The 144179-nt window shown below is 44.4% G+C and overlaps 5 protein-coding genes and 1 pseudogene across 14 annotated transcripts; 5 read left to right on the top strand and 1 right to left on the bottom strand.

The window, feature by feature from the left end:
* Positions 1–38063: 38063 nt before the first annotated feature.
* On the bottom strand, positions 38064–48370 carry TYW3 (tRNA-yW synthesizing protein 3 homolog). Its single transcript, XM_069981460.1, has 7 exons — positions 48269–48370; positions 44045–44438; positions 43154–43234; positions 41523–41621; positions 41205–41276; positions 39546–39679; positions 38064–38666 (listed from the first exon to the last, which is right to left on the bottom strand). Exons 2-7 carry the CDS (start codon positions 44327–44329, stop codon positions 38465–38467), a joined length of 873 nt encoding a protein of 290 aa, XP_069837561.1. The 5' UTR covers positions 44330–44438; positions 48269–48370; the 3' UTR covers positions 38064–38464.
* Positions 41668–42957, top strand: LOC138799812 (eukaryotic translation initiation factor 2 subunit 2 pseudogene; annotated as a pseudogene).
* Positions 48371–53319: 4949 nt separating the features above from the next.
* LOC138799810 (zeta-crystallin-like) lies at positions 53320–74862 on the top strand. 6 transcript variants are annotated; one of them, XM_069981452.1, is made up of 9 exons: positions 53320–53599; positions 57118–57238; positions 63442–63594; positions 64651–64814; positions 65473–65524; positions 67257–67406; positions 68183–68284; positions 72587–72682; positions 74567–74862. In XM_069981452.1, exons 2-9 carry the CDS (start codon positions 57128–57130, stop codon positions 74726–74728), a joined length of 990 nt encoding a protein of 329 aa, XP_069837553.1. In that variant the 5' UTR covers positions 53320–53599; positions 57118–57127; the 3' UTR covers positions 74729–74862. The 6 variants fall into 6 exon arrangements, with proteins under 6 accessions (XP_069837553.1, XP_069837552.1, XP_069837554.1 ...); XM_069981451.1 differs by having other exon boundaries at positions 53320–53603; XM_069981453.1 differs by having other exon boundaries at positions 53321–53583; positions 57122–57238.
* A 1072-nt stretch (positions 74863–75934) lies between these two features.
* LOC138799807 (quinone oxidoreductase-like) lies at positions 75935–87066 on the top strand. Of its 2 annotated transcripts, none has more exons than XM_069981447.1 (9): positions 75935–76041; positions 82056–82176; positions 82808–82960; positions 83132–83295; positions 84359–84410; positions 84606–84755; positions 84903–85004; positions 85131–85226; positions 86746–87066. In XM_069981447.1, exons 2-9 carry the CDS (start codon positions 82066–82068, stop codon positions 86905–86907), a joined length of 990 nt encoding a protein of 329 aa, XP_069837548.1. In that variant the 5' UTR covers positions 75935–76041; positions 82056–82065; the 3' UTR covers positions 86908–87066. The 2 variants fall into 2 exon arrangements, with proteins under 2 accessions (XP_069837548.1, XP_069837549.1); XM_069981448.1 differs by lacking the exon at positions 75935–76041 and adding an exon at positions 76257–76345.
* Positions 87067–87097: 31 nt separating this feature from the next.
* LOC138799811 (quinone oxidoreductase-like) lies at positions 87098–100806 on the top strand. Of its 4 annotated transcripts, none has more exons than XM_069981458.1 (9): positions 87098–87173; positions 96588–96708; positions 97346–97498; positions 97633–97796; positions 97956–98007; positions 99346–99495; positions 99658–99759; positions 100077–100172; positions 100487–100806. In XM_069981458.1, the coding sequence occupies exons 2-9, from the start codon at positions 96598–96600 to the stop codon at positions 100646–100648; spliced, it is 990 nt and encodes a 329-aa protein (XP_069837559.1). In that variant the 5' UTR covers positions 87098–87173; positions 96588–96597; the 3' UTR covers positions 100649–100806. The 4 variants fall into 4 exon arrangements, with proteins under 4 accessions (XP_069837559.1, XP_069837560.1, XP_069837558.1 ...); XM_069981459.1 differs by lacking the exon at positions 87098–87173 and adding an exon at positions 93157–93996; XM_069981457.1 differs by lacking the exon at positions 87098–87173 and adding an exon at positions 94652–94845.
* An 8675-nt stretch (positions 100807–109481) lies between these two features.
* On the top strand, positions 109482–126152 carry LOC138799805 (quinone oxidoreductase-like). Its single transcript, XM_069981445.1, has 9 exons — positions 109482–109586; positions 111452–111570; positions 112171–112323; positions 116207–116370; positions 116961–117012; positions 120723–120872; positions 122242–122343; positions 123434–123529; positions 125913–126152. The coding sequence occupies exons 2-9, from the start codon at positions 111460–111462 to the stop codon at positions 126072–126074; spliced, it is 990 nt and encodes a 329-aa protein (XP_069837546.1). The 5' UTR covers positions 109482–109586; positions 111452–111459; the 3' UTR covers positions 126075–126152.
* Positions 126153–144179: the final 18027 nt, after the last annotated feature.

Below are 144179 nucleotides of genomic sequence, written 5' to 3'. Positions count from 1 at the left end.
CCCAAATTACTGCTAAGTCTGAACAGAAGGTGGGAGACTAAAAAAATAAAAACAAAAAAAGTGGTTTCCTTCTTCCTTCTCCCTGGTGCTGCCCCCCTGCAAGGTACTGCCCTAGGCCCGGGACCATGGGCGCCTAGTGGTAAATACGGCTCTGGCCTATGATGGACACTGGAGGGCGGGGCATGGTCACATGCTCCTCCATGTCGGCCATCTTATGGACAGACTTACTACAGAACAGGAAAGCACAGCCTGGAGGAGGGGAGGCTGATCTTAGCTCTATGAGGTACACAGGGAGCTGCTGTCAGTATATACATTGAGAACATTTACTAATACTGTACACTGAGCAATGTTATTATAAAGTGGCCAACCCCTTTAAGCATATTACACCCTATGTTATATACACATGTTGCCAGTTACATACACAGTTTCCCTTTAAATAACAATACAGCGCTTCCACCATCTCAAAGCTCAAATCATACCGCCATACAGTGTACATATATATAAAGATATGCAATAAAAGTGCTATACAATGTCTCCATAATACTGCCATATGGTGCCATAAGCCTTGGACTGCAGGCCATCTCGTACACGTTGTGCCCCTGGCTGTAATGGCGGCCATTTTTTTTTTTTTCACCAGAAAAGTCTGAGGACTCTCCAGGTAAATGGTTCGCCTTATCACTCCCTGCTGCTGCCCGGGGCTCAGTTTGCTTTTCTCCCCCTGTGGCCGAGTCCCATGGTCTTCGCTTCAGGCGACCTTCAGACTTGACTGTGACTTCTGCCGACACTGGAAAAACAGGAAACCCTCTGTGAGCGCTCCAAGCCGCGGAGGGAGAATTTGGGCAAAGAGATTTGGAAGCCGCCAGATCTGTAAAGTGTCTTTTGTAAAGGACCAGAAATAAATGAGCGTGGGTCAGGCTCTGTTTACACAGTGGACTAGCCGCGCAGGATCGCCTGCTTGACTTAATAGTTTCCTTTTGCCATGACATTGCTCCCAGAAAGAAGACAAATTGTCTGAGGTCAGGCGGCAGATCAGCTCCGAGTGTACAAGGAAATTGCACTATATCAACTAAATTGCAGCAGGTCTAGTGAGCGGTATTAGACAGCACGCCAGCACTCAGAGCCCTGCTGAAGAAAGGCAGCCGCTTCCCAAGACACGCTGGAAAAAAGCAGCCACTTGTGGGCCCGGCTGGTAACCTCACCGCTTCCCTCCAATGCAACAACTGGAAAGTCTGGAAACTCAAATCATAGGATTAGGAAAAGTCTGTGGAGTTAAATCAGGCCCGTATGCTCAGGAGCCATATAGCTCAGAATTTATTTATTATTTATTTTAATTATTTGTATGTTTAACCCCTTCAGGACCGTGCAAATTTTCATTTTTCCGCTTTCGTTTTTTTCCTCCTCGCCATAGCACTTCCTTTTTTTTCACCTACAGGCCCACACGAACCATTATCTTTTGCGCCAGTACTTTGCAATGACAGACTTAATTTTTCCATAAAATATGCTGCGAAACCGGGAAAAAAAATATCTGCGCAGTGAAATTGAAAATAAAGCGCAATTTCTTTTATTTAGAGGAGGGGGGGGGTATGCGTTTACACCGTTTGTCCTATGGTAAAACTGATGTGTTATATATGTTCCCCAAGTCAGTAGGATTAGAATGATATGTAACTTGTGTAATTTTTATTTAATTTGACGGCTTTTAAAAAATGAAAACTTTTTTAAAATTCTAAAGGCTCCATAAAATCGCTCTATTCCCAGGCTTATAACGCTTTTATCTTTTTTTCTATGGGGCTGTGTGAGGTGTCATTTTTTTGCACCATGATCTATACTTTCTATCGGTACCTTGATTGCGCATATGCAAGTTTTTGATCACCTTTTATTACAATTTTTCTGGATTTGATGCGACCAAAAATGTGCAATTTTGCACTTTGGCAGATTTTTGCGTTTATGACATTTACCAAAATTTAATAGTTTGGGCGATTACGCATGCAGCGATACCAAATATGTTTATTTATTTATTTATTTATAAAATGGGAAAAGGGGGGTGATTTAAACTTTTATTAGGGGAGGGGATTTTTTATTAATGAAAAAACTGTTTGTTTGTTTTTTACACAGTAAATAGAAGCCCCCTGGGGGACTTCTATATACACAGCATTGATCTCCTATTGAGATCAATGCTACGTATATTACAGAGCACTGATCCAATAGACAGAATAAAGCAGAATTCTACAGAATAAACCTCTATACACTATATACCACCCCATACTCCCCACCCCATGATGTCATTTATACAAATAATCATCTATCTAGGAAAGGAGTGTGTCTGTCACAAGCCGAAATAAAAAACATCCGTCATTTTGGAGTGATTAACATTCTCCAGATGGTGAAATCCTCGGATTTCAGCAGTTCGGCTTTGTTGTGATAATGATATAGTATCCAGAATGAGAATGTTTACTTTTTTTTTTCCGTACGGGTCAAACTTGGATTCCTTACAATCCTATTAAAGCATGTAGCTCATTGTAATTGTGTGTACAGATGAAAGCAGATTTCACATATTATTGTCCTAATTGTAAACCGATGCGGGGGATTTACAGTTAGAAAATAAAAAATTTTATAAAAAAAATGGGGGGGGGGGGGGGGGGCAGATGAAAGGACCACCGGTGGTCACTTATGTAATCAATTCATATATGTCAGAGATGGCTATCGTCCTCCGTTACTCACCCTCCTGACATGCTACCACCCCTGTAGCTCCAGGAAATGGTGCCATTTATAAGATCGGCTTAATACTACACTCGATCCCCGCAATAATTCTAAATGGCAGAAGGGTAACGTTACAGGCGGTCAAAGGTAATGCCGAATGAATGTTTTCTGCTAATCATCAATGTGTACCTCATGCTCGGCCCTTTGATGGCTGTTTTTCTAGCTAATAGTGTAAACGTCTACATGCTGGACATTTGATTGCATGTTCAGTATATATATATATATCAGCATTGCAATAGAAAATCAGTAATACTTTAATAGCTTGTACATACAGTTTTGCAACCATGTTGATTAAAGGTTGATTGAATTAAAAAAAATGAAATAATTTTTTATTAAAATTCAACAACAATTAGTACCTATAGTGAACCATGTGTTTCCATGGTTACAGACTACAAATGAACCTTGTGTAGTCTGATCCTACAAACATTCAAAATTGTTCAATCCATAAAGTGAAGAGCTTGGAGCAGGGAGAGTAGGTCAGTTAGGCCTAACTGTTTTACCAGCTTGTACTCATATAACTACTGTAATACTGCTCTAATGTACAAGAATATAACTACTATAATACTGCTCCCTATATACAAGAATATAACTACTATAATACGGACATGGACAGAAAGGAGCTGCTGCACCTCACTCCTATGGCTGACACTAATGCATCTCGGCTACATGTAAAAACCATATTTCCTCATGCACCACGTGCAGGTTCCCTGGTTCACATGAGTCCCTACACTAAATCAACACTGTGTCGGTCAGCGACCGCCAACCCTGCAAAGCGAGCGCAAGTAGGGAAGGGAGGCCACGGAATGGCCCTGCATTGCCACTGTCACAGGACCAAACCCCAAGGGGCCCCCAAACCCAGCAGGTGTGAGGTGCAGCAACTCTTTTCTATCCATGTTCGTATTTTTACTTTTCTCTCTTTTCTGAGTGGCTAACACTCCTCCTTGTAAGACCAATGTGACCCCAATTAACAGGAAGCACCTGTACACACATGGTAAGTACCTCCTTTTCTTCCCATTCTACCTTTGGTGCAGTGGTGAGCAGTAAGACCTTGTTCACACTTGTGTTGCTTGGTGGCCACTTTCTTCACCAGCGGCGCCTGCTGGGTTTGGGGGCCCTTGGGGTTTGGCCCTGTGACAGTGGGGTTGCAGGGCCATTCCGTGGCCTACCTTCCCTGTTTGCGTCGCTGACCAACACAGTGTTGATTTAGTGTAGGGACTCATGTGGGCCCTGCACGTGGTACATGAGGCAATATGGTTTGATCCATTATATACCAACATCCTGGCGTTGGTTTTTAAATGTAGCCAAGATGCATTAGTGTCAGCCATAGGTGTGAGGTTCAGCAGCTCCTTTCTCTCCATGTCCATATATAACTACTATAATACTGCTCCTATATACAAGAATATAACTACTATAATACTGTTCCCATATACAAGACTATAAATACTATAATACTTCCTCCTATGTACAAGAATATAACTACTATAATACTGCCCCCTATATACAAGAATATAACTACTATAATACTTCTCCTATATACAGGAATATAACTACTATAATACTGCTATTATATACAGGAATATAACTACTATAATACTGCTCTTATATATAAGAATATAATTACTATAATACTGCTCCTATATATAAGAATATAACTACTATAATACTGCCCCTATATACAATAATATAACTACTATAATACTGCTCTTTATATATAAGAATATAACTACTATAATACTGCTCCTATATACAAGAATATAACTACTATAATACTGCTCCCTATATACAAGAATATAACTACTATAATACTGCTCCTATATACAGGGATATAACTACTATAATACTGCCCCCTATATACAACAATATAACTACTATAATACTGCTCCTATATACAGGAATATAACTACTATAATACTGCTCCTATATACAAGAATATAACTACTATAATACTGCTCCCTATATACAGGAATATAACTACTATAATACTGCTCCTATATATAAGAATATAACTACTATAATGCTGCCCTCTATGTACAGGAACAGATATAATTTTCTTTTATCTAGTCAGCATTGTACTGATCATGACATCTTCTCTCCCACCACTATTACATACATTAGATGCTACGTTACATATACTAAATATTTACGTGATGTGGATAAATCCTCAGTCAAATCTGACTCAATTATTTAGAAATTTCACAAATAAACTGAAGACTAAATCTCACTCCGCTCCGGAGCCAAAACAATTTTTCTTTATAATATGTAAAAAGTTTACAAAGTATCAAAGCAATGAAATATTATAAATGGAGCTAATGCTTTAAAGTCCGAGCGCGGTTCTGTGACGTGACCTTATTTCATCCGTAACATCTGAGGAGGTTATTGCTCTTGGCAGCGGGCGTTTTACCCATCTGTTCAGTGAGGAGAAATATACATACAAAGTGTACAATGCAATCGGAAATCACTGGGATGTGACAATTACAAGCACATTCTCTATAAACAATTTACAAAAAAACGTATTCCGAATCCGAGGCCGACTCGTTTTCTGTCTGCTAATCGGAATTACTTTAGTTTAGGTGTCACTATGTATATAGCTATAGCTCAGAAGTGACACTCTTTCAAGGTTTTCTTTTTGTAGGAAAGTTTTGGAAAACAAAGGGGGAGATTTATCAAACATGGTGTAAAGTGAAACTGGCTCAGTCGCCCCTAGCAACCAATCAGATTCCACCTTTCATTTTCCAAAGAGTCTGTGAGGAATGTAAGGTGGAATCTGATTGGTTGCTAGGGGCGACTTTTCACCATGTTTGAAAAATCTCCCCCTATGTATTCAATTAGCTTGAATGGACACACTTTGTAATACCACATTTCTCCTGCAGAGGTCACTGTAGAAGAATTTGGCACTGACTGCCCACAGATTCTCCTGGCGACAAAAGGCGATTGCTGGGTGTTTCCACTTCCAGTCCTACTGTGGCCGGTTGGTCATTTCTTGACCGAAATCCCCCTACATTTCCCATTCAACAGTAATTAAATTGTATAATGGGAAACAGATCTATGGGTGGTCACTGATAGATCAGCAGCATGTACAAGTTACCCATAGTTGTGGATTATATACTCTCCCATACATAGTTTCACCTCAGCAATGGCTTTTTCAAGGGCAATGTGGGGACAGATGACCATTACATTAAAGCCAATCTGTGTATGTATAGATATATGTGTTAGTGTGTGTGTATGTATGTGTATAGGTATGTGTCTGTGTTAGTGGTGTGTGTGTGTGTGTATGTCAGTGTCTCAAATGATTGACAGGTTTGATTCCAAGATGTTCTGCAGCAGCTGCTAGTTATGCTGAGCTATGATCTTAAGTTGTAAGACCCCCTACCACATTACATGGAAGATGTTTCCCCTATAACACACACATTTTGCCCTTCAGTAGTATTTATCAGGTGATTGATCATCTATTACCTAATCTCTGTACTGGTCTTCTCTCTCTCATGTGCTCCTTGCTCTATTTCTGCTGTATAATTCACATGAAGTCCACATCTATCTATCTATCTATCTATCTATCTATCTATCTATCTATCTATCTATCTATCTATCTATTATTTCAGCAATCAGGAATAGCAGTTTTGTTTCTAAAGATGTTCTGCAGCAGCTGCTATTAATGCTAAGCTTTAAACTTTAATTGTAAGATCCAGGGCCTTTTGTCACTTTTAGTGTTAGGCACCAGAAAGGATAGTGGGTTAACTACAATACTAGTGACAACCTCTGGGAGTGCGAGTGCCTATAGTACTAGGGGCATACAGCAGGAAAGGGTAACTACAGTACTGGGGGCAGGGGCATCTACTTAATGTGGGTGGGATTACCTACCTAATGGTGGCATATTTCCATCTGAGCTTGTTTTCCTATAGATGGGGGATAACAAGCTGACCTTTGAAGGGGTACTCCAGCGTAAAGCTTTTTCCCAGTAATTGAAACACATTACGAAGTTATAAAACTTTGTAAGGGTCCATTTACACAGAAAGATTATCTGACAGATTATCTGCCAAAGATTTGAAGCCAAAGCCAGGAATGGATTTGAAAAGAGGAGAAGTCTCAGGCTTTCCTTTATGACCTGATCTCTGTTTATATTCTGTTCCTGGCTTTGGCTTTAAATCTTCAAATCTCTGTCAGATAATCTTTCTGTGTAAATGGACCCTAATATGCTTCAATCACCTATCTCCCCCCTTCCCTATCTTTTCCCCCTCAACCCCCCCCCACCAGGAAGTGAAGTAAACTCATTGTTACCTAATGGCTGTTGACCCCAGGCTGCTCTGTGGAAGCCATTTTGTCCCCCAAAAAACAGGCACTATGTCTTATTTTCAGGGGATGTCTTAAGACATCCTCGGAATAATCACCAAGAGCTGAGGGTGCGGCGGGTAAGGCGTGGGGCGGGTCAGCGGCGGGTCTGGTGTGTGGCTGGTCAGGGTTGTGGCGGTGGCGGGTCAGGCATGTGGCGGTTCCGGCGTGTGTCAGGTCAGTGGCGGGTGCGGCAGGTGTGACGTGCGGCGGCAGCGGGTCAGGCGTGCGACAGGACGTGCGGAGGACGTGGGGGCCATGAACCAGACTGTCTGTAGTGCCAGTTTTAGAGGTCCACGAGGGGATTAGGTGAGTCCTGGGTGGCAGTGGGCTTGGCTTTGAGTGGCCTTACTTTGGGGGGGGCATCTCACTTTCGGGGGGTGCCCTAGTTTAGAGTAGGGGTTGCCTTACTTTCAGGGGATGCCTTACTTTAGGTTAGAGGTAAGAGTCGGTGGGGTGTCTTATTTTCGGAGGGTGTCTTATTTTCGAGGAAACGCGGTACCTACTTGGAGCACCTGCAATGTGGAACTTTTTCTAGACAAAAAGAATTGACCGCTGTAGCTGATACTAAGTAGCTGATACCGCTGTAGCTGATACTAAGATACTACTAAGTCCGGTCCTCTCTATTAGCAGTGTGTGGTGATATTATGTACAGATGTAATTGTAGTATTATGTATCGGCTATATGGCGGTATATGGATAAGGTATATTACTTGGGCACTATATGGTGCTATTATGTTCCCTGTAAATGTCAATCTATTACCTATTGATGTATCTGGTACAGGGTATACACATAATAATCCCTGACAACCTTACGACACTCGGCCTAAAGTCGGAGAGGAAATTCTAGCGCTGTCGTAGTCTAGTCTGTGAGTCAACATTCACACAGCAGCTGTTGTTGATTTCTAGACCTTTCCGCCATGATTGACATGTTTGAAGATATTTACTGTACACCGTACTTTTGTGACTAGAACCACACAGTCCAACTGTCAAAATAAGTCAACACAATGATTTTTCCCCCCCTTAAGTCTCGGATTCGTTTTCTGAAAACATTCCCTGATGTGGCAGCGGATGAGATCACCATCGCTCCTCAGACAGGTATGCAAGAGCCCCATTGATAGCATGTGTGCAATTCCTTGTAGATTTAAGGGAAAATCTTGTGAAATTGACTCTTTACGGGGCAGCAACCATCAAAACAACCTGCACTGGTCACAGAATCAATGAATGTATCACTTTGTTTTGTTTTACATTTACAGACCGGCACGGGGATACCGGTGGTGCGGTCCTTTTTTTGAACCACCGCCTGGTTCCCGTGCACAGCACCGGTCAATACCTGAGCACTGGCCCGTCTTGGAGCCAGGCCCACTGCCTCCAGTGTGACGATCCCTCCTCCCCTCTAATGGAGTCGTGTCACAGAGGGGAGGCGGTTTCTTCACACTGGGGGAGGCGGGCCGGTGCTTAGGAATAGACCGGTGGCGTGCACGGGAACCAGGCGGTGGTTCAAAAAAAGGACTGTGCCACCCTGTGCAGGCGCTAGTCTGTTAGTGTAAGAAATCCAAAGCAATGTACCTGATAGTAAATTCACTTTAAATAACCGCCATAAAATATTTAAAAAAATTTGCAAATATAAACACGATAAAACGGGCCCCAAATATGCGTTTCCAGATCAGGGTTCAATGGAAGCTAAATAGAGTTTCCAAAGAAGAAAGCACCTAAGTAGGGGTTCTAGTGGTTCTACGGGTTCCTCGGGGGAGGGAAATGTTTTTTTAAAAAAGTGTTAAGGTACTGCCCTAAATTTTTATATTATTACATCACTTCAGATACAACCCATATCTCAATGAATTGTTCATCCCGAAGTACAAGGAAGGGGTTTCCTATGGAACAGCGGGGGAGGAAGTCCGAAAAATAAGTGGTCATGAGTCATGACCATCTGTAATGCACCAATGACTAGGTTCACGTCTGCTAAGTAGCATACATTGAGGGTATATCTCATCATACTGGCAGAAAGGTATGCTAGTGTATACTCTGGTGTACAGAATGTAGTTTACTAGAGACTATTCATACTTAAAGGGGTAGTTCACAAAATATAATAATAATATTTCAGATCAACTGGTACTACAAAGTGCCAGAGATTTGTAATTTACTTCTATTAAAAAAAAATTCCAGGTCTTCCCATACTTTTGAGCTGCTGTAAGTCCTACAGGAAGTGGTGCATTCTTTCCAGTCTGACACAGTGCTCTCTGCTGCCACCTCTGTCCATGTCAGGAACTGTCCAGAACAGTAGCAAATCCCCCTAGAAATCCTCTCCTGCTCTCCAGACTGGAAAAAATACACCACTTCCTGCAGTATATACAGCAGCTGATAAATACGGGAAGTAAATGACAAATCTATGGCGCTTGCTAGCACCAGTTGATTTGAAAGAATTTCTTTTTTGTGAACTACCCCTTTAATTTTTGAACATATATTTTTTTTTTTCTGCAGGACTCATATCAGTCACTCATATGACCAGCAAAAAAACAAACAAACAGTAAAAGCGCTTGGGAATGGAGCAAATATAGTCACTAGTAGGTGATGTTCAGTCCATGGACCTGGTACAAGTATACCACACTATACTCTGGGAAGACTAAACAGCTTTTGGAGGTAGCTTTCCTGGCAATTCAGTGTTTAACTCCATTAAGAAGCCTTAAGACATGTCTGGCTTGACTTTAAATCCCCATTAATGTCCTAAGGCGTCTTAATGGAGTGAAACGCTGAATAGCAGGTAAATTCATTCTCTATTGGGCTTCTGAAAATTGCCGGTCCCAGCATAGATGCTCCTCTTTCCTTCATTCGCACGACTGCTGACCTCTGTTCTATTGATTGGTGGGGTACAAGATATGTTCCTGTGAGGAGTCTGGCAGCGCCTTATTCCCATCTCTTCAACAAAAGCATGCATACTCCACCAAACTGAGTGTGCAAGTGTATGAAGGCTGGAGGGGCTGACAGATATTGCATGGCTTAAAGGGAATGTATGACTTAGGGCCCTATTCCACTGGACGATTATCGTTCAGATTATCGTTAAATCGTTCGAATCTAAACGATAATCGTTCGGTTGAAATGCAGTTAACGATTAACGACCGAACGAGAAATCGTTGATCGCTTTATAAGACCTGGACCTATTTTTATCGTTGCTCGTTCGCAAATCGTTCGCATTGAATAAGACATCGTTCGGTCGTTCGCAATAGATACGAACGCAATAGCGAAGAAATAGCGAAGAAGAAACGATCGCAATTACGATCATAAGTAACGATTATTGTTCCATGGAAATGAGTGAACGTTTTCAGGTCTTTCGCAATAGTGGTCGTTTGAGATCGTTAATCGTTAACGATTATACAAACGATAATCGTCCGGTGGAATAGGGCCCTTAGATTTGCTTTTGCTGACTAGATCCAGATCCTGAGATTCTGAACATGTTCTTTTTATCTGTTCTATTTTCTGACTGCATTTAGTGACATGCTTTATGGTAAGCCTCATGGACATAAACAGAATGAACAACTCCTTTGTATTGGGCACATTTGTAAGCATGCTCTGTGACCTCTGTGACCTGTACAATTCTATGGGGCGGAGCTGGGAACACTATGGGGGAGATTTATGAAAGGGTGTAAATATACACCTGGTGTAAACTGCCCACAGCAACCAATCACAGCTCAGCTTTCAGCTCTGGTAGAATATAAGAGGAGCTGTGATTGGTTGCTGTGGGCAGTTTACACCAGGTGTATATTTACACCCTTTCATAAATCTCTCCCTATCTGTTGTCTTTGCTATCTACTAGTGTCACCTTTTGCTGCAATGCTGAACAGATAAGGGCTTTCTTTTTTTGGCCTGTCATCTTTTAGGACGGGAATTATTTTGAGGCCAAATAACATCAGTGAATTCATAATGACTGGAGTGATTATAAAAATAATGGACGTTATTTGGCCTCAAATGGCCGTCCGTCAAAGACGATGTGTGAACATAGACAAAAAAAAAAGCATGCCTAATTGCCCATAGCAACCAATCAGAGCTCAGCTAAACCTCGTGATTGGTTGCTATGGGCAACAAGTAAAGATCATGGTAAACTTCTTGTCAATGTCACAGTCCTGTGTTGTGAGCGACAAGCAGCATTATTAAATAAAATATATTTGTCACATTTTATGAACATAGATGTGGACAATATAAAGTCAGTTACACCCTTGTTTACCTCAGACATAGAATATGTTCTTCAATTTGGCTTTACTCCGATTTGCTCAATGTAGATTGTAGAAACCACACAGCCCCCCCCCCTCCGGCCTCCGTACCATCAATTGCTCACTTCATCTACACCTTGGCAATTATTGCTCTGTAATGTAGATCCTTAACCCCGTGACACCCATTTCCTGGCATTCTGTATTCAAATTACGATCCGAGTAATTGAAATCAAAAAGTGACAGGAACCGTCCGCTCCAAAAGTTATGCAAATCACATCCTAGATTACATCTTCCATCTATACCACCGTCTCCCTATCTGTTGTCATTCTCCTGATTTAGTTAATGAGAAGATCACATATTACCCATCTGATAAAATGGAAAAAAAAAAAAAAGCTGTCACTTAAATGAACGACAACAACAAAAAAAAATCTCAATTGTTTAACCATATTTAATACTAGGAATTATATTTTTATGATGTAATAATTTAGATTTTTTTTTTTTACTAATATAGATATATAATGTTGTTAGTAATTCATTGGTAATTCAATTAAAACATTACATTAATGTTAAGGTGTTATTTATTCTGATAATTTTATAATAATTTAGAGACGCCATATATTATCATCTATTTAGAAGTTATTGTTATTAGTCAGGACTGTATAAATATAATTATCATATAAAAATCATAAATAATAAAATCACATAAATTATAAAAAGTTATATATAATTTAGATTCGGTATATAATCACTAGTCACACATTTTAACATATATATATATATATATACATATATATATATATATATATATATATATATATATATAAACATTTTATGCATATGTTAACATTACATTTTTTTGAGGGAAAAATATGTCCATATTTTAATAATTACGGCCATAAATAACAATCATGATCATTATTTACGGTCGTAATTATCAAAAATATTTCTGTGTTTTGACCATTGCCCATACATGTATTATATTATATATTCCATGATTGTAATATAAGATTATTATATATATATATATATATATATATATATATATATATATATTCCTACAAATTAAGCTTTATTATTACTTAAATAGTACGTAATTAAATAAATATTCATTTCATTGATCACTTTTTTTTTTACTACACCATTAGGCCACAGATTAATTTATATCATCACCCTTATAATATATATATATATTAAATATATATATTATGTAAACTATATAAAATGTATGCAATAAATTAGTTTATAAATGAATATATAAAATGAATCTTTTATATCATTCTAATTATATAATAATAGTAATAATAATAAAAATAATAATAATAATAATAATGGCACATATTTGTTTATCATATATATATATATATATATATATGTGTGTGTGTGTGTGTGTGTGAGTATTATTACACACCCATATCATTATTATTATTATTATTATTATTATTATTAGTAGTAGTAGTAATAGTAGTTTTAGTTTATATATTAATATTACCACATCAATGTTATTACTTTATAATAAATTAATAAATACATATAATATATTATCGGCACAAATACAAATATTCTAATGAAATTAAAACCTCACTATTTGGAATCTTTATATCAATTAGTAAGGTGGTCGGATGCAATAAAGTAAGCTATCCCTAAACAGGGTGACTATGTATCAGGGCAAACAAATAAAAAAGAACACAGACCTCCCTCCCAAGCATCAGTCACCACTCAGCGTGAAGGCAATTACTCAGCCCCTATCTACATTTCATTTGCCATAGTTAATTCATCAATATTCAGGCTAGTGAATGGTAACGCATATTGCTCTATAAAGAAAACAATGGCCACCTTTTAAAAACCTATTTAATGATAGGAGTTGAAAGGTGGCAGCTGCAAAACTAAGTAGTGGACCCTAAACCGTTAAGTAGGAGAAATAGTGAGGAAATCACTGATTGCTTAGAATACAGTAGTGAATATGTTCTTTCGACTGCAAATCAAGCCGCCGGCTAAAAAAAGACACAATCAAGACTATAATGGCCTCCACTTCACAATCAGACAAGTGATTCTTACTTTAAAAATCCTACCATTGAAGGCTGATTGCTAACCCTGGCCCCATTTCTAATCTGAAGGGCGAGTAATAATTTGGAGAAGGAATTATAACAACTTCCCAACAATTTAGCAAATGGTTATTATTTTATGGGCCAGAGAGAAGCCGATTCTGCTTGTGAGACATTTCTCTCCTTATTCCTGCACATACCTACCACGGTCATTTTTATAGCATGGTGGATGAAGGAGAAATTCAGGTAGGTGGCTAAAAAAAAAAGAAGAAAAAAAAAGAAAGAAAAATCTGGACCTGACAGAGAATCCGGGAAAATTGGGAGCGCACATTAATAACCAACTAGAAATTAGGAACATTTCAATCAGATTGGTAATAAAATTTTGGAAATTTGAAATCAAAATTTGAATTCAAAAATTCAAAATGCATTTCATAATGTCGGTTTCTTTTTGTAAATTTTTCTTTTTCATGGAAAACAAGCTACATTGTTCTATCATCTAATATTACAGATGGAGAGGGGAAAATATATGTATATATATGTGAAGTTTTTGAATTGTTGTAACTTTTGGCAAATCCAGTAATGATATATTATCATTATTAGGCTATGTTCACACAAAGTAAAAATTAAGAAAAAAAAGCGTCCACTTTTTCTCTTTAAAATTACATCCTTTATTACCACATTTTAATTGACCCCATTGAGTGCAATGGATTGAAGTCAATGGAATGACGGACGTCCAATACACACAGTGTATTAAATAACCCGCGTTGTCTGCGCAGAAGCTTAAAGGGGTAGTCCACCCCAAAAAAATTTCTTTCAAATCAACTGCTGCCATGAAGTGACAGAGATTTGTAATTTACTTCTATTAAAAAATCTCAAGCCTTCCAGTACTTATCAGCTGCTGTATGCCCAACAGGAAGTTGTATTATTTCCAGTCTGGAGAGCAGGAGGGGTTTTCTATGGGGATTTGCTCCTGCTTTGGACAGTTCCTGACATGGACAGAGGAGGCAACAGAGAGCACTGGGTCAGACAGGAAAGAAAACACTACTTCCTGCTGGACATACAGCAGCTAATAAGTACTGGAAGACTTAAGATTTTTAATAGAAGTGAATTACAAATCTCTGGCACTTTATGGCACCAGTTGATTTGAAAGAAAAAATTTTTGGGTGGACTACCCCTTTAAAATAATAATCAATTATTCGCGGACATCTTTTGCAAACAATGGATGTTATTTTTTTTTATTGTTTCCTATTAAATTCAATGGGAATTTTAATTAAAGACACACAAAAGGCCATTAATTCACTAATGTTCCAACAGATTTCATTACAATGTGAAGCTGGAAAAGCTGGATCCAGTCCTGGGAAGCTTCTTCCAGTTTCCCAGGACTGGATCCTGATTTTGATCCTCACACCCAGGGAGGAGCAGTAGGGAGTGGAACAGAGTCTATAGGCTAAGGCTATGTTCAGACGCTGTATGACACCGGCCGTTCCGTGACCCGGCCGGGTCACGGAACGGCCAGTTTCAGATAATATCATCCTGGCCGGTACTGCAGTACCGGCCGGATGATCTTTAGCGCTGCTGAATTCTAATGCATGTGGCCGGAGCAGCACCCTCCATAGTATGCACTGACAGGACATGTCAGTTTTCTACGGCACCACTACGGATCCCGGCCGGAGTGTATACTATGTGTATACACTCCGGCCGGGATTCCCTTAGCTTTCAGCACAACATAAGTTCCGTAGTAATCACGGCCGTTGCAACAACGGCCGTGACTACTGCGGAACTTACGTTGTTTGAACATGGCCTTATACTGTAAGCTGCTTGCCAATGAAATGAAGCGCTTCACTTTGTTTATTATATTCCTTAAAAAATTTTTCTTCTAAAAACAATAGAAAACAATAAACAATATTAAAAAAGAAACAACATTTTGAGTTGTAGCCACATACATATATTATTGTTTTTTTTTTTTTTTGTTTATGTATAAAAATTTTAGTTTTTCCCCAAATTATTCCAATCATCCACCAAACCAAATCATAGATCGCATGATAAACAAGAATCTAATAAAAATTTGCGTTCATCCCATCCACTGAGCAGCTAAAAAAATATGAAAAATCCCTACTTTTTGTGTTTCACATTGAGTTGCTCCAACATTGTTTTTGTTTTTAGTATTCTGGGGTTAAGTAAAGGAAGTCATAGAAATTAGACGATTATTAGGAAGCCTTGAGTGACCTTTTTCATGTCTCTCGACCTCTGACCTTCCTTCAATCCCTCCATGTATTTGTGCCAGGAATACTTAGAACTAACATTTAGTTAAAAACACACCTACATCCAGACCATTAAACACTTTTTTCCTCAATGACTTGTTTTTCTACTTACCTGTACTGTAGATCAGTCTTGTCAAACTCTGGCCCGTGGTGCCATTATTTTTGGCCCGCCATGCTTTTCTATTGCTGTGTTAAATTTGGCCCACCTGACGTTGCAGCAGATTATAATTTGGGTGGTCCGTAGAGGTGCTTGGACCACCCATATTATAATCTCGCAGGCCGCAGTGCCACAACCCTGGCAATGTGGTGAAGTCAACGCGCGCATCCTCCGACGGGCGCCTCCTGCAGCCTCTGGAGCCGCAGGAAGGTTGAGTCCAAGCTAAGGGGGCAGTCATGAACAACTACAGTAGGGGCTGGCTTCTATTTTAGAGACTATTCTTTAGGACTGGCTTCTACATAAGAGACTGTTGGGGAGGGCTGGCTTCTACATAAGAGACTGTTGGGGAGGGCTGGCTACTACATAAGAGACTGTTGGGGAGGGCTGGCTTCTACATAAGAGACTGTTGGGGAGGGCTGGCTACTACATAAGAGACTGTTGGGGAGGGCTGGCTTCTACATAAGAGACTGTTGGGGAGGGCTGGCTACTACATAAGACTACTGGAGAGGGCTGGCTACTATAAAAAACAACTATTAGAGAGGGATGGCTACTACTGTATATAAGAGACTATTTTAGGGACTGGCTTCTGTTTAAGACACAATTGGGGATGGCTGGCTACTATATAAGACACTATTGGGATGGCTGGCTACTATATAAGACACTATTGGGAGGACTGGCTACTATATAAGACACTATTGGGAGGACTGGCTACTATATAAGACACTATTGGGAGGGCTGGCTACTATATAAGACACTACTGGGAGGGCTGGCTACTATATAAGACACTATTGGGAGGACTGGCTACTATATAAGACACTATTGGGAGGGCTGGCTACTATATAAGACACTATTGGGAGGACTGGATACTATTTAAGACACTATCGGGAGGGCTGGCTACTATATAAGACACTATTGGGAGGGCTGGCTACTATATTGGGCACTTAAGAGGGCTGGCTACTATATAAGACACTATTGGGAGGGCTGGCTACTATATAATAGGCTATGGGGGAGGGCTGGCTACTATATAAAGATACTATTGGGGGCTGGTTACTATAGTATACTGTAGTAGGCCTGGCTAGTATTTGTGGCACTTCAGAGGGGGGGGGGGGCTACTACATGGGGCACAGTTATGGGATTACCTACTGCTTGAGGGATATAATGGGTAACTTTTATGTTGGGAAAATTACTTTAGGATAGGCAGTGCCAGAAACGCTGCATGCAATCTTCATTAAATATCATGGTTGGCCCGTGACTTTGTCTAATTTTTTAATTTTGGCCCACTGTGTATTTGAGTTTGACATCCCTGCTGTAGATAATTGGTTGTATTTTAAACCAGTTTTAAGCACCAGTTCCCACATAGTATTTTTGCTCAGTATTTTGCAACCAAAACCAGGAATGGATTGAAAACACAGAAAGGCTATGTTTACACACTGTTGAAATGAACTGGATGGCCGCCATTTGATGGCAAATAATGGCCTTTATTTCAAAACGACTGCTGTTGTTTTAAAATAACGGCAATTATTTGCCATTACATGGCGGCCATCCACTCAGTTTCAACAGTGTGTGAAGATAGGAGGACATTTATGAAAAGTCTGGCAGGGGCGCACGCCAGGGAGATGGTGCAGATTCGCCCATTCTCCCTGGCGTATGCCTGCCGTATCCCCCGCTCACCCAATGGGGGCGCAGCAAGGCAGAGAGGAGGCATGCTCGCAGGCGTAAATCATGATCCAAATGTACACCAATGTAATTTTGGTACTCCGGGCACAGGGTTAGGCACTTGGCCGGCCAGCGTGTGCCTCTTAGTGAATCCTGCCAAAGAAAAGGGGGCAGGGCCTAATTTAAGACCGGCGTAAGAGAACACGGGTCTTGATCAATCCCCCCCCCCCCTTCCATAGCCTTTCTGTGTGTTCAATCCAGTCCTGATTTTGGTTGCAAAATACTGACCAAACTGCTGAGCAAAAATACTGTGTGGGTACCTAGCCTAAAATTGGTAAAAAAAAAATAATATATATATATATATCAGGGCTCCAGATGGCGACCAAAATGGTCGCCAATGCGACTGATATTTTGCAAATGGCGCCCAGATTTATTAATCTGGGCGCCATTTGCGACTGGCCCCGGCGGCGGCGCGCTGTCTCTTTAAGTATCTCCGGCTGATGCGCGGCTGCCGGGGGTGTCCCGTCCTATCCCCGGCAGCGCGGCGCATCAGTGAGCTGCCTGGGGCCCTGACTTCCGGCACAGGAAGCGCGCGTCAGAGACGCTTCCTGTGTCAGAAGTCACAGCCCCGGCGTACAGAGAGCTCACTGACGCGCCGCGCTGCCGGGGATAGGACGGGACACCCCCGGCAGCCGCGCATCAGCCGGGGAAGAAGAAGAGGATCGCCGGGGGAGCGGGTTGTCAGGTGAGTTTGTGTGTTTGTTTTTTTTAAATACTGCTTAGCATAAAGGAAAGGGGGGGCATCTATAATGGGGGGAGAAGAGAGTGCCATCTATAATGGGGGGGAGAGAAGGGGGGGCATCTATAATGGGGGGAGAAGAGGGGCCATCTATAATGGGGGGGAGAGAAGGGGGGGCATCTATAATGGGGGGAGAAGAGGGGCCATCTTCAAGGGGGGGAGAGGGGGCATCTATAATGGGGAGCAGGAGGGGGCATCTATAATGGGGGGGAGGAGGGGGGCATCTATAATGGGGGGGGAGGAGGGGGCATCTATAATGGGGATAGAGGGGGTCATCTATAAGGGGAGGGGGTATCTATAAGGGGGGGAGAAGAGGGGGCATCTATAATGGGGGGGGAGAGGGGGCATCTATAATGGGGGGAGGAGGGGGCATCTATAATGGGGGTAGAGGGGGTCATCTATAAGGGGAGGGGGTATCTATAAGGGGGGGAGAAGAGGGGGCATCTATAATGGGGGGGAGAGGGGGCATCTATAATGGGGGGAGGAGGGGGCATCTATAATGGGGGTAGAGGGGGTCATCTATAAAAGGAGGGGGTCATCTATAAGGGGAGGGGGCCATCTATAAGTGTAGGGCAAACTGGCTGCAGACACTGGGAGATAGATATATGCACAATTATTATTATCAGGGCCCCTCAGGTGTCTGTATTGTAGGGGGTCACTTGCATTAGTCACTAGGTGAGAGATATATCTATCTATATACACATCTTGTGGGGGGTCACTATGGCTGCAGTCAGAAGTCTAGCTCAGTATGTATAGACTGTTGCAAGCTTTTAAAGGGAACCTGTCACCCCCGGTGACAGGGTGACAGGCTCCCAACCCCCCGTTAGAGCCCCCTATACTCACCTCATCGCGCCGGGTCCCGCTTCTGAAGATGGTCGGGTCACAGAGATCTCAGCCGCTGCAGCCCGGCGTGCGCTGACAGATGAGTCCAACACTCATAGAGAATGACGGAGCACTGGACTCTCCCGTCATTCTCTATGAGCGTTGGACTCATCTCTCAGCGCACGCCGGGCTGCAGCGGCTGAGATCTCCGTGACCCGACCATCTTCAGAAGCGGGACCCGGCGCGATGAGGTGAGTATAGGGGGGTTGGGAGCCTGTCACCCCGGCACGGGGGTCGACAGGTTCCCTTTAAGTTCAAGTTCAGAAGAGTAAGCCTCATTAAAAGGCTAGCCAAGTGAAGCTGAAGTACTGAGTCAGACTGTATATGGTTGTCAAGTTGCAAGTTTCCATGTTGAACATTTTCAAACTAAGAAAAGAAAGGATCTAAAGGAGGAGGATGCTGCCGTGGCCTCTGCACACAGTAAGTCCCATGTAACATAACATTAATTTTACATGGTTTAAAATGTTGGCGACCAAATATTCTATTTGGCGCCTAAATTTTTCAGGTTAGGAGCCAATGGCTCCCAGGTAAATTTTTTAGTCTGGAGCCCTGTATATATATAACATCTGCCTAGTAACTTTTTGAAAAATGTGTGAAATAAATTGTAAATATATTAGTAATACAATAAGAAAATCAGTTCATAAACAGTTATAATGATTAAATGGAATCCACCTGCAAATGTGACTCCAATAATCTCTAGTGATCAGCTATTCTCACCAAGAGAAGATGCGTCTTGCCGTACATTTACATGAGGGCCTACGAGGACAAGCTGGGTCTACCTGAGGAGAGAACACATTTATAGAAAGTTGTTCAGCTGTGAGTTATCTCTTCTTTCAGCCCCTTTCCTCCTCCCTTTCCACTAACATCTGTTGGTGCTTGGTCAGGAGAGAGCCATACACCTTACGGCCCCCATACACCTTCCATAACCGACGGCCAAATGATTGTTCAGCTAGCGATCAGTCAGTTATCTCTCCCGCCTGCTGTCTGTCCATCCCATACAGAGGAACATACACACTTCGGCATGACCGAGTGTTCCTGTGTTCGGGAAGGGGATGCTACAGCAAGAGCCCTCTTACTGTTGCTTATCTCTTTCTGAACAAAGGGGTCCGGTGGTGATTTTGTGGTGTCCCACTAGGGGTGTTACTGTTGTTTACACCCTTTGCAAAAGTCTGTACTTTTTGTGGTCTTATTGCAGCCAAAGTAGTATTAAGAGATGACCACTATATTATGTATAGAAGTGTGACAGCTGCACAGCTGAACTGTCTCAAAAGGGTTATTGTGTTTGTGTGTACTAGAATCTGTGGACCAGTAGGATCTTCACTTTTTTTCCGTCCTATCACCTCGCCTTACACGCTGGATAGGAAGTTAGTCCCTTGGGTGAAGGAGGAGTCTTAGTCAGGATTCTGTGGAGGAAGGGCGCAGACCAGATTGCTCTCTACAGTGGTCCTACAAGAACCCTGGCTCTCTGCCAGATTCCCCTGAAAAGAAGAGAAGTCTTAGTCAGTACCCCGCATGGGTAGGACGCAGGACAGTGCTCTGTTACCAACTTCTCTCTCAGTGCCTATACCCCTTATGATGCAGTGTTAAACTTTTTAGGAGAAGACTAGCCAACAGATCACTTCAACCCATGCCGTGGACTAAGTGAAACAACAGTGCAGCACAGTATCCAAAGAGCTAGGAACTGATCCGGGTGGAGCAGAATTAATGTAAAAGTCTATGAACTCCATCTTGCAGCGAACTCTACAGTATACTGCCCCGATGTAGCAGGAAACAAGACACCCCACGCATATCGCTGCTGCACAGCGGCTTCGTCAGGAGTATAGGCCCCACCCCCTCAGAGACCATTGGCATGGGCCGACCTAGAGGTGGTGGGGCCTAGACCTTTAGGCTGGCCTGTTTCAATGGCCGTTGAGGGGGCGCGGCCTATGCGCCGATGATGTAATGGGGGCAGGGCCTACAGTGGCGATTTGGCAGGGCTAAGTGGTGCTTCAGCCATAGCACAATCCACAGATGATAAGACTTTTTACTGGAACAAGCACCATGACGTAAGATATAAAATAAGGTATGAAAACTGCTAAATTTACCTATTACACCTGTGTAGAGAAATCAGAATGCACAAATGGGGGGGGGGGGGCAGTGTCACTTTAAGCTCTCTCAGATAAGCCCAAACCTGATCATTTGGCATTTGTTTACCGGTGGCTGAAAAAGTTGGATGCAGCCCTAGGAAGTCCTGGAAAACATGGATACAGCCCATGCCCTATGGTTGTATCCATATTTTCCAGGACTCCCTGGGACTGCATCTAACTTCTTCAGCCATCAGTAATGCTGCATGCTTGGGTTTGGACGGACCAGAGTGTGCTCGAGATTCTCTAGTCGTGACACCTATCATGGTGTCATCCTAACATGAATAACTATATCATATACTGTGGTGTCACCAGAACCTCTTCTCGTAAGTCCAAAAATAAATAGAGGACCCCCCCCCCCCCCCACACCAAATCTGCAGCCAAGTGGCGCTCAACAAACATTGATTCACGTCTGGATTAGCATACTATTATATGTTAAAGGGAACCCGTCACCATAAAAAGGCTACCTAAGCTATCGGCATTATGGTATAGAGGAGAAGGAGCTGAGAGGATTAATATATATCTTTATAGAAAAATATTCAGTATAACTTGTAATTTATTGATTGAAATCTCTTATGTTTCCATGCTAAAGAGTCCAGCCCATTGAGTGACACCGCCCACTGGACTCCTTATCATAGAATGAGCAGGGATTTCAATCAACATGTTACAAGTTATACTGAATCTTTTCCCATAAAGATATATATCCATCAGCTCAGCTCCTCCAGCTCTATAACATGATGGTGATAGATTAGGTAGCATTGTATTGGTGACAGGTTCCCTTTAAAACAATAGGTATCCATGCGGCAGCTATGTGGCCCTTGGAGTGATGGAGCCTTGTGGACCCCACTTCCCCCATACTGTACAGAACTCTACATTGTTATTAAGTAAAGGTCAATAAAAAGGGGGTAGAGGAAAAAACTGCCTTCTATCCTACAAACACCGAACCCCTGACCCCCGTATCATGTCACTGATCTACAACGCCAACTATAATTGTGTCCTTTCCACTAGAACAGCACGGACTTGTGATCAGATGTTCCAAAGCAGCAAATGTCCGTGTCATTGTTCTAGAACAAGGATGGGGAACCTTCGGCCCTCCAGCTGTTGTAAAACTACAATCCCCATCATGCCCGGACAGCCAAAGCTTTAGCTTTGGCTGTCCAGGCATGATGGGAACTGTAGTTTTGCAACAGTTGGAGAGCCGAAGGTTCCCCATCCTTGTTCTAGAAGGTGAGGTATCAGTGCACAACTGATCTAGAACAACATCTACAAACATGACAGCATTTGGGATTCTGATTGTAGATTCTAGGACCTCACCCTTTGTTCTCTGTATATAATCATGGGGGCGGCCATCTTTACTGAGCTGCTATTAACATCACTCCAAATTATTTTTTATATATATATATATATATCAGTAGCCAAAATAGGTGGGGGCAAAGGGGGCGGTCGCCCCCGGGCCCACTCAGGCAGGGGCCCACTGAGGTCTCAGACAGATTAATGCTGTCTGCAAAAGCTATTGCTTTTGCAGACAGCATTAACACATGTCTGTAGTGGCTGGGGCCCCCAAGAGGAAAACTGCACCTGGGAATAGCGGGCCCCTGCTCCTGAGGGGCCCGCTCAGCTGTCGGATGCCGAGCCAGGCCAGGGCTGGATCTTCTTCCTGCTGCTTCCTTCTACACGCTGCTACAGGCTGCTGCTGCTGGCCCCTCCCCTTCCTCTCCCTCACTGGCTGCAAAACGTTGTGTGAGGAGGGAGGACGGCAGCTAGAGGGATCCTCACCGTCTATGGCTGCCAGAGGGGGGGGGCTGTGAAGACGTCCAGCAGCAGCTCTGGACGTTGTCAGGTACAGAATGAGGACTGTGTGAGAGGAGTGAGGACTGTGTGTGGGGAGTGAGGGCTGTGTGAGGGGAGTGAGGGCTGTGTGAGGGAAGTGAGGGCTGTGTGAGGGGAGTGAGGACTGTGTGAGGGGAGTGAGGACTGTGTGAGGGGAGTGAGGACTGTGTGAGGGGAGTGAGGACTGTGTGAGGGGAGTGAGGGCTGTGTGAGGGGAGTGAGGGCTGTGTGAGGGGAGTGAGGACTGTGTGTGGGGAGTGAGGACTGTGTGAGGGGAGTGAGGACTGTGTGTGGGGAGTGAGGACTGTGTGAGGGGAGTGAGGGCTGTGTGAGGGGAGTGAGGGCTGTGTGAGGGGAGTGAGGACTGTGTGTGGGGAGTGAGGACTGTGTGTGGGGAGTGAGGACTGTGTGTGGGGAGTGAGGACTGTGTGAGGGGAGTGAGGACTGTGTGAGGGGAGTGAGGGCTGTGTGAGGGGAGTGAGGACTGTGAGGGGAGTGAGGACTGTGAGGGGAGTGAGGACTGTGAGGGGAGTGAGGACTGTGTGAGGGGAGTGAAGACTGTGTGAGGGGAGTGAGGACTGTGAGGACTGTGAAGGGATTGGGGACTGTGTGAGGGGTGAGGACTGTGTGAGGGGTGAGGACTGTGTGAGGGGTGAGGACTGTGTGGGGAGTGATGACTATGTGAGGGGAGTGAGTACTGTGTGTGGGGAGTGATGACTGTGTGTGGGGAGTGAGGACTGTGTGAGGGGTGAGGACTGTGAGAGGAGTGAGGACTGTGTGAGGGGAGTGAGGACTGTGTGAGGGGAGTGAGAACTGTGTGAGGGGAGTGAGGACTGTGTGAGGGGAGTGAGGACTGTGTGTGGGGAGTGAGGACTGTGTGAGGGGAGTGAGGACTGTGTGAGGGGTGAGGACTGTGTGAGGGGAGTGAGGACTGTGTGAGGGGAGTGAGGACTGTGAGGACTGTGAGGGGAGTGAGGACTGTGAGAGGAGTGAGGACTGTGAGGGGAGTGAGGACTGTGAGAGGAGTGACAACACACACACACACACACACAACCACAAAAACTTATTACCTATACCACTATTATTTTTAGGCAAAGATAATCTAGTTAAAAGGGTTCTCCAGAATTAAAAAAAACTAAAACATAATTGTTTTCTTCCAAAACAGCGCCACCCCTGCTCTTAGGTTGTGTGTGGTATCACAGCTTGGCTCTATTAACTTTAGTCAAATACCACACACAAACTGAGGACAAGAGTGGTGCTGTCTGTGGAAGAAGGCAGCTATATTCTTCTAATCTTTTTGTGGCTTTATATTCCAGATGTAGAAGCCTCTTACACAGCTCTGTATCCTTATTCACTATAAGTAATGTAGAAGAATATTCCCTTTATTATTCAAAAAGCCTTGCCACCTGCTGAGGTTCCCTATGGGTAATGTTGGTTGGGGGCCCACTCAGACTCACTCGCCCCCCCTAGGCTGAACCCCTAGCTACGCCCCTGATATATATATATATATATATATATATATATATATATATATATATATATATATATATATAAATTTGATATAACCAGTGGGTAATTTTGTGATTACACGTTCCCTATAATATAGGTTGTATCCCTCTCCCCAGCCTCTGATTATTATGGGCACCTCTAGTCTTGTCCCTCTTAGTATAAGTTGGCTTAGCAGAGCTGTGGTTGTATGACCGAGAGCTCCTTCCTACCACACCAATAGGCAGCGCTCCCGTATTGGTGGGACGGGAATAAAAAATAATCACTAATCTTTATAAATCCCCCAAATCCTATTATTAGAGGAATGAAAATATCTCAGGCCAGAAGACGAGGCAGACGGCAGATCATCAGCCTGACTCAGTGTGAGTGTAACCTCAGTCAGCTGGCCGGGCCATAGCCATAAAGCAACAAAAACTTACTGCAATAAATCCTCATAATTGAAATAGAACTTCTGCCTGATCCTAAGTGCTGGAGAATCGGAAGGAAACCACGTCTACTATGTCCCATACAGTGTTGTTAAAGGGGCCATCTCCTCTCCTCTACAGATCGTTCCCTCGGTAAATGATCGCTATATCTTATATAGTCTTTGTATATTACATATTTCTGTCTATCTAGGTATCTTTCATGTATTTTTTCTTATATATTTTTTTGCTCATATTAAAATTGGAAGAAAACTTAACTGGTATCAAAGTTATACAGATTTTTATTTGCTTGTATTTAAATATCTTAAGCCTTCCAGTACTTATCAGCTGCTGTATGTCCTGCAGGAAGTGGTGTATTCTTTCCAGTCTGACACTGTCCCCCTCTGCTGCCACCTCTGTCCATGTCAGGAACTGTCCAGAGCAGTAGCAAATCCCCATAGAAAACCTCTCCTGCTCTGGACAGTTCCTGACATGGACAGAGGTGGCAGCAGAGAGCACAGTGTCAGACTGGAGAGAATACACAACTTCCTGCAGGACATATAGCAACTGAAAAGTACTGGAAGACTGGAGATTTTTAAAGTGAGGTAATTTACAAATCTGTATAACTTTCTGTCACCAGTTCATTCAAAAACATTTTTTCCACCAGAGTACGCCTTTTAACATCTATCTATCTATCTATCATCTACAGTGGCACCTTAGTTTAAGAGTAACTTGGTTTAAGAGCGTTTTGGTTTAAGAGCTCACAGTTTCTTTTCAAAATTGTAACTTGGTGTAAGAGCATTGCTTTGGTGTAAGAGCTCCCTGTACTGGGTGGGACTGAGAGTGGGGGAGGGGTATGGTCTGCATAGCGGGGTCTACAGCTCTGTACTTTGACCCAGGAAGTCTCCCTCACCTTCCAAATCATGGCAGATTTACTTCAGGCTGGGGCTTGCATCAGGGGACAGGACTGTGGAGGGTAATTTCTTCATAGCTGTAACTCCTCTCTCCCCAGACACAAAGTGCTGCATTTATGTGCCCACATATTCCTCGCTCATTACTTCATGCCCCCTGCAGTCCCTTGTGTTTCCCATCCTCTCCATTCCTGCTATAATGTGCCTGCAATTACACTCAGCTATACCCACTGCTATAATGTGCCTGCACTTACACTCAGCTATACACACTGCTACTATAATGTGCCTGCACTTACACTCAGCTATACACACTGCTACTATAATGTGCCTGCACTTACACTCAGCTATTCGCACTGATGTATATAAAGTTTCTGTCTCTGTACTCCTGCACAGCTCTGTGATTCTCACTTCCTGATTGGTCCATGCTGAACACACACCCCTTCCCCATTGCTGTCATGTGACCACACAGACCTCTGACAGCAGCCCTGCTTCTCTATTCTAGCCTGTTGTACTACGCTACTGCATTATGGGGATCTGCAGCTCCATCCTGTATCTACAAACTGCTGCTGTGTTATCAGGTTTATGCAGTTACTATACATTATACTCCACATGCTGATTGCTATACTGTACAGTAACTTATGTGACATATTCAGCTGTTTCTCATTGTTTGTTTCATCTGTTCTACATGTTATTCAGAATAAAAAAAAATATTATTTTTGGGGTGTGGAATGGTCTGCATATCAGTGATTTCTTATGGGAAAATTTGCTTTGGTTTAAAAGTAAATTTGGATTACACACACGGTCCCGGAACAAATTATGCTCGTAATCCAAAGCACCACTTTATCTCTTATCTATTCATTCAGACACCTCTTTAAAGAGTGGAACTGGGAAATTGCTATAGGCCTCTAAATTAATAACTCATCATCAAAAATCACCCACAGTACTATATGGACACTTGAAGGCCCTATTAGTCACATAGGGGGAGATTTATCAAACATGGTGTAAAGTGAAACTGGCTCAGTTGCCCCTAGCAACCAATCAGATTCCACCTTTCATTTTCCAAAGAGTCTGTGAGGAATGAAAGGAGGAATCTGATTGGTTGCTAGGGGCAACTGAGCCAGTTTCACTTTACACCATGTTTGATAAATCTCCCCCTATGGGGACACCTTGTGGTGCTATTACATGTGCTGTATAGGGCAGTATTATTCATCTATAATTAAACAGATAACCCAGATTCCCTGAACCTTAGTTCTGTTCTTTTAATAACACAGTCATATATTAAACATGAATAATATAGTAATGGTCAACTTTAATGTATGTGTTATGTTTGTGACATCAATCTTTTCGTCTTATTGTCCATAGGAGATAACAAGCAGAATGAACGTTCTCGGTCATTTTAGGAAACAAATACAAATGTGCCCTAAGAATTATTGTCATGAAAACAACCTCAGTATATACTGTATTTTCTGGCGTATAAGACGACTTTTTAACCCCCGAAAAATCTTCTTAGAAGTCAGGGGTCGTCTTATACGTCGGGTATGGTGCCCCATCCCCACCGTATGGGATGACCATTATAAAAAAACAAACATTTAACTCACCTGGGGCCCGTTCTCGGAATCGGTGCGCCTCCCCTGCCGTTCCCGGCACAGGCAGTGTGACGTACACTACATGTACCAGAGATCGCCAAACCTCTCCCGGGCAGCAGAGCGTCTCATTGGAGAGGCTCTGAGACGCTCGGCTGCCGGGAGAGCTTCCGGAGAATGAGAGAGGCGCCGGAAGTTCCCGATGAGACGCTCGGCTGCCCAGGAGAGGTTCCGCGATCTCAGTCTTTGGGCAGGTAGTGTACGTCACACTGCCTGTGCCAGGAATGGTACGGGAGGTGCGCCAATGCCGGGAATGAGCCTCAGGTGAGTTAAATTTTTTTTTTTTTTTGTATTTAGCTGCAGTTAACCCCTGCCTGACCGCAGGGGTTAACATTTTCCGCAATATAAGGCGAACCCCTGACATACTTCTTAAAAGTCAGGGGTCGTCTTATACACCAGAAAATATGGTACTGTATGGCATATAAAGACATAAGGCAACATTGCTTATGAAACTCCCAATATATAAGCCAAAACAGAGAGTCAGGAGTGGTCGCTGGTGAGTCGTTCTTGTATTATATAAAAGGCCATATATCTGAAGGCTGCCATGTAGTACCACATTTCTCCTGACCATGACCATGGACCCACCGCCACCACCACCAGAAAAATCAACTTTTTAAAGAGTTTTCTCGGATTTGGCAATCACACTTATTTTCTTGACTCTTTAAGGGAACAAATTAGCTCTTTATGCTCCGTAAAACAACACAACCTTATTTTCGACATTCAATCAGGTGTTAGGATCATGACCCCCCCTCCTTATCCAATGGATTTGCCCACTTGGAGGTCAAATTGAAGAAAATCTAAACAGACAATCAGATCCTGAGAAATTAGGGTTATAATGTACTTACAAAAATTTTGCTTAATTATAACAACTTGCAATTATTTCAACTCACACAATAAAAATTATTTACTTTTTTTTTTTTTAAATGTTGCACATTTATTGCTAGTGATTGGAAAAATGCCGCTAGATGCCCTGTACATTGGATGAACGTATGGGGATGTTTGTTTTATGTTATTTTATTGCACACTCCCCGAGTGTTTTGTCACCACGCGTTCTATATTCCTAATTGTAAATTGGTTGAGACAAAATAGCAGCAAAGAAAGTAACCGCACAGAATCCGAACGGCGTACGGAGCGCGGCAGCCGAGAGCCCAGACTGTCACTAATCAGACCAGACGGAAATTAAGTGCAGCGTTTCAACATCAGTGACAAATAAATTGTGTAAACAGCGACAGCTCATCTGCTCGTGCGGCAACAGACAAACTCCCAGCGTTTAGCCTAAATGCTTTAAATTGCCTGTAATAAGTCAATGTGCCAGCAATATCCTGGGGATTTTACAGGAGAAGGAGTCGCTGCTAAATCCGGTCTCTGGGATAAGGACTATAAATAGTACAACAGTAAAAAAATAAAAACAAAAATTACATTTTATTAAAAAAAATAATAATAATAATAATTGCATAATAACTTTTTAAAGCAATTTTGACCAAGTTTGACATAGAATAGTTGTAGACTTTGGAGATATAGAGTACTCAAAGGCTGATATTGCGCAATGTTCAGAAAAGTTATAGGTTATCTTTATTAATAATAATAATAATTATATTATACATGTAGTATAATAAAATTAATTTATTTATATTTTCATTTAATAATGTTCTTGTGGGTTTAAATATAATTGTGCTTATGAGAAAATAATAATAAATAATATTAATAATATTATTAATAATAATAATAATAATAATAATAATAATAATAATAAACCTTTCTGTGTCTTTTTACAGTTCTGTATACTGGCCCAGTTTTTTTCAAAAAAAATTTTTTACATTTAAATTTAACATTTTGCAAACAGCAAAACAAACAAAAAATAAAGTAAATAAAGGCGAAGAAAAAAAACAAAAGAAAAATGGTGGTGATATATTATTATATTATATATATCATATATATTATTTAGGCAAAAATGTATTTGCATGTAAAAAAAAAAATCACTTGGCATAAATCAAGGTACATTTAAGTGTCTTGTATTTTTTAGAAATTCAACCTTGATTAATTCAGTTGACTGTTAAATAAAATTGTTATTATCAACAAAAAAATATAACAAAAATATATAAAAAATACTAAACCTACCTGAGGAGCTGTTGAATAGAAGAGACATTACCAAAAATCCTCAATATATTAATAAAAAAAAATACAATAAAGAAAGCTGCAGTAAGTCCATGTGGATATGAAGGATCTTTCCAGCTCTGCAATAGATCATCTCCCTGGGGATGTTGTGGGGGATTAGTACATAGTGAGGACATTACTGAGATAAAATATATTTTATTCCCTAGCATTTTTTTTTTTTACATACATCTATATATTTAAAATACTTCCCAATTCAAACTTGTGAAGGACCTGCTTAAAATCCCAGAGCTCAGCGGGAGACCTGCTCAGAGATAACTCAATTTCACTTTTTTTTTAGATTTCAGTAAATCTTACTGTTAACCCATTAAAGCTCAGAAAAAATATAAATACTGTAATAAATCAAAGGGACGCAGGTTTTCAATGATATTCTGCCAAAGACTTATGGGGGGTTTATGTACTTTCCTGAAGATGTTATATGGCAAATTTAAGTGATTTTTGGGGATCCCCTTTACTATTATAACTAATATAATCATCACCTATGACATATAGAAAGTATATAGAAGAGCACTTGCTAAGTGCTGGGAAAAGCTGGATCTAGTCCTGGGAAACTGGCAGAAGTTTCCTAGGACTGGATCCAGCTGACCCCCGAGGGAACAGGTGGATTCCCTGCTGAGGCCCTGAACTTTGCCATGTCTCTCCATTTTGCACAACATGGTGACAATAAATCAGCAGTTTGGCACAAATCATGGTATATCTATTATGTTTTTGCTTTATCCTGTAGGTCTTTATGTGCATGGAGTTTTAGGGTGGGCTGTAAGCTGCCTACTTCCAAGGCTATGTTCCCAATTCAGGAAAATATTGGGGAAGGCGGACATCTTGTAACATAGACAGCCGCTAATAATAATCATGATCTTTATTAGCGGACGTCTGTTTAACAAGATGGCCGCCTTTCCCTGATATGTTCCTGAAGGGGGGACATAGCCTCAATACCGATACTAACTCTAGTCCTGATATATGTATTACCTCCATTTTATTCCTGGCTGTAAAGCTGACCATCTAATGTTCCTGCCTCTAACATATGGCCTTTGGATGTGTCTTTAATTGAAAAGTCCATTGAAGTTAATAGCAAAAATGGCAAAAGGACGTTGAAAAAAGAAAAACAACAAAAAAGTCCGCTGTTTGCAATAGACGTCAGAAAATAATTGACGTGATCACTATTTTGATGTCCGTGCAGAAAACGTTTGTTATTTTATACATTGTGTGCATTGGACGTCATTCGTTCCAGTGACTTGAAAGCCCGGCATTAAAGGCAATTAAATTGTGGCAATAACGGACGTCTTTTTTTTTACGTTGTGTGAACATAGCCTATCTGTACTGTAAGAGTTAATCATGTATCATATAATACAGTATAAAGTATGTGCAATGTGCTTATAGAGCAGAAATGTAAATATGCCAGGTTGTCTTGGGTCAAGTGTAGAATACTTTTTGTAAGAAAAAAGGTAGAGATTTATCAAACATGGTGTAAAGTGAAACTGGCTCAGTCGCCCCTAGCAACCAATCAGATTCCACCTTTCATTCCTCACAGACGCATTGGAAAATGAAAGGTGGAATCTGATTGGTTGCTAGGGGCAACTGAACCCGTCTCACTTTACACCATGTTTGATAAATCTCCCCCATTGTACATACTGTAGTGTAATTATTGCATCGTCTATAAACCGGATCCCTGATTTATTTCCAAGGGCCTTTGGGTGAATCTGAAATTCTCTGGTGGTCTTACGATAATTTTAAGGTCTTAAAGCAAATGGGGTGAATTCTAATAAAAACATATACTAGGGAATAGTTATTTAACCGCTTCCCCTAAAGTAGCCTATATTATAATAAGGGCTGTATAAAAAATTATGCAAATCATACATCAACTCAGCAACTATTTTTAATGCACAACGGAAAGAAGCTGGAGCAAGACGAATGTGATAAATCCCCATCCAGACAATGTTGTCATCAACCGTTTCCTCCTAAAAGTGAACAAGAACAAACACGGACACCTATCTGCCCCCTCTCCCTCCCCCATCGGTCCGGCTCTCCCAACGTATTTCTTGCTTCGTTAAATTTTTATGTATTATTTTTACTTAATGGCCCCTATCTAAGCTTTCCAAACCTGGCAGTGTCCCGTTCCCGGAGCCAGGAGGAGATCGTAAACCAGCAAAAAGAAAAAAAAAATCGTCTACGTTAACCAGGGAGCCCTTAACTAAACTGAGAAAGACGAATCAAAATAAACAAGTTGAACAGACCACAAAACTAATCTGCAAACACTAAATAAATGTTAGTTTTATTGTACGAAAACGGCTGCTAAACAAAAAAATATCGAAATATACACAATCTATACGGACTCGTTTTAGTGGTTCCAGATAACCGCCGAGGAGGAAATCTACTGATGCCTATGTCGGGACGTCAAGAGCGCGAGTATCCAAACACACATGCAACTTATTACATGGTCTTAGAGTAACCGTGGTCTTCTGTACTCCGACAGAAGATTACGGCCAAAGCTAATTGAACATGTTAATCAAATGTTGAGTTATTAGATTTCATAAGTTCCACTTCAGAAGGGTCAGGACGGGCCCTTTCTCTCTTTCCGTAGACATCCATAGAGGAACATGATGAATATGATTAGGTCCATACATACATATGGCGCTTGCATTCCTGGGCTATCATTTAGATCCTCGGAAAAAAAACAAAAAGAAAAAAACATGCCGGCTATATTTAAGTTAAACACTTTCCCTCTGTAACTCGACACGTCGGGCTTGTATATGCATTCGGAATCTTTAATTTCATCAGTATACGCCATAATACAAACAAGACTGCCATTAAACATTTATTACGGGCGGCAAATGAACACAAGGGCGATGCTTAATTGCAGCTGGGGGCTGAAAACGTGACATATTGCGGCACCTAGTGGCAAAAGGCAGAACTTCACATTGTGTTCGGAAACTTTTTGAATTTCTTTCCCATCAGATCAGTAGTTCCCAAGAGGGATTTGGTACGGTAGACACCAGACAATGGTGGTGGTGGTGATGTTACTTTTTCTCCGTCCTGCCGAAGCTTCTGTTTAGGATCTTGATTCTGGGGTCTGAATTAATTAATTTTGGAAACAGATAAAGAGTGCGTGTTTGGTCAGCATTCACCATGGACAACACATACATCAATAACTAACACCAGAAGACGTCTAGCACCCGATGAAGATCTAAGTTCACAGTAGAAACTCGTTGGGTCCGGCTGTTAAAAGTTATATGAACTCTACAATGAGGCCATATTTTGGCCAGTTGAAGCCGTTCTTAAGGCGTCACGCAAGAAATTACAAAGCAGTTTTACATCCTGGTGAGAGTGGGGGCAGTAACAGTGAAACAGGTCTCCATAGGACTCCGTGTCATTTCAGTTTGCAGTGGGCATTGATCGCAGTGGTTACTTTCTCGAGAGCTCCAGCAAAAAATCCCTTCTAAAAATCCTTAAACCAGTGCTGCGTTGAGATATTTACTTGTTCTATGTCAGTTTACCCCAAGGCCTGTAATGCTTCGGTTGTGTTCCTCTTATGGTTTGTCACATAGTCACCAAAGATTTCTAGAATAGGCCATGTGGTTCTTTGTTATATTGTTGTTTACATCCTTTAAAACACTGTACATCCTTTAAAAAGCTGTAATAAAGATGCAGCCACATTATGGCCATAAGAATTACATTTCTACGTGTCTCCATGGTAACAGACTACAAACACACACTGTGCAGTCAGCTCCTGCAGTCTTTATTTTTTATTTTTTTTTACTTTATCCTTTTATTTTCTTATTTACTTTATTTTATTCATTTGCTACTTCTTGCATACCTTTTAGTTTAAGGCTATGTTCACACAACGTATGTTTTCGTAAAAGTACGGCCGTTGTAACAACGGCCGTACTTAGTACGAAAACAGAAGTTGCCTTGCTGCCTATGGGATCCCGGCCGGTGTGTATACACATCGTATACGCTCCGACCGGGATCCCTCGCGGTGCCGCAAAGAACTGACATGTCAGTTTTCTGTGGCCACTATTCATTGAATAGCGGCCGTAGAAAACAATGTTAGTGCACAGTGTGGAGCTCAGGCCGCTTGCTTCATAGTGTGCAGTGGTGAGTTCTGATGCCAGCACGCTCTGATGGGCCCGCATCAGAACTCTGCGGGGCTAAAGATCATCTGGCTGGTACTGCAGTACCGGCTGGGATGATCTTTTCAGAGACCGGTCGGGTCACAGAACGGCCGGTCTCTTACGCCATGTGAACATGGCCTAAAGGGTACTTGTTAGAACTGAGCGCAACTCGAGCAGGCTCAGGGCTGTCCGAACACAAGTGTTCGGCATTTGATTATCGCATTTGGGTTCAGACGCACCTGAGCATACTCAGTTTTACAAGTTTTGATCATTTGGACTCCCACTGCAGAGACCCCCACCAGGAGAACTAGCGGGGAGCAACACGTCCCCACTGTCAATCATCTCCCAACTAAAAGCCCCAGACTTATGATAGAGCCGTCTGGATAAAGATTGCAGCGAGCCAGGGAGAGAAATGCTCTACGTACTCTTCTCCTGATGAGAAGTTGAGACCACGACCGATCAAAACTTTTTACATGACCTGTGACATGTCAAAACTTTATTTAATTTTTGATTACGACAGTGCCTATTAAGAGCACCTGTTACTTTCAAAAACTTTTCACATGTCCAGAGACTGAGTCTGAGTGTTTACTAGTATGAGTAGGATATGTATATAGAAGTGCTGTCAGTCTCCAGCTCACAAGCAGCAGTGTATACTTACCAGCCACACTGCTTGTGATCTGGTATCTGGCTCTCCAGTCCTAACGCCAGCGGCATCTTCAGGCCCGCCTTCTCCAGCTGTCAATCATTCCAAAGAGGGCAGAAGCCCAAGGTTACAGCAGCGTCCGGAGGACGGGAGAGCGAGATACCAGATCAGAAGCAGCGAGGCTAGTAAGTATTGACTGCTGCGTTTGATCTGGAGACTGACAGCACAGATTTAGATATATCCTGTATATATATATATATATATATATATATATATATATATATATATACACAGTATATATCTGTGCTATCAGTTTCCCTTTATCTTTCTTGGCTGTACAAACGCTGTTTCCACAGGAAGATGTGCAGCTGATAATAATAAAACTCTAAGGCTATGTTCACACTACGTAAACTACGGCCGTTGTTGCCAATGGCAACAACGGCCATAGTTTTTGCGGGGTGGTACAAAGCGGGGTGGAACAATGCCTTAGTTTCAATGGGATTCCAACACACATTGTATACGCTCCGGCCGGGATCCCGTGCGGCCCTGCAAATAACTGACGTGTCAGTTTTCTGCGGCTGCAATTCAATGAATTGCGGCCTTAGGAAACCCTGTCAGCTCACACTATGAAGCAGCGGCTCCGGCCGCTTCCTTCATAGTGTGCAGGGGGAAGCTCTGATGCGGGCGTGCGCTGATGCACCCGCATCAGAGCTCTGTGGCCGGACAGACCATCCGGCTGGTACTTAAGTACCGGCCGTGATGATCCGGGCAGAGACTGGCCGTTTCGTGACCCGGCCGGGGTCACGGAACGGTCGGATGTTCACGTTGTGTGAACATAGCCTAGAGCAGGCTCAAAAGAGGAGATCCACTGTCACCTTTACACAGGCGGATTATAGGCTGCAGAAGTGTTTCTAGCGACGGTCCTGGGCCATAATCGGCCCGTGTAAAAGGACCATTACTAACTCTGTCTCGGTGGTACGGACAGAGCTGAGACAGACTGCACTTAGCATTCATTAGAGGTCTGAACATTTATTGCCAATTTAAGGTGAGCAAGACAGGAAACAGATTGACAGATTATGACTGCGGGATCAGACTACACAGGGTTTGTTTGTAGTCTGTTACTATGGAGACATATAGGCAGTAGGCACAAAACTGATTTTTAACCAACACTACTGGCAAAGCTTTTTCATTTATACTTTAGATATGTTGAGTGGGTAGCTGATCTCAGGTTATACTGGGGTTTTATCATTATCGGGTATGAAAGGTCTATCCCTATCTCATATAGCAATGACACATTGTTAGGTTATACCTTCACTTTATCATTGGTGGTGGTGGGGGGGTATGACCTCTGGGACCACATAGATTCTGAGACTGAAGGGGCCGCAGCATTTTTATTAATCCATGCCACCCGAACTGTGGCAGTGCCCTATTTAAGTGATTGGAAAAGACAGCAGCTCTTTTATTATCAGAACTGATGGGGGTGCCGGAGGTCAACCCCCCATGGCATATCCTATCTAATGACTGTAAGACTGTCCAGTCACGGTGGCTTGATATACGCCAAGACTAGACTAATCGGTTGGTGATGTCACCTGATCAGATAAATGCTACAGATCCGAGAATACATTGGTTGAGAGCAGACCTGAGGTTCTCCATCAATGTCTTCCTGTGTTCTTGTACTTGTTGGGCCGTGATGGAAGCGAGCTTGTCACTCCTAATGGGTTGAGCCGTATGGATACCCGATCCTCGTCTCCGTGCAATCAGTAGATTAAGGTGACCTAATCTCTGGTAAACACAGAATGCATTCTACAATTATTTATTCAGCAGAAATGCAATTAGCTTGGTTGGAAAAAGTAAGTGCCCCCCCCCCCCCCCCCCCGGTATGATCCTCTCCTAACCTGATTAACATTTACATCAGGTGCGGTAAAACAGGTGGAAACGATTAGCAAATCATCTGAGTTTAGAACAAAGGGCCCGGCCATACGGGAAGTTGAAGAGCGCGACCCGGACGGCGGAGCCAGAATGTCACGCCAAGATCAGCGAACAGGACTCTGATACCCCGGTGTGGGGAGAGGATTTACAGAGCAATTTCAGAGGATTTCCAAGGTATACAGCAGTAATATAATATAGTTCAATAAAGAAACAGCAGTGGCACTCACCGATGAAGATGCTGGTGCAGATTCCTTTTATTTAACGCATGTACATACACTGGGTGGACCCCAGAAAGAAGCAGGTTACAAGCTCGTTTTGCGCGACTGCGCTTCAACAGACCCCGGAGGGTCTGTTGAAGCGCAGTCGTGCAAAACGAGATTGTAACCGTCTTCTTTCTGATATTGTTTCTGAAGGATGGACACAGATTTCTGCAACCATATTCAGATTTCAAAATGTTTGCATCAAGTCTGCCAAATCTGGACTGGAGGAGGAAATGAATATCAAGGTATTCGCCCCTCTTGTTTATGCCCAAAATAGTGGAAAATCGTTGTGTGGTTTTAGGGCATGTTCACATGATGCAGATAATTTTAAATACATCGATTGGTTTTGGTGCAGAAACATTGCAACTGATCTACAGCAAATCCGTAATGTGTGAACATACCCTTACATAGATTTATTTATTCTAAAGCTAGAAAAATTCAAATCTATACATGCTGACAGCAGGTGCAGATTTCATTTTCTGAATTTAGAACTCTCCAAATGACGGCATGTTTGTGTGAGCGCCTGAAATGCAATAGATGCAACATACAGACGTCCAATAAATAACACAGACAGACAAATAAATGCAGCAGCGACACCTAGTGGCCACAGAATGGAAAAATCAGCACATGGTCATTTAAAGGAGAAGCCTGGAGAAAATTTTGTATTGACCCCCAAAAGTTATAAAAATCACCAATATACACTTATTAAGGGAAATGCTTATAAAGTGCTTTCTTTCCTGAATTTACTACTGCATCACGGCTTCACTTCCTGGATAACATGGTGATGTCACTTCCTGGATAAAATAGTGATGTCACTTCCTGGATAACATGGTGATGTCACTTCCTGGATAAAATAGTGATGTCACTTCCTGGATAACATGGTGATGTAACTTCCTGGATAACATGGTGATGTCACGACCCAACTCCCAGAGTTGTGCGGGCTGTGGCTGCTGGAAAGGATGATGGCAGAGAGATGCTCAGTGTCTTTCCAGTGCCCTGTGTCCCTCAGTGTCTCCCTGCCATCATCCTCTCCAGCAGCCACAGCCCACACAGCTCTGGGAGTGGGGTCGTGACATCACCATGTTATCCAGGAAGTGACATCACCATTTTATCCAGGAAGTGAGGCCTTGATGCAGTAGTAATTGCAGAGAAAGAAGCACTTTATAAGCATTTCCTGTAAAAAGTGTATATTGATAATTAGCATAACTTTTGGGGGGCAATACAATACTTTTATTAAAAAAAATTTGCAAGACCTCTCCTTTAATTTTTAGACTAACGCTTATACATGTGTCAAGTGTTTCATAGACGCGCTGTTTGTGGAAGGCCTGACGTGGAGTCCCCCCCCCCACCCCCCCATGGAATGTGTGTATAAGGCCTAAAGCCAACCCCAGACACCAGTAAATTCTCTAAGAAGGGATAAGCGGCCACCAGCCATCCTTCAATAAACAAAGGACTGGATTGAAACCCAAATATTAAGGCTATTTACACAACGTTTATTTGAATAATAAAATATATAGATCTACAGCCAGCCAGCTTGCAGGTCGCTTTGTACACAGTTCCTGACTTCATCTTATAAGGTTTTTTTTTTTGTTTGTTTTTTTTTTTATTTAGAGGGTCACTGAATATAATACACTGTCTGAGTTGTTTCATGGAACACAAGTAGAAATGTAGCAGAGCTGAAGTTGCCCTTTAACCACAGTTATAGAGCAGTGATCTGCGTTATCCTGTATCACAGCGCCACCTACTGGGGATAGTTCAAATTAAAAGGCTATTTGCATTCACTGAAAAGACGGCCCTCTGCTATGATCTCTCTAATGTCCTTTCTTTGCCCCGTTTCGATGTTCCCATTCAGACTATAGCGTCATATCCTGAAATAACAAGACATTGGTCTCTTCATCGTCCAGAGAGTCCTCACATTGGTCCTTGTCTCTTCTCTTACCCACTTCCTGTCTCCTCCTACGGCGGGTATATACCGGGCGCACAGACTTCTGATCGCTGTCTGCATCGCTTACGTGGCTTTCCTTATGTAAGGCAGCTTGAAGGCAGCTGTAAAATCTGCAAAGGAACAAGATGGTCATTGATATTTAGGGGTTAAAATGGGTTATAGTATTCTGTGCAAGCTCTACACAGGACACTAAAATCCCTCTACCCCCCTTTATTCATAATGTACTAGTTGTAGATATAGATATAGTGTATATAATACTTATACTGGACCTTGTAGTGAAACATATAATACATGGCCAATGAACCACTGTTTGCATTTGCAATGTCCATGTATCAATAAACTATATCTGCCCATGACTGTGTTCAGACTAAGTTCCTGCCATTAAAGGGTTACTTCTATCTTGTGACTAGACCAGGGGTAGGGAACCTTGGCTCTCCAGCTGTTGCAAAACTACAACTCCCATCATGCCCGGACAGCCAAAGCTTTAGCTTTGGCTGTCCTGGCATGATGGGAGTTGTAGTTTTGCAACAGCTGGAGAGCCAAGGTTCCCTACCCCGGGACTAGACTAGGTTACCCATTGTGCAGCTCTTCTACTGCTGCAAAACTACAACTTCCAGCATGCTTTCGGCTGCCAGAGCATGCTGGGAGATAAAGTTTTGCAACAGCTGAAGAGCCATGGCACTATAATATGTAATCACTTTATGATTGGTGGGGTCCGTCCTCTATAACCCAGAGATGGAAGGGGCTTCTGCTAATATTCACTGCAGTGGGACGTTTACTGCTGTTTCTTGCATAGCAGTGCTCATGCTGTCAGCTAAGGGAAAGGTAGGGATTACTTGCACTAGTATATGATTAGTGCAGGTCAGACCTCTGGGACCCCCACCAATTATAGCAATGAAGCCCAAAGCTCAGACCACCACTAAGCATAAAGTGATGGCAAAGCCTGGCGATTTAGATACGATGTATAAATGGAACGTATTCAGCTTTACCTGACAATCCTCTTCTTGTTCTCTTCCATTTTCTGGTTTGCAGTTTGCACTAAGAACTCTATATATTCATCGCTCACCAGACACTTTGCCTTGTGGCTCAGGGGCACCTCCAGGCAGTGAGTGCTCCGTACCGCCTGCAATACAAGAACAGCAGCCAACCTGAACACACATCTGCGAAATACAATAAACTCTTCTTTCATTGGTATTCCCACCATCCTATTACCAGGAAATACAACATAATATGTAACAATAGTTACATATAATAACCTTATAGTGGTCGGGCCTCTGTTTTTCAATACACTGCTACAATACGCATGTAACATAACATCCTGGGAGTCTAAAGTCACTACCATAAGGAGCTTACTGCATACTGGGCTAATACTGATTACCTTGTAGAACAGTATGCAGTGAGCTCCCTCTAGTGGAGGCAGCAGGAAGTGCTGTATTCTTAGCAGTCTGACACAGTGCTCTCTGCTGCCACCTCTGTCCATGTCAGGAACTGTCCAGAGCAAAAGTAACTCTTTGCTGCACACCTCCCCTGCTCTGTGAAGCTTCTGACATGGACAGGAACCAGATGTTTTTTCCTCCTCTGGAATACCCCTGTAATTATTGGCCATTGTGCAAACTCCATAACACCACAGGCTAAGCTCTTTCTGTAACTTATTGTAGGGGTAGGCTCTCAGAAAGTATGTATGAAAATGTAGTTGCCAGAATACAGATGTGTTTGTTTTCAATACATTAAAGCTGGGAAATCAGCATAATTTTTTTTCGAAGTCTTCCTAAAACAAATCTATGACATAAATACATAAAATACATAAATAGTGTTTAAAATACATAAATTCATTAATATACAATATTATATACAATAGATAGCTGCTTTTAATCCCAGATCTGTCCTGGGGTCCGTTCGGCAGGTGATGTAGTTATTGTCCTAAAAAACAACTTTAAAACTTGCAGCCCTGTGTCAAATTGGCGTGGCCTAGAGTGTCTATGCCTTAGGCTTGCACCGCCTCTCCTCATCATTAGGAATGCCCCTGGCAGAATTTCTCCTATTCTTCACTTGTCTGAACACTGCACAGGTGCATTAACGATCTAGCCCATGTGCAGTGTTCACACAGGTGATGAATAGGATATCCTGCCCAGGGGCATTTCTAATGATAAAGAGGGCGGAGAGGAGGGACAGAGAGGAGGTGCAGGCCTAATGCACAGACACTCTAGGCCATGCCAATTTGACACAGGGCTGCAAGTTTAAAAGTAGTTTTTTAGGACAATAACTGCATCACCTGCCGAACGGACCCCAGGACAGATCTTCTTGAGAGCCTACTCACTACTATATTCCTTCATAGTCCCTGGGCGTTGGGACAGTAGTGCACTTGAAGTCGGTATATCTATACTTATAACCGAAACCCATTGGTGGGGTGAAGCAAACTCATACCCTATTTCCTTCTGTAACTTGGCCATCTTTAAGGAAACGTACACTAATTGTTACAGGGACGGGGATATTATATATATATATATATATACACACACATACACATACACTGTATATGTATCTATCTCACTGTAATGATCCGTGTGGATATTGGCAACCAAAAAGATATTTCCCATAGTGTACACCGCTGGCTGCATACAGTTCATGCCAGAGACTCTAATACTAACCATAATAATTTTCCCTTTCTTGCCAACGGTTATTCCAGAATTTCTGAATCCTGAATTAATGGCGACGCTGTGCTGTAGGGTACAAAAGAAACAGTGTTAACGGGGGTTGTCCAGGCTTAGAAAAACATAGTCATCTTTACAAACAGCCCCACTCCTGTCCTCAGTTTGGGTGTGTGGGGTTTTGCAAATCAGTAAACTGAGCTGAACTGTAATACCACACAAAACCTAAGGGACAGGGGTGGCGCTGTTTTTGCAAAAAGTAGCTGTGTTTTATCTAATCCTGCATCTGGACAAGCATCTAAATGCTATCTGTCTTACCAGCCGCTGTGCATCCTCAAGGGTACGACACTGGACATGCAGGACAAAGGGCTCAAACTTCAGCACCGCATCTCCAGAAGATTTCTGAAGACCTGAAAACTAAAGACAATGGGAGATTAATATTAAGAATAAGGTAAGTGGTGAAGTGAGCTCGTGTACAGACCGCCGGCGGGGCGGCACCGAGGAGCGACGCCATCATGTCTGGAGACGAGATGATTTTCGACCCTACCATGACCAGGAAGAAAAAGAAGAAGAAGCCCTTCATGTTGGATGAGGAAGGGGGTGAGCAGCAGGTGGAGGAGACCCAGGTCCCTGAAACTAAAGAGGTGGAGCCAGAACCTGTGGAGGATAAGGATGTTGATGTGGATGAAGAATCTTTTAGGAGAAAAGATGCACCAGACGATCTGGACGACTTAAATTTCTTCAATCGGAAAAAGAAGAAAAAGAAAACTAAAAAGTTTGACCTGGATGAAGCAGAGGAAGGTGTTAAGAATCTAAAGATAGAAGCCGACCTTCAAGACGCTTCAGAGTCCCAAGAAGACGACTTGGAATTCATGTTGACAAAAAAGAAGAAAAAGAAGAACGTTACATTTCCAGAGGATGACGACACCAATGATAAGGAGGAAGCCTTTGAAGAGGAAGACAATGAAAAAGATCACGGCATTTCGTATAGTTATAATGCGGGAAAAAAATCCAGACATGGTCGCTGGAGAAAAAAGAAAGTTTGTCATGAAGCCGCCACAAGTTGTCAGAGTAGCCACAAAGAAGACCTCCTTTGTGAACTTCACAGATATTTGCAAACTATTACATCATCAGCCGAAGCATCTACTGGCTTTCCTATTAGCTGAATTGGGTACAAGTGGCTCTATAGATGGTAACAACCAGCTAGTCATCAAGGGTCGATTCCAGCAGAAACAGATAGAGAACGTCTTGAGACGATATATCAAGGAATATGTGACTTGTCACACCTGCCGGTCGCCGGACACCATCCTTCAGAAGGACACCAGATTATATTTCCTGCAGTGTGAAACCTGCCATTCTCGATGTTCTGTGGCTAGCATCAAAACCGGATTCCAGGCGGTCACAGGCAAGAGAGCACAGCTCCGCGCCAAAGCCAACTAGCCAGCCTGTCCACTTGGTTGGATTTTACAAGTTCTGTTTATGGATCCCGGAGCACAACCTGACAGCCAGGGAGTGCTAACCCTTTATACGGTAAAGAATGATGTCAGACTGAGCAAGAAAATATTGGCTTAATTTTTATTTTTTTTTGGTTCTTGCGTGAGGAATTGCTTAATTCAACAGTGAAGCTGATCATTTGATAATGGCGTCGCTTGCAGAAAATGTTTTACTAGCTGTCTGGAGGATAAAGGGGAAGAATGTGCATTTTTAACCAGACTTCTGTAAAATGTAAAAGTACATTAAAGTTATTCTACCATTCAAAAAAAAAAAAAAAAAAAGATAAGTACAGCGGTGAGTGGGGAGGTGATGCTGCTCCCTGTATAGTGGACATATCTTATTTGAGGAATAGGGGCTCAGGCATGAGACCCCTAGTGATCAGTAAGAGATGATATGTCATCACTTACTATAGTGGGGAATCCCTCTAACTCTGAAGACAACAGTCATGGACTCACCACGTCTTCTTTAGAGCAAATGTCATGAGTTACAAAAAGCCACGAGCAGTTCTGCTTCTGTACTAAGGACACGTCAGGGTTCTGGGAGAAAACAGAAAAATAGGTTGTTAAAGAGACGGGAACGCTTCAGCAAATGTACTCAAACAATTCCAGATTTCCAGATCTCAATGCAAGATGCAGCTGTCAGGTGAAAGCCAGTTCTGTAAAAGGACAGCTGCAATACGAAAGCCAATCGTATCAGAGAGCAGCTGTCACCTGAAAGCCACACCCACCAAAAAGGAGCTGTCACCTGAAAGCCACACCCACCAGAGAGCAGCTGTGACAAGTAGCCACACCCACCAGAGAGCAGCTGTGACAAGTAGCCACACCCACCAGAGAGCAGCTGTGACATGTAAGCCACAACCACCAGAGAGCAGCTGTGACATGTAAGCCACACCCACCAGAGAGCAGCTGTGACATGAAAGCCACACCCACAAGAGAGATTCTGTCACCTGAAAGCCACACCCACCAGAGAGCAGCTGTGACATGTAAGCCACACCCACCAGAGAGCAGTTGTGACATGAAAGCCACACCCACCAGAGCAGCTGTGACATGTAAGCCACACCCACTAGAGAGCAGCTGTCACCTGAAAGCCACACCCACCAGAGAACAGCTGTGACATGAAAGCCACTCCTACCAATCAACTGTCAGATTAAAGCCACTCCTATTGTGATGTTAAAGTGAATGTACCATCAGGCCCGGGCTGAAGCACTGAGGGGAGGGGAGCAGGGTTTTTTCTCCCACTGGGGTGGGTCGGCCGGCCTCCAGTGCTTCATCCCGAGCCTGATGGTACATTCACTTTAAGATTTATAGCCATATTACTGTAGTTGGTCCCTAGTATTCAGCGATCACCTCGTCTATGAGGATGATCCTCCCGGAGCAGGAGCTGGTGGTGAAGTAACAGTCCTGGAGGTTGATGTCCCTCACAATCTCCTCTATGTCCTTGTCCACACTGCCCTTCTTGCTGAGGTCCGTCTTATGGGAGGCCTGGAGCTTCCAGTGCATGAAGAGTCCATGGGAATCAGACATGGAGGCCGGAGCCTGGGGAATCTCCTGGGGAGCAACGTGACCGTCTATGTTCTCCACATTGTAGTGATGACTATCGGATTCCTTGGGATCAGAACTGGAAATCTCCATGACTGAAGTGTGAGATATATGGGCTTCACAATGATGGAGACTCCTGGGAGAGCTTCATGTTACCAGGTCCGGGGCTTCATAATGGAAAATGACCACCAAGGGGAGTTTCCTAGGTGTGAGGAAGCAAATGTCAGAGGTCGCGACTCAACTTAGGGGGTCACTAGACTGAGGATTAAGTACGGGGGCTTCCTGACTCCGAGGTCTGGATAAATGAGACAGGTCGGCCCAAAGAAATGTCCTCCATGTTTGGGGCCACTATAACATGCAGGAGAGTCATGCCCTGTGTATATGGGGGGGGTGCAGGTTATATTCTGTGTATATAGGGGGGGTGCAGGTTATATTCTGTGTATATGGGGGGGTGCAAGTTACAGCCTGTGTATATGGGGGGGGTGCAGGTTATATCCTGTGTATATGAGGGGGCTGCAGGCTATGCTCTGTATACATGGGGGGGTGTGCAGGCTATGCTCTGTGTATATGGGGGGGGTGCAGGCTATGATCTGTGTATATGGGGGGTGCAGGCTATGATCTGTGTATATGGGGGGGTGCAGGCTATGATCTGTATATATGGGGGGGGTGGAGGCTATGATCTGTGTATATGGGGGGGGTGCAGGCTATGATCTGTGTATATGGGGGGGTGCAGGCTATGATCTGTATATATGGGGGGTGCAGGCTATGATCTGTGTATATGGGGGGGGGTGCAGGCTATGATCTGTGTATATGGGGGGGGGGTGCAGGCTATGATCTGTGTATATGGGGGGGGGTGCAGGTTATATTCTGTGTATATAGGGGGGGTGCAGGTTACAGCCTGTGTATATGGGGGGGGGGGGCAGGTTATATCCTGTGTAAATGAGGGGGCTGCAGGCTATGCTCTGTATACATGGGGGGGTGCAGGCTATGATCTGTATATATGGGGGGGTGGAGGCTATGATATGTGTATAAGGGGGGTGCAGGCTATGATCTGTGTATATAGGGGGGGTGCAGGCTATGATCTGTATATATGGGGGGTCCAGGATATGATCTGTGTATATGGGGGGTGCAGGGCTATGATCTGTGTATATGGGGGGTCCAGGCTATGATCTGTGTATATGGGAGGGTGCAGGCTATGATCTGTGTATATGGGAGGGTGCAGGCTATGATCTGTGTATATGGGAGGGGTGCAGGCTATGATCTGTGTATATGGGGGGTGCAGGCTATGATCTGTGTATATGGGGGGGTGCAGGCTATGATCTGTATATATGGGGGGGGTGGAGGCTATGATCTGTGTATATGGGGGGGTGCAGGCTATGATCTGTGTATATGGGGGGGTGCAGGCTATGATCTGTATATATGGGGGGTGCAGGCTATGATCTGTGTATATGGGGGGGGGGGTGCAGGCTATGATCTGTGTATATGGGGGGGGGGGGTGCAGGCTATGATCTGTGTATATGGGGGGGGGGTGCAGGTTATATTCTGTGTATATAGGGGGGGTGCAGGTTATATTCTGTGTATATAGGGGGGGTGCAGGTTACAGCCTGTGTATATGGGGGGGGGGGGGGGCAGGTTATATCCTGTGTAAATGAGGGGGCTGCAGGCTATGCTCTGTATACATGGGGGGGTGCAGGCTATGATCTGTATATATGGGGGGGTGGAGGCTATGATATGTGTATAAGGGGGGTGCAGGCTATGATCTGTGTATATAGGGGGGGTGCAGGCTATGATCTGTATATATGGGGGGTCCAGGCTATGATCTGTGTAAATGGGGGGTGCAGGGCTATGATCTGTGTATATGGGGGGTCCAGGCTATGATCTGTGTATATGGGAGGGTGCAGGCTATGATCTGTGTATATGGGAGGGTGCAGGCTATGATCTGTGTATATGGGAGGGTGCAGGCTATGATCTGTGTATATGGGGTGGGGGTGCAGGCTATGATCTGTGTATATGGGGTGGTGGTGCAGGCTATGATCTGGGTATATGGGGGGTGCAGGCTAAGATCTGTGTATTTGGGGGGGTGCAGGCTATGATCTGTGTATATAGGGGGGGGGTGCAGGCTATGATCTGTGTATATGGGGGGGGGGTGCAGGCTATGATCTGTATATATGGGGGGTGCAGGCTATGATCTGTGTATATAGGGGGGGTGCAGGCTATGATCTGTGTATATGGGGGGGTGCAGGCTATGATCTGTATATATGGGGGGTGCAGGCTATGATCTGTGTATATGGGGGGGTGCAGGCTATGATCTGTGTATATGGGGGGTGGTGCAGGCTATGATCTGTGTATATGGGGGGGTGCAGGCTATGATCTGTGTATATGGGGGGTGCAGGCTATGATCTGTATATATGGGGGGGTGCAGGCTATGATCTGTGTATATGGGGGGGGGGATGCAGGCTATGATCTGTGTATATGGGGGGTGCAGGCTATGATCTGTGTATATGGGGGGGTGCAGGCTATGATCTGTGTATATGGGGGGTGCAGGCTATGATCTGTGTATATGGGGGGTGCAGGCTATGATCTGTGTATATGGGGGGGTGCAGGCTATGATCTGTGTATATGGGGGGTGCAGGCTATGATCTGTATATATGGGGGGTGCAGGCTATGATCTGTGTATATGGGGGGTGCAGGCTATGATCTGTATATATGGGGGGGTGCAGGCTATGATCTGTGTATATGGGGGGGGTGCAGGCTATGATCTGTGTATATGGGGGGGGGGTGCAGGCTATGATCTGTGTATATGGGGGGCAGGCTATGATCTGTGTATATGGGGGGGGGTGCAGGCTATGATCTGTGTATATGGGGGGTGCAGGCTATGATCTGTGTATATGGGGGGGGTGCAGGCTATGATCTGTGTATATGGGGGGGGGTGCAGGCTATGATCTGTGTATATGGGGGGCAGGCTATGATCTGTGTATATGGGGGGGGGGGTGCAGGCTATGATTTGTGTATATGGGGGGTGCAGGCTATGATCTGTGTATATGGGGGGTGCAGGCTATGATCTGTGTATATGGGGGGGTGCAGGCTATGATCTGTGTATATGGGGGGGGTGCAGGCTATGATCTGTGTATATGGGGGGGGCAGGCTATGATCTGTGTATATGGGGGGGGGTGCAGGCTATGATCTGTGTATATGGGGGGCAGGCTATGATCTGTGTATATGGGGGGGGGGGTGCAGGCTATGATCTGTGTATATGGGGGGTGCAGGCTATGATCTGTGTATATGGGGGGCAGGCTATGATCTGTGTATATGGGGGGGGGGTGCAGGCTATGATCTGTGTATATGGGGGGGGTGCAGGCTATGATCTGTGTATATGGGGGGCAGGCTATGATCTGTGTATATGGGGGGGGGGGTGCAGGCTATGATCTGTGTATATGGGGGGGGGGGTGCAGGCTATGATCTGTGTATATGGGGGGGGGGGTGCAGGCTATGATCTGTGTATATGGGGGGTGCAGGCTATGATCTGTGTATATGGGGGGGGGTGCAGGCTATGATCTGTGTATATGGGGGGGGGGGTGCAGGCTATGATCTGTGTATATGGGGGGGGGGTGCAGGCTATGATCTGTGTATATGGGGGGTGCAGGCTATGATCTGTGTATAGGGGGGGTGCAGGCTATGATCTGTGTATATGTGGGGTGTGCAGGCTATCATCTGTGTATATGGGGGGGGGGTGCAGGCTATGATCTGTGTATATGGGGGGGGTGCAGGCTATGATCTGTGTATATGGGGGGGGGGTGCAGGCTATGATCTGTGTATATGGGGGGTGCAGGCTATGATCTGTGTATATGGGGGTGCAGGCTATCATCTGTGTATATGGGGGGTGCAGGCTATGATCTGTGTATATGGGGGGTGCAGGTTATATATATATCGGGCTCTAGGTAATGTCATCCCCTGTAATACAGTATGTGGACCCCCCTAGTTACTGGGTGTTGGGGTCACGTGTCAGGCTCTTCTCTCATACACAACACTCACATCGCCACATTACACACTGGAGACCGCCATCACAGCTACGGAGCGTCCAAAGGGCCAAAACTCAGAACTCCACACATTACCAGCTGTGTCCTCTCCTGTGAGTGTGATGTCAGCAGGAGGGCGGGGCTTCTTCCAGAAGGGGCGGGGTTATGGTGAGCTTACAAGCAGGACGTGGGAAGCAGTGAGCTGCAGCACTAAACACTGGTGTAGAAACTGAGGGAAGGAAGGGGTCTGTATACAGGGGGAGAGGACTGGTGTGTAGGGTCTGTATACAGGGGGAGAGGACTGGTGTGTGTGGGGTCTGTATACAGGGGAGAGGACTGGTGTGTGGTCTGTATACAGGGGGAGAGGACTGGTGTGTAGGGTCTGTATACAGGGGGAGAGGACTGGTGTGTGTGGGGTCTGCATACAGGGGGAGAGGACTGGTGTGTGGTCTGTATACAGGGGGAGAGGACTGGTGTGTAGGGTCTGTATACAGGGGGAGAGGACTGGTGTGTGTGGGGTCTGTATACAGGGGGGAGAGGACTGGTGTGTGGGGTCTGTATACAGGGGGAGAGGACTGGTGTGTGGGGTCTGTATACAGGGGAGAGGACTGGTGTGTGTGGGGTCTGTATACAGGGGGAGAGGACTGGTGTGTAGGGTCTGTATACAGGGGGAGAGGACTGGTGTGTGGGGTCTGTATACAGGGGAGAGGACTGGTGTGTGTGGGGTCTGTATACAGGGGGAGAGGACTGGTGTGTAGGGTCTGTATACAGGGGGAGAGGACTGGTGTGTGGGGGTCTGTATACAGGGGGAGAGGACTGGTGTGTAGGGTCTGTATACAGGGGGGAGAGGACTGGTGTGTAGGGTCTGTATACAGGGGGAGAGGACTGGTGTGTGGGGTCTGTATACAGGGGAGAGGACTGGTGTGTGTGGGGTCTGTATACAGGGGGAGAGGACTGGTGTGTGTGGGGTCTGTATACAGGGGGAGAGGACTGGTGTGTGGGGTCTGTATACAGGGGGAGAGGACTGGTGTGTAGGGTCTGTATACAGGGGAGAGGACTGGTGTGTGTGGGGTCTGTATACAGGGGAGCGGACTGTCTTGCAACAGCTTGAGGCCGGATGTTCCTCGTCATGGATGGTTAGGATGCTTCCACAGCAACACAAACTTCCATTGGCAGCTGCGTCTGCACATGAAAGTTATGTACGGGTCCACTTAAAGGGGACAGGAAGCAGTGAGACCCCCCCACCTGCTGTGAAGGAAGCTCAGCTCCGCAATCACTTCATAGCAACTCAAGGCGTATGGGTACATCCAGGGTCGTCTGACAGGCGGCCGTGGTGCACACGTACATCCTAGGGTGTCTAGGGGTTAAAGAAATTATCATTATCACATTATTAACACTATAAAAACATGGCTGCTTTCTTCCAGAAACGATGTCACTCATCCTCAGTTGGTATGTGGTATTGGCAGCTCAGTTCCATTGAAGTGAATGGTGCAGCCTTTTAATAGTACATACAACCTAATGACAGGGGTGGTGTAGTTTTTTGGAATAATTTTTTTAAATTTTTTTTTAATGCTACATACCCCTTTAGGGTACGTTCACACTTACCAGATCCGCAGCGTATTTCATTTCAGTAACTGAACACAGCATCAAATCTGCTGCAGATCCGCAGCAGATTTGATGGTGCGTTTAGTTATTTAAATGAAATCTGCTGCGGATCCGCAGCAGAAAATACGCTGCGGATCCGGTAAGTGTGAACGTACCCTTAATTGGTATAACAGCTGTCTGTGACTCTGCACAGTTCTGAGTCTCAGTGTGGGGTGCTTTTCTGCTGCTTATTGAGGCAGCAGATATGAGAGTCCTCTCCATTCTGGATATATAGAGAGCTGCCTCGTCTCCTTATCTTCCACACCAGACCGGCCTTTCCTCACTTCTTATTAATGTTTTTATAAACCATATTGGGAGAAAAAAAAACAAAACAGGACAACGAGTAGGTGGACTGAAATCTGATATTTATTTTGTACATGAAGTTCAGCGCAAATACAAGAACAGTAGAATACAGGCTGTAGATGCAGTAACACACTGTAAACTGTTAGAGGCACCAAAATGATAAAAACTGTATAAGGGTATGTGCACACTTCGGAAAAGCAACGTAAAATCTGTTGCCGAATCTGCTGCTCGCGGACAGTGTCCATGTCATAGCCTCCATTCTATGCACAGGCGGATTCTGTAGTCCGTCCAAAGAATGAACACGTTTATTCTTTGGATGGACAACGGAACCCGCCCGTGCATAGAATAGAGTCTATGACACTGGCACACCCGCCACAGTCCGCAAGTGTGCACATACCCCCAGAAAAAAAAAAAAAAAAAATTACTAAGTTTTATATTTTGTCGTTATCTATGTAATCATTTGTTTAAAGGGGTACTCCGGCAAAAATATTTTTCTTTCAAGTCAACTGGTGTCAGAAAGTTATGTAGATTTGTGATTTACTTCTATTTAAAAATCTCAAGACTTCCAGTACTTATCAGCTGCTGTATGTCCTGCAGGAAGTGGTGTATTCTTTCTAGTCTGGCACAGTGCTCTCTGCTGCCACCTCAGTCCAGGTCAGGAACTGTCCAGAGCAGGAGAGGTTTTCTGTTTCAATATATTTTATTTGATTTTAACAATTTTTTTATGAATAGCCATACAACATTAGACAGTATATTGTATAGACCATAACGAACAGAAAGGTAAAGAAAAAAAAATCATAAGCGGTAGTGTATGTATTACAGCAAATAACCACAGGTTTTCTATGGGGATTTGCTGCAGCTCTGGACAGAGGTGGCAGCAGAGAGCACTGTGTCAGACTGGAGAGAATATACCACTTCCTGCAGGACATACAGCAGCTGATAAGTAATGGGATACTGGAGATTTTTAAATAGAAGTAATTTACACGTCTGTATAACTTTCTGACACCAGTTGATTTTAAATAAATAATAATAATGATAATAATCATTCATTGGAGTTCCTCTTTAAGATGGCTGCCTTAAAGGGATAATATGGTATGATACTTAATTTTAGATTTTGCTTAGACTGGTGTTAAAAATAGTTATACTCACCTACCGCAGTCTCCTACCAGTCCTTTGGAGATAGCCGGGTGCTGTATTCGGCTATCCTAAGCATTCCTATAGACTGGATGAAGCTGCAGTGTACATGCTTGTCCAGTCCAATAAGGAACAAGGGACACTTGTCATAGCATCATACCCCTCTAATCCAGTAGGTATCACCTGACTACCTCTTTTACGACATATACACTACGGAATCGGCGCAGAGATTCTGCTCGGAACCCCCACCCGCAGACTGTGCGCCAAATCCTCACTGCTATGTCTTTCAATGGGAGGTCTCACGCCTCAGCGCCTTTCCACTCAGGGAATTAACAAGTCAATTCTTTGAGCGGAGAGGTGGGCAAGACCTCCCATTGAAAGACATAGCAGGTGGGATCAGGGCAGGGGTGCCCAGCGTAATCTCCTTGCCGATTCCATAGTGTGAACAGGCCCTTACTCACACAGACACCGCCCCACCTGACCACACTATGCGCCCTCTCACCCTTCCTGTACCACCACCAGGTATGGACAGCGGCCGGCTCTCCTGCTCTGCTGCCAGCCATGGACTAGTATGAGGAACAGACCACTGCCCTAATGTCATGCTGCACTCCAGAGTCCCTGCAGAGCATTACATCCCTAGGGGAACAGTGCACCAGAGTCCCCAGTCCCTGCAGAGCATTACATCCCTAGGGGAACAGTGCACCCAGAGTCCCCAGTCCCTGCAGAGCATTACATCCCTAGGGGAACAGTGCCCCCAGAGTCCCCAGTCCCTGCAGAGCATTACATCCCTAGGGGAACAGTGCCCCCAGAGTCCCCAGTCCCTGCAGAGCATTACATCCCTAGGGGAACAGTGCCCCCAGAGTCCCCAGTCCCTGCAGAGCATTACATCCCTAGGGGAACAGTGCCCCCAGAGTCCCCAGTCCCTGCAGAGCATTACATCCCTAGGGGAACAGTGCACCCAGAGTCCCCAGTCCCTGCAGAGCATTACGTATATAAAAGGACAGCGCACCCAGAGTCTCCAGTCCCTGCAGAACATTGCAAGCAGAGTATCACACAATAGGGCACTTAAAGTCACAGTGTATGCAGAGAAATGCATAATACTGCCCCCAGCATTACATCCCTAGTAGGAGAGTATTCAGGGTCCCTGCAGAGCATTACATCCCTAGAAGGACACAGTACCCAGAGTCCCCAGTCCCTGCAGAGCATTACATCCCTAGGAGGACAATATATCTGGAGTCCCTGAAGAACATTACAACCCTAGGAGGACAGTGCACTAGGAGTGCCCAGTCCCTGCAGAGTATTACATCCCTAGGACCCTAGGAGGACAGTGTACCCAGAGTCCTAAGTCCCTGCAGAGCATTACATCCCTAGAAGGACACAGTACCCAGAGTCCTCAGTCCCTGTAGAGCATTACATCCCTAGGAGGACAGTGCACTAGCAGTCCCCAGTCCCTGCAGAGCATTACATCCCTAGGAGGACAGTGCACTAGGAGTCCCCAGTCCCTGCAGAGCATTACATCCCTAGGAGGACAGTGCACCAGGAGTCCCTAGTCCCTGCAGAGCATTACATCCCTAGGGGAACAGTGCACCAGGAGTCCCTAGTCCCTGCAGAGCATTACATCCTAGGAGGACAGTGCACCAGGAGTCCCTAGTCCCTGCAGAGCATTACATCCCTAGGAGGACAGTGCACCAGGAGTCCCTAGTCCCTGCAGAGCATTACATCACACTGCTTCTCACCTCCCGTGGTGATCCTATTCCGCTGCTCAGACTCCCTGGCATATAAGCCGCACACTGCCAGCTCTACTACTGAAAAGGTAAATGCTAGAATGTAGCTCCGCCCACAGAGGAGGGTGCTCACATGGGCATGACGTCATGAAAGGTCCTTTACACTTCCTTCTAACATTTACCTACCATTTACCAGTCAACGTGCCCCTTAAAACCCTCCTCCAGCGCCCTGCCTCCTGACCCCCACAGAATACACGGAATTCCTGAATCAGATCCCACGGTCCCCACATCCCCGCCTCACGTCACGTGACCGAGTCCCATACATTCTAGCGCTCGGCCTCTAAGCGTCACGTGACCGAGTCCGGGATCCCATACACTCTAGCGCTCGGCCTCTAAGCGTCACGTGACCGAGTCCGGGATCCCATACACTCTAGCGCTCGGCGCTACTTTCAGGCTCCTTGTCAGAAGTGGACACGCCCCCTGGTGGCAGAGGGCGGTGGGGACAGACTGCTGACTACAGCTGACGGTGAGGAGAGCAGGCTGTGCGTATGTAACTGCAGTCCCTTTCTTGCTGAGACCTGTAGTTCTCCTCGGGTAACAGTAGCAGTGCAAATCTATACAGTTACAATATAGATAGAGGCTGTAGAACTAGAAGCCTGTCACCCATAGCAACCACCTACAGTGCCCGTGCCACCGTTGTGTCGTTCCTAGGTCCCGTTCACAGCAACTGCCTGTCATCTTCTGCTGGAAACCGGTTATGTGACGGTACTCTTACAGCAGCAACGGCCCCGGTGTCCTGATCCAGTCACTGATTGCAGGCAGTTACTCAGGGACGTGACGTTGCAGCTAGTGGAGCTGTACGACCCGGGAAGCGGTGCTACTGTGGTGCCGCGGTGTGGGCACACGCTCAAGTAGAGACGACGGCCCGGCCGGTCACTTGTCAGATGGTTAGGTGTGACGCCAGTTCTATGGTGGTTGGCTGAGATACAGCCGGGCCCAGTGATGTTATGCCATGACGCCAGTGCCGGTTTGGCACACAGGTATGGTGGCACACCTGCTTTTATTTTAAAGGGCCAGTTACACCTTGTTCCCCTGTGGACAGTCAACTGCCGGGTTGTTGCGGGGTCCCTTTGGTACTTATTACGGTGGTCCGGAGTGTAATATTGACCGACTGGTACTGCCACCCACAGAAAGGGGAGATGACCCATGGAAGGTGTGTGTACTGTGTCGGTGCTTGACGAGGAATCGCAGAGTCTCTTTATCATAAATAGAATCTGGTTTACTCCAAAAATACTTGTATGCAGCAGGTCATACAGCTTTGCATTGATATAATACATTTCACTTTATAAGACACTTGATCTAGGACAGTGATTTTCAACCTTTTTTGAGCCGCGGCACATTTTTTATACTTAAAAAATCCCGGGGCACACCACCAACCAAAATGACACTAAAACAGTACATATTATACATATAGTTAATAATATAGATTCTAAATGTATTTATACTCACTCAGTGTGAAATCTGGGCCTGTTTTCTTCTCCCCCCTGTGCTTCTCTCCTGTGCTTCTCTCCACCATACTTCTCCCCCCTGCTTCTCTCCTGTGCTTCTCTCCACCATACTTCTCCCCCCTGCTTCTCTCCTGTGCTTCTCTCCACCATACTTCTCCCCCCTGCTTCTCTCCTGTGCTTCTCTCCACCATACTTCTCCCCCCTGCTTCTCTCCTGTGCTTCTCTCCACCATACTTCTCCCCCCTACTTCTCTCCTGTGCTTCTCTCCACCATACTTCTCCCCCCTACTTCTCTCCTGTGCGTCTCTCCACCATACTTCTCCCCCCTGCTTCTCTCCCCCATGCTTCTCTCCCCCTGCTTCTCTCCACCAAACTTCTCTCCCCTGCTTCTCTCCGCTGTTTCTCTCCCCCATCCCCATGTTTCTCTCCCCCATCCCCATGTTTCTCTCCCCCTGCTTCTCTCCCCTGTTTCTCTCCCCCATTGTTTTCTCCTGTTTCACAGGGGCACCATAGTTTGGGGAACTTTCCCCGCGGCACACTGGTTGAAAATCACTGATCTAGGATCCAGATCTGCAGTGAGAGTATAGAGAGTGGTACAGTTGTGTCGACTGGGTTGCGCACTGAGAGCTCTGAACAAAAATCAGAGGAGCAGAGAGCATGATGGCATGAGAGTCCCAACCCAAGTAGTACTGTGCTCTGCCGGGATGTTGGAGGTAGAAATAGAAGAATACTTGAGAAGAGAGAGAATACTTGTGCCTGTGTTTTGACTCTTTGGTCTTTGCACCACCTATTGCCCTACCAGCGTTGGGGGACCCATCCTAGTGGGTGACACAAGCCCCAGACCTTGTTACTTGGGATGAGCGGAATGCTGAGGGTTTCCTGCTTACACCCGCGCTGTGGAATAGAGTACATAGGCTTCTAGCAACTTCGCTCTATCCGGATCAGTTCCTTTACTTCCTATATTGATACTGTCTTGCACTGTGACTCTCCTTGTCCACGGCGTGGGTTGAGATGATCTCTGACTTGTCCTCTCTACTGAAGGTCTAACACTGCATAGTGTTGAGTGGAATTACTTGAGAAGAAACTGTAGGCTGTATGTGCCTGAGTCTGCTTCTAGACTGCACACTGAGACTGGGGACCTGGCAGAGGCCAGGGCCCAACTGGACGCGGGTACGGCACATAACCCATTCATTCCTTTGCAACGAAAGAAAGAGGTGAGTACGCTGGAAGAGTGCTGTACTCGGCTCTTTGTGTCGGCTCCATAGAAATGAATAGGTTATGTGCCATACCCACGTCTTTAGTCATAATACAGAACCTGGGGGCCCGATACTGAGACTGTAGATAGGGGAAAAGTTTATTTTTCCTGGAATACCTCTTTAAGGTTCCTCTGACCCAGACTCCCCCTCTATGTCTGTACAGACCCCACTGTGTTCACTGGGGGCCGTCAAGGAAAGACCCAAACTGTTCCCACAAAGCTGGAAGAGACTTATGTCCACAATGTCTTGGTGCTGAAGTGTTAAAGGGGTACTCCGGCCTAGGGGCTTTTTTTATATATGGCCGGGGAGGAGGTGGCTGAGGGCAACGACGTCCACTCACCTCCCCGGTTCCAGCGGTGGGTCCCGTATCGCGGCACTCTGGTCCCCGCTGCCCGGCCGCTTCCTGGTGTCTGAAGCGGACTTGAGATGTGACGTTTCAAGTCCGCTCAGCCTGTCAGTAACAGAGGCGGGATCCCCCCCCATAATATTATCCTCCTCCACCATACATTACACCTGGTACAATGCAGTCAGGAAGGTAACTTTCTCCCAGTGTCACTAAACCCCGGACTCCATCCATCAGACACCACATAGAGAAGTGTGATCTGTCACTGCACACAACACGGTTTTACACCCCTCCATCCGGCACTAGGTATTATGAGGCCTGAATGCAGCTGCTCAGCCATGAAGTCTTTGCGTTGATACCAGATGAGGTTCGGTCTCTGCAGTTATGGAGCCAGCAGTGTTGGCTCCTTATTCATTAGAAGGGACGGATCGGTGCGCTGAAGGTGCTAGCCCCGCCCCCAGTGCACCAATCTGCCTCATTAGCATATGGATTACGCTACAGACTACACAGAAACGACGCTGAGGATGAAGGTAAGAAACGTTTATCCTCACCGCCCCGTGCTCTGCGGCTGCCTAGACTGATACATTGTAACAAACCATAGCTGTGTCTTCACTTAAACAGAAAGAAAATAAAAGCATAAAGTATTTTAAAAGGTTTCAGATTTTTCCCCATCCCGGAGAATCAGACCCCTGCGGATTAGCTAATAAAGTGATACATTGTTATTTCCCTCCATCCTATGAGATAATTTGGCGGCCACATTGTGCAGTCAGCAGGTTCCTGTGCATTGTGAATAGTGCGCAGAGTATTTTATAGGCCGTCTATTCTCTGGGAAATAATAGGGGGATCTGGGGGGGTTTACAGCATCTAATCCGTGCCTGTTGTATTGTGTCAGTGCAGGGGGATGTGCTGTATGCCAGGTCTTTGTTATGTTCTGTAATATTTTATGTGTTGCAGGTAGACGGCTATGGCTTCTGTGGGAAGGTTCATGCGAGCAATCCGGGTCTCTGAGTTTGGGAAACCTGAGGTTCTGAAGTTACTTACAGATGTCCCAGTACCTTCTCCTGGAGAGACCCAGGTACTGTGTGTAGCCTGAGGTGAAGCTGCAGTGTAGAGCATGGTCCTGCACTTTGATGGCATACCCTTACTATAGGTTATCAATATCAGATCGGTAACGGTCGGACTCCCACCACCTCATTGTCTCTTGTTCATTATTTAGCAGGTACAGCTCCATGCCTTTAGTTGTGGATGTGCCTCAGGCCATGTTCCCACTGCGTAAGTTTCGTAATATCACAGCCGTTGTAACAACAGCCGTGATTACTACGGAACTTATGTAGTACGGCCTGAATTTATACACATGGTATACACTCCAAGCCGGGATCCCTAGCGGCGCCGTAAGAAACTGACATTTCAGTTTTCTGCAGCCGCTATTCATTGAATAGCGGCCGCAGAAAAACCCTGTCAGTTCACATAATGGAGAGTGCAGCTCCGGCCGCACAATCCATTGTGAGCAGCGGGGAATTCGGATGCGGGTGCGCATAGATGCGCCCACATCTGAATTCAGCGGCAGTAAAGGATGATGTTTTCTGACACCGGCCGTTTTGTGACCTGGCCGGGTCACAGAACATTCGGTGTCTTACAGAGTGGGAACATAGCCTCATACTGCAACTTGGTCCATTAATCATGAGGTCCAAAAAATATCTTTGAAACGTAAATCTTCATTAATATACCTTAATAAAGTGTGAAATAATTGATTAAAACTGAGGGCTCTAGTGAAGATTTATCAAACATGGTGTAAAGTGGAACTGGCTCAGTTGCCCCTAGCAACCAATCAGATTCCACCTTTCATTCCTCACAGACTCTTTGGAAAATGAAAGGTGGAATCTGATTGGTTGCTAGGGGCAACTGAGACAGTTCCACTTTACACCATGTTTGATAAATCTCCCCCTTAAAGTAACACAGTCACCCCCTATATGCATTTTGACTGCTCTCCACAGGTGTAAAGGGTAAATGTTACAGCTTTCATTACTTATTTTATATCACACCTCATGGTGCTTCTTCTGGTAAAAAGTCAGTTTTTATTACCTATGGATTGTTATATGTGGTCAGGGCCTCGCGGCCTATGTGCCACATCGCTCCGCCCCTAGCGCCACTTAGCCCCGCCCCATCCGCGACACCATCGCCACATAGGTCCCGCCCCTCAGCAGCCATTGGAAGGGCCAGCCTAAAGCTCTATGCCCCACCCCCTAGATTGTCCCACACCAATGGCCACTGAGGGGGTGGGGCCTATGCGGCAATGACGTCATGGATGGCGCGGGGCTAAGTGGTGCTAGGGGCAGAGTGATGTGACACATAGGGCGTGAGGCCCAACCTACATATACCAATCCACAGGTGATAAAAACGACTTTTTACCAGAACACGCACCATGAGGTGTGATATAAAATAAGTAATGAAAGCCAGGGGCGTTGCTAGGGTCCCAAAACATCCGGGGCACAGGCCCCCTGAGTTGACTTCTGCAGTGACGTTACACACACACACACACACACTTTTTTTTTTTAAACAGATGGTCATATAGGCTAGTATTTGATATAGTGACTTGTGACTCACAGTTGACGTCTTCTGTGATCAGTCACCCACTTTTCTCTTTCTCTTCCATTCGGCCCAAGCCATAACTCTTCTCTTCAGAATCTGCCAGGAAAAACATTTTAGGCTCCTTGCTCCAGCACACACAGAAATTTTCCTATATGCCCTGTGCTCACATAGTATAGGCCTTCTCTCTACCCCCACATAGTTGTAGCTCCCCCTTCCCTCTTTGTCTGCATTATAGGCCTCAACTGTGCCTCCAAATAGTATAGGTCCCCATGCAGCAGTCCTCATGTAGTGTGCAACACACACTATAAAGTATATGCCCCCTCATGCATCAACCTCCACATAGTATATGCTTCCCTCTGCTGTGCAGCATCCCCATATAGAATACCCTCTGCTGTGCATTATTCCCGTATAGAATATCCCTTGCTGTGCAAATATAGTAATAATGCTCCCTGCTGTGCTATCCCACATTGTTAAATGCCCCCATATAGTAATAATGCTCCCTGCTGTGCTACCCCACATTGTTAAATGCCCCCATATAGTAATAATGCTCCCTGCTGTGCTATCCCACATTGTTAAATGTCCCCATATAGTAATAATGCTCCCTGTGCCCTCCATATAGTAATAATGTCTCCTGCTGTGCCCCATGTAGTAATATCCCCTGCTGTGCCCTCCATATAGTAATAATGTCTCCTGCTGTGCCTCCATATAGTAATAATGTCCCCTGCTGTGCCCCCATACAGTAATAATGCCCCCTACTTTGCCTCCATACAGTAATAATGCCCCCTACTATGTCCTCACCTGCTATGTCCCCATAGTAAATGCCCCCTGCCCTACTGTGCCCCCATAATACTGCCCCCTAAGCCCCATAGCAAAGCCCACCATTCCACTTCCCCCACTCAAACACACAAAAAAAGTCATACTCACCTAATCGGTGCATGGAGCGGGTCTTCCTCCCTTCTCTAGCCTCTGAGCCACAGGAAAAATCACGTCCAAGCACGGCGCTGCAGATTGAGGTCAGAGGGGGGCAGAGAAGGAAAGAGGGGGAGAGAGGAGGTGAAGAGGGAGTAGGAAAGAGGAGGTAATGGGGGGTAAGGGGGAGAGGGGGTAAGGGGGAGAGGAAGAGAGAGAAGGTAAAGGGGAGGAGGGGGGAGAGCAGGGAAAGAGGAAGTGATGGGGAGAGGACAAGAGAGAGGGTGAGGGGGAAAAGAGGTGGTAAAGGGGGGTTAGGGGAGAGAGGAGGTGATAGGAGAGAGGAGGTGATGGGGGCAGAGAGAAGGTGATGGCAGAGAGGAGGTGATGGCGGAGAGTAGGTGGAGGGGGCAGAGAGGAGCTGATGGCGGAGAGTAGGTGGAGGGGGCAGAGAGGAGCTGATAGGAGAGAGGAGGTGATAGGAGAGAGGAGGTGGAGGGGGCAGAGAGGAGGTGATGGCAGAGAGTAGGTGGAGGGGGCAGAGAGGAGCTGATAGGAGAGAGGAGGTGGAGGGGGCAGAGAGGGAGTGGAGGTGGGAGAGAGCAGGCGATGGGGGTGGATTTGGTGTGGGGGAGAAGTGTGCTATTCGGGGAGGGGAGTGTGTCAGGGGTCTGGCCAGCTCCCGGTCAGGGAACCACATCAGCGAGGGGGTTGTGGTGCGCGGCGCTAACCTGCCTTCTGCAGCAGTGGACTGTGGACCGGGAGATTGGGCCCCCACGTCCACCAGCTACCGCCACCTCTTCTGTGGGATGCAGGGAGGCATGGCACACAGCAGCAGCAGCCTCCGGTGCACGCTCTTCCCCAGCGTGACCCGCGCAGGCAGAGAGGAGAAGCGGCGACGGAAGCTGGTGGACACGGGGGGTGCCCATCTACCGGTCCACAATCCACTGCTTCTGGAGCCCCGGGCGACCCCTCGACGCTGACTGTCGGCCTCCTGAGGTGACATCAGCTGGCCGCCGCATCTCCTCTGTCTGCGTGGCTCACGCGGGGGAAGAGCGTGCACGGAAGGCTGTTGCTACTGCTTTGTGTCCTGTGATTCCTTCCTTCCCCCAGCAGCCTCACCCAGCCCGTTCCCCACAGAACGCTCTTGAGCAGCTGCTGGGAGAAGGAAGGAGAGAGCTGCCGCGGGGATTGGTCCAGGCACCAAAGGAAAAAGTTTAATCCCCCTCGGTTGAGAAACGCTGCGCTAGAGGACGCAGGGTAACGTCCCTGTAGCGCAGCAGAGGAGGCGGGGCTGGAGAGTGCTGTGGTAGCGTCCACTGCGGCCCTCGGTCCAACGAAGAGCGGGGTGACGTCACTAGCGGCGTACGGACATACTTCGGGCAAGTCGTGCCGGCTGATCCAACTCTTGCGGCTGAAGTAACAGCAGCCGGGGCCTCTGATAATCAGAGGCCCCGGCTGCTGTTATTTCGGCGCTGGCAGAATCAAAAAAGCTTTGGGGGCTAGGCTAAAATCATTCGGGGCTTTGGCCCCGAATAATTATGCCTAGCGACGCCGCTGATGAAAGCTGTAACATTTACCCTCTACACCTGTGGAGAGCAGTCAAAATGCATATAGGGGGTGACTGTGTTACTTTAAGTGTCCTTATATACTACACTGGTCAGGAAAGAAGATGTTATATAATGTATTGCGTACAAAGGGGTAGTGCAGCGTTTAAAAATCATTCACTAAATAACACACAGCGGCTGAGCAGCTGATGACACGGCAGAAGGGGGCCAGCATGAGGGACGGCTGGAGCGGTTCGGCTGGCCTCCCGAAGATGTCGTCGTTCGACCCAAGATGGCGGCCAGAGTCCACATTCATCTGGTGAGTATACTGCACCACACTTCCGGGGGTGGGGGGACATGGGGAAGGGGGCCATTCACTTACATAACACGCATTACAAAGTTGTATAACTTTGTAATGTGTGTTATTTAGTGAATAATTTTTAAACGCCGCACTACCCCTTTTAATATATAGATAAGGTATGTAGTTGTGCAACCTTGGCACTAGGTGGCGATGTTTATCTGTAATGGGCTCTCAGCATTAGTTTTCATGCGGAGCGTATCATACAATAAGAAGTGACAGTATGATTTAGCGGTATTACGTTTAATGACAGATGGGTGAGTCAGCACCCGCACCCTCGGTGAGGCAATTCACCTTTCTCACAGAGCTAGTGTGCTCACTAGCAGTAATAATAATCAGTAATTGGCCGGCCGATAATCGACCCGTGGAGTAGGAGGCAACGATCAGCCTACATCGTGTGGAATAGGAGCGTCGTCACTTCTATGGGCTGCCCGGACGATCAGCAATCCCCCGGGCAGCTAACCCTCCCCCCCCCCCCCCCCCCCCCCCCCCCCCCCCCCCCCCCCCCCCCCCCCCCCCCCCCCCCCCCCCCCCCCCCGCAGCTTCCCAAGGCCCCTCCTGCACTGGCTGCTGCCGCGTGAATTAGCGGCGGCAGCGAGCAGGGAACGAGGGGCAAACGAGCGCTGACAGTGCTTGTTTGCTCCTCCATTTGGCCCGTGGAATAGGGCCATAAGGGTCTATTTACACAGAAAGATTATCTGCCAAAGATTTGAAGCCAAAGCCAGGAATGGATTTGAAAAGTGGAGAAATCTCAGGATTTCCTTTATGACCTGATCTCTGTATATAGTCTGTTTCTGGCTTTGGCTTCAGATCTTTGGCAGATAATCTGTCAGAAAGTCTTTATGTGTAAATGGAGGCTGTAATGTGTAAATGGAGGCTGTAACTAGTTGTCCCCACTTAAAATCACATAACCCCCTGCCCAGATCGTTTGCCATGGCAGTTAGGGACCTTCTGAAGTACTCTTTCATGGCTGCCATGGGTGATCCGGTATTACAGTCTGCCATAGGCAGGCTGTACCGGTAGATCACTGATTGGATAGTACGCTACACTATTATTGTATTTCAGTGTACTGTATAAGCACCTGATAGATGGCCTGTTCAGATAAAAAATAAAAAACATTGGGGGAGATTTATCAAACATGGTGTTAAGTGAAACTGGCTCATTTGCCCCTAGCAACCAATCAGATTCCACCTTTCATTCCTGAGTCTCTTTGGAAAATAAAAGGTGGAATCTGATTGGTTGCTAGGGGCAATTGTGCCAGATTCACTTTACACCATGTTTGATAAATGTGCCCCAATGTTTTCAAACAATTTTACCCCTTTTCCCATAAAAAAGAAAATGTAAAGAACGAAAAAAGAAAAAATAACATACTAGTATTGTTGCACATGGCAATGTCCAAGCTACGCCATTAAAGTTTGAAATTATTGATCTTGCTCGGTGAACGCCATAAATGCCAGAATTGCAAGGTTTCGTATTTTTTTTGGTCACCAGGAAAAATGACATTAGAAGTTTTATGCACTGAACAAAACTACAGATAATGGAGCAAAAACGAAGCCCCCACAGCTCTATAGATGGAAGAAGGGTCAGAATACGGTGGGATTCACTTAGAAGTAATAGAGCATAACAATTAGAGATGAGCGACCTCGAGCATGCTTGGGTTTGTCCGAACCCGAACGTTCTAAAGGATAACCAGCTGATCGTGGGGGGGTCTGACCTCTGACCTCAGCCACTGATCATGAGAACAGGAGAGGAATATACCCCCTGATGTAGATTGTAGACCCTTGACAAAGACCATCACCAGTAGAACATGCTTTCTTTATTCCCTTGTATCTGAGATCAGTCATTACTTTATCACTTTCTTTTTTTGTGCAAAAGGTTTTAATCCGTGTGCACGCCTGCGGGATTAACCCTGTGGACACTTACATCAGAGCCGGGGCCCATGCCGTCAGACCAAGCCTACCCTACACTCCCGGCTTTGACACATCAGGGGTTGTGGAGGAAGTTGGAAGAAATGTGACTGCATTTAAGGTAACAGATGTGTTATATTATTGGCCTTTGTTGCCATGTTACATGCTTATTTGACCACTTGGGGGTGCTGTGTTTTGTTCTATTGACTTTGCAATCAATAGCTGTTCCAAAACTACAATGCCCTTCATGCCTGGACAACCAGATCAATAGTCCAGGCGATTTTAAGAAACTTTGTAATTGGGTTTATTAGCTGAAAAATGCATTTTTGTCATGAAAAAGCAGTTTGAAGCTCTCCCCCCTGTCTTCATGGTTCTCTTATGGAGAGGGGTGGAGGGAGATGAGGCACCAAAACAGGACAACAAAGAGTTAATTTACTTCTCTGAAGTCAGCACTGACCTCTCTGAGCTCAGAATACCGGCTTTCACACAGCTCCCACTGTGTAATCCTTTGTTCTCTGCTACCAACTAATTTCCCTCCTCCCCCCTCCCCTCTCCATAGATTAGAAAGGATCCGACTGATGTAAACCAGTCGAGATTTCCTGATAATGAGTAGTGAATGAGAGAGAGGAGGGGGGGGGGACCTGGGGAAAGTCTTTTTGAATGCAGATAATGGCATATTTGCCTAATAAACCCAATTGCAAAGTTTTTTTTTTAAATTGCCTGGACTATTGATTTCTACAAAGAAAATATAACGACAGTGACACTTTAAACCTTGACTTTTTCTTCTGTACGGATTACTTTCTAGCAGACCTCTATCGGCTAAAACCCATCGATTGTCCCCACTCGTTTTTGCGCACAATAGTGGTCGGAACACGTAGACCGATCTAAACCTGTAACACGTCTCTGACAGGTAGACTTGAACTTTTTAAATGCTGCAATCAATGCTGAGCAAGGCCTTCACAGGAAGTAATTGGGATGGAATATCCCTTTGATGTCGTCCATACAGTAGATAGAGCAGGGCTGTAGCTGCATGTTCCATCTGCCTCCTAGCTATACTTCAGGGCAAGGCCTCAAGCAGTTAATGGGTGGACCCCCATGGGGTTACCTAACTTTGTGGTTTGAACTTTATAGCGATCCTGATTAATACATGTTATAATTTTTTTTATATGCTGTACAGAAAGGAGATCGGGTGTTCACCAGAGCTTCAGTAACAGGAGGATACGCGGAGTACACGATCGCCTCCGAAGATACCGTCTACCCTCTCCCAGATCAGCTGAACTTTAAGCAAGGAGCTGCCATATCTGTGCCATACTTCACCGCCTACAGGGCACTATTTCAGAAGTAAGCTCTGTGTAGTCATCACTGCTGTCATATAAAATAAAGCTCATTCATTGTATTACTATAGGGTTTAATGTATTATTGAAAGAGAGATCTCAGCATCATGGATCCTCTTTAAAGCAAAACTCTATTACTCTGAGGATAACCATAAGGCTATGTTCTGTTTTAGTTGAAATTTGGAGGGGTACTCTGGTAAAAAAAAAATAGTTTCAAATCAACTGGTGTTGATTTGTTATAAGGTTATACAGATTTTTAACTTCTATTTAAAAATCTTCAGTCTTCCGGTACTTATCAGCTGCTGTATGTCCTGCAGGAAGTGGTGTATTCTTTCCAGTCTGACACAGTGCCCTTTAATGGGTTTTGTCCCACAAGTCATAGACTGAATAATACAGCAGTCAGTGCACGTGCTCTTTTCTCGCTCTATTTAGACTAAAGGACTATAATAAGCTGGAACGGGAGCTCAGGACCCCTGTTCCAGTGTTCAGTGGGGGTCCTGGTCATTACACGTTTCTGTGCATAGGTGATGTATGTCTGTTGTGGGACAGTCCCTTCAAGCATCAGAAATCTGCATCACTAACGTAATACAGGAAAGTCACATAAACACTTTACATTTTACAATCAGTCTGCAGAACATTTCACCTTTCTCTTTTTTGTTACTCAGAGCACATGGCAAACCAGGGGAGCTGGTCCTTGTACACGGCGCCAGTGGGGGAGTAAGTAGTGTCCCACAGAGTCCTCCTCGTCTATTAAGCTACTTAAAATTGTGTTGTCTGTCATATTTTACACTCCACTGTACATGGCTGCGTTTGCTATTTCAGGAAGAAAGCAGCCTTCTTTTTCTAAGACTGGAAAATCCTATTATTGCTAGTATTATGATTAATGATTGTGCTGACTTTTCATACATTCCTGTACAATGTTGATTGAAGAGACATGATGCCATATTTCATACAGTCTGCTGGTCCTTTTATACAGTCTGACATGGGGCTGTGCAAGGACGCAAGGTCGGTGCTTATTTGCAGTGCATTTACATAGCACAATTAATTGAGGGACCGGGCCACACAAATGATTCTTGTATCCTTTGTGAGGCCATGGAAAATGACAGCACGGGTATACATATATCTTTGTTGTCAGTTATCACACATACAGTGCATACATACCTAGTGCGCTACTGTGTGATCTGGCATCCTGCTCTCTGGCTCTCCTGTCCCTCCACTGTGTCTTCCAGCTGCCCTGCCTCCGCCGGCTGTCAGTGATTTTGATTCTAAGGCTGGTATTACATGGGCCGATGGGGGCCCGATCAATAATGTAAACGAGCGCCGATCTGCTAGATCGGCGCTCGTTTACTGGGCCTATTCCACAGCCCGATAATCGTTTAGCAAGGGCTGCAGGGACATCTTTACTGATGTCCTTACAGCCCTTGTTAAACAGCATACTTAAAGGGAACCAATCACGCAAAAAATCACCCTAATGATAAGGAAACGTGCTGGCACATCACCCAGCACGCTTCCCAAACATCCCCCTGTACCCTCCGTGCCCGCCTCGATGTCGCCGTGACTCCGACGTGTAACGCAGGCCCCGGGTGACGTCGGCAGAACGCAGGTCTTTCAATCATGCCCCTCTGGGCGTGATTACAGCTATTCCACCGCTCAGAACCGTGACTAGATGCGCCCAGGACCGCCCACCGTGACTACTTGCCCGGTATTTACATCATAAAAGTAAGAATACCGTCTAATAGAGGGGGGCACGGAGGGTACAGGGGGATGTTTGGGAAGCGTGCTTGGTGATGTGCCAGCACGTTTCCTTATCATTAGGGTGATTTTCTGCGTGATTGGTTCCCTGTAAACTCACCATGCAGCAAGTCTTCTCCTGCGCTCCTTCTCCCGGTCCCGCGTGCAGCAGCTTCGGAGCGGCCTGTCTAAGCTGACAGGCTGCTTAGCCTGGCCGGAACCGCCGCGACCAGCGATTGGCTGAGCAGCCTGTCCGCTTAGACAGGCTGCTCCGAAGCTGCTGCACGCGCAGGACCGGGAGAGGGAACGCAGGAGAAGACTTGCTGCATGGTGAGGTTAAGTATGCGGTTTGTGAGATCGTCAGTTGCTCGCCGCGCACTGCTATTCCATGTAGCGATGCTCGGTGGGTGACCGATGGTTTTAGGTTTGCAACTAAATAAACGATCAGCCGATGACACGATCATCGGCTGATCGTTGTCTCTATTCCACAGAGCGATAATCGGCCGAATCAGGCCGATTCAGCCGATTATCACTCTGTGGAATAGGCCCCTAAGTTGGCAAGCGGGATGCTGGATCACACAGCAGCACAGAAGGTATATATACACTGCTTGTGACCGACACCACTGATCCACGCATATCCATGCTGTCAGTTTTCCTTTGCTATCGGCCGCACGTTGGCATTGTACTCATCTTACATCTCCTATTTTTTTTCTTGTAGGTTGGAATAGCATCTTGTCAGATCGCCAGGGCCTATGGATTCAAGGTGTTTGGCACAGCTGGCAGCCAAGAAGGGTTAAATTTGGCTTTACAGAATGGAGCCCACAAAGTGTTCAACCACAGGGAGAAGGATTATACTGAGAAGATTAAGGTAAGTATTCACCCAAAATTCACCCCTTACGTAACCTTTTGTAAGAGTGATGGAAGCTTTCAGTTTTCGTGTGTATGTGCAGTAATACCTCGGTTTTCGAACGCTTTGGAACTCGAACTGCTTTGTATTCGAACGAAAATTTACCCAGAAGTAGTGTTTGGAATTCGAACTTTGCTCGGTTTTCGAACGTTTTTGCGAGCGTGGATGGTGGGTTGTACCTGGCAAGTTAAGCAGTGGTGAGGCTTCACATACAGTACAGTGCTGTATAAGACTGCTGGAGTGCATATACAGTGCAGTAGTAGTACAGGCAGTGCACCACCATCTCCCATACATTACAGTGCTTGGATGGGGGGGACGCTATACAGTAAAGGATGGGTGAGGAGTTAGTGACTACTGTACTATAATTGCTGGTTCTGATGAACATTTCTTATGTTTAATGTCCTGTACAGTATATAGTGCTGTTCTGTACTGTACTGTAGTGATTATACTGAGCACTTATCAGTGTAATAAATGAGTACTGTAGGTAATTATTGGTGGCTGCTGGAACCAATTAATCACATTTACATTATTTCCTATGGGAAGACACTGCTCGGTTTTCAAACTGCTTGGTTCTCAAACTGCCTTCCGGAACCAATTAAGTTCGAGAACCGAGGTACCACTGTATTGTATATAGTCCGCTGTATACTGTAGCTGTCACTGCTGCTACACATTAAATATAGGGACAGTATACTGTGATTTATTATTGAGAGATAAAACTTGTCTTTTCTATTATGTAGGAGGCTGCAGGAGCAGAAGGGGTTAATGTCATCCTGGAGATGTTGTCTAATGTTAACCTCAGCAATGACCTGAAACTCCTATCATCCGGGGGGCGAGTGGTTGTAAGTACCTACACTGGTTATCCTACCTGGTGCACTGGTCTTATATTATCCTGCCCATCATATCCTTTTTCTCTGCTCAGCGGTTTGGATGTGTCTAAATTTGATATGAGTGAAACTTGTCTGATGCGGCCCCTAGGAAGTCCTGGAAAATCTGGATACAGCCTATGGGCTAGGGCTGCATCAGACGTCATCAGCCACAGATATTCAGATGCCGAGCCATGGAACTCAAGCATGCTCGCGTTTCGCTCATCTCTAATCTGAAAGGGAAACTATCAGCAGGTTGGCCTGATCTAGCCTGCCAATAGTTCCCTATTGCGCACAGGGTGCTGAGGATGAAAATAAGTCTCTTACCTTTATTCTCGGCACGGTTCCTGTGCAGTTTGTAGTGTAATCCCATGTCCAGTAAGGCTGTTTGGAGCACTGGGGGTGGATCTACTGCCCCCAGAACTCCGAACCACCCTCGGCCAGCCCACCCCTTCTAATGATTATCAGTGGAGTGGGCTGGCTGCGGGGGTGAATTGGTGCCCTGTGGGGTATTCTCTTTATCTACCTTCTAATAATATGAACAGCTTGATAATCTGGCACATGTTCCAGAGTAGAACTGCAGCCAGGGTAGCACTGCCCAGCCTGCTCCTCCTGGCCCTGCCCAACCTGCTCCTCCTGGCCCTGCCCCTGCCCAACCTGCTTCTCCTGGCCCTCCCCAGCCTGCTCCTCCTGGCCCTGCCCAGCCTGCTCCTCCTGGCCCTGCCCAGCCTGCTCCTCCTGGCCCTCCCCACCCTGCTCTTCCTGGCCCTCCCCAACCTGCTCCTCCTGGCCCTGCCCAGCCTGCTCCTCCTGGCCCTGCCCAGCCTGCTCCTCCTGGCCCTGCCCAGCCTGCTCCTCCTGGCCCTCCCCAACCTGCTCTTCCTGGCCCTCCCCAACCTGCTCTTCCTGGCCCTCCCCAACCTGCTCTTCCTGGCCCTCCCCAACCTGCTCTTCCTGGCCCTCCCCAACCTGCTCCTCCTGGCCCTGCCCAACCTTCTCCTCCTGTCCCTTCCCAACCTGCTCCTCCTGGCCCTGCCCAGCCTGCTCCTCCTGGCCCTGCCCAGCCTGCTCCTCCTGGCCCTCCCCAACCTGCTCCTCCTGGCCCTCCCCAACCTGCTCCTCCTGGCCCTCCCCAACCTGCTCCTCCTGGCCCTCCCCAACCTGCTCCTCCTGGCCCTCCCCAACCTGCTCCTCCTGGCCCTGCCCACCCTGCTCTTCCTGGCCCTGCCCACCCTGCTTTTCCTGGCCCTGCCCAACCTGCTCTTCCTGGCCCTCCCCAACCTGCTCCTCCTGGCCCTGCTCAACCTGCTCTTCCTGGCCCTGCCCAGTCTGCTTCTCTTTGCCCTGCCCAGCCTACAACTCCTCGCAGTGCCCAACTTAAAGTGAACGGAATGCTAAAAATGTCACATGGACGTTAAATGGATTTCCAAAAGCGGCCTACCACCGCAAGTCCCAAGAAAACCCTTGTCTTATAATTGTTCTTGTTTATTTAGAAGGACTCAGATACATTGTGAACAGTCCAGCAATGCACCATATGGTAATGCCAGGTGGGTTACACCAGATGGTGAATAGTGACAGCAACTCACCTCAGCACATCGTCCGTTGTTTTCCCACTGCGAGTTTGTCTGCCCATAGAGGGTACAGGGCACAGATCTGCAGCGGATCTCACTGCAAATTCGCATAGAGAAATCCACTGCAGATCCACCCAGTGTGTTAAAGCGACTTTGTACCCACAATCTGACCCCCTAAACCACTTGTACCTTCGGATAGCTGCTTTTAATCCAAGATCTGTCCTGGGGCCTGTTCGGCAAGTGATGCAGTTATCTCTATGGGAGATCAGTGTAGCTGTATTAGAAGTCCCCCAGTGGGAATAACCCTAACCCCAGTGGGACTTCTAATTACTGTATAAGTTAAAAAAAAAAAAAAAAGTGTTTTCATTAATAAAAAAAACCCCTCCCCTAATAAAAGTCAGAATCACCCCCCTTTTCCCATTTTATTAATAAAAATAAATAAATAAACATGTTTGGTATTTCCGCGTGTGTAATCGCGCAACCTATTAATTTATCACATTCCTGATCTCGCACGGTAAACGGCGTAAGCGCAAAGACCCGCCAAAGTGCAAAAATTGCGCATTTTTTGTTGTATCAAATCCAGAAAAATTGTAATAAAAAGCGATCAAAAAGTCGCATATACGCAATCAAGGTACCGATAAAAAGAACGCATCATGGCGCAAAAACTAACACTTAACACAGCCCCATAGACCAAAGGATAAAAGTGTTATAAGCCTGGGAATAGAGTGATTTTAAAGGGAACCTGTCACCCCCCGTGCCGGGGTGACAGGCTCCCGACCCCCCGTTAGAGACCCCTATACTTACCTCATCGCGCCGGGTCCCGCTTCTGAAGATGGTCGGGTCCCGGAGATCTCAGCCGCTGCAGCCCGGCGCGCGCGCTGAGAGATGAGTCCAACGCTCATAGAGAATGACGGAGCGCTGGACTCTCCTGTCATTCTCTATGGGTGTTGGACTCATCTCTCAGCGCGCGCACCGGGCTGCGGCGGCTGAGATCTCCGGGACCCGACCATCTTCAGAAGCGGGACCCGGCGGGATTAGGTGAGTATAGGGGTCTCTAACGGGGGGTCGGGAGCCTGTCACCCCGGCACGGGGGGTGACAGGTTCCCTTTAAGGAACGTTTATTTTCTGTGAAAGGTTTTATTTTTTTAAAAGCCATCAAATAATATAAAAGTTATACATGTTGCATATAATTTTAATCGTACCGACTTGAGGAACATATATAACAAGTCATAGGACGAACGGCGTAAAAACGAAGCCCCCCAAAAGAAAAAGAATTGCGTTTTTGTTTCAATTTAACCGCAAATATAATCTTTTTCTGGGTTCGCAGCATGTTTTATGCAAAAATTAAGTCTGTCATTGCAAAGTACAATTAGTGACACAAAAAAAATAAGGGCTCACGTGGGTCTGTAGGTGACAAAAATGGAACTGCTTTGGCCTTCTCAACACAAGGAGGAAAAACGAAAACGCAAAAACGAAAATTGGCCCCGTCCTTAAGAGGTTAAACCAAAAAAAAATAGAGATTTAATTTTTAGCCCATATTTCTCTGCACTACAGGTGGCTAAAGAGGTTGGATGTGTCCCTAGGGAGTTCCTTATGTTCCTATAGCTATATCTATGTTTCCCAGACTCCCTAGGGCTGCATCCAACCTCTTCAGCCACTGAAAATCAAATGGTGAACTATTGGACTTGAGCATCCTCCAGTTCGGCTCCTCTCTAATAAGGATGTGTCAGCTGCATGACATGTCCCAAACCTTTCTCCTCCTGGCATTGCCCTTCAATAGAAATCATTAGTGACTGCTGCTTCACTGATAATTCTGTTATCACCCACCAGCAACTTTTAGGTAACTTCATGGAGTCACGCTCATGGCCTCAAAAAAACAATGAGCTGCCCTAAGAGCCCAAAAGACCTATTTTTCCCTATAACCATCCTAGGAATGCTGGGAATATTTTATTATTTATCAATTGAAAATGCATGCACTTAAAAACACAACCACACTGCCATCTGGTGGTCATTGTAATAAGTTCAGCTACATCACAATCCTTGGTGCTGAATATTGTAACTGTATGAAAGGCTCAGCCGCAGACTGAGTTGTTAGACAGAGGCTGTCGTGCAGTTAAATCTCAACTTTTCCCCCTCAACATGTTTCGGCACTCCTGTTGCCTTAGTCAAGAGGTGGCAGGCAGGATTAAATTTTTTTTTTTTTTTACACTCATGGCCTCAGGCATCGGCTTACTGGACCAGTATACAATCTCTTTGCTACCAGGGGGTTTTATACATTTTACATTGCACTGCAGTTTCCAATTTTTCAGTTAAATACTTTCATTACTTCCTATAGGAAACTGACACAATGCAGCTACAAACCACAATGCAGCCTTAAAGGGGTTATCCAGGGCTACAAAAACATGGCCACTTTTCCCCCTCTCTTGTCTCCAGTTCAGGTGTTTTTATTTACTTCAATGGAACTGAGTTTAAAACCCCACCCAATCTGGAGACAAGAGAGGGGGGGAAGTGGCCATGGTTTTGTAGCCCTGGATCACCCCTTTAACCCTGAGAATTAGGAGCCATTGTCTCCTCTTGACTATTGGGCTGGTGATATTTGTAAGGCATGGCCTGATCTCCACTATTACTGGAATATCCATGCAATATCCGCTGCCTCAACATCTTCTTAATGTACTTTCTAATAAAAAGCCGTCTTCCTTTATTCTAGATTGTCGGCTGCCGAGGTTCCATTGAAATAAACCCCAGAGACACAATGATGAAGGAGTCCAGTATAATCGGGGTTTCACTCTTCAGCTCCACTAAGGTAATAAGAAAACTCAGTCAGTATTAGAATGTCCTATGTTATACTGAGCCCTGTAACTGATATAGTTCCTGCTTTCTTGTCTCCTGTAAATGATGCAGGCACAGATAGTACTGCCTCCCTGTTTCTCCTTGTAAATGATGCAGGCACAGATAGTACTGCCTCCCTGTTTCTCCTTGTAAATGATGCAGGCACAGATAGTACTGCCTCTCTGTTTCTCCATGTAAATGATATAGGTACAGATAGTACTGCCTCCTTGTTTCTCCATGTAAATGATATAGGTACAGATAGTACTGCCTCCTTGTTTCTCCATGTAAATGATATAGGTACATATAGTACTACCTCCTTGTTTCTCCATGTAAATGATATAGGTACAGATAGCACTGCCTCCCTGTTTCTCCATGTAAATGATAAAGGTACAGATAGTACTGCCGGCCTATTTCGACATGTAAGTTTTGTTAGCACAGGTAGTATTTCCTCCCTGTTTTTAGGATTGCATGGGTTCTTCTTCAATATTTCTCCTGTAAGTTACAGGAGAGATTCAAGTCTACAAATAAAAAGTTCTTTAGTCCCTTTTACATTGGCCGATTATTGGCCAGGAGAACAGATCGGACAATTACGCATGCCACTGTATATAATATGTTTTTTTGCGGCTAGGCGCAGGGAGGTTTTGGTGGTGGTCTCCCCCTGCTGGGTCAATTGGTACGGTGGTGTGGTAGCTGTGTGGGTCTAGGGTCTAACCTAGAGTGGTATCAGACCCACCCCGGACAGTTGGCGCCTTACCAACACCACTAACGATTTAACCCATGTGTACAGATATGTGTGGGTGCGGGCGCACAAGGAATAGGCCAGAGTCCAATGCTTTAAAAGAATAGAACAGTTTACTTGGAAGAACATGCAAGAACGTGCAATACAAGGAAAGGAAAGCCAACTTCCAAGACTTCCCGGTTGCCTGGCACTGCGCAGTGGAATACATAGACATTCCGTACCTTGGTTCCACTGGGGTCAGTTGCTATGACTGCTGAGGTAACTGCCTTGCACTTTTAGACAGGTTCCTGCTGTGGACAAGGTGTTCCCTGTACGGCTTCTCTCCCCTTGTGGAGTTCTAGCACTGCATAGTGGTTCTGTTGCTCATAACAAAGAACTGAGGTTACTTAGTTGTGCCCCTGTCACAGGACCTGGCCAAAGCCAGCCCCTGGCTTGGCCCCAGCAGACACTTGCCTTTGTTTCTCCCTCTCACACTGAACACAGACTGCAACTGAACTGACTACTCCCACCGGGACCTAACTACAGGGGTCCGTCTAACCCTGCCTGTGATTGGTTGGCTGTGTGTGCAGAGAGAAAGAGAACAGCAGATAAGCTAGAGAAAGGAGGGAAAGCACCTGCACCTATGAGTGGGTAAAAGACAACATGATACACACAATAGTTAACCCTTAGAACACTTAAGCTGCGCATAGAATAAGCTACATACAAACACAGTAGTGGGAAAACCACTAACTGCAGTGGATACCTCATCCCACTTGTGTGAACCCGAGGGAGTTAGCGTATGGTGCGTTTACACAGAGAGATTTATGTGACAGATTTTGGAAGCCAAAGCCAGGAATGGATTTGGGAAAGAGGAGATATCTCAATCTTTCCTTTATGACCTGTTCCCTGTTCATAGTCTGTTCCTGGCTTTGGCTTCAAAAAATCTGTCAGATAAATCTCTCTGTGTAAACACACCATTACTCAGGTGCAATAAAGACTTAGGGGCCTGTACCGGGTCACTACATATTTATTTATATATGTTTTTTTTATTTATTTTCAGTACCATATTGATAGTTGCACTATTATACTATGTCATTGTATGTTAATAACGAAAAAAAATATATATTTTTTTGGTTTTAGGATGAGTGGAAGGAGGCGGCAGCTGCTCTCTTTGGAGGAATGGAGAGCGGATGGCTAAAACCATTGATCGGACCTGAGTATCCATTGGAGAAAGCACCTCAGGCCCATGAAGACATCATCCAGAGCAGCGGAGCCACCGGCAAGATGGTCTTTGTTCTTTGATTGGCTTTGATTATAGATCTCAGATTTGAGAAGCCGCACAGAAAACCATCTGGTGCTTTATACATCAATGCTGTCCTGGTGCTGTAAGAAAATGTTACTGGAACCTTTTACCAATAAAAGTTCTAAATCAGTAATTTTTGATGTGCATGTTTATTGTATGTGAATATATAAATGGCTCAAGCACCAAGATTGTATCCCATTATGTATACCATTACCTAGAGCAACCCCATACTCTCATAGTAGCCAACATTTGGAAAAAAATGTCCAGGGACACAGACACTTTAACATTGACAACAAGATGTGTGACTTATTGCTGTGGCCCAGGGTTGCTGGAACTGATGTTGGGCCTACTGGTGGGCTCTGGTGTTTTGGAGGCTACTTGTCATGGTGGCCAGGGGCGGTAACAACCACCCCCGGACACACGGCAAGCGGACCTTGGTTTAGACTAAGGGCCCTTTTACACAGAAAGATTATCTGACAGATTATCTGCCAAAGATTTGAAGCCAAAACCAGGAACAGACTATAAACAGAGACCAGGTCATAAAGGAAAGCCTGAGATCTCTCCTCTTTTCAAATGCAGTCCTGGCTTTGGCTTCAAATCTTTGGCAGATAATCTGTCAGATAATCTTTCTGTGTAAAAGGGTCTTAAGGTGAGGTGCGAGGTGTAGATGCAAGTGCTGCAGTAGAGATGGAACTCCGCAGTAGAGTCCTATTTAGTGCATCATCCTCCTGTCCCTCTATCATCATAATACTAACCCCCTCATCATCCTGCCCTTCCATTATCATACTACTACCCCCTTCATCCTTCTGCTTCTCTATCATCCTCCTGCCCCTCCATCATCATACTACTACCCCCTTCATCATCCTCCTGCCCCTCCATCATCATACTACTACCCCCTTCATCATCCCACTACCCCCTTCATCTGTAATTTAAAAAAAAAAGAAAAGCTATACTCACCTGTATGGTTCCTCTAGTCCCCCAGCGACAACTCTCCCTGAAGTCACTCACGCCGGTTGCCAGAAGTAGAGAGTGTCCCCTTGTGGCTGGAGGCAGATACTCTGCCGGCGGCTGTCATTGTAATCAGGGAGTGGTGCTACGGAGGCACAAGGATAGATAAAGTTTACTTTGTTTATTATTTTCCCGCAATTTTGTGGGACTTCTCCTTTAAGATCTTGTGATTACATTATCAGACCTACCAGGACTAGCTGTAGTCAGTTTCACAGTCACCAATCACTATAGGACACTCCCCCCGGATAGAGCACAGCTGGGAGAAAGACGGACTGCACCTGGGACATACTGCTAGCGGCTGGAGGTGAGAGGAGTAGTGGGTGCAGGGCTGCACTACCAGGGATTGCTGAGACTTGTAGTTCTACACATGCAATTGTAAAACTACCAGTCTCTATACAAATAGAATATAGATACAATGTATATCTGTAGAAGTGCAAGTCTCATAATAACTATAATAGATTATATATAGAGAGAGTTACACGTCTCAGTATATCTTAGCGATTATGTTGCAGGTGACACAGTGCGGCAGCCATTCTGTGCACCGCCAATAAAGCCGACATTATTCTGAGAGTTCATCGGGGACATGGAGGAGGCAGCAACAAGCAAAGGTCGTGTGTACAAGACTGTGCGCTCTGAAACACTCAGTAACTGGTTACTAAACAATTCCCTCTCACTGTGTACTGAGATGTAGCAGAGCTGAGTGTGTCGTGCAGTAGGGCACTCTGTTGAACAATGTCAGATTGGTTTTTCATCAGTCATTTTCTGTGCTTTTCTGTATACTAGCTGTAAACATATACAAAGAGACCCCCAGGAAGCGGAAGAATGTGTATGGAAGAGTGAACGGCTGGTGCACTGAACACTCAGGGGGTTGCCTGTACTTTGCTTCTTTGGAAATCTTTGGTAAGGAATAGAGATGAGCGAACCTGGAGCATGCTTGAGTCCATCCGAGCCCGAACTTTCAGCATTTGATTAGCGGTGGCTGCTGAAGTTGGATAAAGCCCTAAGGCTATGTGGAAAACATGGATATAGTCATTGGCTGTATCCATGTTTTCCAGACAACCTTAGAGCTTTATCCAAGTTCAGCAGCCCCAGCTACTGAAATGCCGATCGTTCGGGTTTGGATCGACTCGAAACCGAACCCGGTTCGCTCATCTCTACTGCAGACCCTAAATGCAGGGGGACCTAGTAGTTGATCCCCTCATCACCATACACTTATTTCATATCCTTTGGTAATGGTAGGACAAGAACACATCAAAGGGGTTGTTGAGAATTAGTAAAACATGGCTGCTTTCTTGCAAAAACAGCAATACTCCTGTCCACAGGTTTAAGCTCAGTCCCATTCACTTTACTAAAGCTGCAATACCAGACACAACCTGTGGACAGGGATGGAGCTGTTTTTGCAAAAAAAATGAAGATATGTTTTAGTCATCCACAACAACCCCTTTAAATCATATATATTCCTAAAATCCTTTCTATAATGCTGCCTGTTTGCTGTCAGTGAATTGAACTATTCTTGTTCCCACTTCTGATTTAGTCCTGCTCAGAGTATTAGTGTAGGTGTTAGTGCAGGTTCTAAAGCTGGGGGCCCACCGGAGCATCCTCTGGTGGGCCAGTCCGACACTGTCTGCACTCCCCACCCTGACAGAAAAAAACTAAACAGAAGTGTAGATATTTTTGCAAATTTATTAAACATGAAAAATTGAAATATCACATGGTCATAAGTATTCAGACCCTTTGCATAGGCAAGGGGTGAGACTCCCTCGTCTTCAGCTTCCCTGGGGGTTCTATCTGGTCTATAACAGGTCTACTCTCCTCCCTGTCTAAAATTAGACTGCCTAACCAAACCATACAGATTAACAAACTATACAGATTAACCCAAGGAAGTGTAGGCTATGGAGGGAAGGGCTGTGTGTAGCTAGTGCCAGTTTGTCTGCAGCTATGCTGTGAAGGAGTGTGACACCTAGCGGTTGGAATAGGGTACAGCAGCTTGGCCCGTCGGGCCATTATTTTTGGCCCACCAGGCAGTGAGTTTTAATTACATCAGGCCCGCCATGGCTACTATATAAGAGACTATGGAGGAGGGCTGGTTTCTATATGAGACTATTGGGAGGGCTGGCTACTATATAAGAGACTATGGAGGAGGGCTGGTTTCTATATGAGACTATTGGGAGGGCTGGCTACTATATAAGAGACTATGGGGGAGGGCTGGCTACTATATAAGAGACTATGGGGGAGGTCTGGCTACTATAAAAGAGACTATGGGGGGGCAGGCTACTATATGAGACTATGGGGAAGGTCTGGCTACTATATGTGATTGTTGGGGAGGGCTGGCTACTATATAAGAGACTATGGGGGAGGACTGGCTACTATATGGTAAACTTGGGGGGCTGGCTACTATATAAGAGACTATGGGGGAGGACTGGCTACTATATAAGAGACTATGGGGAGGGCTGGCTACTATATGAGACTATTGGGAGGGCTGGCTACTATATAAGAGACTATGGGGGAGGGCTGGCTACTATATAAGAGACTATGGGGGAGGTCTGGCTACTATATAAGAGACTATGGGGGAGGTCTGGCTACTATATAAGAGACTATGGGGGAGGACTGGCTACTATAAAAGAGACTATGGGGGAGGGCTGGCTACTATATAAGAGACTATGGGGGAGGTCTGGCTACTATAAAAGAGACTATGGGGAGGGCAGGCTACTATATGAGACTATGGGGGAGGTCTGGCTACTATAAAAGAGACTATGGGGAGGGCTGGCTACTATATGTGATTGTTGGGGAGGGCTGGCTACTATATAAGAGACTATGGGGGAGGACTGGCTGCTATATGGTAAACTTGGGGGGCTGGTTACTATATAAGAGACTATGGGGGAGGACTGGCTACTATAGAAGAGACTATGGGGAGGGCTGGCTACTATATGAGACTATTGGGGAGGGATGGCTACTATATTAGATTGTTAGGGAGGGCTGGCTACTATGTGAGATTACTGGGGAGGGCTGGCTACTATATTAGAGACTATTGGGGAGGGCTGGCTACTATATGGGAAACTTGGGGGGCTGGCTACTATTTGGGCACTATTGGAAGGGCTGACTAATATGTGAAGCAATTTTTGGGGGATTGGCTATTATATGGGTTGGGATTTAATCATGTCATAGCAATTTATCATGTCATTTATCATAGTGCCCAGGGCTGGGAGACCCACACCACTGACAGTGCCAGGAATGACGCACGCTGCTCTGACCCGCAGCATTCGCGCTTCAATAATTATCATGGTTGGCCCGCGACTTTGTTCAATTTTTTAATTTTGGCCCTCTGTGTATTTGAGTTTGTCACCGCTGCCGTAGAGAAACACTTTTGCCTAGGTGTAATGGTGGGGGTCACACTACGGAATCCGGTTCCGGCGGATTCCCTCCCTAGTACCTGCTTGCAGCGGTGCACCTATCCGCCTGTGCCATAGACTCATTTCTATGCACAGGCAGATTCCACTGACTGCTGAAAGAATTGACATTGGCACGGACAGAGATGTGCTCCGCCGCGAGCCGGTACGAGCAACGTAATCCGCCAGAACTTCTGTAGTGTGAACCCACCCTAAGAAAGAAGAAAAAGAAACAAGTAGTGGGGCACTACACTAAGCACACAGCTAAAATAACAACTCTGTGACCATTCCTGACCGGCCCAGCCAGAGCCCTGACCTAAACCCAATTGAGCATCTCTGGAGAGACTTGAAAATGGCGTCCACCAACGTCCACCATCCAACCTGAGGGAACCGGAGAGGATCTGCAAGGAAGAATGGCAGAGGATCCCCAAATCCAGGTGTGAAAAATTTGTTGCATCAAAGGGAGGAGGGGGCTTCTACTCAATACTGAGCAAAGGGTCTGAATACTTGTGACTTTGTGATATTTCAGTTTTTCTTGTTTAATAAATTAGCAAAAATATCTACATTTCTGTCAGGATAGGGGGTGCAGATTGTACATTACTGAGCAGTGAAACAGTGAAACAAAGAGTGAAAAATGTAAAGGGGTCTGAATACTTTCTGAACCTACTGTATATTAAAAAGTTGCAGATTTTTTCCCGGAGAATCAGACCCCTGCGGATTAGCTAATAAAGTGATACATTGTTATTTCCCTCCATCCTATGAGATAATTTGGCGGCCACATTGTGCAGTCAGCAGGTTCCTGTGCATTGTGAATGGTGTGCAGAGTATTTTATAGGCCGTCTATTCTCTGAAAAATAATAGGGGGATCTGGGGGGGTTTACAGCGTCTAATCCGTGTCTGTTGCATTGTGTCAGTGCAGGGGGGATGCTGACACTAAAGGACCCCGCTGTAAGAAGTGTGTCTGGGCCCCTCGCTATTCATAGAGTACATGAAGCTGGAGTTTATCTTAAGGTGGAACTGAACTTTTATTATCCTAATGAACATGGTAATAGTTGTAATAGATTGGGGTCCGGATGCTGAGACCTCCACCTATCCAGTGCCAGACTGGCCCACCAGAGGACCGGAGAATCCGATGGGCCCCCAGCTTTAGAACCTGTACTAACTGTTATTTCTCTCTGGTTCTCATTGGTGGGACCCCAGGATCATTTCCTCTAGTGGGCCCCAGATATCCCAGTCTGACACTCCACCTATCACTAGAAAGAAGCAGTAGAAGATCCAGGTTGAGCACTTTGTCCTTTGTTTCTGCTTGGAGCACATGTAATATGGACGCCATGATAGTGTCAGAGAGATTCATAGTGACTGGTCACAGTGTGTAGACTCAACCAGGCTCATCTGTCCCCTTATTTTAGCAATTTGTGGATATCTCATTAGCCGGACCCCCACTGATCACAACTTCTGTCATATCAAAAGTGTGACAAAGAGTTTAGGTGCACATGTGGTGTCCTACCATGGGTGTTACTATTGGTTGCACCCTTCAGAAAAGTCTGTACTTATTGTATAGAAGTGGTGATGAAAGTAGTGGTAAAATTTCGCCACTAGATGTCGCTGTATTACATTTGTGTGTTCAGATGCTGCACAGTTGAAGAGTGTAAAGGATTATCATTTATTTGTATGTCACATGGATTTGTGAACCAATGGAAATCTGTCCTTCTTCTCTCCTATCACCTCTCTCTTTACTTCTTCTGTTTGCACTCTTCACCCACTCACAGCGCACTTTAGATGCCCTGAGGAAGGAAGTCACATGGGTGGAGGAAGTGCATGGGTCTTTCGTGTTGGACATTGTAGAGGAAGGACACAAGCTAGACAGCTCTCTACAGTGGCCTCTCTGGGCCCTGGCCTTCTGCCAGGTCCCCTACTTATGTCAGTCTTAGCTAGAACTCCGTATGGGTAGGAAGCAAGACAGGACACAGCCAACAGTTTTCTTCTTAGTGCCACTATACAACACTATGCAGTGTTAAACCCCTTTCAAGAGCTGACAAGTCAGAGACAACCTTAATCCACGCCGTGGACTAGGAGAGTCACAGAGCAGCACAGTATCCTCAGACAGCAGTAAGCTAGGAACTGATCCGGATAGAGCAAAGTTGCAGTACGCCTAGGAACTCTCAAGTGCTTTATAAAGAGAAACATTGTAACTGTGTAACCTGCCACAGCCACGTACTTTTCTAGTAGAAAACAGGCTTATTTATGATCCTTCGCCTCACACCGACACAGTGTACACCACAACCTTGGGACACTTCCCCTTTCTGTGGGTGGCAGTTCCGATGGGAGTCTGGGAGGGTCACTACACCACTCCGGCCATCCGTGATTACACTATCCCAAGGGACTCAGTAGCAGCCCGGCAGGACACTGTCCACAGGGGAAAAGGGGACAACCGGCCTCCTAAAATAAAAGCAGGCATGCCATCACACCTGTGTGCCCAACCGGCACTGGCGTCACGAAGTAACATCATGAGGTCTGGCTGTATCTCGGCCAACCACCTCCAGAGTGGCGTCACACTTCACCATCTAGCAAGTGACCGGCCAATTCTCCGACACAAAATCACCGGGGCTCACACCACACATACTGTATGTATGATATTACATTACACGTCCATCACTCATACTACAGATATCAGACACAACATCAGAGCTGCTAGTTTTCTTTTGTAGAATTCTGAATCCTTGCAGAAAGTAGTCCAAAGGCGGCCATACACAACACGTATGCGTCAGCTAAATGCAGCAATTTTTGGGGAGGACTGGCTATCTAATGTGTATATATGTATTGGGGATCAGCAGAAGTAGCTATCAGCTATGTATCATCCAGCCAGTATGTCTGCCTCAGTGTTATGTGCTGTATATGAGGTCTGGGATATATATATATTTATGTGTTGCAGATAGACGGCTATGGCTTCTGTGGGAAAGTTCATGAGAGTGATCCGGGTATCCGAATTTGGGAAACCTGATGTCCTGAAGTTGCTTACAGATGTCCCAGTACCTTCACCAGGAGAGAACCAGGTACTGATGTCTGCATGATGTGACGCTGCAGTGTAGAGCACAGTTGAGAATTCCTTAAAGTGCAGCTGCACTCATAAAGTGAGAATTAAAGGGGAACTCCAGTGTGGAAAAAAAAATTCAGATCAACCGTTGTCTGAAAAGTATATAGATTTGTAATTTACTTCTCTTTAAAAAAATCAAGTCTTTATGTACTTATCAGCTGCCGTATGTCCTATAGGAAGTGATGTATTCTTTCCAGTCTGACACAGTGCTCTCTGCTGCCACCTCTGTCCATGTCAGGAACTGTCTATGGGGATTTGCTGCTGCTCTGGAAGTTCCTGACATGGACAGAGGTGGCAGCAGAGAGCACTGTGTCAGACTGGAAAGAATACATCACTTCCTGCAGGACATACATCAGATGATAAGTACTAGAAGACTTGAGGTTTTAAAATAGAAGTAATTTACAAATCTGTATAATGTTCTGACACCAGTTGTTGTGAGCACTCCATTCATTGTGTCCCCATTCTCGGGACACTCTGTAGATGAATGGCGATCAGTGCTCCTCCCATCATAATTAGACCGTTTTAGTAAATCTGGATCAGCGTTCTCGTATCTGAGATCACTCATAGTTTTCTCTCTGTTCATTCCAAAGGTTTTAATTCGAGTGCACGCCTGCGGAATAAACCCTGTGGACACATACATCAGAGCCGGCGTCTACGCCCGGAAACCAAGCCTGCCCTACACGCCAGGTACTGACGTATCAGGGGTGGTGGAGGATGTTGGGACAAATGTGACTTCATTTAAGGTAAGTTTTTTTTTTTTTCAATCTTATACAATTATTCACCACCTGGTGGCGCTGTGTCTTGTCTGTGTGCACACATTGCGTTTCTATCACGGTAACATTGCAAACACCTGACAATATATTGCTTTTGTCCTGTATGTTTTTTATTGTAATTTTCATTGATATCCTGTACAGAGAGGCGATCGGGTGTTCACCAGAGCCACAGTCACAGGAGGATACGCGGAGTACGCAATCGCCTCCGAAGATACCGTCTACCAACTTCCCAAGCAGCTGAACTTTAAGCAAGGAGCTGCCATATCTGTGCCATACTTCACCGCCTACAGGGCACTGTTTAAGAAGTAAGGGCTATAGGGTGTAGCTATAGTCATCACTTTTCCTTATCTAAAAAAGCCTATTGTTGAAAAGATGCTAAACTTTTTTTTTCTTCCAAAATCTCTGCATTTTTAAAAGGAAATATTGCAGTTGCTTTATTTTGTATATCTGCATCTTGAGTATTAATCTTAAAGGGGTACTCCAGAGAAAAAAATAAAAACCTACTGGTTCCAGAAAGTTATAAGGATTTGTAAATGAATTCAATTTTAAAATCTCCAGTCTTCCTGTACTTATCAGCTGCTGTATGTCCACAGGAAGTGGTGTTTTCTTTTCAGTCTGACTCAGTGCTCTCTGTCCAGAGCAGTAGCAAATCCCCATAGAAAACCTTTCCTGCTCTGGACAGTTCCTGACATGAACAGAGGTGGCAGCAGAGAGCACTATGTCAGACTGGAGAAAATACACCACTTCCTGCAGGACATACAGCAGCTGATAACTACTGGGAGACTGGAGAATTTATAATAGAAGTAATTTACATATCTGTTTAACTTTCTGACACCAGTTGATTTTTTATTTATTTATCTGGAGTAGGGATGGTCCGAACCCGCCGAGGTTCGGGTTCGGCTGAACCCAAACGCTCGGCATCGGATTCCCGCTATGGCTATGGCTGTATCCCAGTTTTCCAGGCGTTCCTTCCGCTGGATCCGCCCGCTGCACGGAGCGGGCAGACAGCAGGAATCATTGCGGATGGTTCGGGTTCGTACAAACTCCGTACGAACTCGGTTCGGAGCATCCCTAATCTGGAGTACTCCTTTACTTTCAATATCTTTTATGTTCCAGTCACATGCAGAGCTTTATCAAATATATCTATTCTAGTATTAAACTTCTTCCCAGGATCAAGTAATATGTTTAGTTTAGCTCAGCCTCCCTGTACATATCACAGAGGTCATGGAGCATGCATACAAATGTGTCCCATACAAAGAATAGGGTCTGGAGAAATCCATGGGGCAAATCTAGACAAATATAAGGCCTAAAAAATTTAAGTAAAAAAAAGTCGGCAGAATATTTCACCTTTTTGTTTTTGCTACACAGAGCACACGGCAAACCAGGGGAGCTGGTCCTCATACATGGCGCCAGTGGGGGAGTAAGTAGTGTCCCCTTTCTATGTAATCAGAGAATATAACTTAGTTGCCCTCTTCTATCAAAGCTAAAGCTTCGGCTGACCAGACATAATGGGAATTGTAGTTTTGCAACAGCTGGAGGGCCGAAGGTTTCTCATCACTGTAGTCATACATTGACATGCTGACCTTACCTGACCTGTCATTTTTGTCCCTTGTAGGTTGGAATAGCAGCTTGTCAGATTGCCAGGGCCTATGGATTCAAGGTGTTTGGCACAGCTGGCAGCCAAGAAGGGTTAAATCTGGTTTTACAGAATGGAGCCCACAAAGTGTTCAACCACAGGGACAAGGATTATATTGAGAAGATCCAAGTAAGTGTTCCTAACATATTCAACCCAAAGATCTATATGTATATACCATTGTACCCCCGTATGCTGTAGCTGCCACCACTGCTTCATGTTACTTACGGGATATTGTGAGTCAATGGAAAGATGAAGCTTATCCTTTCTAATATGTAGGAGGCTGCAGGAGAAGAAGGGGTTAATGTCATCCTGGAGATGTTGTCCAATGTGAACCTCAGCAATGACCTGAAACTCTTATCCTTTGGTGGCCGAGTGATTGTAAGTACCTACACTGGTTATCCCATGTGGTGCACTGGTCCTATAATGTCTGTTCATGACTGTAACAGACTGTAACACCCAGTTTCCCCGTAGCATAAGTCTTAATGCTGATTTCCTTTATTCTAGATTGTCGGCTGCCGAGGTTCCATTGAAATAAACCCAAGAGACACAATGGCCAAGGAGTCCAGTATAATTGGAGTGCAACTCCACGGCTCCACTAAGGTAAAAACAGAAGGCAATTACAGTGGTACCTTGGTTTAAGAGTAACTTGGATTAAGAGTGTTTTGGTTTAAGAGCTCACAGTTTTTCAAAATTGTGACTTGGTATAAGAGCATTGCTTTGGTTAAAGAGCTCCCTGTACTGGGTGGGAGGGGGGGTGGAGGAGGGGCATGGTCTGCATAGCGGGGTCTACAGACCTGTACTCTGACCCAGGAAGTCTCCCTCACCTTCCAAATAATAGCAGATCCACTTCAGGCTGGGGCTTACATCAGGGGACAGGACTGTGGAGGTAATCTCTCCATAGCTGTAACCCCTCTCTCCCCGGACAGAGAGCACTGCTATACTGTGCCCACATCTGCCCTGCTCATTCCTTCATGCTCCCTGCAGTCTCTGTCCGCCCTTGTGTTTCCCATCCTCTCCATTACTGTACAGTAACTTATAATATCACAGATTCTGCTGTTTCTGAATGTTTGTTCTATCTGTTTTACATGTTATTTAGAATTTAAAATCATTATGATTTCTTATGGGAAAGTTTGCTTTGGTATAAGAGTAGTTTTGGATTACAAGAGCGGCCCCGGAACGAATTATGCTGGTAATCCAAGGCACCGCTGTAATATGAATATGTTACAAGAATATTGACCCTTGGTCTGTTCTGTATCGCAAACACAAATATGTACACGGCTGTAAATTATAGCGGTACTAGTTGCACTGACCTATATCATTTACAAAGAGAGACAGGGAGGCAGTACTATCTGTACCTACATTATTTACAGGGAAGCCATACTATCTTTACCTCCAGAGAAAGACAAGTTGATTTCAACAAGTTGAGTTCTCCTTGTAAATGATGTAGGCACATATAGTACTGCCTCCCTGTTTCTCCTTGTAAATGATGTCGGCACACATAGTACTGCATCCCTGTTTCTCCTTGTAAATGATGTAGGCACATATAGTACTGCCTCCCTGTTTCTCCTTGTAAATGATGTAGGCACAGATAGTACTGCCTCCCTGTTTCTCCTTGTAAATGATGTAAGCACCCATAGTACTGCCTCCCTGTTTCTCCTTGTAAATGATGTAGGCACAGATAGTACTGCCCCCCCTGTTTCTTTATGTGAAACCTGTTAGCGCACAAGGTACTGCCTCCCTGTTTCTCCATGTAAAACCTGTTGGCACAGATAGTACTGCCTCCCTGTTATTGTTGGATAGAACTAGAGTTCTTCTTTGAATGTTTCCCAAATAGCTGCAGGAGAGATCGGACCAACATAGGAAGAAATGGTTTCTTAGTCCCTCTATCACCAGACTAAAGAAGGTACTATAAATGACTTTGTAGGCTACTGACGAATAGGAAGTAAAGAACCAGAGTGTTCCTGGAAGCAATGTTTTCTGTATATGTCAGTTAGTTACAGGACTGACTTCAGTGCTATTAGTATGCTGTGTAATTGTTATTTTATAAGTTGTTGTTTTTTTACAGATGCATTTTTTGCATTATACATTATGTATATCAACAAGTTCTTTTTGGTTTTAGGATGATTGGAAGGAGGCAGGAGCCGCTCTCTTTGGAGGAATGGAGAGCGGATGGGTAAAGCCATTGATCGGACCTGAGTATCCATTGGAGAAAGCACCTCAGGCCCATGAAGACATCATCCAGAGCAGCGGAGCCACCGGCAAGATGGTCTTTGTTCTCTAAACTGGGATCTGTTTCCCTATTGGCTCCTATTATATATCCCAGACCAGGGAACCTGATCACACTTGTGGGATCAGTCACTGCCTTATAGATCATCTCTCACTGTTGGATTTTGCTTCATTCCCACAAAAACCTGTTACATAAAAAGATTTAGAAAAATAATTTCAGCTCTATAATTTTGCAAAGTTTTTCACATTTATTATGTTTTTATGTAAGGTTTGAAAGCTATTGTGGCAAGAGATCGTAGAAGTCACAGTTAACTGCAATATGTAAGTTGCTATGACAACCGATTGGCACCCAGCGATGGCATTGCTGGTGTGCTGATCAGATTCTCTGACGATTAGTGACGAAAAACGGCCCTATTATGGACAGGCCGATATCCCCCTGTGTAATAGGGCTAACAATCAGCTGATCAAATGCTTATTTGTCTGCAGATCAGGCATGAATGATCTGGCCCAAGTCGTGTAAATGAGTGCTGATCTAAGGGCCCTATTCCACGGGACGATTATCATTCGCATAATCGTTAACGATAAACGGCCCAAACGACCGCTATTATGAAAGACCTGAAATCGTTCACCCATTTACATGGAAAGATAATCGTTACTTATGATCACCGAACGACTTATTCAATGCGAACGATTTGCGAACGAGCAACAATAAAAATAGGTCCAGGTCTTATTAAACGATCAACGATTTCTCATTCAGTCGTTAGTCGTTAACTGCTTTTCAAACGAACAATTATCGTTTAGATTCGAACGATTTAACGATAAAATGAGCGATAATCGTCCAGTGGAATAGGACCCTAAGAGATTGGTAGTCACTTACTCAGTGGCTTTGACCGTGCAATATAACACTGTCTTGATGCCACAGTTGCTCATGGCATCTACACAGTTAAATGGTCCAATAAGGGTACATGCTGTGTATGGAGCAGGGTCAGCTACACCTACCTATTATGTCATAGATTGGGAAGGGGTAATGCTGCTTACAGCTTATCTGTTGCCAGTTTTTTTTTTTTTTAAATCAACGGGTCGTGATCGCAAGCAGTTTTGCAATATACTTGCTTTTTTCTTTCTTTCTATGTTTAAACCAACATTATATATAAGGCCAAACTGTGGTCCATGATATTTGGTCTTTTCTCTGTTCAACAAAAAAGAGTCCAAACGCAGGAAATTCCCGTCCTTTGTGCGCTCACACATGGAAAGACATCTATCCATCTAATTCAATTCATGTTATGAGACAATGCTCTTTGTTATGTACCATTTCAGTCAGTATAATGTCACTGTGTGGTTACAGAGGTTTTGGTGATGTGTGACAGGAGAGCTGACCATACAATGCTAGCACTCCCAGGATTCTCTGCTACTGAATGTGGACACATAGCAGCTATACACATGCACAGCAAAGGGAGACACCTAGTGGTCATATGTATAACAAAGAAAAGTTAAATAAATAAATAAATATAGAGAACATATTTCAAAACTGCTTGTGAGCAAAACACCCCCTCTTGATTTCTTAAAGAAAATTTTCACGATAAGTGTCAAAGTTGAAGGAAGTGGTCGAATCTTGTAAGGAAGGGGTGAAACTTTTGACAGGAAGAAGAAAAACTGTGGATTTAGTGGACAAACCATTAACCCCTAGATGACCCTGGGCGTACCCTGGGCAGCCTAGAGGACTTCAGAGCGCTGCCGCGCAGCGGCCCTGCTCTAAACCGCCGCAGTCCCGGGTGCCGCTTGTAGCCCAGCTATTAGTGGGCACAGTCCGACCACCGTGCCCGCTAATTAAGTTTTTAGATGCAGCTGTCAAAGTTGACAGCTGCATCTGAATCCTTCTTGCAGCCTTATCCCTGGTGTCTAGTGGGGGAATCGCCCCCCCCCCCCGCGCGACGTTGTCACGGAGGAGCGATCCCCGTGTCCTTACCCGGCCAGGGTCTGAGCCGTAATGCAGCAGACGATAGTTATACTGCATAGATCAATGCGATCAAGTGCCGATCTCATTGATCTATGCAATATAATAATACTGCATAGATCTCAATGAGAGATCAGTGTACTTATACTAGAATTCCCCCAGGGGGACTAACCCTAAGCCCAGGGGGATAACCCTAACCCCAGGGGGGATAACCCTAACCCCAGGGGGGCTTCTAGTATAAGTGTAAAAAAAAAGTGGTGTTATTAGTAAAAAGCCCCCTCCCCTAATAAAAGTTTGAATCACCCCCTTTTCCCATGTTATAAATAAAAATAAATAAATAAATAAACATGTTTGCTATCGCCACGTGCGTAATTGCCCAAACTATTAGTTAATCACATTCCTGATCTCGCACGGTAAACGGCGCAAGTGCAAAAAATCCCAAAGTGCAAAATTGTGCATTTTTGGTCGCATCAAATCCAGAAAAATTGTAATAAAAAGCGATCAAAAAGTCGTATATGCGCAATCAAGGTACCGATAGAAAGAACACATCATGGCGCAAAAAATGACACCTCACACAGACCCATAGACCAAAGGATAAAAGCGCTATAAGCCTGGGAATGGAGCGATTTTAAGGAACATATATTTGTTAACAATGGTTTGAATTTTTTACCGGCCATCAGATACAATATAAGTTATACATGTTACATATCATAATCTTAACGACTTGAGGAACATATATAACAAGACAGTTTAACCCCAGGGCGAACGGCATAAAAACAAAAACAAAAAATAAATAGTTTTTTTTCTCCCATTTTCGCCACACATTTAATTTTTTCTGCTTTTGCAGTGAGTTTTATAAAAAAAAAAATTTAGCCTGTCATTGCAAAGTACAATTAGTGGCGCAAAAAATAAGGGCTCATGTGGGTATCTAGGTGAAAAAAATGCGAGTGCTATGGCCTAAGAAGGAAAAAACGAAAACGCAAAAATTGAAATTGGCCCGGTCCTCTAAGGGTTAAGATGGAAGCATTTTAGTAGCTTCTCTTGCTCAGCATCTTTAGAAGGGTTAGGATACGGCACTACCTCTAGTTGTAAAGTTCAGCTCTTGTGTTCTTGGCACCAATGTCTTAGGTAAAAATTTCACATTTAGGCTGGGTTCACACTATGTATATTTGAGGCTGTATTTGGTCCTCATGTCAGGTCCTCATAGCAACCAAAACCAGGAGTGGATTGAAAACACAGAAAGGATCTGTTCACACAATGGTGAAACTGAGTGGATGGCCGCCATATAACAGTAAATAACGGCCATTATTTCAATACCACAGCCGTTGTTTTAAAATAACAGCAAATATTTGCCATTAAATGGCGGCCATCCACTCAATTACAACATTATGTGAACAGAGCCTTTCTGTGTTTTCAATCCACTCCTGGTTTTGGTTGCTATACAGCCTCACAAATACAGCCTCAAATATACATAGTGTGAACCCAGCCTTAAAGGGGTAGTGCACCAATTTTTTTTTTCTTTCATATCAACTGCTGCCATGAAGTGCCAGAGATTTGTAATTTACTTCTATTAAAAAATCTCAAGCCTTCCAGTACTTATCAGCTGCTGTATGCCCAGCAGGAAGTGGTATTATTTCCAGTCTGGAGAGCAGGAGAGGTTTTCTATGGGGATTTGCTCCTTCTCTGGACAGTTCCTGACATGGACAGAGGAAGCAACAGAGAGCACTGTGTCAGACAGGAAAGAAAACACCACTTCCTGCTGGACACACAGCAGCTGATAAGTACTGGAAGGCTTGAGATTTTTTAATAGAAGTAAATTACAAATCTCTGGCACTTCATGGCAGCAGTTGATTTAAAAGAAAATTTTTTTTGGTGCACTACCCCTTTAAAGTTAAATAAAAGAATAGGTTCAGATGGGGTCCATTCCAGATTTAAACAGAACTCCAGTTTGTGGCCGCTACCTTCCATATTTTGGATAACCTGTCCGTTATAACAAGTGAGTTTCCTGATATTCGGAGAACAGCCATGGAGGATAGTAAAGAAGAAGCCGGGGTCTACAGGCCAGTCAGCTACCATCTCTAGAAGTAAAATGATGGAAACTATACTGTAAAACAATAATTGAGTAGACTCGGAGCGGCGTGGGTTTCCTGAGGGCAGATCATGTCACACTAATCTCAGTCATTTTTTTGACTCTTGCACAATAGTGTTGGATGGAGATGGTGGCATGGATATCGCTTGTCTAGATTTCAGCAAAGCTTTTTATACAGATCCACATAAAGAGCTGATAGAGGAGGAACTGAAAAATAGACTTAATCCCCGGATAGTTCAGTGGCTTTACAGCTGGCGGAGGGGTAGATGTCAGTTTAGTTATCAGACTGGTTACAGGTTGTGGCCATCAGGGTCTGTGCTGGCTCTATGTTAGTAAGTGACATAGGAGAAGGATTGTTGGGTAAGGTCTATCTGTCTGATGATCACACAAATGTGTGCAATATGGCTGATATACCTGGAGGGGTCAGTAACAGAGAAGGATTTAGCTTTACTAGATAAGTGGTCAAAGAAATGGAAACAGGAGGAAGAAGGGAAAGGGGGCATGAGTGAAACCTTTATATATGTTACAGGAGGAAGATGGGAAAGGAGAACATGATGGAAACCTTTATATATGTTACAGACATGATGGAAACCTTTATATATGTTACAAGGGGAAGAAGGGAAAGGAGGACGTGATGGAAACCTTTATATATGTTACAGGAGGAAGAAGGGAAAGGGAGGACTTGAAGGAAATGTTATATATGTTACAGGTGGGAAGAAGAAAAAGGAGGACATGATAGAAATGTTATATATGTTACATGAGGAAGAAGGGAAAGGGAGGACATGATGGAAATGTTATATATACGTTATAGGAGAAAGAAAGTGAAGGGGGGACATGATGGAAACCTTTATATATGTTACAGGAGAGAAGACAGGAAAGGGGACATGATGGAAACTTTTTAAAATGTTATAAGAGGAAGAAGGGGAAGGAGAGGACATAATTTAAACCTATATATATATATATATATATATATATATATATATATATATATATATATATATATGTTACAGGAGGAAGAAGAGAAAGGGAGAACATAATGGAAACCTTTATATATGTTACAGGAGGAAGAAGGGAAAGGAAGGACATGTTGGAAACCTTTATATAGGTTACAGGAGGAAGAAGGGAAAGGAAGGACATGATGGAAACATTACATATGTTACAGGAGGAAGAAGGGAAAGGAAGGGATATGATGGAAATCTTTATATATGTTACAGGAGGAAGAAGGGAAAGGAAGGGATATGATGGAAATCTTTATATATGTTACAGGAGGAAGAAGGGAAAGGAGGACATGTTGGAAACCTTTATATAGGTTACAGGAGGAAGAAGGGAAAGGAAAGACATGATGGAAACATTACATATGTTACAGGAGGAAGAAGGGAAAGGGAGGACATGATAGAAACCTTTATATATGTTACAGGAGGGAATAAGGGAAAGGAAGGGACATGATGCAAACCTTTATATATGTTACAAGAGGAAAAAGGGAAGGGACACAATGGAAACCTTTATATATGTTACAGGAGGAAGAAGGGAAAGGGGGGACATGATGGAAACCTTTATGTATATTACAGGAGGAAGAAGGGAAATGAAGGACACAAGGGAAACCTTTACGCACAGTACATAACAAAACTAGGTAAGGGAAATATGATGGAAACATTTACATCTTTACATATGTTACAGGAGGAAGAAAGTAGGACATGATGGAAACTCTCACATGTGCTAAAGGGTTAAATAAGATTCAGGAGGGAAGTGTTTTTAATTAGAAGCTAAACACAAGAAACGGGACACAATCTGTTGTTGGGGAACATCATAAGCAATGGGAGAAAATATTTTCTTTACTGAAAGAGTAGTAGATGCTTGGAAAAAACTTTCAGCAGATGAGGTTGGTAAATCCACAGGAAGTGACGTTAATTCTGCCTGGGCTAAACGTATATCTACCTTATAATCAAAATAACATTGATGGCCCCTGTCTGTCAGTCCTCTATGTTTCCTATTAAAGGTGTGAACAACAGCCACTGTTCCGTTCCATTAGAGTTCAATGCAGTGCATTATTTTAAAGAAGGAACGGCCATTGTTTTAAAAGCCAAAGGCAGTTTTTGTCTTAAAAAATACACTGTGTGAACATAGCCTAAAGGCATTGTCAAAGGTTAAAAAACACATCATCCTCTTGGGCTGCTTAACGGGGTTAGCCAACCTTACAAAAACATAGCTGCTTTCTTCCAGAAACAGCACCACTCCTGAGTTGTAATACCAAACACAACCCGCGGACAGGGGTGGCAGTGTTTTTGAAAAAAAATCAGCCATGCTTTTTCTAATCCTGGATAACTCCTGTAAAGTAGTTGTCCAAATAATTTTTCATGGCACTACTCCAAACAACCAAAAAAAAAACTGAATAAATGGGCTGCACCTCCAATATACAAATAATATACTCTATTATACAATGCAAAGCAAAAAAAAAACACTTTAAACGCATATCAGCACATATGGCACAGTGTGAACTGATCCACATTACATAATGGGCGACGATAGCAGGAACCACAAAAATTCATATAATACATCTAAATCATCAAAGTGCAAGGTCACATATACAAATAATTGGGTGCCACAAAGTGCAAGTGCTATAGGTGCATGAAAAAACAAAGATGGGTTACTTGCTGGTCCACTCGTAAGATGGCAGTATCATGATTTTTCTTGATTTAATTTAATCTTTGTATTTTTAATGTTCAATGGCCCCCCACCCAGCCATTTTATTGCCCCGACAACAGCCAAAGTGCAGGAGATACACAATTTAGTGTCTATAAAAAATGTTAGGCTCTGTATAGGATGACTTTTTTCTGCCTGGTTCCATATTGGGGTGGCCAAACGTTACATTATATTTTATAATCACTGCTTGAAAGGAGTGGATGGCATTGTGCCATGATGAAGTGCCGTCCTCTGTGCTGACCTCATGACAAGGGGATTGTCCTCCCAGCCCGCCCCATTGCTGGAGTGTATATAAACCGGGGTCTACACCACATCAAAGGACACGACTTGGGGACCCAATCCAGTTCGATCTGTGCACATTATCTGCCTGTGTCCCTGAAAGCAGCCGGAGGAATCACTAAGTATTGGACTTTTCTCATCTTTTTTTTTACCTTTTAGTTTTTGTAGCTATTTCTGCAGGTTTTATGTATGTCCTTTATTTCTTTATTATATTTATACACTTGTTCGCTAACCAAAAAAATTATATTAGCAAGCTGTCGGGATCCAGTAAGAGTATAACATGTAAGAGATGGTAAGACATTGTACATGGGGGGTACATCCGTAAGACAAGCCGTAGCAATGAGATTTTGGTTACAGAAGGAGAAGCAATAGAGATGGTTACAGAGACCCGGAAATAGTTTGCTGTGATATAGGGGTGTAGAGGAGATTTTGGCTTGGCTCATGACCCCCAGTCCACTTTAAGGATTTCTAAAGGGATAAAGCATTGAATTACAGGTATGCTACCTCTGGTGGCACCAGCGGGCAAGACTAATTTGCATATTTTTTACCCAATGGACCATTGCATGACCTTTACGACTCCACCCATCTCCTCAAGGAGAAGCTTTACCCTCTAAGGCCTAAGTGTATCCATGTATTGGGTATAAGATATAGGGGAAGATTTATCAAACTGGTGTAAAGTAGAATTGGCTCAGTTGCCCCTAGCAACCAATCAGATTCCACCTTTCATTTTCCAAAGAGTCTGTGAGGAATGGAAGGTGGAATCTGATTGGTTGCTAGGGGCAACTGAGCCAGCTTCACTTTACACCATGTTTGATAAATACATATTCATGTCCTGGTCCAGATTTTTTTTATCGCATGTCCATGTAGATTTATCTTGGGTTGTACTTTTCGATTATTCTCCCCTAAGTAGATTCCTTCAAGGAATTTTCTACATGTGATCCTGTATACCAAATTGAAGGATATTGAATATTGTATGTATATATGTATATTGAAGGATACACATAAGAATGTATCAGTGATGTTTTAGGATATCAGGTATGTGGCCTGTTGGGACATGGGTACAGGTACTACACCTACTACTGACACAAATGCATTTAGCATCACATAGATATAACACAGGCCACTCTACTTTTTGCTTATTACATATGTAGCAAACCTCAACCTTGACTTTTAAAGTGTTACAGACTATATAGCTGCAAAGTTAACCGTTTCATTAGCATATGATGCAAAGTTTTAATGTAAAAGCCTGAAAGTTTGCCTTCTTCCTCTCCAGAACCCAACCATCCATGTAGAGTTTAAGTTGCTTTTTGATCTTACCTAGAGCCTACAAGATGGTAAATGTTGACTTCTCTATGTAAAAAGTCCTGGAAGGGCAGTAGAGAAGAGATGAATGGTTGTGGATTTTCCATGTTACCTGTTTAAAACTAGTGTAGGTGTTACTAGTAAGTTGTGTGTGTAGTATTGTGTGTGTGTAGTGTTGGGACTTAGCGGGTATATTGTGTGTAGTATTAACCATATTCGATAAGTGGTGGCATTGGTGTTCCCGGTTGTGTGGACTGTTTGGAGTATGTATTATGCTCAATGTGTATCCTATAAAAAAAGAAGTTAAAGCTTGGATTGTTAGGGTTCCCTTTTAAATGTAATGTACTACTCAGCATTTGATTGAAATGGACTCACCTGGTGTATGGAACGTCTATGACCAGACACCAAACCAAGTATAGTCACCAGATTATAATCGTCCAGTCTGGAGGGCACTTGTCCATAGATTGGGTCCTCTTGGATTTTGGCTTGGGATAAGTAGGACTTACTCCACTATTGGGGAAAATGAAGACTTATTCCTCATCTTTGGTTGCCTGTATAAGTTGCTCGTTGACCAGTCCTGTTAGGTGGTTCTTCCAGTCTTCCAGTAAAATCCAACAGATTGTTGAGTATGAGAATAAGCTGTGGAAGTGGGTGTGGTCTCTCACAGTGGTTGGAGAGATCCCTGATCCCGGCCATTAGAGCAGATTTTTGTCTGTACAGCCCTTAATCTAGAGCACCATCAGAAGGTAACGCCTAAGCTTCAGACCCCCATGATGACCTCTATGTTATAGCTGCATCCAACTTCTTCAGCCACCGTTATTCAAATGCCGAGCAATCTGACTCGAGCGTGCTCGACTGGCGCTCATCTCTAGTGGTCGTTATAACATATGCCAAATATTGACTGGTTCAGATTCCCAGTAGTCATCTCCCATTTGTCACCATCTGGCGAAGAATCGAAATGCAAAATTTATTAGTATAGTACGTTGCAGAATTTTCCAATCACAAAGAATCAGGACCCCTGAGGATTAGCTAATAAAATGATATATTGTCATTTCCCTTCATCCGACGAGACAAATTGGCCGACATATTGTGCAGTCAGCAGGTTCCTGCGGATTGTGCGGATCGCTGTCTATTCTCCGGGACACAACAGAAAGATTCGGGGGATTTATAGCACTTAATCCGCGTCTATTGTAATGTGTCAGCGCTGTGTTATGTGCCGTCTATCAGGTCTGAATAGGCTGGAATCACATTCAGGCTTGTAATCGGAATTAATAAAAGTTATGTCTTCACTGATTGGAGAATTTATTTATTTAGCATTTTTAATCCCAGGCATTTTCCATTCTTTATTAAAAAAAATGTGTGTCTAAAAAAAGTGAGGCCTTATATTTGTGTGTATATTTTTATATTTCAGATAGACGGGTATGGCTTCAGTCGATAGATACATGAGAGCCATTAGGGTCTCTGAATTTGGGAAGCCTGATGTCCTGAAGTTGATGACAGATGTGCCCGTGCCTTCACCAGGAGAGAACCAGGTACTGATGAAGGAAGCTACTCTTCACCTTGAGCTGTATTTAAAACTGGAGCTTAAAGGGGTATTAAGGTGCTGTAGAAAAAAAATCATATAGTTCTTGGTAAAACTCTACTTACCTACAACTTGATTCCCTAGTAGTCCCACCACAAATCTGGTTCTTGTTCTGGTACCCCGCCACTCATCTCTTTAACTTGCTTTTGAGACTTGAGATTGGAGTAGGACCTGCCTGCTTGGCCAATCATTGGCCAAGATGGGACACTGCTATGGTGATTGACTGAGTTGAAAAATACTGCACCAAGCACTTGAAGAAATGATCGGCGGGGAACCAGACTTGTGGTAACAGGGTAGGTGAGTATACTTAGTTTTTTCAAACTTACCAGGGCTGTAGCATTCTATTATTTTACCCCTTTAACCCCTCAAGTAAAAAGTCCTCAGATGCAATACCACATACAGACCATGAAGAAGAGTGGTGTTCTTTTTGGGGGGGAAAAAACAACATCCATTGTACTTTGGGACAATCATATTACAGTCAATATGTCACTGCCCTACTCGGTGGGGTATCTGCACTCTGTATACACCATCTCTTTATATTTGAGGTCAATCATTGCTTTCGCTCTCCTCTTTTTTTTGCATAAAAGGTTTTAATCCGAGTGCACGCCTGCGGTATTAACCCATTTGAGACTTACATCAGATCTGGCCTCTTTGCATGGAGACCAAGCCTGCCCTACACGCCCGGCTCTGACACATCAGGAGTGGTGGAGGCTGTAGGCCGAAATGTGAACGGATTTAAGGTAATGGCTTTCTTTGCAGTTCTTCATTCTTATCTAACCACATGGTGGCGCTCTGTCATATCGTTTATACTTCCTGTCGTGGCTCTGAATGATCGATAGATCATGGACATTTTGCTATTTATATTTTCATACAGAAAGGAGATCGTGTGTTCACCAGAGCTACAATCACTGGAGGATATGCGGAGTACACAGTCGCCTGCGAGGATATGGTTTACCATCTCCCCGATCATCTCAACTATAAGCAAGGAGCTGCCCTAGCTATCCCATACTTCACCGCTTACAGGGCACTGTTTCAGAAGTAAGATCAACATATCTGTATATATCTAATAATTTTTTAAAAGGTCACCATACACTATAGATAAAAGTTGCAGGGTTTGGTCAACTGTCTAAAGTATATGGCGGATGATGTGGATGATCAGTCTGCAGAACATTTCACCTTTCTTTACTTATTACACAGAGCACGCGCCAAACCAGGAGAGCTGATCCTCATCCATGGTGCCAGTGGAGGAGTAAGTAATGTAATCTCTCTATCTAACCGGCAAATAAAAGTCACTTCTATCAACATCCTCTTGGCATAGCTTTCGCCCTTTCATTTTCTCAAAAAGGAATTTTTATGATTGCAACTTCCATAGGGATGGTCATCCAGTCTTGAAGGTTTAAGGTTGCCCAGTTATATAGCAGTACATAGTGTCGGATGTAACATGTATACTTTATATGGGGAAAAGGGGGAGATGTCTGATTCAGAGCAATTGGTGGTCATTGGCTTTCATTATCTATCTAACCCCATCAATGATTTTGTTCCATTCTTCAGAATCCTGCAGGTAGCACACAATGGGTTAATATAAAGCTCCTCCTGAGTACAGAAAAAAAAATTATTGTCTAAGGGCCAGTCTTAAATATTGGGTATAGCAATACAAAGACGAGGAACTTTTGCGGTAAGACTTCTGATTATTGATTGTTAAACCAGCCAAAGTCACCAAAAACACTGAGGATGTTTTGTACAAGGGGGTGGACCAACTCTCCCCGCCTTTCACCTGAAGTTATGAGTTTAAGACCTTCTTCTATATCTTCTTCTAATCTACAATGGAAGTTCACTCTTCACACAGATGTTGAGCTTCTTTCAAAAGTATCAGATGAGACTTGAAGTAGATCCTACTTCCAAAGGTTTATCTACAAAATGGGGTTGATGGAAGAATCCATTCATTCTGTCATCAACATCCTTCAAAGAGATCACAGTTTAGCAAAAGTTGACATCATGGTCCCTTATTTCCATATTACACACAGAAGATTCCTCAGAATTGCAGTCCCGGTTCAAGTACAGTTCTTCCCTTCCAGTTCAGTCTTTTTCCTTTCGCCAACTTATTCCAGGGTGTTCACAAAACTAACCATCATCTTAGCCGATCCTCTCGGGATAGAGTAGATTTTTTATCCACCCCAACTGACTGAGCTCCATCCAAAGAACTTTCCAAGCAGATCAGTCACATTCTCCATAATCATTGATTCGGGAAGAAGACTATCGTAACACCATCTTGATTTCATCTAAAAAAAATTTTTTAAATCCGTTCCCTTACCCTAACATTGCCACAGGACCAGATTCAGAAGATCGGACCCGATTCACCAGCAATATCTGTAAAATGGCAACATGGTCCTTCCTCAATAATATCAACCTTCAAGTGCTCTCCAATGCTAAAACTCTTTATCTGCCTTATTTATTTCCATCATTGCTTTCCAGATTCCTTTGCAGGGCAATGTAGGCGATAAAGGCGATTTTTTTTTTTCAGACAGTAGGTGATGGTTCCGTCTACATGTTCCACTTATCTATCTATATTTTTTTTTTTGCCTTCTAGGTAGGAATTGCAGCTTGTCAGCTTGCCAGGGCCTATGGATTTAAGGTGTTTGGCACTGCTGGCACCTCCAAAGGTTTAAATGTTGTTATGCAAAATGGAGCCCACAAAGTGTTCAACCACAGGGAGAAGGATTATATTGAGAAGATACAAGTAAGTGTCCACGTTGTATTCCTCCCAATCTCTTATGTTAGACGTAGCTGCCATTATTTTTAAGAGTTTGTGATGGAAGAGTCTTATATTGGATATATTATTCTCTTGTACCATATTGTCATTTATTATGAAGAAATGCATTTAGTTCTTTCTAATATTTAGGAGGCTGCAGGAGGAGAAGGAGTCGATATTATCCTGGAGATGTTGGCCAGTTCTAACCTCTGCAGTGACCTGAAAATCCTATCCTATGGTGGTCGAGTGGTTGTAAGTATCCTCTCTGGTGCACGGTGCTATCCTTCCCTTTATATCTGTCCTTTCTACTTGACAATTCCCATATCCAATTTCCCCAAAGCATAATCCCATGGTGGTTCATCCACATTGGATATCTAAAATGTCTAGTTTGCCACTCAAGACTAATAAAGTGCAAGACTAGTTCTCCTCTAGCTGGATCTCGACTAGAGAGTGGACCATAGCCTACTGGGAACACTTGAAACTACACTTAGCCAACAGCACAGAAAAACATTTTGACCCCCCCCCCCCCCCAAATATTTCATGAGCTTTTTTCTCTTCATCTATTCTAGGTTCTTGGCAGCCAAGGTACCGTTGATATTAACCCCACTGACATTATTGCCAAGGAGACCAGTATAATCGGGCATTCACTCTACAGCTCCACCAAGGTAATAACTTGCAATCAAGTTAGAACATTGTATGTGGTTTCGTCCCTGGGATCTGTTCCTATGTCGTGCACACATGATGTTTTTGGGGGAAAAAATTGGGGGCAAATAGAAAAGATTTATAATTGGGGTTGTCAGTAGCCCAACGCAGTAGATTGTGAGCCAAGTGTTCTCTTTTACTAGTTTCTCCTTATGTGATTCTGGTTAGAATGGAAACCACAAGGCAGATGTGAACAGAAAGTTTTAGGAGAAATAAAAAAGAAAAAAAAGTTTTGAATTTGTACACTAACAATAATTTTTTTTTTTTTTTGTTTCAGGAAGAGTGGAAGGAAGCCAGGGCTGCTATCTTTGGAGGAATGGAGAGCGGATGGCTGAAACCCTTGATTGGACCTGAGTATCCTTTGGAGAAAGCATCTCAGGCCCATGAAGACCTCACCCAGGACAGCGGCGCCACCGGAAAGATGGTCCTTGTGCCCTGAGCTGTGATTTGTTCTCTCATTGGCTGTAAATCCCAGATCTGAATTATGATTCTTTGGGGGGATCAGTCACTGCTTTATATATCAGCTCTCCATGTTTGATTTCTCTATATTCCCATGAGAACGTGTTATAGGAAAAAAAAAAAACTTTAAAAAATAAATGTAAGTCCTAACATAGAGCAAACTTGTGGTGTCCATCTTTATTAAGTTTCTTTTTTTTTGTAAGACCAGAGATACATTTTGCAGTCTTGATGGCCAGAAGTTGCTCCTTGCTTTGGGTGTTCTTGCCAAGTATGGTTTAATATGAACGTGAAGCACTTGAAGCATTGTCCACTTTTGATGCATACATAACATACCCTCAGCTGAGAAAAATACTAGATCTATACTGGTATAAGCTTCTGGTTCTAACCTTTGATGAACCTTTAGCCCTCCTGCTGTTGCAAAACTACAATTACCATCAGGTGTGATGTTGATACCTGTTTTGGCCGGTGTATGTCCCCAAATGGTCGGTAACCTCCGGGTTTGTTGAGGGTCCCTTGGGCACTTGTCACGGCAACCTGGAGTGGTAGTAGACCCACCCGGGATGTCTGTACCACCACCCACAGAGAAGGGGTAGAGAAGAGAAGGTAGACAGTGGGGTGTATGGGTGCAGGTGCGGGAAGATAAGATAAGAGTCCTGTGCGTTTAGTACAAAAATAGAACACTTTACTGAACGAAGTTGCAGGTAAACAGTACACTCAATACACTGCAAATCGTGATAAATGTACTTGCTGACAGTAGAATAAACCAGTGTTTAGAAGTAGGTGCTTGTTGGAAGTAAGTGCTTGGTGAAGAGAAGGAAGGGGAGAGGAGTTGTCAGGGGAGCCCTGCCCAATGAAGAATCTGTCCTCTGCCGGAACTGATGTGTAGATTAGGAGAGGTAAGGGTCCATTTACACAGAAAGATTATCTGCCAAAGATTTGAAGCCAAATCCAGGAATGAATTTGAAGAGAGGAGAAATCTCAGGCTTTCCTTTATGACCTGATCACGGTTTATAGTCTGTTTCTGGCTTTGGCTTCAAATCTTTGGCAGATAATCTGTCAGATAATCTTTCTGTGTAAATGGACCCTTAGTGATACTTGTAGTCACATTTAGACTACAGTCTGACCGCCTTCTGCCTCCTAGGTGCATAAAACCTGTTCTAGGTGGGGAGCACGAGCCCCAGTCATTGGTTATCTGGGTGTAGCAGACTCCCAAGATTATCCGGTCGTCTTGCACTGTGCAGTATGATACGTAGACCGATTCTGTTAGCTTTGTCCTACTGGGGTCAGCTCCTCTTGTTTCAGGAGTCTGCCCTGCACGTTTTCAAGAGGTTCCTGGCTCGAGCTACGGTTATCCTAGGTGGCTTCTCTCCCCTGCCTAACTGTAGTGGTTGCTTGTACAAAGAATAAAGTATCTCCTGGAGCTAACTTCTCACACATTGGTTCACACTGAAAGCCTAGTCTGAACCCCTCACTTCCTCCACCTGGGTAGTTCCTCTTACAGGGGCCATATCTAAACCCTCCTGTGAGTGGTGGGGCTGAGTGTGGATGAGAGAAGACCAGGACAGAACAAGAAAGAAGAGCACCTGCAACTGGTCAGCATACAACATATGACACAAAACATTTAACCCTAGGCTCTACAGCAGTGCATAGAAGACATAAAACAGTAGCGACATCTAGTGGGGAAAATAAGGTACTTCATCTCCCACTGGTTAACCTGAGTGAAAACTTTAGGACAGGTGCCAAGGAAAAACACCAGGGGTGGGACACCACAATTTAGTCTAGAAAAAATACGTCTTAGGGGCGATCTGATCACAATGTACAAATATATGAATCTTTCTAGTGATCTTTTTACTCCTAGGTCTGTAACCATGACAAGGAAGCATCCTCTACGTCTAGAGAAAAGAAGGTTTCACAATCGGCACAGACGCGGACAGGGGTTCATCATTGCCTTCTATATCATGTGTAACTGTTGGAGTATAGTATACACATGAGTGTATTCTAGAAAGAAAAGTTAATAAATAAAAGTCAGTTCTAACACAATGCAAACTTTTATCAAGTGTATCCATGTCTGTTATGTTTTCATGGCTGGTTAAACATTTTACAGTCCTGACTGCTTGAAGCTATTGATTAATTTATTCCTTTGTTAAAGATAAGAGGGAAAAGCTGCAGTTGTGATGTGAGCAGAAATACAATACAGCAATTCTTAGATCTAGTTTTATTATTGTTAAAAGCAATCTAGACAAATACCTTCATCCTCAGCACCATTTCTGTGCAGTTAGTAGTTTACTAGAAGAAGTGGCCCTAGACGTCTGCTACCTGGCAGCTAACAAAGCTTTAAGTGGCTGATGCTGTAACCAAGGATGCTTTGCTGAGCAGTTATGAAAGGTCTCACCCAGGAAACTTGCTCTACCTCACACTGCAGTTGATGTATATGGACTGACGCATCATATCACCACCCAAGGTGTATATAGACTGATGCATCCAGTTTACAAAATTTTTGTTGCAGTATTTATATGACCACTATTGTCTTATTGAATTAACCCATGCTGTGTTCACCTTCTGTTGTTACTTTCCCCTAGCTGTTACGCAGAGGTTGGCTTATTTCAAGTGGGGGAGTATGTAGTGTCCCAGTACAAATGGTTCCACTAAGTTTTTTATTACACCTGAGCAAAGTATCTCTGTCAAGTATCGCACAAAGGGAATAAAGGAAATGTTATATGTATTTTCTCCACTAGGTGTCACTTTCTCTATTATTGTATGTTATGTGTGGAACACAGCTGAAGGAGTAATAGAGTACTACACAACCTGGCACGTGGTGAACTAGTTAGGGCAGAAGGCGGACAGACAGCACACTATCTAAATGGGAGTACGAGTATTCTTCTCTACACTTCTAGTAAAACTCATCCCAGCAGAGTACACTACTACCTGGACAAAGGACCCAAGACGCATCCCGACTCTCTTCTCTGTAACAACCAAATTGCTTTCAGCAATTTTTATATCTGTATGGGGTCTGTATCTTGCCATTAGTGGTTAGCTGATGCATTTTTTTGTGTTTGCAATTTCAGCCACAGCAATGTGCTCCTGCCCAGTAGGAATGATGTTGTAGGAGATCCGACCATTTTTTTTTTTTTTGCTCTTAACCCCTTAACGACATCGGGCGCAAATGTACGCCCCCGCAGGGTGGGCTTTAACGCAAATAGACGTACATTTACGCCCGATGTTTCCCTGATCGCTGTGTTTACACACACACATCGATCAGGGAAGATGGCCTGCTATAATGTATAGCAGGCCATCTCTGCTTGTCGGCACGGGGGTTGGTTAACCCCTCCCGTGCCGGTGATCGCTGCTATAGGCTGATCAATACACGTCAGCCGATAGCAGCTGAAAACAGCTTTCCGGGTCATCGGTAACCCGGTGACCAGGAAAGCAATGGCGATTGGTGCTGTCAGAGACAGCACCAATCGCCATTAGTGAGCCCCCAAAACATGGCGCCAATGCCACCCACACGATCTCCGTGATAGGCCGGCCAGTACCGGGCGGGCCCAACACGGCGATCAAACTGTAAAAAAAGAGTGTCCCTGGGTTCTGCACCCCTCAGCTAGGTAGCTGAGGGGTGCAGAACAGGTGTGTGTGTAGTGTAGGTGCACTATACTCACCTGATCCAAGTGTCCGGAGCGAAGATCGGCGGTGTCCTCTTCTCTGCGTCGAGTCACTTCCAGGTTCCGTCAGGTCCGCGTTGTCTAACTTCGGAAATCTTTGGAGATCTTCGGCTCTTCGGGCTTCGTCAATCTTCGGCAGCTTTACTCTACTGCTACCTAGCGGCTGATCAGTGTATATTATACTCTGATCAGTTGCTTTGGGTTAAAAAGATTTTTTTTTTTTTTCAAATGTCTTTTTTTTCTTTTTATGCACCCTAATGCCGTTGAGTGCTGATCAGCATCGCACGTAAGTGCGCCGCTGATCAGCAACTCCTCCTCCTGATGGAGACGCGCCTCCGCCCGTGTCATAGACTCCATTCTATGCATGGGCAGATTCCGTCGTCCGTCCAAAGAATTAACACGTTCATTCTTTGGACAGAGGGCGGAATCCGCCCGTGCATAGAATGGAGTATGACACAAGCGGAGACGCGTACCTGCATCAGTCCGCCGGTGGGTGCCAGCTGTGGAATGCACAAAGGGTTATCCTTCGCCATTCCGCAGTGTGCACGTACCCTTACAGCGTATGAAGGAAGGGACACCCGAATCCAGCCCCCAGATGCCCCCCCCAATCCTCGGAGTTAGTGGGAAGATCATTCGGGAACTTATCTTCCCACTGCTGGATCAAGGTTACCACCTGTACGGGGATGACTTTTATACCAGCACCCCCTCTTCCAGTCCCTCGCTGCCCGAGCTACTGTAGCTTGCGGCACGATCTGTACATATCAGAAGCAGTAATAAGCCCTAATATTTAGCAGCCATGGAGCGGACCCAGCGCTTCTGGATATGAAGGACCCCGTATCGCACCAGGGCAACATTTTCCAGGTGACGTCTCCCACACTGGAGAAAGGGAGACCCCAGAAGAAGTGCAGAGTGTGAAGTAACGTGGGGATCAGGAAGGACACCATTTTCCAGTGTGACACCTGTCATGATCACCCCGGCCTCTGCATACTGGATCGCTTCAAGGCGCACCACACGTCATTGGAGTTCTACATTTTCTACTAACGTCTGCCTCACAAGGGTTTTTTTGCCTTCCTCTGGATCAACACAGGTGGCATTTGATGGACACCTGTCATTTTCAACCTTATAAACTAATAATTGGCCTAATACCCCCAAATAAATTAGAATGGTCCCTTTTCCCCAGCTAAGTAGGTATGGCCGCCATTCCCATTACAGACTTGCCATGTTTTAATTACAAAGCCTCTGCGCTGCCAGGACAGTAGAAACCCCCCACAAGTGACCCCATTCTCGAAACTTAACCCCATAAGGAATCTAACAAGGGGGGCAGCGGGGATATGACCCCCTGGTGATGGGCACATTTGTGCCGTAAAAATAAAAAAAAATAAAAATTATTTTCACGACACATGTTCTACATATGTGCCTGTTACCAGTGGAGTTCATATGCTCACTGCACCCCTTGTTAGATTTCTTATGGGGTGTAGTTTCCAGAATGGGGTCACTTGTGGGGGGTTTCTACTGTCCTGGCAGCACAGGAGCTTTGTAATTGCGACATGGCCTCCATCCTCCATTCCAGCCTCTAAATGGCGCTCTGTCCCTTTGGTGGCTTGCCCTGTGCCCTTATGGCACATTATGTCCACATGTGGGGTATTTTCGTACTCAGGGGAAATTACCCTACACGTTTTGCATTAATTTTCTTTTTTAACCCCTTGTGGAAATGGAAAAAGTCAAGGCTAGACCAACATTTAGTGTAAAAATGTTTTAATTTTTACACTAAATCATTGATCTTGTCTTGATTTTTTCATTTTCACAAGGGGTTAAAAGATAAAAAACACACAAAATGTGTAGAGCAATTTCCCCCCGAGTACGAAAATACCCCACATGTGGACATAAAGCGCGGGTGCAGGGTAAGCCTCCAAAGGGAAGGAGCGCCATTTGGCTTTTGGAGGCTGGATTTGGCTGGAATGGATTTCGAGGGCCTTGTTGCATTTGAAAGGCCTCTGTTTAGCCAAGACAGTTAAACCCCCCCACAAGTGACCCCATTATGGAAACTACACCCCTCAAGGAATCTAACAAGGGGTGTAGTGAGCATATGGACCCCACTGGTGACGGGCACAAATGTGGAACAATGTGGCGTGAAAATGAAATATTACTTTTTTTACAATTTTATAATGTTGGTTTAGCCTTAAATTTTTCATTTTCACAAGGGGTTAAAAGAGAAAAATGTGTAGAGCAATTTCCCCCGAGTCCGTAAATACCCCACATGTGGACATAAAGCGCCATGTGGGCGCAGGGCAAGCCTCCGAAGGGAAGGAGCGCCATTTGGATTTTGGAAGCTGGATTTGGCCAGAATGGATGATAAATGCCATGTCGCATTTACAGAGCCGTCGTGCTGCCAAAACACTGGAAACCCCCCACAAGTGACCCCATTCTGGCATAACCATTTTCTGTATAAGCGGAAAAGTTTCAAAGTTGTTTTCACAATTTTTCACGTTATTTAGTTTTTTTTTCATAAAGATTCGTTATAAGTATTGACTCCAATTTATCAGAAATGTAAAGTACAATATGTCATGAGAAAACAATCTCAGAATCAGCTGGATAGGTAAAAACATCCCGAAGTTATTAATGAATAAAGTGACACAGGGCATATTCATAAAATCTGTCTCTGTTCTTAAGGCCATTTCAGGCCCGGTCCTTGAGGGGTTAAAGTTTGTCACGGCCGCGACGGCGTCCCGTGTTCCGGGCCGCCGCCGCGACCTCCTCCTGCCCCATGCAGCCGCCGGGGTCCTTGTGCAGGGACCCGGCGCTGCTGCTAGTTCGGCCCCTGGGGGCGCCTCACCTCTCCTCCGCTCCTGTCTCTCCCTGTGCCGGCCGGCGCGCGCGTCCCCGCCTCCTAGGGCGCGCGCGCGCCGGCTGTCTCAGATTTAAAGGGGCAGTGCGCTCCTAATTGGTCCACATGTCAATCACTCCCCTATAAGTTCCAGCCCTGCCCCACTACAGGTGTTGGAGCCTCTACATGCTTCCCATAGCGTTTGGCCCAGCCCCCTGTTGTTCCTGATTCCTATCCGCTACCTGGTCCCAAGTCCTTGTTCCTGATACCTATCCGCTACCTGGTCCCTAGTCCTTGTTCCTGGTTCCTGCTCCCCTGTCACTCCATTGCTCCTGTGTTCCGCCTGTCACCTGCGGTTACGTCTACAGACCTCTGCCAGCACCATCTCCTGCCTACTGCTCCTGCCACGCCTCGCCTGCCGTCGCTAGCAACCAAGCCAGGGGTAGCGACCTGGGGGTCGCCTGCCGCAGCAAGTCCATCCCGCCTTGCGGCGGGCTATGGTGAAAACCAGCGGCCCCTTAGACTCCGCTCCCTGGTGAGGTTAGTGCCATCGCTGGTGACGGTCCAGTGGATCCACTACTCCGGGCGTTACAAAGTTATACTACCACTGTATTGTATTGCCCTGAAGATTCAAATAAACTGGTTCAACTGGTCACTAGACTAGACTAGACTAGACTGTCCTATTTTTGTTGCACCTGAACCTACACCCACACCTAGTTCCAACACCACTCCTGGCCACTGTGACAAGTGTCCAAGTGACCCTACACTCACTAAGCAGCCACAACACCACATAGCTAGCCCCGGCACATACAACACCACATAGCTAGCCCCGGTACATACAACACCACATAGCTAGCCCCGGTACATACAACACCACATAGCTAGCCCCGGCACATACAACACCACATAGCTAGCCCCGGCACATACAACACCACATAGCTAGCCCCGGTACATACAACACCACATAGCTAGCCCCGGCACATACAACACCACATAGCTAGCCCCGGTACATACAACACCACATAGCTAGCCCCGGCACATACAACACCACATAGCTAGCCCCGGCACATACAACACCACATAGCTAGCCCTGGTACATACAACACCACATAGCTAGCCCCGGCACATACAACACCACATAGCTAGCCCCGGCACATACAACACCACATAGCTAGCCCCGGCACATACAACACCACATAGCTAGCCCCGGAACATACAACACCGCATTCCTCCCCTGTGTAGTCTCCCTATTATAGATGCCTCCATTCTGTGTAGTCCCCTCACAAAAGTCCCTTCTCAAAAGCAACCTCCTCTCCCAAAGCCATGATATACGCCCATCCCAGCCCTAAATCCCCCCTCCGGCTCCCGGTGGCAGCATGCAGTGCCCCCCATTTACATAAAAAACAAATCATCTTCTCACCTGTCATGCGTTCCCCAGCACGTGTTCCCCTCTCATGGCATTGCATGTTCTCCTGTGTCTTTCATCTGCCTGTGTGTCGCACACACACAGGTGAAGGTAGAGGCTGGCATGACATCCGATGCAGGCAGTGCCTCTGTACCACGCTGTCTTTCCCGGGAGATGACAATAGAAAGCTGGCTGCCGGGAGAGGAGCTGCTGGGGAACGAGTGACAGGTGAGTTGACCATTCGTGTTCCTCCCCCCCCCCCCACACACACACACGAAACCAGTTGACATTTCAGGGCTAGCCTATAAACGTCTGGGGCATAAGACCTAGTGAAACACTATATATATATATGTCCAGAGTTGCTAAATGGCACTGTGTGGCTCAATGGCTCACGGTTTCAGACCCAGGTCCCGGTAGTGATGCAAAAATACAGGAAAAAGGCGGCACTTCAAGATTAAGTAAACAAAAGTGGTTTGGCTTATTTACCCAACATGCATGTTGGGTGAGTAAACCAAACCACTTTTTTCACTTAATCTTGGAGTGCCGCCTTTTTCATATATATATATATATATATATATATATATATATATATATATATATCTATGGTAGGAAAGGAGGCAGTGGGGTGTGGTGGTGATCTCTGTGTAATACATTGTATTTGGATATAATGTATAGTGCTGTGTCATCTTTATGTTATCAGTAGAGTATATATATATATATATGTGTGTGTGTGTGTGTGTGTGTGTTACATCTGTGGTATGTGAAGAATCGGTGGGTGTGTTATACCACATATATCACACAGAGTAAACACCCTGTATGGGAAACAAAGATACTAGTTGAAGTTCACTGTTGCTCTAGTTTTTGAAATCCTGCCTTGGCAGATCTGTGACCTGCAGCAACTGGGACCGAGCAGTGACGGGGAGGTGCGCAGGGGGCTTGTACTACACTCTCTATACTACCAGAGTCTCCTGCTAATCTCTCCTACCAGAACTCCAGCCAGTCCAGGACAGAGACACTGAGGACTGATAAGGTACAGCACCTTATTAGCAAGTTTTTAGGGATATTGATCAGATTTAGAAGGTTCTGGAAGCATAACATGTCAGGGAACGACCCCTACAACCAGCATCTCCAGGGTTTCAATAACCTAATTCTTTTTTTTTTTTAATTATTGCATAACAGGAATCGTAATCTTATTTTTTGCTACTTTTTCTATCTACATAGTCCTATAAGAGCATTATGTATTGTGTAACTTTTTGTTGATGGAATTGCTATCTGTTGGCTGATTCACATGTTGGGGGGGCTGCATTTTCCCACTAATTTCCCATTTGGCCTGATTCGAGCGATTATTGTTCGGTGAAATAGAGAGAACGATCAGCCGATGATCGTGTCATCGGCTGATCGTTTATTTAGGGCCAGACCTAAAATTAACGTTCCCCCACCATGCATCGCTACGGTTGAATAGGGCGGGCGACCGACGATTTGAGAAGAAGCATCATCATCATACATTACCTGTCCAGGCTTCTTCTCCGCTCTGTCTTCATCCCCGGGTCCCGCGCTCTCTATCTTCAGAATGGCCGGTCAGCTGACGGAGCGCTCAGCCAATCACAGGCCGGGACCGCCGCGGCCTGTGATTGGCTGAGTGTGGCCTGTCAGCTGACCGGCCATTCTGAAGATAGAGAGCGCGGGACCCAGGGATGAAGACAGAGCGGAGAAGAAGCCTGGACAGGTAATGTATAATGCTGCAAGGGCTGCAAGGACATCGGTAACGATGTCCTTGCAGCCCTCGCTCAACGATCATCGGGCCGTGGAATAGGCCCAGTAAACGAGCGGCGATCTGCTAGTTTACATCGTTGATCGGGCCCTCCTCGGCCTGTGGAATAGGACCCTTAGTCGAATCGGTCTTCTGCTAACCCAAAGCTCAGACTTTGTATTTCGATGCAGTGCAGTACCGCACCACAACCCAAGAGCAGCAGATTTTTTTTTTTTTTTTTTGTACATGTGGTTTTGCTATAATTCCAGTTCATAAAAAAGATGCGCCCACATCCGAACTCAGCGGTGCCAAAGATCATCCGGCCAATACCCAGAAGGGTCACGGAACGGCCGGTCTCTTATGATGTCTGAACATAGCCTTAAGCTGCGTTAAGGGTTAACGCTGTGTTTCAGGAGTATACTACTGTTTTGATAAGGAAGGAGGTAGGCCCGGCCTGAAGCCCCATGATGCTGGCAGAGACCTTTACTTATTAAACCGGCAACAAATGCAGATGAGACGTTACAGTAAGAGTTCTTCAGACTTCGGACCTCATGTACGTGTACACTCACCGGCCACTTTATTAGGTACACCTGTCACCTGTACAACTGCACGTTACCACTTAATTTCTAATCAGCCAATCATATGGCAGCAACGCAGTGCATTTAGGCATGTAGACATAATCAAGACAATCTCCTGCAGTTCAAACCGAGCATCAGTATGGGGAAGAAAGGTGATTTGAGGGCCTTTGAACGTGGCATGGTTGTTGGTGCCAGAAGGGCTGGTCTGAGTATTTCAGAAACTGCTGATCTACTGGGATTTTCACGCACAACCATCTCTAGGGTTTACAGAGAATGGTCCGAAAAAGAAAAAACATCCAGTGAGCAGCAGTTCTGTGGGCGGAAATGCCTTGTTGATGCCAGAGGTCAGAGGAGAATGGGCAGACTGGTTCCAGCTGATAGAAAGGCAACAGTGACTCAAATAGCCAACCGTTACAGCCAAGGTAGGCAGAAGAGCATCTCTGAACGCACAGTACATCGAACTTTGAGGCAGATGGGCTACAGCAGCAGAAGACCACCCGTTACTAGCATGGTGTACCTAATAAAGTGGCCGGTGAGTGTATATAAAGTCTTTTTTTTATGTTTCAGATACGGCTATGGCTTCTGGGAAAAAGTTCATGAAAGCAATCCGGGTCTCTGAGTTTGGGAACCCCGATGTCCTGAAGTTAGTTACAGATGTCCCTGTGCCTTCACCAGGAGAGGGTCAGGTAAAGATGTTGGGCCTGGGGTGAAGCTGCAGTGTAGAGCATAAGGTGTGGGTATAATGGCAGAGAAAGTAACTTATAAGATACTATACACACACATCAATATATGGTTAAGAAGGTTCTAGAAAAGGGCAGGTCTCTTCTCAGCCACCAATCTCCTCTCTAGCTAAGAGGAAAATGTCCTACTTAGAAAGGAGGGGTCTAGTTAGTGGTGAGTAGACAGTGTAGTAGAGTGACCATGCAGAGATTAAAGCAGAAGTTAGTTGGTCGCCAAGCATGAGAGTATATACAAGGCCCTTGTTAGACTTCAGGACCTGAGAGCTTCTGGCCGGGCCTGGTCAACTAATGTGGCTACAATCATCTGTGGACACCAGTGGGAATTGTAGAAAAGTGGAGGAACGAGGAGTTTTCTGCCCAAAGCAAAACAGTGAAACAGCCTACCCCCTTGGAGAAGAAAGACTTTGGGACTGTGAGTAGCTATAACCTATAGAAGCCGATCCAGGAGAATGTGCCCCCTGATACAGACCCCTTCCCAAAGACGGCAGAAGTTACACTATTCTCTTATATTTGAGATCAGTAATTGTCATGTTTTTTATGTAAAAGGTTTTAATCCAAGTGCACGCCTGCGGTGTTAACCCATTGGAGGCTTACCTCCGATCTGGCCACTTTGCATGGAGACCAAGCTTGCCCTACACGCCCGGCTCTGATGCGTCAGGAGTGGTTGAGGCTGTTGGCAAAAATGTTACCGCATTTAAGGTACTGTAACCATTCATATGTTTATTTTGCCACTGGGTGGCACTGTTGCATGTCAGTTGTACTTTCTGTTAGGGATGAGCGAACTTTTGAAAAGTTTGGTTCGGTTCGATCCCCCGAACTTTCCTGAAGTTCGGGTTCTGACGAACCGAACCGAAAATGAACCTTGCAATAACGGCTGAATAATTGCAGCTACAATAGTGGGAGTGTGATAGGGTATAGTTTCGTGTAGTTGAAGTTGCTATTACAATGAAAAAAGTGGAAAAAATAAAAGTGCAAAAATAGTGAAAAAAAAAAATAGCCGGCAAATCGGTAATAATGCCGACTCCTTTAATGGTTAATATATTTAATTAATAGAACACATTTTCGTTGTAATAAAGTCACTTTCGTTGTTCAATAAGTTAATTAAAACGATTCCATCATTGTGCAATTAAATATACTGTTAAAATAAATATATATATAAATAAAGGTATATCTATATATATATATTTATTTTTTTACAGTATATTTAATTGCACAAGTATGGATTCGTTTAAATTAAATTTTTGAACAACGAAACTAATTTTATTACAACGAAAATGTTTTTTATTAATTAAATATTAATTATTACAGGAAACTCTATTAAAGCCGTTAATTCATATTGCCGGCAATAAGAGTTTTCTGTCATAATTAATACTTTACTTTAATTAAAACATCAAATGTTTCTTCTAATTATGTTATCACAATAGCATTATTAGAAGAAACATTTTGAATCATATGTGCGCTCAGCTGATTGGCTGTTCGGCTGAGCGCACATATAATGAGCCGGTCCGCAGCACAGTGACTTCATTGTGCTGCGGACCAGCGAAGAGGACACATCGGGGTGAGTATAGAGCTCTCCCCACCCCCTCCCCAGCACTGCACCCATCCCAGCAAGGAAGGGGGGTCACTTAGCCCCTTCCTTGCTGGGATGGGTGCAGTCTGACATCAGTCTGGCCCCCAAGAGGTTAAGGGGGATGCAATGCATCCTCCCTTAACCCCTTGGGTGCCACACTGTAAGCAGCGATCAGTAAAGATGCTGCATACTGTAAGGTGCACAACACCGCTCACAATGATCGGTGTTGTGCTCCTGTTTGTGTGTTTTTTGTGTGTTTCTCCCATTTTGTTTTTCAGATATCGGTATCCTGGGGATTACGTCGGATTCGGTGTACTACGACGATGACCAGCGGTTGTTTGGATTTTTAAAAATAAAATGGTCAATGAGGGGTGTGGGGGTGTTTTTATTTGAATAAAAAAAAATTTCACTTGTGTCTTGTCTTTATTTCTTTACTTTATAGACTTAGTAGTGGAAGCCGTCTAATAGGAGGAATCCATTACTAAGTCGGGGCCTAGTGTTAGCCGGTATAAAATGGCTAACACTAACCCCCCATTATTACCCCAGTACCCAATGCCACCAGGGGTAATGGGAAGAGCCGGGTGCCAGTGGTCCCGGAGCGTCAAAACTGGCGCTCCTGGACTGGGGCGGCAGCAGGCTGGTAATATTTAGGCTGGGGAGGGCCTAAACCAATGGCTCTTCCCACCCTGGTGTTACCAGGCTGCTGTTGCTTGGTTTTTAACCCGGCTGGTTATGAAAATAGGGGGGACCCTATGCGTTTTTTTTTAATTATTTATTTATAAAAAAAAAAAAACGCATAGGGTCCCCCCTATTTTCATAACCAGCCGGGTTAAAAACCAAGCAACAGCAGCCTGGTAACACCAGGGTGGGAAGAGCCATTGGTTTAGGCCCTCCCCAGCCTAAATCTTACCAGCCTGCTGCCACCCCAGTCCAGGAGCGCCAATTTTGGCGCTCTGGGACCACTGGCACCCGGCTCTTCCCAGTACCCCTGGTGGCATTGGGTACTGGGGTAATAATGGGGGGTTAGTGTTAGCCATTTTATACCGGCTAACACTAGGCCCCGACTTAGTAATGGATTCCGTCTATTAGACGGCTTCCACTACTAAGTCTATAAAGTAAAGAAATAAAGACAAGACACAAGTGAAATTTTATTTTTATTCAAATAAAAACACCCCCACACCCCTCTAAACAACCGCTGGTCATTGTCGTAGTCCATCAAATCCGACGTAATCCACAGGATACCGATATCTGAAAAACAAAAAGGGAGAAACACACAAAAAACACACAAACAGGAGCACAACACCCATCATTGTGAGCGGTGTTGTGCTCCTTACAGTATGCAGCATCTTTACAGATCGCTGTTTACATGCATTGCATCCCCCTTAACCCCTTGGGGGCCAGACTGATGTCAGACTGCACCCATCCCAGCAAGGAAGGGGTTAAGAGACCCCCCTTCCTTGCTGGGAGGGGGGCAGTGCTGGGGAGGGGGTGGGGAGAGCTCTATACTCACCCCGATGTGTCCTCTTCCCTGGTCCGCAGCACAATGAAGTCACTGTGCTGCGGACCCGCTAATTATATGTGCGCTGAGCCGATCAGCCAATCAGCTGAGCGCACATATGATTCACAATGTTTCTTCTAATAATGCTATTGTTATAGCATAATTAGAAGAAACATTTGATGTTTTAATTAAAGTAAAGTATTAATTATTACAGAAAGCTCTATTTACCGGGAATATGAATTAACGGCTTTAAAAAAGCTTCCTGTAATAATTAATATTTAATTAATAAAACACATTTTCGTTGTAATAAAATTAGTTTTGTTGTTCAATAATTTAATTTAAACGAATCCATACTTGTGCAATTAAATATACTGTCAAAAAAAAAATATATATATAAATATACATTTGTTTATATATATATTTATTTTAACAGTATATTTATTTGCACAATGATGGATTCGTTTTAATTAAATTATTGAACAACGAAAGTGACTTTATTACAACGAAAATGTGTTCTATTAATTAAATATATTAACCATGAGAGGCATCGGCATACTGCAGAGGATCGCTAACCCCGTAATGCCGATTCCTCTAATACTGTTTCCCTGCTTTCCCAGATGAATTCCAGAGGTGTTTGCATCACTTTTTAAAGATGTCTTTGATTTTATTTGTTATTGTTATTTTAATCAGATTCGTGACGAACTTTCTCAAAGTTCGGTTCGGTGACGAACCAAACTTTTTGCAAAGTTTGTAACGAATCTGGTTCGTTACGGTTCGGTTCGCTCATCCCTACTTTCTATACATGGTATTATGAGCAATGAACAATGGTGGATGATGTTGGATCATATGTACTGTTACAGATTCTGGAAATTAATCCTTAGGATAGACTAGGGAGAATACTAACACTCTAAGGATGCCTTCACACCTACCGGATTCACAGCGGATCTCACTTCTGCGGATTCAAAGCGAGAACCGCTGCGGATCCGGTATCAATTCACCCCTATGATAGCACATATTCGCAGCAGGATTGACATCCCGCTGTGAATATGTGCTTTGACTCCCTGGTGCATCCCCGCCGTTGCATCCCCGGCGCATCCCCCCCCATCCCGGCCACATCCCCACCCCCAGCCCACCCCCAGATCAGCTGAGCGGGACCAGAGCCGGGAGCCTTACTGCAGCCGCGCCGCCGAGCATGTACTGTATGCTCACGGCGGCGGGCCGGAGATGGGCTGATGGGGGGATGTGGCCGGGATGGGGGGATGTGCCGCCGCTGGGGATGGGGGATACGACGGCGGGGCTGCGGGCACCAGGGAGTTAAAGCACATATTCACAGCGGGATGTCAATTCCGCTGCAAATATGTGCTATCATAGGGGTGAATTAATACCGGATCCGCAGCGGTTCTCGCTTCGAATCCGCAGAAGTGAGATCCGCTGTGGATCCGGTAGGGGTGAAGGCACCCTAATACTTTATGGTCATTTAATTTCAATATTTTTTTTTTATGCATGTCATATAGAAAGGAGATCGTGTCTTCACTAGAGCGACAATCACGGGGGGATACGCGGAGTACACAATCGCCTCCGAAGATACTGTCTACCATCTTCCCGATCAACTGAACTTCAAGCAAGGAGCTGCCCTAGCTATCCCATACTTTACTGCCTACAGGGCACTCATTCAGAAGTAAGCGCTATGGGGGGAAATTTCTTAAAAGTTTGCACATGCCGCAGATTGGCAAAATGTGCCCTCACAAAGAGTGAGGGGCTTAATGTAGAGGGGAATGTAGGGTAAGGGCTTATTCTGTATTTTGGGTCCCTATTCCATTTTTTTCCCTAATAAAAAAAAGTGAGAGTGCATTTAAATAATTAAATTCACATTTTCTTTTTTTTTTTTTCTTTGCACTTTTTTTTTTTTTTTTTGAAGATAGAAAATGCTTGATAACAGGGGATGGAAGCATTCATTTTCTGATAAGATATATTATATTTATTTTCTGATAAGATATATTACATTAGTTATCGATTAGTTTTGTTATTAGTTATATATTAGATCAGTTATATTATTTGTTTATACTTTTGATCTATGCAAAGTTTATGGAAACAACAGGACCTATTTAATAGGGTTTATATCCAGAGCCGCATTTGAAATGTTACTGCTAGTTATCAGGCTACTAAGACTATACCAAGAACGCCAGAGATCTGCACCACCAGGGAATCTCATGTGACAGCCTACTATCAGTCTGCAGAACATTTCACCTTTTTCCTCTTGTTACACAGAGCAAACGGCAAACCAGGAGAGCTGGTCCTCGTACATGGCGCCAGCGGGGGAGTAAGTTACATAACCTCTGTATCCAACAAGTTAAGAAAGTTAGGAGCTTGAGAAAAGTCCACATTGAAGGACTGAAACGTCGCTACCACTGTTCCGAGTGTTTTTCTTTATGGAATAAACTATTCACGATTTTTTCACCACAAGACTGGCGTGCTGCAGTTATATCGTTTCTGCTATCTATCTATCTATCTCCTATCTATCTATCTATCTATCTATCTATCTCCTATCTATCTATTATCTATCTATCTATCTATCTATCTCCTATCTATCTATCTATCTAATTTTTATTTTTTATTTTTTTTTTGTGTGTGAAAAGATTCAGTATAACTTAATTGAAATCCCTGATCAATCTGTGTTAACTCCTTCCTTCCTGAGCCAATTTGTATTTTTGCGCTTTCTTTTTTGCCTCCTTGTTTTTGAAAGGCCACAGCGCTTGCATTTTTTTACCTACAGACCGACATGAGCCCTTATTTTTTGCAACACCAGTTGTACTTTGCAATGTAAGACTTTCATTAAAATATGCTGCGAAACCGGAAAAATCGTTTGTACAGTGAAATTTTTAAAAAAGTTCACCCTTTGGCAAAAATGACATGTCATGTTCCTCAAGTTAAGAGGATTACAACGATATGTAACTTATATAACTTTTATTTTATTTGATGGCTTTTAAAAAATGTAAACTTTACAAAAACTAAATGTGTTTAAAATTGCTCTATGACCATGCTGATAACGCTTTTATTTATTGGTCAATGGGGCTGTGTGAGGTGTCATTTTTTTGTGCCATGATCTGTTCAGTACCTAGCTTGCGTATAAGCGAATTTTTGATCACATTTTATTAAAATTTTTCTGGACTTGATGTGACAAAAAAAATCTGCAATTCCACACTTTGGTGGGTTGTGCTTATGCTGTTTACTGTGTGAGATCAGGAATGTCATAATTTAATACCTCAGGCGATTACGCATGTAGTGACACCAAATGTTTTTATTTATAAAATGGGAAAAGGGGGGTGATTTAGTTAGTGGAGGGGATTTTTACCACGCACTAACTTTTAGTCTCCCTGGGGGAATTTTATTATCACTGCACCGATCTCTCATAGAGGTCAGAGCAGTATGCTTAATAAAGCACTGTATTACTCTGGGCTGCTGCAGCCCAAATCTATGAATTACCGAGCTGGGCTTTTATGGGCTTTTGCCATGTTGGGGAACACCCCCTCAGCACTTGAGCTTTAGATACATATTAACAAAAAGATTTATATCTTATATACCTACAGACCCACATGAGCCCTTATTTTTTGCAACAAAAATTGTACTTTGCAATGTAAGACTTTCATTAAAATATGCTGCGAAACCGGAAAAATCGTTTGTACAGTGACATTTTTTAAAAAGTTCGCCCTTTGGCAAAAATGACATGTCATGTTCCTCAAGTTAATAGGATTACAACGATATGTAACTTATATAACTTTTATTTTATTTGATGGCTTTTAAAAAATGTAAACTTTACAAAAACTAAATGTGTTTAAAATTGCTCTATGACCATGCTGATAACGGTTTTATTAATTGGTCAATGGGGCTGTGTGAGGTGTAATTTTTTTGTGCCATGATCTGTTCAGTACCTAGCTTGCGTATAAGCGAATTTTTGATCAAATTGTATTAAAATTTTTCTGGATTTTATGTGACAAAAAAATCTGCAATTCCCCACTTTGGTGGGTTGTGCTTACGCTGTTTACTGGTTGAGATCAGGAATGTCATAATTTAATAGCTCAGGCGATTACGCATGTGGCGACACCAAATGTTTTTATTTATAAAATGGGAAAAGGGGGGTGATTTAAACTTTAGTTAGGGGAGGGGATTTTTATTAATAAAAAAACTTTTTTTTCACCACCACTAACTTTTAGTCTCCCTGGGGGTAATTTATTATCACTGCACGGATCTCTCATAGAGGTCAGAGCAGCATGCTTAATAAAGCACTGATCGATTAGATCAGTGCTGTATTACTCTGGGCTGCTGTAGCCCAAATCTATGAATTACCGAGCTGGGATCAGCATCATTCAGACTCTGAGCCCCGGCCCTATAAGAAGAAGGCATCTCCCTTCCAACTACCCCGACACACACTAGACACCAGTGAGAGGGCACGCAAGCCATTTAAATGCAGCTATCAACTTTGACAACAGCATTTGAATGGCTTAATTAGCCGGACGCAACTATCCTCCTCACTGACTAATGCCCTTGGTCCTCGGCTGCAGATAGTAGCTGGGAGTCACAGGCTGCAGAGCGGGGTCACAGAGTGACCCCTCTCTGAACTCTTTTACCTGCTGCAGGACATGCTGGCAAGTCCATATGCGGGAAGGGGTTAAGGGCGGTGTCATTCAATGGACTGGACTCTTTAGTATGGAAAGAACAGAGATTTCAATTAATAAATTACATGTTATACTAAAGCTTTTCCCATAAAGATATATTTGAATCTGCTCAGCTCCTTCTGCTCTATTACATAATCAAGATAGCTTAGGTAGCATTTTCGGGATGAGAGGTTCCCTTTAAAGTGGATCTGTTTTTTTTTATTTATTTATTTATTTCTATCTATCTTCCTTTCCAGCACTGATCGATATTAGCCTTTTCAGTAATATGCAAATGAGACTCACATGTCCAGGGGGCGTTCCCCATCACAACAAGAGCCCAGGGTTAACCAGTCTATCTCCTTTTATTCCTTTTATTCGCAGTGCCCCTGGTAATGTCAGACAGGGTAAGACAACATGGACTGGACTTTTATGGGCTTTTGCCATGTTGGGGAACACCCCCTCAGCACTTGAGCTTTAGATACATATTAACAAAAAGATTTATATCTTAGCATTGGAAAGGACTATAGAGATAATAAAGGTATGTCTGAAGTCAGGACGACTAGCTCTTCTTAGCCATGGGCTCATTTAAACTATTGATGTGAATGGTGACTAACATATATTTTGCCATTGCATTAAATGTTTGTGCTGAAAGGACAGAAACATTTCAAGCAACCAAATTTTATGCTAGTCTATCCTGCAGTGGGCATATTAACTAGTAATTATATATTTTAGTGTTTTTTCTTTTTTTTTTAATTAAATGTTTTATCCGTGCATGGTGTTTATTTATAAGCCGTATTTAAAGCAACTCTGTATCCATAATCTGACCCCCCCAAACCACTTGTACCTTCGGATAGCTGCTTTTAATTCAAGATCTGTCCTGGGGTCCGTTCGGCAGGTGATGCAGTAATTATCCTAAAAAACAACTTTTAAACTTGCAGCCCTGTGTCAAATTGGCGTGGCCTTGAGTGTGTGTGCACCGCCTCTCTGTCCCTCCTCATCGTTAGGAATGCCCCTGGCAGGATTTTTCCTATTCATCACCTGTGTGAACACTGCTCATGCGTTGGATCGTTAAGGCACCTGTGCAGTGTTCAGACAAGTGATGAATAGGAAAAATACTGCCCAGGGCATTCCTAATGATGAGGAAGGTGGGGAGGAGGGACGGAGGAGCGGTGCAGGTCTAGGGCATAGACACTCTAGGCCATGCCAATTTGACTCAGGGTTGCAAGTTTTAAAGTTGTTTTTTAGGACAATAACTGCCTTACCTGCTGTACAGAATCGCTTTAAGTATTAAAAACATTGCCATTTGCAGCATGCAGACAGTGGGTACATGTTAGTAATGGCCGGCTTGCTCGGCATACCTTTCATATTTTCCTTGTAGGTTGGGATAGCATCTTGTCAGATTGCCAGGGCCTATGGATTCAAGGTGTTTGGCACAGCTGGCAGCCAAGAAGGGTTAAATCTGGTTTTGCAGAATGGAGCCCACAAAGTGTTCAACCACAGGGAGAAGGATTATACTGAGAAGATTAAGGTAAAGGTCCACATTGTATTTGTTAGATTGGGTTTTTTTGTGTGCAAAACAAACAGTTGACAGTCCTGCCTCTATGTTTCAATACAACCATAGGAGCAGCAGCCACTCTCTGCTGGTCTTATATATTCCTGAATAGTGCTTGTTGAGAATGTCATATTTTGTATGTTTAGTGAAGCCATTATAATATGGCACTGACCTTCTAAACATTTAGAAATGTTAACATTCCTTAAAGCATAAGTAAATGCTAACGCTATGCAAGTAACTCTTTTTGTACCTCCACCAATAAAGTACTGACAAAATCCTTAGTAGAAGACCCCCCCACGATATATATATATATATATATATATATATATATATATATATATATATACTTGCTGCCATCTTTCAATAAATTAGATTTACCTTGAACATCAGTTAGTCAATGTCATTCTTCATTGCGCACTATAAACTTTTAGTTTGTCATTGGAACAGACAGTCAATATGACAGCACTCCAGCACTCTTGAGGCGCATTCATTTCATGCTTATATATAGGCACTGTCTGTCAGTGTAGGAGGAGCTGTTCTCTGCTCGTTATATATAGTCCTGTACAGTGCTTAGATGTGGACGCTGACTGTCAGTGTAGTAGAAGCTGCTCTCTGCTAATTATATATAGTCCTGTACAGTGCTTAGATGTGGACGCTGACTGTCAGTGTAGCAGAAGCCGCTCTCTGCTGGTTATATATATTCCTGATCAGTGCTTATACATGGATGCTGACTGTGAGTGTAGCAGGAGCCTCTCTCTGCTGGTTTATATATGTTTCTGAACAGCGATTAGATGTGGGTGCTGTATGTGAGTGTAGCAGGAGCCGCCCTCTCTCCGCTACATTGGTGAGTGGGTGGATAAACCCTCTACAGTCTAAACAATTAGGTGTAATTTGCCCACATATTTGAATGACTTATAGGGTCATCCAATCACACGGTGGCAGTATTCCAGTTACAAAAGGACACAGGACACACTAAGGCATATACAGTATATTGTAGTGAGTACACCCGCAGAGGCAGCATGAAGGACATTATAGAGCAGTACTTAACTTTCTAAGCTGTAAACCCAGCGCTAACGTAAGATCTAATACAGTAAGCTTGTGCACTGACTCTGCTGGCTCTTCTTGAGGCTCTCTCCAACCATTCCCGCTCCTTTCCTGCTTTTCCCCTCCCCTCTCTATAGACTTCTATGGACAGTGTGTAACTGATCCCTCAGTGAACTGCTAGTCTGTCTTGTAAACAAAGAGGAATTTAATAAAGAGACAGGCAGAAAAGGAGCTCAATAAGCTGTAGAAAGATGACTTTTTCTCTTGTATACAAATGAATGTTGTACTTTCTAATTTTTAGGATGCAGCAGGAGCGGGAGGGGTTAACGTCATCCTGGAGATGGTGGCCAGTGTTAACCTCAGCAATGACCTGAAACTCCTATCATCTGGTGGCCGAGTGGTGGTAAGTATTCTTACTGGTTATCCTGTCTGGTGCACTGGTCTCTTATATCACATCCACTATATCTGTCCTCTCTGTCCTTGGCAACTTAATGCAAAGCCTGTATTTTGTATTTTAAAGGGGTAGTCCAGCCAGGACCCCTTATTCAAAATGTCCAGGGAGGCGGTGGGTGTAAAAAAAAAATACACTTACCTCCCTGGCTCCCTCACTGCTGCCCGCACTACGCTGCTCCAGTAGCCGGCATTTCTGCACTTTTGTTGGAGAGAACTGTCTGGAAAGAACTTGCCTATCCTAGTCTTCTGCAGCTTTTTCAGCTGCACCGTCACGTTGGTGCCTGAGTGGTTGCCTGCTCAGCCAATCGATGACTGGAGCAGGACACCGCCCCAGTCAATCACTGGCTGAGCGGGCAATTGCTCAGCTGGGCTGTAACATTCCAGCTGGAAGAGCTGACTATGTGACCAACATGGATCCCAGCCGAAGATGACAGCCAGTGGCCATCAAAAGGATGGAGGCACGAGGTTGGGTAAATTTACTTGTTTATTATTTTCTCGCACCCCATCCCTCCTCCTGCGCTTTATATATATATATATATATATATATATTATGGGACTTTCTCTTTAGGAATTCTCTGCCGCAGAATCCTGCCAGCCTCCATGTCATACTGGCAGTCTATGGGAAGCTCGTGCGCCTCCTCTCTCAGCATGGAAGAATTGACATGTACATTCTTCGGCGCTGAGAGAGGAGGCGCGCGGGCCTCCCATAGACTACTAGCATGACACGGAGGCTGGCAGGATTCTGCGGCGGAGTTTTACTCTGTGTGAACTGGCCCTTAATCTAGAAAATTCCAAAAAGTCTTATAATCCAACAATTATTTCCAGCTGCAGTTTGGTTTCTTAGGACCAGAACTATAATACTGAGCAAGATGAATCAAGTGGTGTCAGAATGTTACTATACGAGTCCTAGCTCTGAGGTCCGGAGGACACTATCTTCCTGTAGCCGACAGTTCCATGAGAGACTGCAGCACATACTCAGTCGCCCCACAACATAATTCTTTAGGTTCCTTCTATTACCAGGCTGTGTTCCTTTATTCTAGATTGTCGGCTGCCGAGGTTCCATTGAAATAAACCCTGCGGACACCATGATGAAGGAGTCCAGTATAATCGGAGTTGGGCTCTACAACGCCACTAAGGTAATAAACACCACGTTTCTGCTATCCGAGGCAAGAATAGCGATAGTCATCCTCACAGGGTGCCGATATATATGTGCATGGACTGGAATGGACCCCTAATTTACTAAAATGGCCCAAAAGTAGTCAGCTAGGGTCATTTCCTGCACTTATACAAGTTTTTACTCGGACTCAGAAGTGCGGTTTGCTGAACTTTAGAGTCCGAGTGAAAACTGGTATACAGACATAAGAATCACTGGAACATAGTCACTAGCTGATTATGTTCCGACAACTTGAGTACATGCATCTGGTGTGAATGCACCCTAATCACATCATTATATCCACATGTTGTATGTAACACTGGCCCCAGGCCGGGTCTGGTCCTGCATCATGTACAAGTGTATATAGGGGGAGATTTATCAAACAAAGGGAAACTGGCTCAGTCGCCCCTAGCAACCAATCACATTCCACTTTTCATTCCTCACAGACTCTTTGAAAAATGAAAGGTGGAATCTGATTGGTTGCTACGCCATGTTTGATAAATCTCACCCATAGTGTTTCGTCTTGACATTTGAAATAAAATGAACGCACGTCAAAATTTATTTAGTATTACAATACTCCCTCTGTCTCTCCCTGCAAAGTACAGATGTACAAATAGTACTGCATCCTTGTTTCCCCCTTTAAATGATTCAACTACAAATAGTACTTCCTCCCTGTCTTTCCCAGCACATTTTTTCTCCTTGTATATATTAATGGTGCAGATAGTACTTCCTTACTGTCACTTCCAGCAAATTAAAGGGGTACTCCAGTGGGGGGGCACTTTTTTGCTGGGACCGCGTCGCTCCGGTCCCCGGTTCCCGGGTGTCTGACGTGGGCCCGAGACGATACGTCTCAGGTCCGCTCAGCCACTCAGTGACAGAGGCGGGATCTGAGCGGACTTGAAACGGATCCCGCCTCCTTCACTGAGTGGCTGAGCGGACCTGAGACGTCACGTCAGACACCCGAAAGCGGCCGGGAACCGGGCACCGCAGCGCCGCGATGCGGGACCCGCCGCTGGAACCGGGGAGGTGAGTGGACGTCTTTTCCCTCCTCCCCGATCCCAGTAAAAAAGGGCCCCCCTGCTGGAGTACCCCTATAAATAGATTCAGGTAGTACTGCCTCCTTGTTTCTCTTTGTAAGTGATATTGGTACAGATACTATTGCCTCCCCTTCTCTCCATGTAAATGATATAGATTCAGGAAGAAAAACAAGGAGGCAGTACTTCTATATCATTTACATGGAGAGAAGGGGAGGCAGTAGTATCTATACCAATATCACTTACAAAGAGAAACAAGGAGGCAGTACTACCTGAACCTATTTCATTTACATGGAGAGAAGGGGAGGCAGGAGTATCTGTACCAATATCACTTTCAGAGAGAAACAAGGAGTCAGTACTACCTAAGTGATATTGGTACAGATATTCCTGCCTCCCCTTCTCTCCATGTAAATTAAATAGGTTCAGGTAGTACTGCCTCCTTGTTTCTATTTGTAAGTGATATTGGTACAGATACTCCTGCCTCCCCTTCTCTCCGTGTAAATGAAATAGGTTCAGGTAGTACTGCCTCCTTGTTTCTCTTTGTAAGTGATATAGGTACAGATACTACTGCCACCCCTTCTCTCCCTGTAAATGAGATAGATTCTGGAAGTACTGCCTCCCCTTCTCTCCATGTAAATAATATAGATTCAGGTAGTACTGCTTCCTTTTTTTTCTTTCTAAGGGATATTGGTACACATACTTCTGCCTCCCCTTCTCTCCGTGTAAATAAAATAGGTTCAGGTAGTACTGCCCCCTTGTTTCTCTTTGTAAGTGATATTGGTATAGATACTACTGCCTCCCCTTCTTTTCCTGTAAATAACATAGCACTGCCTTCTTTAAATAACTTAGGTACAGACAGTACTGTTTTCTTGTGTCTCCTTTCTAATAATAAAAGTAGTGATGGAACTGCCTCCCTATCATCTACTATAAATGAAGTACTGTAGCTACAACCAGCACTGCCTTCTTGTCTTCACCTGTAAATGATGTGAGTTCACATAGCATCACCTTCCTGTTTCTTTCCTGTAAATTATATTGGTGTACATAGCACTGGTAAATTTCTGTAAATTATGTTGGCACAGATAGTACTGCCTACCCATTCTTAGGATTGTATTACAATGTGTAACAGTCAGACTAAGTTTAGGAGACTCCATTGCAGATTCTGTCGTATTTTAGTATTGCACCTCGCAGCTTTATTCTTTCCACAATGGAAATGTGCAGACCCCATAAAAAGTCAATGGGGTCCATCAGGTGCCATTGAAGTTTGTTGTATAAGGGATCTGGCATTGCAGCATGGTTTCTGCTTTTAAGGTTTCTGGTTTCTGTTTTTCTTAGGATGAGTGGAAGGAGTCAGCAGCTGCTATTATAGGGGGAATAGAGAGCGGATGGCTAAAACCATTGATCGGACCTGAGTATCCATTGGAGAAAGCACCTCAGGCCCATGAAGACATCATCCAGAGCAGCGGAGCCACCGGCAAGATGGTCTTTGTTCTCTAAACTGGGATCTGTTCCCTTATTGGCTCCTATTATATATCCCAGACCTGGGAACCTGATCACAGATGATTCTTGATTGCTCTATAGTCACATAAGTACACGTTGGAAAAAAAAAAAAAGTAAAAATTAAATATTAGTTTGGAAATTTTGGTTGTGTGATATCCAAAGTTTCTAAAATGGTGTGACATCATGTATCTGACTCCAGGGCGCTGCACAGCAGGGAGCTAGGAAGGGATGTTATTTTCTTTTTATCTGCCCCCTTTTCTAGCCAGATATCTAAAAAAAAAAAATAAAAAGAGTCCTACCCAGACAACCCCTTTAAAATGAATTTTTTGGGCAGAATTTATTGATGGCTTATCCCCAAGCCTATGTGATCAGTGGAGGTTAGACACCCTGCAAACCTACAAGAAGATGCTGAGAGATAGCTGGAAGCAGACACTGCCGTACATAGTTTAGTGGCCGTGCTGGGTTACTGCAGCTCGGCTAATGAATTATCATACTCCTAATATACGTTATGCACGGCTGTCAGCCACCAACCTGGACATCTACACAGAGAACTACAGATGCCACCATCTTCATCAGGAGTGACATCCACTAACAGGGACTCTTTGTTCTTGTTCCAGCATATTCAACGAGTCCATTAACTTACAGGAACGCTTCACACTCAACTCACTTCACAGGCCACAGGGCAGCCTATCCCCCCAGTGTACAGACCTCTGAATGGCTCATACAGCCCATATAGGCCTCACTATGGCTTCCCGCAAGATATCACACAGACCATAGAGTTTTATTAAACTCAGTTTGACTTGAGACATACAGTCCCTCATAGCTGACCTACCACCAGACATAAGGTTCCACTTACTCCTGAATTGCACAGAACACTATCCATCTCATTGATGTGTGGTGTGTGTACAGTGTGTCTGGTGTGGGCGGTGTGTGTGTGGTGTGTTCAGTGTGTACAGTGTGTCTGGTGTGTAGTGTGTACGGTGTGTGCGATGTGAATGGTGTGTGCAGTGTGTACAGTATGGGGGAGATGTATCAAAAGGAAAATGCATATTTTTTGTCGGAAATGGGCCCGATGCGAATAAATTTATTTGCAAATGGCCGTTTTGCGAATAAATTATTCGCATCGGGCCCATTTCCGACTGTTACGCCAGGGGGAAGGGGAGGGGGTGTGGACTCAAGGTCTGCTTCACTCACCATTCTTTTGGGACAAAATCTGCAAAGAGTTTGTATGTTCTCTCAGTGTTTGCGTGGGTTTCCTCTGGGTACTCCGGTTTCCTCCCACACCTAAAACATACATATAGGTGGATTCAGTTTGCGAGCCCTAATGGGGACAGGGAGCAATAATTGGCAAAACTACGTAAAGTGCTGCGGAGTCTGTGTGCACTATACAAATGAAAGCATTATTATTATTTTTACTATTATCATTCATGCCCTAAAAAGTAATAATGCAAAAAGTCCATGCAAAGTAGTCGTGACACTGCGCAGATATGTGTATAGCCCATACAGTATAATCAAGTTGTGCGCGTACAGCATACAGTGTAGTTGTGTGTATAGCACATACGGTATATGGCTATGTTTACACAACGTAAGAGACCGGCTGTTTCGTGACCCGGCCGGGTCACAGAAAGGTCGGTCTCTGGAAGATCATGCCGGCCGGTACTGCGCGCCCGCATCAGAACTCCCCGCTGCACACTATGGAGCGAGCGGCCGGAGCTGCTCGCTCCATAGTGTGCACTGACCGGGTTCACTGAATAGCTGGCGCATAAAACTGACATGTCAATTTTCTACAGCGCCGTGAGAGATCCCGGCCGGAGCGTATACTATGTGTATACGCTCCGGCCAGGATTCCATAGAAGGCAAGGCGACATATATTTTTGTTAAAAGTTTTAAAAACTTTTACGAAAATATACATCGTTAGAACATGGCCTAAAGTTGTGAGCGTACAGCATACAGTACAGTTATGTGTACAGCATACAGTGTAGGGCTATGTTCACACTACGTAAGTCCTGGAGAAATCATGGCCATTGTTACAACGGCCGTCATTTCTGCGGTACTTACGTAGTGCTGCAGGCTGACGGAATCCCGGCCAGAGTGTATACACATAGTATACGCTCCGGCTGGGATCCCTGGTGGTGCCGTAGAAAACTGACATGAAGCTATTCACTGAATAGCGGCCGCAGAAAACCCTGTCAAAGCACACTATGGAGCAAGCCAGGGCAGTTTCTAGTGGCGGGCTGGCTGGGCAACCGCACGGGGCACCGACAGCTAGGGGGCGCTGGTGGCACCCTCCTCTCTCCCCCCACCGGACCTCACCAAGCGGCACACTCCCCATCATCTGCCCCTCGCCACCACCTCGCCCGGCAGGGTCGGCTATGGGGGGGGGGAGCACAGGTGGGATTATTACTATGGGGGGGAGCACAGGTGGGGTTATTATTATGGGGGGAGCACAGGGGGGATTATTACTATGGGGGGAGCACAGGGGGATTATTACTATAGGGGGAATACAGGTGGGATTATTACTATGGGGGGAGCACAGGGGGGGATTATTACTATTGGGGGAGCACAGGGGGAATTATTACTATGGTGGGAAGCACAGGGGGAATTATTACTATGAGGGTGCAGCACGGGGGGATTATTACTATGGGGGGAACACAGGGAACATTACTATATGGGGACACAGCAGGGGATCCTATATACAGGGGGTAATCCACATACCTACTGACTTCACTGCACATGACACAAAAAAGTGGAAGTTGTTGTAAAAGTGCGGAGCCTAAGATGTTTGTCTGGCAGGTTATGAAGAGAAGAATTGTAGCTGCAAGAAATCATCATGGAGGTCTGGGCCAGAAGGAGAGGAAAAGGAAAGTGGCGCTTTTAGCAATATTCGCCCTGTAGTCCAAATTACCTAGAAACGGCCCTGGAGCAAGTGGCTCCGGCCGCATGCTCCATTGTGTGCTGTGGGGAGTTCTGATGCGGGCGCGCACGCAGTTACATAGCTACCAGGGTCGCAGCCCTTGCCACCACACTGCGCCCCCTCCCCCGTTAATCACTCTTGTGACTGCAAGCATTGTTTTGCTTGCGGTCACAAGAGCGGGCTCGCCCAGGCCCCCGGCTGATACGCGTGGCTGCCGGGGGTGTCCCGTCCTATCCCCGGCAGCGCCACGCATCAGAGAACTCCCTGTGCCTCCTGGGGCCCTGATTTCCGGCACAGGAAGCGCATGTCAGAGACTCTTCCTGTGCCGGAAGTCCCAGCCCCGGCGTACAGGGAGTTCACTGATGCGTGGCGCTGCCAGGGATAGGACGGGACACCCCCGGCAGCCACGCATCAGCCGGAGGCCCGGACGAGCTTTAATTCTGCTTGGGGAAGAGGGGGGCATCTTTAAAGAATGGGGGAAGAGGGGGGCCATCTATAAGGTGGGGGGGGGGAGAAGAGCGGGCCATCTATAAGGGAAGGGGGAAGAGGGGGCATCTATAAGGGATGGGGGAAGAGGGGGGCATCTATAAGGGATGGGGGAAGAGGGGGGCATCTATAAGGGATGGGGAAGAGGGGGGCATCTATAAGGGATGGGGGAGAGGGGGCCATCTATAAGGTGGGGGGGACAAGAGGGGGCCATCTATAAGGGATGGGGAAAGAGGGGGCATCTATAAGGGATGGGGGAGAGGGGGCCATCTATAAGGTGGGAGGGACAAGAGGGGGCCATCTATAAGGGATGGGGAAGAGGGGGGCATCTATAAGGGATGGGGGAGAGGGGGCCATCTATAAGGTGGGGGGGGGACAAGAGGGGGCCATCTATAGGGGATGGGGAAAGAGGGGACATCTATAAGGGATGGGGAGGAGGGGGGTATCTATAAGGGATGGGGAAGGGGGGCCATCTTTAATGGTGGGAGAGAGGGGGCCATCTATAAGGGGAGGGGGGAGAGGGGGGGCCATCTATAAGGGGAGGGGGGGGCAACATGCAGTGGGGGCCATCTATATATACTATAAGGGGGGGTCACATAGTGTCAGGGCTACCCACTAAATGAAGGGTGTAAAGGGGTCATTACAGATGTGCAGTTTGTAAAGAGATGAGGATGGTGTCAGTGTGAGGAGCCTAATATGTCTGTCTGGCAGATTCTGTGGATTCGTGGCTCGGAGAAGTTCTCATAACGGCCCTGGGCAGATGGAGCAGAAGAAAATGAAAAGGGAAGAACTCCGATCAGAGAAGACGTCCGCTGTGAGTCACCTGATATAACTGCTATGCAATTTATATGCTGTATACAACCTTGTGGAGCTGCTTCCACCTCTATATGACTGGATGAGGTGATCGTGATCTGTGTACAGTGGATCTTATTCAGTAGCATCGGTGGGGTTAGTCAGTATGCGGTGGTATTAGTCAGTATGTGGGGGTGTTAGTCATTATGTGGTGGTATTAGTTAGTATGTGGTGGTAATATTTGTTACTTGTTATCCGGTACTGTGTTTTATTGGTCTTAGTATACTGGATTTGGTCAGTAACAATGTGGTGGTGATGGTAGTGGTTGTGGTGCGGCGGTAATATTTCCCCCTTGTATACTGGTATTATTGGCAATATTGGTCTCAGTATACAGGATTTGGACAGTAACAGTATGGCGGTAATATACACTATCGTTCCAAAGTTTGGGGTCACCCAAACAATTTTGTGTTTTCCATGAAAAGTCACACTTCTTCACCACCATACGTTGTGAAATGAATAGAATATAGAGACAAGACATTGACAAGGTTAGAAGTAATGATTTGTATGTGAAATAACATTGTTCTTACATCACACTTTGCACCAGCATTGCACACCTTTGGCATTCTAGCTATTAATCTGTTGGGGTAAGCTGGAGAAATTGCCCCCCACGCTTCTAGAAGCAGCTCCCACAAGTTGGATTGGTTGGATGGGCACTTCTGGCGTACCATACGGTCCAGCTGCTCCCACAACAGCTCAATGGGGTTCAGATCTGGTGACTGCGCTGGCCACTCCATTACCTATGATAGATACCAGCTGCTGCTTCTGCTGTAAATAGTTCTTGCACAATTTGGAGGTGTGTTTCGGGTCATTGTCCTGTTGTAGGATGAAATTGGCTCCAATCAAGCGCTGTCCACTGGGTATGGCATGGCGGTGCAGAGTGATAGCCTTCCTTATTCACAATCCCTTTAAGGCTATGTTCACACTGCGTATGATTCCATCCGTAGTTCGTACGCCGCCGTACATGTGCGGCTGAAACTACGGGCGTGGGAAAAATCGACATGCGGCCGGATGCGTACGAACCGCGAACATACGCCCGTAGTACAGTTATGCTTCCCTAGCTTGTTTCGAAGTGATCTGAAACAGGTCATTTACTTGGAAATCTTCGCCCAGTCCAATAAAACTATTTTGGATTGAAAAATCAAGTTCAATTTGGCTGAAATAAGTACTTCGTACGGGACCGCACTGAAATCCACGGCCGTGAGTTGGAACATTTCCGTCCTCAAACAATGGTCATGTTCATTTTTCACAGCTCCGTATACGATCCGGCCGTAAGTTCATACGTAGTGTGCATTGTGCGGCCGTATACCGTATACTTTCAAGCGAACGCATCAACCTCAAAACTACGTGCGTATATTCATATATATATACTTTCAGGCTATGTTCACACTGCGTATGATTCCGTCCGTAGTGCGAACCGCGAATATACGCCCGTAGTTTTGAGGTTGATGCGTTCGCTTGAAAGTATACGATATACGCCCGCACAATGCACACTACGTATGAACTTACGGCCGGATCGTATGCGGCGCCGTGAAAAATGAACAAGACCATTGTTTGAGGACGGAAATGTTCCAACTCACGGCCGTGGATTTAGTCATTTACCACATTAGCAATGTATAGGAGTGTATTTCTTTAAAGTTAGGACTAGTTCAAAGTTATCTTCATTGAAAAGTACAGTGCTTTTCCTTCAAAAATAAGGACATTTCAATGTGAACCCAAACTTTTGAACGGTAGTGTATATAGTGATAATATTTTTTCTTTCTATATGCTGGTGTTATTGGTAATATCTGTCTTGCGGTACATATCTATCTATCTATATACACACACATACACCTACCAGTAGCATCACTTGGTCGTGAAAGGGGGGGGGGGGGCCCAAGTTGACCTCTCGCACCAGGGCCCAGGAGACATTAGCTACGCCCCTGCGCGCACGGATGCGTCCGCATCAGAACTCAGCGACGCTAAAGTATCGGCAGTATCGGCCAGGATGATATTTTCTGAGACCATTCCATTCCAGCATACAGTGCACAGTGTATATAGCACACATCATCAGTGCCACACAGGCTGGCATTGCAATATTCATGGACAATGTGCAATAAGAATAAGGGACATTGTGCAATATACCTGGCAATAGTTTGGATAACACTTGATTGTTGGACTGTGTGCAATAAGATCAAAGGACATTGTGCAATACAGATGAAAGGACATATAAACATATAAATATACGCTGAAAAAAAAGTGCTCTAGTGAAATCTGAAGTATAACAAGGTGATGAAATTATGACAAATTGGGTATATACACGAATGGTGAAGGCTCATTTTATTTTGGGTGTAAATAAAAAGATAATTAAAGCTTCATGGTAACAATTCTTTCAGTGACATTGATGCAATATGAAGCAGAATAATAAGAAATTAACATATCAAAATTATCCATTATTTGTGTATACCACATACAGTACATAGTTGTGTGTATATAGCACATACAGTACAGAGTTGTGTGTATATAGCACATACAGTAGAGAGTTGTGTGTATATAGCACATACAGTAGAGAGTTGTGTGTATATAGCACATACAGTACATAGTTGTGTGTATATAGCACATACAGTATAGAGTTGTGTATATAGCACATACAGTATAGAGTTGTGTGTATATAGCACATACAGTATAGAGTTGTGTATATAGCACATACAGTATAGAGTTGTGTATATAGCACATACAGTAGAGAGTTGTGTGTATATAGCACATACAGTACAGAGTTGTGTGTATATAGCACATACAGTACATAGTTGTGTGTATATAGCACATACAGTAGAGAGTTGTGTGTATATAGCACATACAGTATAGAGTTGTGTATATAGCACATACAGTACAGAGTTGTGTGTATATACCACATACAGTACATAGTTGGGTGTATATAGCACATAGCTCAGAGTTGTGGGTATATAGCACGATACAGTACAGAGTTGTGTGTATATAGCACATACAGTACAGAGTTGGGTGTGTATATAGCACATACAGTACAGAGTTGTGTGTATATAGCACATACAGTACAGAGTTGTGTGTATATAGCACATACAGTACAGAGTTGTGTGTATATAGCACATACAGTAGAGAGTTGTGTGTATATAGCACATACAGTAGAGAGTTGTGTGTATATAGCACATACAGTACAGAGTTGTGTGTATATAGCACATACAGTAGAGAGTTGTGGGTATATAGCACATACAGTACAGAGTTGGGTGTGTATATAGCACAAACAGTACAGAGTTGTGGGTATATAGCACATACAGTACAGAGTTGTGTGTATATAGCACATACAGTACAGAGTTGGGTGTGTGCAGCATACAGTGTACAGTTGTGTATGTATAGAATAGATTGCTTAAAGGGGTTATCCATCGCCACAAAATCATGGCCACTTTCTTCCAGAGTGCTGCTCTGGAAGAAAGTCACTCATATATCTCATCTCATGTATATTGCAATGTGATGTGTTCTGGACGCCATTATCTGCTCATTCACTATGCTGTACAGACTGCTCTCTGTCTGCTTGCATACTGCTATTTAGCTTAGTTAGTCAGTTAGTTAGTTAGTTAGTTAGTTAGTTAGTTAGTTAGTGCGATGTTTAGCAAGCTCAGTGACTTAGGGACTTATGGAGAAGCGTAGACTTAGATAGATAGCCTTTCCCTCTTCATAGACAACAATACTTGGGTTTGGTAAGGCTGGGTGACCTCCATTATTTGCTAATTTATACTCAGTGCCCAAAAGTCCATTTTTGTCAGTTTTTATTGCTAAATAAAAGTATAAAAAAAACCTGTCTCTACAGTCATGGCCAAAAGTTTTGCGAATGACACAAATCTTATATTTTCACATGATCTGCTGCCCTCTGGTTTTTATGTGTGTTTTTCAGATGTTTTTATCACATACAGAAATATAATTACAATCATATTATGAGTAACAAAAGCTTATATTGACAGAATGAGTTAATGCAGCAAGTCTACAGTATACTATTTGCAGTGTTGACCCTTCTTCTTCAGGACCTCTGCAATTCTCCCTGGCATGTTCTCAATTAACTTTTGGACCAAATCCTGACTGATAGCCGTCCATTCTTGCACAATCATTGCTTGCATTTTGTCAGAATTTATTGGTTTTTGTTTGTCCACCCGTCTCTTGATAATTGACCACAAGTTCTCAATGGGATTAAGATCTGGGGAGTTTCCAGGCCATGGACCCAAAATCTCTATGTTTTATTCCCTGAGCCATTTAGTTATCACCTTTGCTTTATAGTAAGGTGCTCCATCATGCTGGAAAAGGCATTGTTGATGGCCAATCTGCTCTTGGACGGTTGGGAGAAGTTGCTCTTGGAGGACATTGTGCTACTATTCTTTATTCATGGCTGTGTTTTTAGGCTGTGAGAGAGCGGATTCCCTTGGCTGAGAAGCAACCCCACACATGAATGGTTTCAGGATGCTTTACAGTTTGCATGAGACAAGACTGGTGGTAGCGCTCACCTCGTCTTCTACGAATAAGCTGTTTTCCAGATGTCCCAAACAATCGGAAAGGGGATTCATCAGAGAAAGTGACTTTACCCCAGTCCTCAGCAGTCCACTCCCTGTACCTTTTGCAGAATATCAGTCTGTCCCTGATGTTTTTTCTGGAGAGAAGTGGCTTCTTTGCTGCCCTCCTTGATCCCAGGCCTTGCTCCAAGAGTCTCCGCCTCACAGTGCGTGCAGATGCACTCACACCTGCCTGCTGCCATTCCTGAGCAAGCTCTGCACTGCTGGTAGCCCGATCCCACAGCTGAAACACTTTTAAGAGACGGTCCTGGAGCTTGCTGGTCTTTCTTGGGCGCCCTGGAGCCTTTTTGGCAACAATGGAACCTCTCTCCTTGAAGTTCTTAATGATGTGATAGATTGTTGACTGAGGTGCAATCTTTCTAGCTGGGATACTCTTCCCTGTTAGGCCATTTTTGTGCAGTGCAATGATGACTGCACGTGTTTCTTTAGAGATAACCATGGTTAACAGAAGAGAAACAATGATGCCAAGCACAAGCCTCCTTTTAAAGTGTCCAGTGGTGTCATTCTTACTTAATCATGACAGATTGATTTCCAGCCCTGTCCTCATCAACACCCACACCTGTGTTAATGGAGCAATCACTGAAACGATGTTAGCTGGTCCTTTTAAGGCAGGGCTGCAATGATGTTGAAATGTGTTTTGGGGGATAAAGTTCATTATCTAGGCAAATATTGACTTTGCAAGTAATTGCTGTTAAGCTGATCACTCTTTATAACATGCTGGAGTATATGCAAATTGCCATTTTAAAAACTGAAGCAGTAGACTTTGTAAAAATTAATATTTGTATCATTCTCAAAACTTTTGGCCATGACTTTACATCTGTCATACAAATCAATCAAACATACATAGGAGTTGCTTAGTTACATCTATCCTCAGTGGGTAAAAGTTCATTTCTGTCAGTTTTGGGGGTGAAATACTGTTCAAATATAATGTGTATTATTGTCATACAGATATATATATATATATATATATATATATATATATATATATATACTGTGAGTTATAGTCATACAGATATATATACACTGTCTGTTATTGTCATACAGATATAAAAACACTGTATTATTGTCATACAGAGATAGATACAGAGATACATAGACAGATACACTGTTTGTTATTGTCATACACACACACACACACACATATATATATATATATATATATATATATATATATATACGTACACCTAGGGGGACATTTTTTAAGTCCGGCATTTTCTGTGCCGGACTTAAAAATGTCCCTGCAGCTCCAGCACTATGGAGATTTATCTAGAGGGGCACTGCCTCTACATAAATCCCGTGCGCGCCGATGCGCACGGAAGGAAACCTACGCCAGCTCAGAGCTGGAGTAGGTTTCCTGACTATATTTTCATTAAAAAATGATGAATAGCGAGGACTCTGAGTCCGCGCCCCCCATTCCACCCCCTCCACACCTCCTCCCCGCCCCCGGGCGTACCGGGCAGAAAGTGCCCATTTGCGAATATTTTATTTGCAAAACGGCCATTTGCAAATAAAATTATTCACAAATGGGCACTTTTCAGATTTTTCAGCTTGATACATATATATATATGTATATACACTGTGTGTTATTGTCATACAAATATATACATACCGTGTTGTCATACAGATATATATATATGAATAAGAAATTCAGAATGAATGCAGCACTCGTGTAGCAATAGATGTGGTGCCAGGCGGTATATACTAGCGACCACCCGGTATAGGTAATATAAATCAGAAGAATACCGCAGCACTCGTGAGATAGAATTCAACACAACGTGTTTATTTCCCCAAACCGCGACGTTTCGCTCTCCACACTGAGAGCTTTTTCAAGCAGTGGTGATACATGTTATCTACAATATATATATATATATATATATATATATATATATATATATATATATATAGTATACAAATTAGGATGATTGAAACAAAATTACAATCAATTCATTCATAAAGGCAAAAATCACAGTGAAAATAAGTGCATCAGTATAAAAAAGTCAAAAGTGCTATGGTCCAAAAAAAATACAAGTGAATCATACAATCACAAAGTGCACAATATACACTCACAGGCCACTTTATTAGGTACACCTGTCCAACTGCACGTTACCACTTAATTTCTAATCATCCAATCACATGGCGGCAACTCAGTGCATTTAGGCATGTAGACATGGTCAAGACAATCTCCTGCAGTTCAAACCGAGCATCAGTATGGTGAAGAAAGGTGATTTGAGTGCCTTTGAACGTGGCATGGTTGTTGGTGCCAGAAGGGCTGGTCTGAGTATTTCAGAAACTGATCTACTGGGATTTTCATGCACAACCATCTCTAGGGTTTACAGAGAATGGTCCGAAAAAGAAAAAACATCCAGTGAGCGGCAGTTCTGTGGGCGGAAATGCCTTGTTGATGCCAGAGGTCAGAGAATGGGCGGACTGGTTCGAGCTGATAGAAAGGCAACAGTGACTCAAATAGCCAACCGTTACAACCAAGGTAGGCAGAAGAGCATCTCTGAACGCACAGTACGTCCAACTTTGAGGCAGATGGGCTACAGCAGCAGAAGACCACACCGGGTGCCACTCCTTTCAGCTAAGAACAGGAAACTGAGGCTACAATTTGCACAAGCTCATCGAAATTGGACAGTAGAAGATTGGAAAAATGTTGCCTGGTCTGATGAGTCTCGATTTCTGCTGCGACATTCGGATGGTAGGGTCAGAATTTGGCGTCAACAACATGAAAGCATGGATCCATCCTGCCTTGTATCAACGGTTCAGGCTGGTGGTGGTGGTGTCATGGTGTGGGGGATATTTTCTTGGCACTCTTTGGGCCCCTTGGTACCAATTGAGCATCGTTGCAACACCACAGCCTACCTGAGTATTGTTGCTGACCATGTCCATCCCTTTATGACCACAAGGTACCCAACATCTGATGGCTACTTTCAGCAGGATAATGCGCCATGTCATAAAGCTAGAATCATCTCAGACTGGTTTCTTGAACATGACAATGAGTTCACTGTACTCCAATGGCCTCCACAGTCACCAGATCTCAATCCAATAGAGCATCTTTGGGATGTGGTGGAACGGGAGATTGGCATCATGGATGTGCAGCCGACAAATCTGCGGCAACTGTGTGATGCCATCATGTCAATATGGACCAAAATCTCTGAGGAGCTTCCAGCACCTTGTTGTATCTATGCCACGAAGAATTGAGGCAGTTCTGAAGGCAAAAGGGGGTCCAACCCGTTACTAGCATGGTGTACCTAATAAAGTGGCAGGTGAGTGTACAATGTAATAGTGTTACAAAGACAGTGAAATATATATTAGATAATTAGAACTTAGCTGAAAGTGGTGGGTAAACTCAACTTAAAAGTCTATTGGATAATGCTGTTACAACTTTGTGTATTGATAAAAAGTGTCAGGATTATATATGGGTAGAGTATCCTGTTATGCCTGCCCTATAGATACTCCCCAAGATACATAAGAGTCTGGTCAATCCTCCTGGCAGACCGATCGTTTCAGGAGTTAATTCTCTTCTAAGCAAGGCATCGACCTTCTTAGATAAGATCTTGTAACCCCATGTGACACACATGAGATCGTACATACAGGACACTACGCAACTTCTCCACAAGCTTATGAACATTAACTCCACTGACATTACGTATATAGCGTCTATGGATATAGTCAGCTTATACATCTGTATTGGACATGACAAGGGCCTACGGGCTATTTCTGATAGATTGTGACAAACCACTTAGTCTGACACATGCCAAACATTCATTCTAGAATTGTTAGATTTAGTTCTGACTAACAATTTTTTTTACTTTTGATGGTAAGATATACCTACAATCGAAAGGCGGAGCCATAGGCTCAAATGTAGCGCCTTCTTTCGCAAATCTATATGTTAACCACCTTGAAGAGTCCTTTGTCTATGTTTCCCACCATGCCCACCATTTGGTGGCATGGTGGCGTTATATAGATGATATTTTTGTTGTCTGGAACGGGTCTGAACAGGAGCTAATCAATTTTCATTCTTTTCTTAACCAGATGTATCCAGATATACAATTTACACTAAATCATTCCCAAACAGAAGTACAATTCTTAGACACAGTGATTTACAGGAAGACCACCGGACTGGGTACCCGACTTCACATAAAACCCACCGATAAAAACACCCTGTTACGGTTTGAATCTAACCATCCTCCTCGAGCAGTCAGGTCATTACCTATAAGTCAGTTTATGAGAATAAAAAGGATGGTTGATGATGATGCAACATTACATGATTCTCTTGACTTATTCACTAACAATTTCATCAAACGTGGATATCCCAGAACTGTAGTTGAGGAACATTGCAACAAGATTGCACACATCAAGAGAGAGAGGACCTTCTACGTACAAAAGTCAGTGACTCTACAATCTCTAGAATCCCTTTTGTTTCACATTACAACTCTATCAGCAGAAGGATCTCTAGTATTCTATTCTATTCCTATCCAGACATATCCGATTTTCAATCTAGGCCTCTTATGTCCTATTAGGGTGTGTTCACACCTACAGGATCTGCAGCAGATTTAATGCTGTGTTCAGTTATTTAAATGAAATCTGCTGCAGAAAATCAGCTGCAGATCCTGTAGGTGTGAACGCACCATAAAAGAGTTTACAATCTGAGAGACCACTTAGTAAGAACTAACATCTCTGGCCCACCACCAACTCCTCAACTCACATTAGGCCCATTGAGACCAGGTTGTTTTCCTTGTCAGAGGTGTCAATTGTAGACACATCCTGAAATGTGATTCATTTACACATCCAGTTACACACAAAATCTATAATATTAGACAACATGTGACATGTGACATATTTGCTTATGTGCCCGTGTAAGCTTCTCTACATTGGTGAGACTACTTATGACTTCAAAACTAGGATTAGGGCTCGTTCACACAGAGCAAAAGCAGCTGAATTTCTGCGCTGAATCAGCGCTGAAATTTCAGCCGTTAAAATACGTGCACAGCTAATTTCCATTGTGTTGAATGGAAATTCTCCTCTGCAGTTCACACAGTGGAATTTCCGCACTGAACTAATCCGCTTTCCACCAGAAGAATGAACATGTTCATTCTTCCGCTAGCGGAAGCCTATACAAACCAATAGGGCTCTGGTTTTCTGTTTCAGTGCGGAATACAAGCGGAAATTACGCGCTGAATCAGCGCGGAAATGGGGAAAAAAGGGGGGGAGGGGGATTTTAGTATATATTCTGGTATAGTCTAGTTTACTCGCCAAATACTCGCTGAATTTCAGCGCTGAATTTGTCAAGAGCTGATTACGAGCTGAACACTTTCCTAGCGGAATACGCAGGGATTCTGCTTACATTCTGCTTATATTCTGCTCGGAATTCAGCGTCAGTTGATTTCAGGCGGAAATATTTCCTCGCGTAATCCGCCCCTTTTGGTCTGTGTGAACGTAGCCTTAAAGTGACTCCCCGATACTGTAAATAATTTGAATTACTTTTGTCTCCGGTACTGTAAATGGTTTGAGTTATTCTTGTTCCCGTACCTAACTTGTATTATCCTCTTCAGTATTTCTGGTTCTTGATACATGTATCTACCATATAATATATTTTTTTCACCAATATATTGTATTTACTTATATTTTCATCTTTTCTTATAGATCAATCTTCAAGCAATTTATCTGTGAAAGTGGAGGGACACAACACCTGAGATGACTATTTATATGGCCTTCACCTTTCTGATGATGTTTCATACAAAACATTCGCATGTTGATTTTTTATTTTTTGACACTGTTCAGACTGTGATGTGCCATGTGTGCGGTTTTGCTGCGGTTTCCATCATAACAGGTTTTCTGAGTGTTGTGCCTCCTTTATATGCGGCAGACTTTGGTGGTCTCTGTTGCCCGTATTACACTTACTGACTGACGGCCCCCATGGTGAGTGTGTGATGAGAGGTTTATCCCGTGGTCAGATCCCTGCCTCATCACCTAGTCTCGCTTTGTCCCTTCTGCATGGACTAGCGTTGGCTGTGATCCATGATAATAGAAGTGCCTGACGTTATTGTGTAACCTAATCCTCACGGTGAGACTCACCTATGCTGCTCCACTCTGTATCCTGTTGCTGCTCCATGTGTTATATAAATCGTTACTATGCTGCACAGTCTGCACACATGATTCTTTACTGATGCCTAGCAACTACTGTTTAGCCATTCAATCACTGACACGTCATTAAAGGGGTTGTTCACCAATTTTCTTTTCTTAAAGGGGTTGTACACCCCAAAAAAATTTTCTTTCAAATCAACTGGTGTCGTAAAGTGCCAGAGATTTGTAATTCACTTCTATTAAAAAATCTTAAGTCTTCCAGTACTTATCAGCTGCTGTGTGTCCTGCAGGAAGTGGTGTTTTCTTTCCTGTCTGACACAGTGCTCTCTGTTGCCTCCTCTGTCCATGTCAGGAACTGTCCAGAGCAGCAGCAAATCCCCATAGAAAACCTCTCCTGCTCTCCAGACTGGAAATAATACAACTTCCTGCCAGGCATACAGCAGCTGATAAGTACTGGAAGGCTTGAGATTTTTTAATAGAAGTAAATTACAAATCTCTGGCACTTCATGGCAGCAGTTGATTTGAAAGAAAATTTTTTTGGGTGTACAACCCCTTTAAGTGGGTGTCAGCTTCTCTGCCTCCACACCTCGGCATTCCAGACATGCGTATTGCCATTGTTTACAAACACTGGCGGAATCTTGTCTGCTGCTACTTTGTATCTTGGCCACTACAGTCATCTGGGGAAGTGATTTATATTTCACTGTGTAACACTATTGCATTGTATATTGTGCACTTTGTGATTATATGATTCACTTGTATTTTTTATGGACCACAGCACTTTTGACTTTTTTATACTGATGCACTTATTTTCACTGTGATACCCCACATATATATATATATATATACCTGTTGTAGATCATATGTATCACCACTGCTTGAAAAAGCTCTCAGTGTGGAGAGCGAAACGTCGCGGTTTGGGGAAATAAACACGTTGTGTTGAATTCTATCTCACGAGTGCTGCGGTATTCTTCTGATTTATATATATATATATATATATATATATATATATATATATATATATATATATATATGCTAAGGTTACAGGTTTATGGCCGATATGTATGATGTCACAGGTTTAGCCTTTTGGACAAGGGCCAAATGTCAAAGGCCAGGAAGAAACAATTGTAACCAGTTGGTCAACATTCTCTTTATGTGTCTCCTGTGTGTATAAAGTGCTATATCATTCTTTATATAAAAAGTGTGCAGAGTTGCTAAATGGCACTGTGCGGCTCAAGGCTCAGGTAGGGTCCTCTGCCCCATGGTCCCAGACCCAGGTCCCAAAGGTAACTCAAGAAGTAGGCAAGAGGCGGCACTCCGAACTTAAGTGAACAAAAGGTGGTTTAGTTTATTCACCCAGTATGCATACTGGGTGAATAAACTAAACCACCTTTTGTTCACTTAAGTTCGGAGTGCCACCTCTTGCCTACTTCTTGAGCATTCTTTAATATGTGTCTTCTGTGTGTGTATATAGAGCTATTACATTCTCTATATGTGTGTAGGAAAGTAGGCAGCGGGATGTGGTGGTGATCTCTATGTAATGTATTGTATTTGGATATAATGTATAGTGCTGTGTCATCATTATGTAAAGTAAATATTAGTAGAGTATATACTATATATATATATATATATATATATATATATATATATATATATATATTTATACTGTAGTACCTCAGTTTAAGAGTAACCTGGATTAGAAGTGCTTTGCAAGAAGAGCTCACAGTTTTTCAAAATTGTAACTTGGGTGGGAGGACGATTGAGGGAGAGACATGGTCTGCACTGGGTGGCCTACAGCAGGAAGTCTGACCCAGGAAGTCTCCCTCACCTTCCAAATCATAGCAGATCCACTTCAGGCTGGGGCTTGCATCAGGGGACAGGACAGTGGAGGTAATCTCTGTAACTCCTCTATGTGCCCACATCTGCCCTGCTTATTCCTTCATGCTATCCCTGCAGTCTGTCAGCACTTGTGTTTCACTGTTTCACATCCTCTCCATTCCTGCTGTAATGTGCCTGCTCTCACACTCAGCCATTCACACTGCTGATATAATGTGCCTGCACTTACACTGAGCTATACACACTGCTGATATAATGTGCCTGCACTTACACTGAGCTATACACACTGCTGCTATAATATCCCTACACTTACACTCTGCCATTCACACTGCTGTATAGAAAAGTTTCTGTTACTGTTCTCCTGCACAGCTCTGTGATTTTCACTGCCTGATTGGTCCATTCTGAACATACGCCCCTTCCCCATTGCAGTCACGTGACCACACAGACCTCTGACAGCAGCTCTGCTCCTCTATTCTAGCCTGTTGTACTATGCAACTGCATTATAGGGATCTGCAGCTCCATCCTGTATCTACAAACTGCAGCTGTTTTTTCAGGTTTATGCAGTTACTATACATTTTATTCACAAGCCAAAAAGACAGAAATGGCTGCACATCGCACCCATGGCTGACACGAAAGCCTGTTTAGCTACATTTAAAAACCAACATCAGAAGTTATTATATAGTTTGATCAAACCATATTGCCTCATGTACCAACATGCAGGTCTCTGATACACGTGAGTCCCTAACCAAAAAAACATCACTGTGTCGGTCAGTGATCACAATCCCTGCAAAGTGTGCGCAAGCAGAGAAGGGGGGCCACGGAATGGCCCTGCAACCCCAATGTCACAGGACCAAGCAGGCACCGCTGGCGGAGATGGTGGACGCCAAGCGACATAAGTGTGAACAAGCTCTTACCTCTCTCCATTGCTCACATTTGTTCACACTTGTTCACACTTGCTTGGCGTCCACCATCTCCGCCGGCGGTGCCGGTGGGGTTGGGGAGGGCTGCTTAGGGGTTTGGTCCTGTGAGATTGGGGTTGCAGGGCCATTCCGTGGCCCCCCTTCTCTGCTTGCGCACGCTTTGCGGGGATTGTGACCGACACAGTGATGTTTCTTTGGTTAGGGACTCATGTGTATCAGAGACCTGCACGTGGTACATGAGGCAATATGGTTTGATCAAATTATATAATAACTTCTGATGTTGGTTTTAAATGTAGCTGAACAAGCTTTCATGTCAGCCATGGGTGCGATGTGCAGCCATTTCTGTCTTTTTGGCTTGTGCATATTTTATGTATTCTGTCCCTTTTTTCATTTTGGCTAGCACTCGTGCTTTGTAAGACCCATGTGATCCAAATTAGCAGGA

Source organism: Dendropsophus ebraccatus, chromosome 8 (assembly GCF_027789765.1).
Source record: "Dendropsophus ebraccatus isolate aDenEbr1 chromosome 8, aDenEbr1.pat, whole genome shotgun sequence".
NCBI classification, from domain to species: domain Eukaryota; kingdom Metazoa; phylum Chordata; class Amphibia; order Anura; family Hylidae; genus Dendropsophus; species Dendropsophus ebraccatus.
Note: the sequence above shows the minus strand (reverse complement) of the source record. Positions and strands in the feature narration are given on the sequence as shown.

Bases quoted from the DNA above. Each gene is read 5' to 3' on its own strand.
- TYW3 (XM_069981460.1), bottom strand. From the start codon at position 44,329: ATGGAGATTTCCAGTTCTGATCCCAAGGAATCCGATAGTCATCACTAC. The intron at 41,622-43,153 runs GTGAGTCCATGA...CATTGTCTTTAG, and splicing joins TTTGCTCTAAAGAAGACGTG to TTTTCAGGTCTTCAGAAATC. The intron at 38,667-39,545 runs GTAAAGCTGAAT...GTTCCTTTGCAG, and splicing joins AACAAGAAGAGGATTGTCAG to ATTTTACAGCTGCCTTCAAG.
- LOC138799810 (XM_069981452.1), top strand. From the start codon at position 57,128: ATGGCTTCTGTGGGAAGGTTCATGCGAGCAATCCGGGTCTCTGAGTTT. The intron at 65,525-67,256 runs GTAAGTAGTGTC...TTTTTCTTGTAG, and splicing joins TACACGGCGCCAGTGGGGGA to GTTGGAATAGCATCTTGTCA. The intron at 72,683-74,566 runs GTAATAAGAAAA...TTTTGGTTTTAG, and splicing joins CACTCTTCAGCTCCACTAAG to GATGAGTGGAAGGAGGCGGC.
- LOC138799807 (XM_069981447.1), top strand. From the start codon at position 82,066: ATGGCTTCTGTGGGAAAGTTCATGAGAGTGATCCGGGTATCCGAATTT. The intron at 82,961-83,131 runs GTAAGTTTTTTT...TATCCTGTACAG, and splicing joins CAAATGTGACTTCATTTAAG to AGAGGCGATCGGGTGTTCAC. The intron at 85,005-85,130 runs GTAAGTACCTAC...CCTTTATTCTAG, and splicing joins CCTTTGGTGGCCGAGTGATT to ATTGTCGGCTGCCGAGGTTC.
- LOC138799811 (XM_069981458.1), top strand. From the start codon at position 96,598: ATGGCTTCAGTCGATAGATACATGAGAGCCATTAGGGTCTCTGAATTT. The intron at 98,008-99,345 runs GTAAGTAATGTA...TTTGCCTTCTAG, and splicing joins TCCATGGTGCCAGTGGAGGA to GTAGGAATTGCAGCTTGTCA. The intron at 99,760-100,076 runs GTAAGTATCCTC...CATCTATTCTAG, and splicing joins CCTATGGTGGTCGAGTGGTT to GTTCTTGGCAGCCAAGGTAC.
- LOC138799805 (XM_069981445.1), top strand. From the start codon at position 111,460: ATGGCTTCTGGGAAAAAGTTCATGAAAGCAATCCGGGTCTCTGAGTTT. The intron at 122,344-123,433 runs GTAAGTATTCTT...CCTTTATTCTAG, and splicing joins CATCTGGTGGCCGAGTGGTG to ATTGTCGGCTGCCGAGGTTC. The intron at 123,530-125,912 runs GTAATAAACACC...TGTTTTTCTTAG, and splicing joins GGCTCTACAACGCCACTAAG to GATGAGTGGAAGGAGTCAGC.